This window comes from Alosa sapidissima, chromosome 15, assembly GCF_018492685.1.
Source record: "Alosa sapidissima isolate fAloSap1 chromosome 15, fAloSap1.pri, whole genome shotgun sequence".
Lineage (NCBI taxonomy): Eukaryota > Metazoa > Chordata > Actinopteri > Clupeiformes > Clupeidae > Alosa > Alosa sapidissima.
The window spans coordinates 20,273,356-20,417,534 of record NC_055971.1 but is presented as its reverse complement, the minus strand read 5'-3'; the positions used below and the strand labels follow the sequence as shown (position 1 = coordinate 20,417,534).

Below are 144,179 nucleotides of genomic sequence, written 5' to 3'. Positions count from 1 at the left end.
CTCTCTCTCTTGCACCCAACATTTTTTCTGCCAACCTTGAGCCGAGCCTCTGATAAGCGCTCAGTGGCCATACAGACGGAACAAGCGGATGACATCAACAACTCAGCTAAACCAAAACACTCTGCACAGGCTGAAACAGAGATATGCCCAACCTCCCCTGCTGTGGGGCCCTCTGATAACCACCCGCTAGCCTCCACTGAAATGCAGACCTTGGAGAAACATAAACAACCAGCTCAACAATGCCAAGCCATGTCCACTGGACAAGATAAGATGGGTGCTGCTAAAATGACTCAAAGTCAATCACTGGCGTCAAACTCCCTGGAATCTCAGCAAACAAATGGATGTGATGAGCATGAGGAGATAGCACCTATCAAAGCTGCTGAGAGGATATCAGAAAGGAAGGGTCATGTTGTAACACCAGTACCAATACCCCTCCCCACCTCCGTCGTCTCCTTGTCACCACAAAGACACAACAACATGGAATACACTACTGGAATACATGCTGAAAGCGGAGCATCTGCAACAAACTTCCCAGAACCTCAGCAGGCAGATGGAGACTCTGGATCAATTTTCAACCCCAACCTCCTTGATTTCCCATCACCACCCACACCCAATCACGTCCCCACCCAATCAAACTCCCCAGGCCACACAAACCCCCCTAATCTCCCATCCCCATCCCCACCCCTTCATCCCACCACCCACTCAAACTCCACAGGATCCCCTGAATACCCATCACCATCCCCACCCAAGCACATGATGTTCCCTGCAAGAATGGAGAGACTGCTACCAGTAGCCATGCAGAGTTTTACTAGCCCAAGATCATTAGCACCAAAGAAGCGAAGGGCACCTCCACCCCCTCGCCCTCCCCCTCCCCGTTTAGAAGGATCTCTTAAGCAGCAGCAACCTCTTAGTTCATTTTCTCAGCCGGCATATAGCATGGAATGTGCAGTGGAAAATACAGATGGCAGCAGCAGGGGACAATTATATGATGACTGTATTGCATGATATTCTCAGGGTCCCTGCAATATAAATGGTACTGACAGTAGTTTTGAGAACGTGCCGGGACCCAGTAAGCCCATGACATTCTCTATTCCTGTATTGACAAGAAATAGAACACAAATGCATCAAGCTTATAGGGTAAACCAGTCCAATCTCCTACCCGTACCACATCAACCTCAGATTTCCCCCATGGATCAGATTTCCCCAACACTTACAGCAAAACTAGCACTCCTAAATATCAGATCTCTTTCAAACAAATCATTCTTAATTTATGATCTAATTTGCACACACAACCTTGATTTTTTACTTTTAACTGAGACATGGTTAGATCAAGCAAACAGTGCTGCTACTCTCATCGAATCAGCTCCCCCAAACTTCAGTTTCTTGAGTGCTACCAGAGCAAATAAAAGAGGTGGGGGGATAGCCACAATTTTCAAGACGTCTTTTCAGTGCAATCAGTCGTCATTCGGTGACTTTACTTCATTTGAATATCTGTGTGCATGCAATAAGTCTTCTCCTCAGATTTTATTACTGACAATTTACAGGCCTCCAAAACATTCAGCTAAAGTTTTTCTTGAAGAGCTAGGTGAACTGCTATCAGTTGTTTGCATAGAGTTTGACTGTCTTATTATATCAGGGGATCTAAACTTGCATGTGGATAATCCTGAAAACAATTATGCCAAGGAATTCATTGCACTAATCGATACTTTCTCCCTAACACAGCATGTACAGGGGCCAACACACTCTTTCGGCCATACCCTCGACCTTGTTATCACAAAGGGTCTCGATGTCTCTACAGCTGTTAAAGACCTGGCCTTATCTGATCATTTCTGTGTGTTCTTTGATGTGTCTATGTCCCCACACACTCAAAACACAGCTATGATGGTAAAAAGGAGAATCATAAATGATCAGACAAGTGCTCTCTTTGAGCAAGCACTTTCACTAAAGTCAAGTCAACTGTCAGACTCTGAAGACTTATTTGATCACTTTAATGCAAAAATGACAAACATTATGGATGACATTGCTCCATTACAATTCAAGAAAGTTAAGGACAAACAGAAAGCACCATGGAGGCAAAATCCAGCAGTTAAACTTCTAAAAAGAGTAGGAAGACTGAAAGAAAATGGCGTAAATACAAACTTCAGATCCACTATGAAATCCATAAAGAGATGCTCCGCACATATAACTCTGAAATATGCAAAGCAAGACAGTCTTTCTTTTCTAACATTATCAATAGAAGTTCAAATAACACTCGTATTCTATTTTCAACTGTTGATAAGTTAACAAATCCCCCCTCACAATTAGCGCCTGAACTTCTCTCAACTAATAAATGCAATGAGTTTTCATCTTTTTTTAAAGGTAAAATTGACAAAATCAGACTCAACATATCTGCTCAATTACAAATTCAACAACCTGAACTTCCAGCAACAGAGGGAAACTAAACTTGATGTCAGAGTTCAGCTTGATAGACTACGAAACACTTGAAAAAACGGTACAGAATCTCAGCTCTTCCACATGTGTCTTAGACACTCTGCCTACCAATTTCTTCAAAACTGTTTTTCACCTCATAGCGGCGGATGTCCTTCAAATTGTAAATGTATCACTGCTGTCTGGCACCTTTCCTAAGTCACTGAAGAATAACCTGGATGCCTCCATGCTAAACAATTACAGGCCCATATCCAACCTACCTTTTATTGGCAAAATTATTGAAAAAGTAGTCTTTAATCAATTAACCACCTTCCTAACATCAAATGGGTATTTTGATTACTTTCAGTCTGGTTTTCGGGCAAATCACAGCACTGAAACAGCTCTCATTAAAGTTTCCAATGACATACGCCTCAACACAGATTCAGGTAAAACATCGGTCCTAGTGCTACTGGACCTTAGTGCAGCATTTGACACTGTTGATCACAATATTTTACTACACAGACTAGAACACTGGGTTGGATTTACAGGCATAGTTATCAGCTGGCTAAAATCATATCTACAAGAAAGGAGCTTCTTTGTTGCCATCGGAAACTGTACCTCAACACCAACGTCCTTGACCTGTGGTGTTTCCCAGGGGTCGATCTTGGGGCCACTATTATTCAACCTCTATATGCTCCCACTTGGACAAATCATTCAAAATAATTTGATTTCATATCATAGCTATGCAGATGACACACAAATTTACTTAGCCCTATCACCAAACGACTATGGTCCTCTTGAATCTATGTGTCAGTGTATAGAACAAATCAACACCTGGATGTCTCAAAATTTTCTTCAGCTGAACAAAGAAAAAACTGAAGTAATTATATTTGGTAAAAATGAGGAAAGACTTAGGGTTGCCACTCTCCTTGACACAAAAGGGTTGAAGGCAAAGGATACTGTTAAAAATCTTGGTGTATTAATTGGCAGTGATCTAAATTTCAACAGCCACATGAAAGCGATAACTAAATCAGCTTTTTACCACCTCAAAAATATTGCCAAACTCAGAGGGCTGATGTCAAAACATGACTTAGAAAAACTCATTCATGCATTTATCTCCAGCAGGAGATAAATGCATGAATCATGGACTGTTAAAACATGGACTGTTCACAGGCCTTCCTAAAAAGACTATTAAACAGCTTCAGGTGATACAAAATGCAGCAGCTAGGACTCTAACAAAAACTAAAAGAACTGACCACATTACTCCAATTCTTAAGTCCCTGCACTGGCTTCCAGTAAGTCACAGAATTGACTTTAAAGCACTATTGCTTGTTTATAAATCAGTAAATGGAGCAGGACCTAAATACTTGTCAGACATGCTTCAGCAGTACACACCTTCTCGTCCTCTCAGGTCCCAGGTGAAAAACCTGCTAGTAAAACCTACAGTTAGAACTAAACATGGTGAAGCAGCTTTTAGCTGCTATGCGGCTCAGCTGTGGAACCAACTTTCGGATGACATTAAAAAGGCCCCAACTGTAACCAGTTTTAAATCTAGACTTAAGACCAAACTGTTCTCAGATGCTTTCTGCTAACTGTGCCGAGTTACAAATTCTGAATCTGCCTTGATAATTATTCTACTTTGTCTTTTATTACTTTTGCCTTTGTTTTTGCTTACTAATTATTCTTTATTTTTAAATGATTTTACCTTGTGTTTTATGTTTTATTTTTACCTTTTAACTATTCTTTGACTATATTGCCCTTCTATTCTATATTCTTGTTATTATTGTTTGGTTTTGTTTATGTAAAGCACATTGAATGACCTCTGTGTATGAAATGTGCTATATAAATAAACTTGACTTGACTTGACTTGACTTCAAACTCATTTGAAAGCGCAATAAGGTGATCACGCACCAGCTGCGAGAGAAAGGGCCCTGCCTCAGTCTCTCCCAAAACCCCCACTACTGTTTGGAACATATCAAATACACCCCGGTCCACTCGTCGTCCCCACAAATCAAGCTTGGCTTTAAATTCAGCGACTTTATCTGCCAGTTTAAAGACAGTCGTCATTCTCCCCTGGAGTGACAGGTTGAGGTCATTAAGCAACCCGAATATGTCACACAGGTAAGCGAGTTTTGACACCCAGTCCTCATCACTAAAATGTGCAGCTAACGGTGACTTTTTTTCTGTAAGAAATCTCTGCAGCGGCTCTCGCAACTCAAACACTCTGGCCAGTGACCTGCTAAAGATGCTTGTTTTTTGTTCTAGCAGTTTAGCTAACTTCGTGTGACACTACCGTTCGCTAAGAAGGTGAAGTGAGCTGACCTGAGGCTGCGCAGCGCTGAAGGCAATATGTAAAAGTGTTTAAGGCGGGACAGACAGACGTAAGAAAATAGACCTTGCAAAATGCAAACATGTGTCCAATCAAACAACTGCATATAGGCCTATGTCATGTAAAAACGTGACATTATTGCGAATTAAATTTAATTTAGTTTGCATGCATTTTTTTTAAACTCATGTCGTAGGCTACGGCCCGGTTAGGAATGTCCCGGCCCGGTGGTTTGGGGACCTCTGGTCTAGAGGACAGCCCTGTGGTCAAAAGGCAGCCTGGACATATTCTGGAGTAAGTGTTACGCTTGCGGTGGAGACAGTGGTGAGGATAGGTGTATGCATGTATGCCTATGAGAGGTCTACGGAGAAGCCCTATGGTCAGAAGGCAGCCTGGACATAGGGCTGCTTGATTATGGCAAAAATCATAATCACAATTATTTTGGACAAAATTGTAATCACGATTATTGAAATAATATAGGAAATAATAGTGAAAAAAAGGTAGCAAAAAACATCCTAAGGAGTGGATCTGGCTCCCGGCCTGTACTGCTGATCAAACTCTGCTTGAATTCCAGGTCTCCAGCTCCATCTTCCCTGAAGTCACCCTGGTGAGCTCCTCATCTACACCTCTTCTACCTTGGTGATTCTCCGACATCTCCTGGGATCCTGAGCATCAGGAACTTCACTAGAGGCCTACACTGCCTCACCCCCCTTTCACTCTGACCATACGAAAACGACTCACAAAATAAAGTGCCCAGTGTTGGGTTTTCACTGGATTTTGTTTTTCTTGTCCATTATTCTTGTCCCACCACTATATGCGTGTTTATGTATGTCTATATAACTAACGATAAATCAATAATCATTAAATTAATTAATAAATAATCAATAAATAAATTAATTAGTCTGACTTTAATATACATGTCTGTCCATACTCAGTATCCTCACCTCTGCTCCACTTTCAACACCACAACACTGGCACTCCTCCATGCTCTTACCTCTCCGAGGCTGTAGACGGTCAAGCCACCTAGCACGATGGGAAACACAGGTCGTCCAGTGGAGTCCAGTGGGATTGGCTGGACCAGCCTCCGTGCCCCTCCCTCTGCAACCTTTCGCTTCTTAGATATCTTCCTGGGGACTGGGGAAGGTGGGAGTGTTGACGGTTGGAGAAGGAACTGCTTGTTAGTTAAATACAATCCTTCATAAGGGATACATTTCTCTTTTATGGCTCTTCACCAGTACATATAAGGCTCCAACAGTAGCCATTTTTAAATCTATATTTGTTCTCAGATGCCTTCTGCTAACTTATCAAATGTACTTTCTTTTATCAAAGAGTTACACATTATGAATCTGTCTTAATTATTATACAAGGTATAATAATTAAGACAGATTCAGAATGTGTAACTCTTTGATAAAGTTTTGTTTTTAATTATTCTTTAATTATATTATGTACTTTACTTTTTTGTTTCTGTGAAGCTCTATCACTCTAAGCTCTAGATCTATGTTTCTAAAGGAGTACCATGCAGACGGATTTGCCGCTTCTTGCAGCTGAGAGAAACCGGCTTCATGAATCTTTGGAAGCTCAAGTCGGCGGCGGTGTGTACGTACAGTAAGGCTCTATGAGTAACTTGACACATATCTCCATCTGGTAGTTCCCTTTTTGTTCTCTCTGCCAAAGTATGCAGTTTTATCTGGTCCAAGTCATCTGTTTTCCCAGTCTTGGCAGGGGAAACAAATTGCATTTTAATTCACTCCGGACATAACTTCTGCTAGACTGTGAATGATCCAAGAAGCTTACAGTACATGCACGACTTTGTGATTGTTTCCTTTAATATGGGAAAGTATGTGTGGGTGTGTGAGGGCTATGGTTTTCCCAGCAGACGCCAATTACGTCAAAGCCGGTGTGACGACACTTGCCCCAAACTGAAAGTGATTCAACACAACACGCCACATTTAACTTCTGCTGAAGAGTGGAGGAGTGAATAAGCAATTACACTGGGCGATGATTAGGAGGCCAGATTGAGTGAGTCAGGTTGGGAATTTAGCCAGGACACCGAGGGACCCCCCACTCTTTGTGATAAGTGCCATGGGCTCTGTAATGACCACAGTGACTTTAACGTCTCATCTGAAAGACGACTTCTCCTGCGGTTCTGACTCAGTGTCCTCTTACCTTCCTCTCTTCCGTTCTCCCTCCCTCGCTCCTTGCGCTCCTTTTTGGGCCTTTTTGGGGTGCCCTCCTCAGCAGAGGAGGCCCCGGGCCCCAGGCCTTGGCCCCCGGAGGCCCCGCTGGAGCCAAAGCCTGCTGGGAAATGCCCACTTCCACTTGGCCCACTGGCAAAGTCGCTGTCTGACACTGACTGGTACTGCAGCAGTGTTTTCAAAAGGAACCTAAAGCCCAAACACAAATGCATTAAAAATGCAATCCAGTCAATGAGTATTCAAAAACAAAACTAGTGCACTGTCCATCTAAACTTGAAATACTTGGTGTTTACAGCTTATTTCATTCATGATATCTCCTGAAACACATTAAAAACGCCTAATGGGTATGTTACAAACGTTAAAAAGTTGATGTTTGCCAGAGTGGGTCTTTAACAACACATTTTGCTTAGCTTTATTTTAACCTTTGCTACTCAAGGGCATGTTTGGTTGTAGTTGTTGGACAGTAGGTGCTCAGAAAATATATACTGAATGAAAAACGACCCCAGAGGGGTGCTCAAATTCTTTGAACAGAGGCAAACATTCAAGGTGAACATACTGTTCAATTTGAAAGATTTTGTGTAAAGATCCAATTCAATGGTGACCCCTCCGTCCAGCGGCCCTGTGTTGGTGGAGAACTACCTCCTCAGACTGTGTTTACAAGTGTTTACAAACTTTTGCGACCAAACTGAAGGCAAAAAGAAAACAGTTTGCAAAGGTCCACCTATGTTTCTTGAATATGAATGCATCTCAGGTTGTATATTACCTTACTTAAAATGTGGATGTGACCAAGCTAAAAATACATTTACTTAAAATTGTCCAATTGCACACACTTTTCCACCTCAACCATAAGTCAAAATAAAAATCTTAATCTGTTCATTTGTTTGATTGTCTGTCTGGCTTCATATGTATATGTGTCCAACACCCATACCTCCGCTCTTCTTTGGCACGTACAAACTTCTCCTCCAGATATGCCACTTCATCACACAGAGCTGCGTTCTCCTGGGGACAAAACAAATAATGTCTGTTAACCCTGTGGCTTTCTGACAAATGTACATCCAGTTTTTTTGAACACCCACAAGAATGAATCACCAGTGAGAATAAGAGCAGTGAGAGTCCAAGTCCATGGTTAACAGCTGCATTACTGAACCCACACCCAATTCGTACAAACTCTTGGCATGATCAACATCCCTTCTAACAGAAACCAAAAGCCTCTCCCAGCTCAACCGTCATAGCCCACACGTGAGAGCATCTTTGTGAAGTTAGTGATTTCTTAGCTAACGTTGGAACAAAAATGAGACCAACAGTGCTCTAATGATGATAACTAAACTGTAAGTGTGGACTGTAAATGAGGAACTGGACGTTAGATTGCCCAAGCTAGCATCTGTTGGTTTCAGTTGAGACACTCAACCTGATTGGTGTGAAAATTAGAGCCATACACCACCATGGTAAACATGTATAGCAGAGTATCACAGAATGTAACAGCTGATTGCTCCAACTCTCCCAAAACGCCTTTAGCCCTAAGGTGCTCTGCCATCACCCACGAAATGTCGCAGGTGTCGACATGCAGTCTTTGTATTAACACTGTATGTCTCCCTGCGTTTACAAACAACCTTCCTCAGTTTTCCCTTTCATTTCCTTTGTTATGGATTTCATTTTCCACCCCTCCCCCCTCTCTCCATTTGAAATTCCATTCAGTTCAATTCCATGTTACCCTGCTTCACGAGTTCACGTTCCAATTTTGCCTTAACACAAGTGAAAAGAAAGCCTGTTAGACGAGTCTCTAGATAGGGTCATTAAGTGCTATGCAGGGAGCATGCAGAAGTCGACGGCACAGACAGGAGTCAGGCAGGATCAATACGCGCACCCCTGTTCTATTCCTAACCAAGGAAGACGCGAGGAGAGAGCAGAGGTGGTGAGTTGATAGCAGGCACCCAAGCAAATGCCTGGGGATAAGTTACCGGACAGAGTTTGACACTAGAGATGTAGCACATTTCATCACGTTTCTCCTGAACTTCAATTTTAGAATGCCATTTTGTCAAAGTATCACTATGAGGTCCATTGCAAATTGCAACATTAAATTTCCATGACACTGTCTTGCCAGACAGCATTAAAGTTAACACTGGTTATCAAGACATGGTTATCAAGGTTATCAGGGTCAGTCTACATGAGGGCCTGTGGCCGAGGACTCACAAAGATCATGGTGCGTGCAGCCTTGCGGAGTCTCAGGTACTTGAGCCGATACTTCTCGTTCTGGTTCTTGCGAGGGTTCTTCTTGGCCTTAGGCCGAACCTCTGAGGCCCCCGATGGGGGGGAGGGCAGCAAGGGCCCCCCAGAACTGGTGCTGGAGAAGGCCACCTGCAGCGCCTGCTGTCGCTCCTCATCTGTCTTCAAAATCACACACACACACACACACACCAGTTTTTGACTCACATAAGCTACACATACTTTTACATGCCCACACAAAAGAACACACTCTTGAATATCACACGGTTGTGCTTAAATTCACATATAAATACATACATGCAAACAATGGTTTGCAGAAAGATGATGACAAAATGATATCACTGCACTTCACACACCCAAATGTAATGCTGTTCTTACAAATGATGGCTGTGCAGCTAAAACATGAGCCAACATGACAAAAAAAATGCAAGGGTGGAAAACAGCTTGACCGTGAATTACACTCTACACTAACCCTTAAACCTCAACACCAATGGACGACCACAAGGTGTGAGTCCTAAGGTTGCTCACAGTGGCTTTTCAGCACTTACCAACAGCGCAAAGACTCCATTCCTGTTCTCAATCCTCTTGAAGCGCCTGCTCCCTTTCTGAGTCTGGAACATAGCAGGAGACTGAGGCAGGGGTCTGGGTGGAGGAATAGGCGGTGGAAGACTGCCGACACACTGTCCTGTGTGTCTGCAGTACTCAGCTGCCACTATTTGACTTTATTTTCATTTTCATCGACTTATGGTTTGAAATACTGGGCAGTTATTAGTTCAGTTACTGTTGAGTTTACGGTTCTTATGCACTCTGTGTGGCTTCAGCATATCAGACCTGTGACTGTGCTGTTGTTGGCCCCTTGCCTTACAACAATGACCCTGGAACCGCATCAGCTGTTACAATCTAAGGCAATTAGCTATACGGTAGCCAGTAAATGTCATGAAAGCCCTTTACTTCAAGTTTGATCATTCTGTTATGAGTAAAGAATCCAGTGATCTCACTCTGAGGTATCTTCTAACCCTTAACAGGAACCAATTATCATCACTCTTTAAACCTTCCAACGAAGCTGTTGGGGCATTTCTTTTTTCTACTGGCTTTCTGTGAGAATTCCATGCGTGGCTGACCTCTAGGACTCTTCACAAGACTACTTACAAGAGCTAATTCTGTGGTTGGAAGGGTGGAATCTCAGTTATGCTGAGCAAGGGTACGTGTTTGTACAACTGCTCTAAACAATAAACAAAAGGCCTCCCATTTATGTTACCGACAATGCCCTTTCACATTAAAAAAAAAGGTAAAGAGAAAGAAAAACTGGCAAAAATGAAGAAGTGATGAATATAAAAGATAACAAAATATAAATGATACAACAAAACAAAACAACAATCACAATTAAATGTGCATGCAATGTCAAGCTTTACATTAAGAAAATCAACCTATTATGTGCTACTTTGAAACAGACAAAGGAAAGCATTGAATGGGTCTCCAGACTAGGCTTACCTCTCGATACATTACTGCTTCCAAGCTTGACTTTGCACTGTTGAGAGAAAAGAGTTGTTCCTGCTGATCAGAAATTAGTTGGATAACAAAATAACTATTTGACAAACCTAAGTCAAGAGGTACCCTTACCCTAGCCCCAAACTATGGCCCACACCATCATGCTTTCTCTATCCTACTGCCCCAATTGTCCCAAGCATGTAACAATGATTTAGAAATCACTATCCTTGGCACTGGCAATGTTTATTGCAAAAACAAAACAGTGGTTGGGTTATCATTATCAAACTGTTGAGTGTACAGTACAATCTTTCAGCTGGTCTTTTGGTCACCATGAAAATAAAAAGTTTCAAGAAATAATTAGTTTTAGAAGTGATATCTGACCATCCAGAATTCATTCTTTGTGATGCCATACAAACATTCACATTATTTACAGGTAATCATGACTGTGATATAAGAGTAATCTGAAGTGGTTTACTTAGACTGTACGAGTCCCCGATCAATGATTCTTTGTTTAATCTCTTTGATGTGCATTGGACGTCCAGCTTCTTCAAGCACGATCTACAGATATTGGAGGGGTGTGTGGGGGCACTTTATTTAGATATGTAGCAAATCACTTTGCATTAACAAACTGCAGTGCATTCATATACTCCAGAGTAAAACATTCTAAATTACAGACCTTAACCTTTGAACTTAATCCTGTGCATCAATATACAAGACCTGATGAAATAGGCCTGGAACCAGGCGTATCTAAGAGCACATGTTTCATTCGCTTGCTTTAGTGAATTGGAGTCTTGTTGTGCAAGGCGTGAAAGTCTGAGATGCCAGAAAGGTATTTCCACTGCCATGTTCAGCAGCCTAACTTACCTGTGCAGCATCCAGCCAGGTAAGATTAGGTTTGTCAACAACATCACTGGTTTGTTCCCTACGAGTCAGTCACAAAGGACATTTCATTAATGTATTCTAACCTCAAGAACAGCGTAGGCAATCCGACATAAATCCATATGATTCCAAATGTCACTTACGCTTCGAGAGTGTCCGTAGTCCCCACTAAACCTGTCATACTGTCCAGGGCAGGGAACAATGAATAACTGCTCTGACTATCAGGTTCCATCTCTGATTCGAAATTCGATAGAGTATTCAATGGATCCATTGCTGCAGGGAGGACCACTTGTGTTACGTTTGTTCATAAAGATTTTAGGTTAAGGGCTAACGTTATAGTTATGCGCTTTTGAGGACATTATAGCTTCCCACCTCCAGCTGGCTCGCTGATTAATCTACGCAGTCATACCGTCTAATGTAGGCTACCAACTCGTAGATATACATGTGATGTCAAACACTGAACATAATACCACTCGATTTACTTTTTTCGATTCCAGAAATCATGGAAGTCCTGCCAATCGTAAGTTACTGGTTAGCTACTCAGCTAGTTAACATTAGCTAAGAGACGGTGTAGAGCTAGGCTATAGACGTTTTAACACGAAGGATGCTCACGTATGAAAAAGACGCAGGCACTAAGCTGCCTGATTATTTCTTTGGTTGAGTTTGATTAACCCAATGACAGTAAGACCTCCCTTAACCACAAAGAATTCAATAACTTATACGCGAACATGCATCTATTTACCAGAGAAAGTCTAATAGGTAGACCGTAGACGGGTTCTGACTTTACTCAAAACTGAACGTCCGGATGTTACGTCAGTTCATAACAAAGCGTCTGAATTTTAACTGTTCTGCTGCCACCTATTGGATTGGATTTTCTCGTAGCCTACAGCTGTCGTTTTAGACTGTATAGAACAATCTATGTTCTTAACACCTAGCTAGGTCCTTTGAAACAGACACTTTCTAATGAGGAGCCACATCACTCAAAAATCCTCCATAGAAATGCTAGGAGTTACTTTGTAACGCCAGATTAGTTACCATTCATAAGAGCTCCATTGTGATCTGCATGAAGTCGATCACGCCTAATGATGCACGTTACTTTTACCCCTTGCATCCCGGGGCACCAATCAAATCTGAGTATCTGATAGCGAGCTAAACTGATGACAACAGCACTGCAACGTTGGAGGTCAGTAAACATTGGTCGTAGTGTTATCCAATTGCATTGAAGTCTGGAATCATTCAGATTGGTCTAGTGTTATCCCATTGCATGTATGCAGTGAGATTTTCAAATGCATGCTTGGTGCCGCCCCTCAAGTTGGGCCATTACATTGTTTGTGGCCAGACCCTTAATCTTTCTAGATTACCGGGGTCTGGATTATCCAGGCTAAGCATTGATATGGAACTGCAATTAAACTTTTTTTTACAAGATCTACTTCATAGGTGTCCTGTTATTCAGAATTAAAAGCCACCCCGCCAGCCAATCAGAAGAGTACTTCTTCTCTCCAGGTGATTTAATTTAAGAGTTTTGTTACAATAACCCAATGTTTGGGTTAGACCATCAACCCCACTCACAACCCAATTTTGGGGCTAATATAACACAGTGCTGGGCTCAACAACTATTTAACCAGTGGTTGGGTTGAAATTGGGTTGTTTTTAACCCATTGTTTTTTAGAGTGTAGCGACCTGGATAAGTCATCAGAAGCTAACCAGGTGAACACGCTAATAATTATATTGCATGGGGGACGAGGCAGATGATGAGCTAAAAGGGCTAACATTAACCGCTGAACAGAAACTGGTATACAGCTCCGTCAGAGACGGCTTCACAAACTTTTTTGTGCTGAAGAAAAATGTAATTTACCAACGAGCTAAATTTAACCTGCAAGCTCAAGGGCCGTCAGAATCTGCTGACTTGTTTATAATTGCTTTATATGCACTGGCTGAAGACTGAGTATGGGGCACTGTGCAATGACTTGTTGAGAGATAGGATCGTAGTAGGCATTAGAGACAATGTGCTTTCACAGAAAATGCAGATGGAGAGCAGGCTGGATCTGGCAAAAGCCATTAATATGGTCAGACAAGGAGAGGACATTAAAGGTAAACTATGCAGTATTGGCTTTTGCTTATTTTTTGCTTGCTCTGTCATGACGAATGTCTGAGAAACTCCATCGCTAGCTGGTGCCTGGCGTGTATGTGTATTTGAATGCAGTAAAGTAATTCTTTACACTCGTTATACTTCCTGACACTGAGGCCATCGGCCCGCCGGCCCACAGTTGCAAGGGTGGTTTTTCCGCTCACAGGCGCTAGGGGGAAGCGAGACGGCCACCATTCAACCAGAAAAATGTCATATAACCATTCCAATGACTCTGAAGCTGGTAAATGAAGGTAAATGAAGCTAAAAAACCTGCATAGTGTGCCTTTAAACGGAGACAAACTGATCTGAGAGGAGATGGTACACATGCTACTAAAAATCCTTCTGGTAACTTTAGTGAGGCTTGGTCCAAGGATCATGTACGTTAAGTTTTGTGAAGATCGGACTAAATTTGTGACCTGTGAAACTTTGGTTTCGCTTTCTATTAAATCCAATATGGCGGAAGAACGACAAGGGTCAGTGACGCCATCTTCTCAAACAACTTACACCGGTAGTGACAGGGCGTTTTAGAGTTGTAACGGTGTCAATATCTCAAAAGGCCTAGGGGCAGGAGCTGGCCAAAAAAGTGGGCTGAAAGGAATAATACAAATGTGTGCTTGCGTGAAGGATAACAATAAATGTGCTGCTTTCAGCAAGCACACTTAATAACCTTAGCCTAGAAATCTAGACGCAGAAAATTACACTTGCTGCCAGGGCTAGTCTAGCAACTCTCCGTTGGCTTGTGAGTTTGAAAAATTAAACTTCTATCAGGCCAATCAAATCGTGTATAGATATATAAGTTGGCAAAAGTTTGAACTAGCCAATTAGCTCCGCTGGTGGGAAAACGCATGGGACTCATAGCGCTGTCCTATTGCGTGCAGAGGGAATTTGAAAGATAACCGATTATCCCGCCCCTCGGACTGAGCACTGCAAATGGTGAGTGCCCAGACCCTACATTTTAATGTGGGTCTGGCTCATCAGGCTATAATAACCTACCATTTTACTTTAAATTAATATTTTTTTACCATTTCACCAGGTAGAAATGCAATGATGGTTAGGCCACCTTATGAACATGACCTAGGCATATCACATCACACCAATTTAGACTCATTTAAAATTCAACTGGAGAGAGAGAGAGAAACAGAAACGGGTAGGCTAGTTGTGAGAGAATGAGGCTCAGCTCCATACCAGAGGCACCGTAGCATTTTAATAGGCCTACAACCAAATAGGCATACATTTCCCTCTGAAATGATAAATGATAATACACAACAAGCCAAGAGAAGTTTATTTTGTCACCAACAATGGGAGTTTTTTTGTTTTTGGTACAAAACAACTGAAAAAACTCACAACCCCCACCCCATACACACACACACACACACAGCACCAGCCATTTCACAAAATAATACATCAGTTTTTTTGTTTGTCCAATTATCAAAATATAGTCAAATTTCTTTTTTTTTTTTGCTTGCTTGTTTTTGTCCCACCACACAAAACACCCCTGAAAAAGACAGACATGAGGGAGAGGGAGGTGACAAAGAAAAGGAAAAGGGCACTATCAAAAAGACACACTGCTTGATTTTTCCGTTTGTGGGTGTATGCATGACTCATTTCCCTCTAGTCTGGAGCCATTGCCAAAGTGCTCCACCACATTACAGAGTGTAGCTTTCTCTGTCTATGCTCCCTAGCTTTGGAATAGCCTTCCTGATGTTGTGAAATCCTGCCCCACTATTAGTAGTTTTAAATCCAACCTAAAGACCTACCTCTTCTCCCTAGCTTTTAACACTCCCTGACCCCCTCACCTCTACCTTATTTTGTTTGTATGGATGTATGTACAGTATGTATTATTATTTTATGTAAAGCACTTTGGTGCAATGCTATTGCTTTGAAATGTGATATATAAATAAATTTTACTTGACTTGTCTACTGTAGGGCTTAGGAAAATAACAAAGAGCAATAACGATTAGACAAAATATATAAAGTTAATTACATTTATTAATAACAAAAATAGAATAACTTAGGAAACTAAGGCTCAACTCAAAGGTTAACGAAAAACCTTTTTTTTACAGTTTTTTCGCCCGTTTTGAAGCACAAAATGACACTCACCCACAGAAAACCCCACCTCCCCCCCACGACCAACCCCTGTACCTGTCCTCTGCCAGCGTGAAGAGGACACTAGCCACCATTAACCCACGCAAAGCAGCAGGCCCAGACAACATACCAGGACGAGTGTTGAAGGACTGTGCAGAAGAGCTGAAGGATGTTTTTACAGACATTTTCAACACCTCTCTGGAGCAAGCAGTCATCCCATCACTTTTCAAAACTGCCACCATCATACCCGTGCCAAAGAAATCATCACCATCATGCTTCAATGACTACCGTCCTGTAGCACTCACGCCCATAATCATGAAGTGCTTCGAACGGCTAGTCATGTCACACATCAAAGCCACCCTACCCCCCACCCTGGACCCCTTCCAGTTTGCATACCGAGCCAAACGATCCACGGAGGATGCAATCTGCTCTGCCCTCCATCCAGCCCTCACCCACTTAGACAATAAAGACTCATATGTGAGAATGCTGTTCATAGACTTCAGTTCAGCATTCAATACCATAATACCACAACAACTGATCAGCAAACTGGACAAGCTAGGATTCAGTACCTCCCTCTGCAACTGGCTGCTGGATTTCCTGTTGCAGAGACCACAAGCAGTACGTGTCGGGGACAACACCTCAAGCACTCTGACCCTGAGCACGGGGGCCCCTCAAGGGTGTGTGCTCAGCCCCCTGCTCTTCACACTGCTAACACATGACTGTACAACCACTCACAGCTCCAACCATCTGGTGAAGTTTGCGGACGACACAACACTGGTGGGCCTCATCACTAAGGGCGATGAGGCTCACTACAGAGAAGAAGTAGACCTGCTGGCTAAATGGTGCAAAGACAACAACCTCCTGCTAAATGTCAGCAAGACCAAGGAGATTGTTGTCAACTTTCAGAGAGGCCACAAACAACTGCCACCACTGTCCATCGACGGAGATGCTGTGGAGAGAGTGAGCAGCACAACATTTCTGGGGGTGCACATCAGCGACGACCTCTCCTGGACCACCAACACAGCATCACTGGCGAAGAAAGCCCAGCAGCGCCTCTACTTCTTGCGCAAATTGAAGAAGGCAAGTGCCACGCCTCCTGTCATGACTACATTCTACAGAGGGACCATCGAGAGCATTGTCTCCAGCAGCATCACAGTGTGGGGCGGAAGCTGCACAGATCAGAACAGGAAGACCCTCCAGCGCACTGTTAACACAGCTAAGAGGATCATTGGAGCACCACTCCCCTCCCTGCAGGACATTTACACCACCCGCCTCACCCGCAAAGCACTAATGATTGTCAAGGAAACAACCCACCCTGCACACGAACTGTTCAGCCTCCTGCCCTCTGGAAAGCGGTACAGGAGCCTCCGCTCCCGCACCACCAGACTGGCAAGTAGCTTCATCCACCAAGCAATCAGGATGCTGAACACTCTACCCACACTCCCATCACTGACAGCACCCCCCACCCACCAGCCAACCAGGAACCTAGGAAACTAGGATCCTGTCTACCAAACCCCCCCCCCCCCCCCCCCCCAACACCGCCATGTGGAACTGCACTGTGACTGCGCAGCCAAACGTGTTGCTGCTTCACATCAAGCCTGATATACTTGAATTACTGCATACTGCATATCAATGTAAATATACAGGTCACACAAGCACAAGTTTAAACTTCATGTAACTGTTAAGACTACAGAAATATACAACACAACTACCTCTATTTTTTTTATATATATGTCCTATATTTCTATTTTGATACATACATGTTCTATATTTCAGTCTTGCACTTTAATTTAATGTTTATTGTCTATGGCTATGTCCATAGTATGTCTATGTCTGTATTTAAAGCATGTCTATGTCTGCATGGGAAAGTAAGAAACGAAATTTCAATTCTTTGTATGACCAGTGCATGTAAAGAAATTGACAATAAAAGCCGACTTGACTTGAAAACTACGGCAAACAAGGGAAAAATCACCAGGCCTCCAAAGTAGGCCTGAACAGGCCGCAGTTCACTTCACGGCCTCTCACCCCGGGAGTGGCTGAAGCGAAGCGGGCAGAACAAAACACAGCTCTGGCCCGAGGCTGGGCCCGAAGGTGGCGAGGAGTGGCGTGGCAGGCGTCTCAAAGAAAGTCGGAAGAGCGTCCCTACTGACGTCATGGCTGAACTTTTAAAAGGCCAGCAGCCCGAAGCATCCAATGACTGCAATTGGTCAATTAAGCTGCACTGGCAATCAGCAAACTGGCAAAGAGGCAATCTGCAAGACAAGAATGAACAAGGAAGCCACAAGCCACAAGGAACAGATATATATATATGTATGGGATAATGGATGACACGGTGGTCTGTTCACAGAAATTAATGCACGGTCGAGGTTGTAAAACGGCCCCGAGGTGCCTCGTAAGTGCATTAATTTCTGTGAACAGACCACCGTGGAGTCCATTATCCCTCTTATTCCACTGTTGCCACTTGCGTTGTGTTCATTTCCTGTTACAATTTAAACGTATTATCGCTAAAACTGTCTTGAACTACTTTCTTCCGAAACATATCAACTAATTTCTCAACATACAGGACAAACTGCCGTTACTAGTTCTAAATGGATGGTTGCTATGGCCAAAGGCCAGTCGTTAGGTCTATCTCTCCCGTTGTCAAGCGGGCGTATCCCAAGATTCTGATGAACTTTAGCTTTGAAACATCGCTATTTTACTTAGCCTACTGTCATCTAGCTAAAAGCCACCTCCGTCATATGCTACAACGTTGCTATGTTCTGAACGTCTGCATTTTACTGCTTGGATGCAACGTGATGGTTCATTTAAACTTCACAACGAGTCCGGTGAATTAATATACGGCCAAAAAAATGTATCTACTTCATAGGTGTGCAAATACGGTAACATACGGTTAATGGCCGTTCTAAATCACGTAGGACAATGGGAAATTCAACCAAGCAGTGGAATATTCCACTGCTAACTTAATTGTATGTTAAACGAAGGCATTAGAAGAACACTTCGTTCATCTGATTGGTTGATTTGGCCCGTCGATAACTAACGTAGGTGGTGATAGACAGATGGTTTATCCAATCAGCCAACCAGTATTTTCGCCCCTTCCCAAAAGTTCTCCAACGGAAAGTTCCCAGATGGACATGCAGAGCAAATGCGAAGCATCCATCTGGCGGAGTCAGGTTAGGTTGCCAACCCTTGTTGGTAGCAATTGTTATTGTGTGCTTTGCAAAGGGACAATCCAAAATACTGCTCCTGGGGTGTCAGTCTGCCGCTTGTGTATTCCTTCATAAGGTAGGGCATTAAAGGATATGCTGGATCCCCTAACATAAACACGGGTACTGGGCTTTCTCCCTCCACAATTACTTTGGGAAATGGAGTAATCGTGCCATCTCGCAGGTGCTTGTTAATTTTGGAGTTTGCAAATACATGGGCATCATGAACGCTGCCGGGCCATTTTACAACTACATCTATGAAGCTGTATTTGTTATCGCACACAGCTTGGACGTTTAGGGAATACCTGTTCTTTCTGTTCAGGAAGTCCATTGAATTTGACGAAAGCTGTTTAATTTCTATGTGTGTGCCATCGATAGCTCCTATACACTGAGGTATACCATGGGCTTGAAAGAAATGACAGGTAAGGTCCGCTACGGCAGGCTCAGTCAGTGGCAGGTTGATGTATTCGGAACCCAGATGATTGGCAATAGCTTTACATACATCTCTGATTATTTTGGAGACAGTTTGACGGGCCAAGCCGAAAGAGTTAGCTGTTTTCCGTAGCCTACCTTCATCACTCAAGTAATACAGAGTACAGGCAATCTTTTTGACCACATCTACTGGATCTCTCATGCGAGTCGTCTGGCCTTCTATGTGCGGGCGCAAAATGTCACTTTTTGTATATTATTGTATATTTTAACTTGTATAGGCTGCCTCTCGACATCCTGAAATTTTCTTTCCACTCCTCTGGCAGAACTGTCTGGCTAACAAAATTGTCCTACCAGCTAGCTGTTCGGCCGGGTCTTATCCAGAAACGCCGCTCCATGTAAGGTTTGCAGCGTCTACAGCGCTCGCCTTCTGCGTTGGAGTAACAAATATGTATTAAACAGTATGACGAGTTGTAACTGAAGATACATAAGTAAATTGAACAGAGAGATCATCATTTCCATTTCACCTGCCATATTTATTAAAGAAAGCGTCTCCTCTCGAGCACAAGCTTGTGGCAGTGTCATGGCAACCGAACGTCGTCTTCTCTGAAAACCTTCGTTTACCCTGTACACACTAGGGTGAACCTGGAGTTTTCACATTTATCCACCTCAGCGATCGTTTTTGAAAAGCTTCGTCTTCAGTGTCGGAATTCGCCGTTTTAATGTGGATAGAAGGGCTAAACGGTTACTTATTTAGGTGTCTATACTGTGTTTACCTTAGAGGTAAGTTCTGCAACAATTGAAGGTTCTAAAATTCTATGTTGAATTCAATGAACCCAGATATTCTTTAGAATGTTCATTTCTCAACATTCCCGTCACACCGGTGTGACGGTACTCCTTTAAGGGTTAAAGCCGCCCACGGTTTCAAGCTTAAACACTCGCATAGATTGCATTGCTTACGTTTTGGTACAACTGACGCAACACTCCCTGTGTTTCGTTTAGGCTACTAAATCTGTTTAAACATTGCTGCTTACACCTAGCGCTTCCACTTTATAGAATCCCTTGTGTTGGACTTCCACCTGCCAAGCGTGCATCATAGATTACGGTGGTACGTTACCCATTTCACAACATTTTAGGGAAACTTTCAGTATGTCATTTTAGCTTTGTTAACATATGTTTTGGGGTTTTAGGAATTTACGCCAGTCACGCTGGGCTCTGTGAAGTAAGGCCTCGCTTGAACGGGATGTTGCCTTCACTGGCACTGATTTTATTTCCCACCATTCAACCAGAAAAATGTCATATAACCATTCCAATGACTCTGAAGCTGGTAAATGAAGGTAAATGAAGCTAAAAAACCTGCATAGTGTGCCTTTAAACGGAGACAAACTGATCTGAGAGGAGATGGTACACATGCTACTAAAAATCCTTCTGGTAACTTTAGTGAGGCTTGGTCCAAGGATCATGTACGTTAAGTTTTGTGAAGATCGGACTAAATTTGTGACCTGTGAAACTTTGGTTTCGCTTTCTATTAAATCCAATATGGCGGAAGAACGACAAGGGTCAGTGACGCCATCTTCTCAAACAACTTACACCGGTAGTGACAGGGCGTTTTAGAGTTGTAACGGTGTCAATATCTCAAAAGGCCTAGGGGCAGGAGCTGGCCAAAAAAGTGGGCTGAAAGGAATAATACAAATGTGTGCTTGCGTGAAGGATAACAATAAATGTGCTGCTTTCAGCAAGCACACTTAATAACCTTAGCCTAGAAATCTAGACGCAGAAAATTACACTTGCTGCCAGGGCTAGTCTAGCAACTCTCCGTTGGCTTGTGAGTTTGAAAAATTAAACTTCTATCAGGCCAATCAAATCGTGTATAGATATATAAGTTGGCAAAAGTTTGAACTAGCCAATTAGCTCCGCTGGTGGGAAAACGCATGGGACTCATAGCGCTGTCCTATTGCGTGCAGAGGGAATTTGAAAGATAACCGATTATCCCGCCCCTCGGACTGAGCACTGCAAATGGTGAGTGCCCAGACCCTACATTTTAATGTGGGTCTGGCTCATCAGGCTATAATAACCTACCATTTTACTTTAAATTAATATTTTTTTACCATTTCACCAGGTAGAAATGCAATGATGGTTAGGCCACCTTATGAACATGACCTAGGCATATCACATCACACCAATTTAGACTCATTTAAAATTCAACTGGAGAGAGAGAGAGAAACAGAAACGGGTAGGCTAGTTGTGAGAGAATGAGGCTCAGCTCCATACCAGAGGCACCGTAGCATTTTAATAGGCCTACAACCAAATAGGCATACATTTCCCTCTGAAATGATAAATGATAATACACAACAAGCCAAGAGAAGTTTATTTTGTCACCAACAATGGGAGTTTTTTTGTTTTTGGTACAAAACAACTGAAAAAACTCACAACCCCCACCCCATACACACACACACACACACAGCACCAGCCATTTCACAAAATAATACATCAGTTTTTTTGTTTGTCCAATTATCAAAATATAGTCAAATTTCTTTTTTTTTTTTGCTTGCTTGTTTTTGTCCCACCACACAAAACACCCCTGAAAAAGACAGACATGAGGGAGAGGGAGGTGACAAAGAAAAGGAAAAGGGCACTATCAAAAAGACACACTGCTTGATTTTTCCGTTTGTGGGTGTATGCATGACTCATTTCCCTCTAGTCTGGAGCCATTGCCAAAGTGCTCCACCACATTACAGAGTGTAGCTTTCTCTGTCTATGCTCCCTAGCTTTGGAATAGCCTTCCTGATGTTGTGAAATCCTGCCCCACTATTAGTAGTTTTAAATCCAACCTAAAGACCTACCTCTTCTCCCTAGCTTTTAACACTCCCTGACCCCCTCACCTCTACCTTATTTTGTTTGTATGGATGTATGTACAGTATGTATTATTATTTTATGTAAAGCACTTTGGTGCAATGCTATTGCTTTGAAATGTGATATATAAATAAATTTTACTTGACTTGTCTACTGTAGGGCTTAGGAAAATAACAAAGAGCAATAACGATTAGACAAAATATATAAAGTTAATTACATTTATTAATAACAAAAATAGAATAACTTAGGAAACTAAGGCTCAACTCAAAGGTTAACGAAAAACCTTTTTTTTACAGTTTTTTCGCCCGTTTTGAAGCACAAAATGACACTCACCCACAGAAAACCCCACCTCCCCCCCACGACCAACCCCTGTACCTGTCCTCTGCCAGCGTGAAGAGGACACTAGCCACCATTAACCCACGCAAAGCAGCAGGCCCAGACAACATACCAGGACGAGTGTTGAAGGACTGTGCAGAAGAGCTGAAGGATGTTTTTACAGACATTTTCAACACCTCTCTGGAGCAAGCAGTCATCCCATCACTTTTCAAAACTGCCACCATCATACCCGTGCCAAAGAAATCATCACCATCATGCTTCAATGACTACCGTCCTGTAGCACTCACGCCCATAATCATGAAGTGCTTCGAACGGCTAGTCATGTCACACATCAAAGCCACCCTACCCCCCACCCTGGACCCCTTCCAGTTTGCATACCGAGCCAAACGATCCACGGAGGATGCAATCTGCTCTGCCCTCCATCCAGCCCTCACCCACTTAGACAATAAAGACTCATATGTGAGAATGCTGTTCATAGACTTCAGTTCAGCATTCAATACCATAATACCACAACAACTGATCAGCAAACTGGACAAGCTAGGATTCAGTACCTCCCTCTGCAACTGGCTGCTGGATTTCCTGTTGCAGAGACCACAAGCAGTACGTGTCGGGGACAACACCTCAAGCACTCTGACCCTGAGCACGGGGGCCCCTCAAGGGTGTGTGCTCAGCCCCCTGCTCTTCACACTGCTAACACATGACTGTACAACCACTCACAGCTCCAACCATCTGGTGAAGTTTGCGGACGACACAACACTGGTGGGCCTCATCACTAAGGGCGATGAGGCTCACTACAGAGAAGAAGTAGACCTGCTGGCTAAATGGTGCAAAGACAACAACCTCCTGCTAAATGTCAGCAAGACCAAGGAGATTGTTGTCAACTTTCAGAGAGGCCACAAACAACTGCCACCACTGTCCATCGACGGAGATGCTGTGGAGAGAGTGAGCAGCACAACATTTCTGGGGGTGCACATCAGCGACGACCTCTCCTGGACCACCAACACAGCATCACTGGCGAAGAAAGCCCAGCAGCGCCTCTACTTCTTGCGCAAATTGAAGAAGGCAAGTGCCACGCCTCCTGTCATGACTACATTCTACAGAGGGACCATCGAGAGCATTGTCTCCAGCAGCATCACAGTGTGGGGCGGAAGCTGCACAGATCAGAACAGGAAGACCCTCCAGCGCACTGTTAACACAGCTAAGAGGATCATTGGAGCACCACTCCCCTCCCTGCAGGACATTTACACCACCCGCCTCACCCGCAAAGCACTAATGATTGTCAAGGAAACAACCCACCCTGCACACGAACTGTTCAGCCTCCTGCCCTCTGGAAAGCGGTACAGGAGCCTCCGCTCCCGCACCACCAGACTGGCAAGTAGCTTCATCCACCAAGCAATCAGGATGCTGAACACTCTACCCACACTCCCATCACTGACAGCACCCCCCACCCACCAGCCAACCAGGAACCTAGGAAACTAGGATCCTGTCTACCAAACCCCCCCCCCCCCCCCCCCCCAACACCGCCATGTGGAACTGCACTGTGACTGCGCAGCCAAACGTGTTGCTGCTTCACATCAAGCCTGATATACTTGAATTACTGCATACTGCATATCAATGTAAATATACAGGTCACACAAGCACAAGTTTAAACTTCATGTAACTGTTAAGACTACAGAAATATACAACACAACTACCTCTATTTTTTTTATATATATGTCCTATATTTCTATTTTGATACATACATGTTCTATATTTCAGTCTTGCACTTTAATTTAATGTTTATTGTCTATGGCTATGTCCATAGTATGTCTATGTCTGTATTTAAAGCATGTCTATGTCTGCATGGGAAAGTAAGAAACGAAATTTCAATTCTTTGTATGACCAGTGCATGTAAAGAAATTGACAATAAAAGCCGACTTGACTTGAAAACTACGGCAAACAAGGGAAAAATCACCAGGCCTCCAAAGTAGGCCTGAACAGGCCGCAGTTCACTTCACGGCCTCTCACCCCGGGAGTGGCTGAAGCGAAGCGGGCAGAACAAAACACAGCTCTGGCCCGAGGCTGGGCCCGAAGGTGGCGAGGAGTGGCGTGGCAGGCGTCTCAAAGAAAGTCGGAAGAGCGTCCCTACTGACGTCATGGCTGAACTTTTAAAAGGCCAGCAGCCCGAAGCATCCAATGACTGCAATTGGTCAATTAAGCTGCACTGGCAATCAGCAAACTGGCAAAGAGGCAATCTGCAAGACAAGAATGAACAAGGAAGCCACAAGCCACAAGGAACAGATATATATATATGTATGGGATAATGGATGACACGGTGGTCTGTTCACAGAAATTAATGCACGGTCGAGGTTGTAAAACGGCCCCGAGGTGCCTCGTAAGTGCATTAATTTCTGTGAACAGACCACCGTGGAGTCCATTATCCCTCTTATTCCACTGTTGCCACTTGCGTTGTGTTCATTTCCTGTTACAATTTAAACGTATTATCGCTAAAACTGTCTTGAACTACTTTCTTCCGAAACATATCAACTAATTTCTCAACATACAGGACAAACTGCCGTTACTAGTTCTAAATGGATGGTTGCTATGGCCAAAGGCCAGTCGTTAGGTCTATCTCTCCCGTTGTCAAGCGGGCGTATCCCAAGATTCTGATGAACTTTAGCTTTGAAACATCGCTATTTTACTTAGCCTACTGTCATCTAGCTAAAAGCCACCTCCGTCATATGCTACAACGTTGCTATGTTCTGAACGTCTGCATTTTACTGCTTGGATGCAACGTGATGGTTCATTTAAACTTCACAACGAGTCCGGTGAATTAATATACGGCCAAAAAAATGTATCTACTTCATAGGTGTGCAAATACGGTAACATACGGTTAATGGCCGTTCTAAATCACGTAGGACAATGGGAAATTCAACCAAGCAGTGGAATATTCCACTGCTAACTTAATTGTATGTTAAACGAAGGCATTAGAAGAACACTTCGTTCATCTGATTGGTTGATTTGGCCCGTCGATAACTAACGTAGGTGGTGATAGACAGATGGTTTATCCAATCAGCCAACCAGTATTTTCGCCCCTTCCCAAAAGTTCTCCAACGGAAAGTTCCCAGATGGACATGCAGAGCAAATGCGAAGCATCCATCTGGCGGAGTCAGGTTAGGTTGCCAACCCTTGTTGGTAGCAATTGTTATTGTGTGCTTTGCAAAGGGACAATCCAAAATACTGCTCCTGGGGTGTCAGTCTGCCGCTTGTGTATTCCTTCATAAGGTAGGGCATTAAAGGATATGCTGGATCCCCTAACATAAACACGGGTACTGGGCTTTCTCCCTCCACAATTACTTTGGGAAATGGAGTAATCGTGCCATCTCGCAGGTGCTTGTTAATTTTGGAGTTTGCAAATACATGGGCATCATGAACGCTGCCGGGCCATTTTACAACTACATCTATGAAGCTGTATTTGTTATCGCACACAGCTTGGACGTTTAGGGAATACCTGTTCTTTCTGTTCAGGAAGTCCATTGAATTTGACGAAAGCTGTTTAATTTCTATGTGTGTGCCATCGATAGCTCCTATACACTGAGGTATACCATGGGCTTGAAAGAAATGACAGGTAAGGTCCGCTACGGCAGGCTCAGTCAGTGGCAGGTTGATGTATTCGGAACCCAGATGATTGGCAATAGCTTTACATACATCTCTGATTATTTTGGAGACAGTTTGACGGGCCAAGCCGAAAGAGTTAGCTGTTTTCCGTAGCCTACCTTCATCACTCAAGTAATACAGAGTACAGGCAATCTTTTTGACCACATCTACTGGATCTCTCATGCGAGTCGTCTGGCCTTCTATGTGCGGGCGCAAAATGTCACTTTTTGTATATTATTGTATATTTTAACTTGTATAGGCTGCCTCTCGACATCCTGAAATTTTCTTTCCACTCCTCTGGCAGAACTGTCTGGCTAACAAAATTGTCCTACCAGCTAGCTGTTCGGCCGGGTCTTATCCAGAAACGCCGCTCCATGTAAGGTTTGCAGCGTCTACAGCGCTCGCCTTCTGCGTTGGAGTAACAAATATGTATTAAACAGTATGACGAGTTGTAACTGAAGATACATAAGTAAATTGAACAGAGAGATCATCATTTCCATTTCACCTGCCATATTTATTAAAGAAAGCGTCTCCTCTCGAGCACAAGCTTGTGGCAGTGTCATGGCAACCGAACGTCGTCTTCTCTGAAAACCTTCGTTTACCCTGTACACACTAGGGTGAACCTGGAGTTTTCACATTTATCCACCTCAGCGATCGTTTTTGAAAAGCTTCGTCTTCAGTGTCGGAATTCGCCGTTTTAATGTGGATAGAAGGGCTAAACGGTTACTTATTTAGGTGTCTATACTGTGTTTACCTTAGAGGTAAGTTCTGCAACAATTGAAGGTTCTAAAATTCTATGTTGAATTCAATGAACCCAGATATTCTTTAGAATGTTCATTTCTCAACATTCCCGTCACACCGGTGTGACGGTACTCCTTTAAGGGTTAAAGCCGCCCACGGTTTCAAGCTTAAACACTCGCATAGATTGCATTGCTTACGTTTTGGTACAACTGACGCAACACTCCCTGTGTTTCGTTTAGGCTACTAAATCTGTTTAAACATTGCTGCTTACACCTAGCGCTTCCACTTTATAGAATCCCTTGTGTTGGACTTCCACCTGCCAAGCGTGCATCATAGATTACGGTGGTACGTTACCCATTTCACAACATTTTAGGGAAACTTTCAGTATGTCATTTTAGCTTTGTTAACATATGTTTTGGGGTTTTAGGAATTTACGCCAGTCACGCTGGGCTCTGTGAAGTAAGGCCTCGCTTGAACGGGATGTTGCCTTCACTGGCACTGATTTTATTTCTCACTGAAGTTATGGAGTTTTAACCAAGTATGTGTAGCAGGGATTGCCAGTTTGCACAAGGGCGCGGCAACCATCATGCTGGTCCTACTAACACCTGAACAAACTGCTGCTTTGCCGACCGCTGTTCCACCAACATTCCACAACGTCTGCGGCTAGCTAGCGTGATTCGCTTGCCAGCTGGATTGGACTGTGTTTAGTGTTGTGTAGTGTTAATTTCGTCAGACGAGACGAGAGGAAATATGTTCGTCAACGACCTTTTTTTTTCATGACTAAGACGAGACTGATGAAGAGACGGCAGTAATGTCCTGAAACACTGACTAAGACTATCTTAAGATGCATTATTGTTGACGATAAAAGACGAGACTAAAATGTTTTGCATGAAATAAAAACTAAGATAAAATCTCTCTTCATTTTCGTCTACAAAATGATAAGACAGAATATCTAGCTGTTATGTTTTCTAAATATTCCGAATGAGTTCATACGTTCAGCTTTCCTGTAGGCTAGTCTACGTGCTGTTGCTGCAACCCTGTGGCTGCAACACGAAACTACATGGAACAAGAACACTGCAATTTCTGCCAGAGCTAACTACCTAAGCTTTATGCCACAATGCTACATACCCAGAAGTGGAAGCTTCTCTCATACAAATTAACATCCCCCAGAATGTCCATACGAAAATGTTCATCATGTAATGTCAACTATTTAACTAGTTAGACTGATGATGCAAAGTTTGCTAGCAAGTAAGCTAATATGGAAAGTTCGCTAGCGAGTTAGCTGTGGCTAAGATGGAGAGTCTGTTTGGGGAATGTGTTGTGTTTGGGCGCATATCGCCATCTAGCGAGGTGGAGTAAAACATTAATACTTTGGCCTATGACGGTGTTTCTCAAACTTTTTCAGTTTCAGGACCACTTAACTAACCCTAGCTAAAAAAAAAAAAAAAAGATTAGACCTACTTTAACAATAGCCTATAATTAGTCTACACAGTAGGCCTACTCACTGAACCACCTTGCTTATTGTCTTTGCACTTTGCTTATAGACAGTGTTGCAGAACTGTTTTTACATACAAGTTGGTTCAATATTGCAAACAACTCATCTATATTATATTATACCACGTCTGCTCGCGGACTACTTGGGATAGCTTGCGGACCACCAGTGATCCCCGGACCACACTTTGAGAAACACTGGTCTACGAATATGACTGTGGTCCAGTCAAATCTTTTACTGTCTATGGTCAAATCCCAGCCGAGCTATAACTGTAGCTCGACTTACCTGTGCATGTAAACATACTGACTGACAAAAAATCTGAATGAGTAATTATAACAGACGAGTAGCCCTGTGGACACACAATATTGTTTGAAAATTGAGATGTGTGAAACACTATTTGACTCAAATGGTAATCAGAAATAATTTGTTATAAAAAAACTTCTTTTGACTAAAACTAGACTAAAATGACGAGACTTTTAGTCGACTAAAACTTGACTAACAAAAATGATATTTGAATGACTAAATATGACAAAGACTAAAAAGGACATTTCGTCACAAAACTAAGACTAAGACTAAATTAAAAATAGGTGACAAAATTAACACTAGTTGTTGTGTCCTCCGTCTTTGTGTGTGCAGCCGCAGCGTCCAATGAATGAATGAACGAACGACTGAATATATTGTGATTGTGAGTATGCATTGAGTGTCTGAATATCCTGATTGACGCAACTGAGCGTTTTTGTTTATGAATTTGTCAGTTATCTTTTTATGTTTGCTACTGGAAGGAGGCCATTTGTGTAGCGCTGCTGATACCCAGTGTGACCGCGTTTGGCTCCTTTTAATTGATTGTACTCCTTTTATTTTACATCTCATCTCATTGTACCACTGACAGAGGCCCTCCATAGTGCTGCTGATCCTCAGTGTCTGCAGCCTCGTTTTGAGAAGTATTTTTATTTTGTGTTTGTCCTGTTTTCATATGACCCATAGCCGGAGGCCTTTTATAGCTGTGGATCTCTAGTGCCAGGGCCATCAAGGTCCCTGGCCTGTACTGTATTTTGTGTTAACCTGTTCAGTTGTGTGTGTGTGTGTGTGTGTGTGGTCCCCTTAACCCTGTGTTGCTTTCCTCTCTGTTTCCCAGGAGCTGAGGCCCAAGGTGGAGGTGTAGCGTCCCTTCCGGTGGCGGGATACCCCCTGTCTTTGTGTGCCGTGCCTTCTTTTTCAGTTGTTGTGCATATTTTTCCCGTGTGTGAGTGATTGCGCACGTGTGAGTGGGTGACCCCCTGGAGGCTTGCTGGCCTCCCACTGGTAAGCCTCAGCCCTGCCTATCCTTCTCCCCTTCCAGTGTATACGCATCCATGTGTGTTGGTGCAACATGTTTGTTCATTGTCAATAAAAGCTTGATTTCCTTTATGGAACCACGTCTCCAATTCAGTTCACGAACCTGAGTGCCTTATTGGGTTAAGGTTACTGATGTGTGAGTTATATCTTGGGGTGCAAGTCCCATCGTGGCGTAGTCAGCAAATGTATTTGGGCTCAAAGCCCCTAACAACCATACCACTTGCCACATTTAGATTGAGTCATTTTTTTTAGCTAGATTGACTGTCATTTTTCCTTTCTAAAAGTTTGTCTCAGCAGCTTTGTGAATTGTGAAGTTAAATAACATTTTGTGCGATTTAGCGGTACTCTAAGCAGTAAGATAAAATGCTTTGTGAATGGGTCCTGATTAGATTCTCTGTGTGTCTCCAGAATTGTCCTGCTGTTCTCTCACACTGCAAAAAAAGAAAAGTCAGTGCTGTCCAATTTATCAAACCATATGTTACAATTAGGGACCGTTCGTTATTTATAAACGGGGCCACCGGAGGAAAATAGGGGAGGGTCATGTCTTTTTATTCTTTGTTGAGGGGAGGGTCACCTAACTTTATTTTGTCTAGGAGGGGGGGTCACCCATCTTTTGTATTAATGAAAACAGCAAAAAATCAAAGTGGCTTGTTTGATTGTTGATTTCTGTCGCCATATAACGTTCTCTTTCATCCCATAGCTCCTTTCAACATTGAACAATGAAAATAAGGGAGATTTCCCAGGTTTCTCACGCAAAATACGGAAAATGTCAACATCCGTCCCCACGTTGGAAGGGTTTGAGCAACAAAGTAGCCTACTTTATTCACGCCTAACAGCCTATATCCATTTGGTCAACTTTATCCAGCCCTAAAAAAGCTAAATTTAACTTTGGTTTACTTAGTTTACCGTGTAGCCTAGCCTAACTTTAAACAGTGTGCATGCTTATAAAGCATACTTGTGCTTCATTCATCCACACATCCAGCTCCTAACGTTTTGACAAGCATTTCTACCAATTGACCTTGTTCCTGCCCATCTCTAGCTTTGCTGTCTCCATCCTTTCTGTTTTTGTTGTTTGCAAAAAAATATATAGTAGGCCCTATTTATTGGTAACCAGCAACAAGTGCAATTTGTTAATCGCTGTCATTCTCTCTCCTGCCAACAAAAATGTGTTACGTTCCAAGTAGTGCGTAATTCTGCTTCATACAGTTGAACAAATACATTGGTCATATAAATAGCCAGTTTATGGTCTACAGTGTAGAGTTGGTAAGTTATGGTAGGCCAACTTGGAGTGAATATACAGGGGGATTTCTTTGGCTCTTAGCCTGGCAGGTGCGCACATAGACATAGCCTACGGCCGAACACTGCAAGCGCCAATGAATCGTGCTCTCACGACAACCACGTCGTTAACTTAAATAGGCCTACTGTAGGTTAACATCACTCTGAGTTCGCATTTAAGCAAGCAAAACGATGATTTGAATACATCTGTTTCTCTGGAAGGGCAAGGGGTAACAACAGGACAACACACAGGCCAGAATGCAGGACTAATGTTAGGAGAGTATTACAGTAATATGGGATATTCTACGGGAAAATATTAAAACGGCAAGACAGCGGGGAAAAGTTAAAATGATAGGCCTAAACCCGGAAAAATTTGGCATGTTAGGTATTTTTTCGGTCCCTGTGATTATTTGTGAAATTGTGCAAACGGCATTTTCAAGTCATTTGAGAAAGAAGGAGTGTAGTCAAGCTCCCAAATTGACGCTCGTCTGAGAAATTGAGTTTTGGACAATGTTCAGCTTCGGCAGCTTTACAATGACTGAGGAAGCCTAGAGACGAGTCCATAGCAACAAGTTCATGTGTTGAATTTGTTATTACCCAGTGTGCTTTGTTGAATGGTCTCAATGTTTTATTGTTTTATTTCATGTGAATACTTACTAGAGGAGTAACTTATTTCAAGTAGGTATGCAGTTGCAGGAAGTGTGCATTTAGTTACCATGCTTATTGTGTTTCCACAACAATGTTAGTGAGTAAATCTACTATCTTGGTGAAGTGTGATGTGTAAGATCAGAAAGCAGAGGGTGAGTTTAGAAAGATTGCTTAAGTCGATGTCTTTTCATAGCGCTTTACAGCGTGGGCGGAAGATATCGACAATTGGCCGGGGAGGGTCATGTCTTTTTTAAAAAGACTGCTGGAGGGTCGTTGAAAATTTTCTTGCAGGCTGGGGAGGGTCATGCAACTTTTGATTGAAGCACTCAAAATCCCCGTTTATAAATAACGAACGGTCCCTTACATAAAACAGTCTAGTTTTGAATGAAACATAACCTTATTGTCTTCAAATAGTCATTCCAATCAAGCAATCTATTTTTCTAATTGAATCACATAAGGTAATCATATGTGAAAAAAAGGAAAGGTTTCTCCATTTCATTGTGTTCCCATGAGCCTTTGCAAGAGACAAAGCAAATATTTTTGGTAAAACCAATAGGCCTACGTTTGGTGACGTGATATCATAAAAGTGCAAAACAGGAAGGTGATCCCCTCCCGCCCTTACACCAACCTCAAGAAGTTTCTTCAGAATTTTAACCATCAGTTTCTTGAGAACTGTAACCATCAGTTTCTTGAATCAGCAGAATACATGGAAACCATTATGTGGTTCTAGCAACATTGCTCAAAAAATTGCCTCATGTATCCCCATATATACAAAATGCCCATATTTTATATTATATTATAATTTTTATACATTTTGATATATTTTTGCCCATCCCTGTCTACTCCTATGTTTTCATGGTCAAGGATTAAGGATTAAGACAGTAGTATGTCAAATCCATGCCCAAAGCAGCCTAGTTGTCCTGGAGAACAAATTATAACATGAAAGATTCAGTTATCATGGTAGCAGGGTTTTGAAATAAATTATAGTTATGTGCAGGCAGCAACTATATAAACTTCAAGTCGTTGGACAAGAAAAGCTGTACACAATTATATTATTATTAATGTCATCTCAACATTGATATTATTATTATTCTTGGGGGTGGAGGGGTAATATCATATTGTTGCTTATTGTGCTTCATATCTCCTCATACCTATCAGCCTCTTGAAGAGTGAGAATGATGTAGCTTGCCCTGAACATTACAGTATTTTTCTGGCAGGACTTTTTGTATTTTTTTTAAATAACAGATCACTAGATGACATACAGTACCCTTTGGGCTGAGTGCTCCAATAACTGCAAAAGCATTTTAATAGCCGTATCGTTTTAATAGCAGTACCAGCAACTACATGAAATGATGGAGAGTATAGATGAGACAACATGTTTTAACAAATATTTAAAGTATATCTTTCTGAAATTTTAATTTTACTGATCTGAGCAACAACAAAAAACACCTCATTTCCCTCTTTGGCTAGCGTCACTGTGCAAGAGTGGGAATGGCATGTAGCTTGCGCTCCACCTCGTTACAGTATTTTTCTGGCAGGCCAGCAGCCCTGTAAAGATGGGAAAATAATTACAGTCAGATGCGCTGTGGAGAGACGATCTCCACAAAACTGGACCAAAACCATTACAAATTACATTACATTATTTGTAAGAAGACCAATAATTATGATATATCAATCTGTTAATCTGTTCCACAATTACAACCCGCCCCCCCCCGCCCCTCCCCAACACACACACATATCTACACATGCCCACCAAAACACAAACACACACATACACACACACATAACCCCCCCGCCCCCCAACACACACACACACACACACAGACACCAGTGTCTTGAGGCTGACCTGAGCTCCTGAAGTTTCTTCTCTTTAATCACGTCAAGGCGCTGGCGGCGTTGGCGGGCTTCCTCGTCCAGACGGTGGCCCTCACAGAAGAGCTCGCGGCGCTGTGCCACGGCGGCCATCTCGCGCTCCCGTACCTGCTGCCGCACGCCGTCCGCATGCCGCAGAACTCGCTGTCTGTGCTTCTCCTCACGCCCCTTCTCCCGCTCAATCGCCTCCAGTTGAACCCTGAAAAGTGGGGGAGAACGGGATATGAGGGCACATTTTTTTTTGGTATTACGTTTGTTATTATGACGGCCGGGCAGCGAAGCGGCGGTCATATAGGTTTAGTCAGATTATTTATTTTTTCTTTTTTTGTTTTTCTTTTTCGCATGTCCAAATTTCCGTCAAGGATTCCCGGGACACTGAAAGACCGGGGTACACGAAACTTGGTGGGCATGTAACCCCACAAAGGATAGCATGGAACCATCGTTTTTCATTTTGATCTGTAGCCCCCTGGCTGGACTGGACCCCCTGAAAGGAGGGTAGGGCAGACACAGTTTTCTGTGAATATCTCGAGAACCGTAGGGTTTAGGAGGACCATTTTTTTTTGTATGTTGATCTCAAGGGGCCATGTCAACCCATTCCATAACCACTCATTTCATGTATAGCGCCACCTAGTTAAACACAAAAAAGTAAAAATGAGGTGTTGTAATCGCAGGTATCTGTGACCTAACATAGTCAAAACTGTACAAAATTGGAAGTGTAGGATTATTATGACACCCTCTGAATGCACGCCAAGTTTCGTGGAATTCCGTTCATGGGGGGCCACACAATAAATTAATTTATGTTACTATACACCAACTGGCCTGTAGGTGGCCGGAGACAGTTTTCTGTGAATATCTCGAGAACCGTAGGGCCTAGGACAGGGGTCTCCAACCTTTTTGGGAATGAGGGCTACCTGAAGACCCGAAATCGTATGGAGGGCTACTCATTTAAAACAAACATACCCTCACCCCTTTTTTGCGAGGGTAGTCCTCCTAAATAATAGGCCTATGTGATATTTACTTTTAAATTATCAATATTGTGTAGGCCTATAAGTCTTTATATATTAAGCAACTGTATTTTCAACTTTAATATCAATAACCTATGCAACACTACCAACATTTTTGTTCAGTTTGTTCATTTCAAAGTTTGCATGGGGAATCTAATCTTTTTTTTTTTTTTTTTTTTACAAAAAACAACAATCTTTTTGCCATTAATAATTTGGGTTACAATTTGTACCCAATTTATACCCACCCACCATTATGAATTCTGTTTAAGTTCTGATTTCAGTGGACAATTCGGTTTTAACATTTCAATAGTAATCGCCCACGCCACCCTAACATATGAAAACTCCTTTTAAAGTTATTGCACACCTGAAATCTCTCCATGATCTGACAAAAAAGGTAATGCACAGTCCTGCTCAGTCATGCATGCCACAACATTTTCAGCGCTATTATACGGCAGTAGCCTACTGGGGAGAAAAGGCCTGTGAGCAAAAGCAATTGTTTTTCAGTCCTTGAACAATCATGCAAGAACCGTATTTGACGAACATGGAATGGCCACAGAACAACCACCAGTGATCCCCGGACCACACTTTGAGAAACACTGGTCTACGAATATGACTGTGGTCCAGTCAAATCTTTTACTGTCTATGGTCAAATCCCAGCCGAGCTATAACTGTAGCTCGACTTACCTGTGCATGTAAACATACTGACTGACAAAAAATCTGAATGAGTAATTATAACAGACGAGTAGCCCTGTGGACACACAATATTGTTTGAAAATTGAGATGTGTGAAACACTATTTGACTCAAATGGTAATCAGAAATAATTTGTTATAAAAAAAACTTCTTTTGACTAAAACTAGACTAAAATGACGAGACTTTTAGTCGACTAAAACTTGACTAACAAAAATGATATTTGAATGACTAAATATGACAAAGACTAAAAAGGACATTTCGTCACAAGACTAAGACTAAGACTAAATTAAAAATAGGTGACAAAATTAACACTAGTATAGACTTAAATATCTATTGAAAACTTTACAATGGAGCGTGTTTTTAGAGCGTGATCTGCAGGCGACCTGTTGGCTATTTTTAGAAGGTGCGCTGGGGGCGCCTCATAGCCGCTCCGCGGGCTACCTGGTGCCCGCGGGCACCGTGTTGGAGACCACTGGCCTAGGAGGTCCACCTTTTTTTTATATGTTGGTATTAAGGGGGCATGTGTGTGAGTGTGTGTTCACACACATGCCCCCTTGTGTAAGTGGATGAGGCTCTGAGAGACTGCTTCGAGTGTACTGACTGGAGTGTGTTACAGAATGGAGAGGACTTGGAGGAGGTCACACAGTGCACAACTGACTACCTGAACTTCTGCATGGACATTGTTGTTCCCACCAGAACTGTACGCTGCTTTCCCAACAACAAGCCTTGGATAACCAGCAATGTCAACAAGCACCCTTCTCAACAGGAAAAAGATGGCGTTCAGAGAGGGGGACATGGCAGAGCTGAGGCGCGTGCCAGGGGAACTCAAATTCAAGCTGAAGGAAGCTAAGGAGGATTACAGAAAGAAGGTGGAACAGAAGCTGCAGGAAAACAACTTGAAGGAGACATGGGACTGCATGAAGGTTATCACTGGCCTGAAGAAGAACAGCAGCTCTGTGGAGGGGGACCTGCACAGGGCGAACCAGTTGAACCACTTCTACAACAGGTTTGACTCCCCTGCTCCAGCTCCAATGGCGGTGGTCTGTCCACCATCCCCCAGCCCCCACCCTCACACCCCCTCAATACCAGCGCAACACTCACCTCCATCATCACAGGCTATCGTACCCCCACCATCACTGGATTTTGCACCCCTCCCCCACATGGTGATCACGAACAATGAGGTGACAACGACCTCAGTCAACAGCCATCAGACACACAGATCCCAGATGCACCCCTCCCCCTCCCCTCTCCTTACACCCCTCACCATTACAAAGGATCAAGTGACAGTCCAACTTAAGAAATTGCGCAGCAATAAAGCAGCTAGGCCTGACAGACTGTGCCCAAGGCTACTCAAGGCCTGTGCTGCTGAACTGGGGGAACCACTGAAGCACATCTTCAATTTGAGCCTACGCCTTGGACAAGTTCCAACACTGTGGAAGACATCATGTCTCACCCCTGTCCCTAAGAAGCCACACCCTAGTGAGCTTAATGACTACAGACCTGTCGCTCTTACATCACATGTGATGAAGACAATGGAGCGATTGGTCTTAGGCATGCTCAGACCCCAGGTACGCCATGCACTAGACCCGTTACAGTTTGCTTACCAGGAGAAAGTGGGCGTGGACGATGCCATCACTTATCTTCTACACAGGACACATTCCCACCTGGACAAGGGGAAAAGTGCTGTGAGAATCATGTTCTTTGATTTCTCAAGTGCTTTTAACACCATCCAGCCCCTCAGATTGGGAGACAAGCTTTTGCAGATGGGTGTGGACGCTCACCTGGTAACCTGGATTACAGATTACCTGACCGAGCGACCACAGTTCGTCAGACTGAAGAACTGTCTCTCTGACACTGTGATCTGCAGCACCGGAGCGCCACAGGGAACTGTGCTCTCTCCAGTCCTGTTCACCCTGTACACATCTGACTTCTGCTACAACACCGAGTCATGCCACATGCAGAAGTTTTCTGATGATACTGCAATTGTGGGGTGTATCAGGAACGGGCAGGAGGAGGAGTACAGGAGCCTGGTGGAGGACTTTGTGCAATGGTGCAAACTCAATCATCTTCAACTTAACACTTCAACGACCAAGGAGATGGTGGTGGATTTCCGCAGGTCTAAGCCCACTCTGCTACCAGTTCAAATTGATGGGGTCAATGTGGAGGTGGTTAGCGCCTACAAGTATCTGGGTCTCCACCTGGACAATAAACTGGACTGGTCAGCCAACACTGATGCACTCTACAAGAAAGGGCAGAGCAGGCTGTACTTCCTGAGGAGGCTGCGGTCCTTCAATGTGTGCCGTAAGCTCCTCAGGATGTTCTACCAGTCTGTTGTTGCCAGCGTCCTCTTCTATGCAGTAGTATGCTGGGGTGGAAGCACAAGGAAGAAGGATATGGGGCGAATTGACAGGCTGGTAAGGAAAGCTGGCTCTGTAGTGGGAGCTGAACTGGAGTGTATCACTTCACTATCTGACAAAAGGACCCTGAACAAACTGATCAACATCTTGGACAATGAGTGTCACCCACTCCACAGCACTATTGTTAAACAGAAGAGCCTGATCAGCTGGAGACTTCGCTCACTGCCTTGCACAACTGACAGACTGAGAAAGTCATTTGTCCCTAGGGCCATTGAACTGTTCAATGCCTCACTTAAGGGAAGAGGAGAGATAGACTTCTCTGCATAGTCTGTCTGCCTCTTCATCCCCTCCATGTTTGGTACTGTCTGTCCACTAGCCACTTGTACCACTGTCTTTATGCCTCACTGTTTGCGTGCTATATTAGCACATTAGCACATATGCATAACCCCCCCCTCCATGCCACAGCCGAACTGTGGCCACACTTATACATTTTCTTAAATAGTTAAATATATAGATATATAGACTTTCCTTTACTTTATTTCTGCATTGTTGCACTGTTGACTTACTCATTTGCACTATCACCATGACTACTATCACCATTGCACTACCACCATGACACTCATTCACACAGAGCACCTTAGAGCACCTTACCATACCTTACTATGCACAGAGAATCACAGGCTCAGTCCCTGCCTCAGTCATTGCAAGCGCCTCTGATTTATTAATCACCACTATGTGGATACTGTTTTTAGAATTGATTTAGATTAAGTGTTAGTGTAATTTGTAATTTTGTTATTTGTATTTTAGTATATTTTTATATATTGTATTAAGTGTTAGTATAATTTGTATTTTAGTATATTTAGCATATTCTTTATCTTCTACTGTCCTTACTGCTTAGTTGTGTTTTTATATTATATACTTTAATTACTCTTCTGCTGTTAAAGAATGTGTTTGTCTTGTATGTATGCTGCTGAGACCTATCTATCTATCTATCTATCTATGTCAACCCATCCCATTACCACTTATTTCATGTATAGCGCCACCTAGTTAAAAATTAAAAGGCAAAAAATTAGGTGTTTTCATCACAATATCTCTGGCTGACATGGTCAAAACTGCACGAAATTGAAAGTATAGGATCATTATAACACCCTCCGAATGCATGCAGTTTTGTGAACTTTCGTTCATGGGGGGGCCTTACAATAAAATAATTTATGTGTACATTTAGTGACCGTACACCAACAAGGATTCCCGGGACACTGAAAGACCGGGGTACACGAAACTCGGTGGGCATGTAACCCCACATGGATAGCATGGAACCATCGTTTTTCGTTTTGATCTGTAGCCCCCCCGCTGGACTGGACCCCCCGAAAGGAGGGTAGGGCAGACAGTTTTCTGTGAACACACATACGCAGGCAAACACACAAACACACACACACACACACACACACACACACACACACACACACACACACACACATTAACATAAACATGTACACGCACACATGCACACAATTCAAGAATTTCTCAGAATTATGAACAGGCAAGATGGGGGTGGGGTTGTATAAAATGAATTTTACATGTGAAATCTATGAACTAATCATGTTTTGGTACTTGTTGTCTAGCAGATACCAGTGAGAATTGAGTGTGGATAATGCAATTTAGTGAGACAGTTAGAATCATATAGGCCTTTCAGCGTGATTTATTTTTGTGGAAAAAATGTGCTGGACTGGGCGGCGGTCATATTTTGTACCGTTCTGCGGTACATCTAGTTGTCATTGTCATTGTCATGGCGTGGTACTCTTGTCTACACATCTTTTTGCATTTTATCTGACAGTGTTCAGGGCAGGGCATATAGCTCCAGGATAAATGTTCATTGTTTCATTGTTCATCAACAGAAGTGATGTTACCCCACCATCGCTGATATAACCTTTAACAACCACACAGCCCATTGTGTAGTCTATGAAAATATCACTCAGCTCTTGGATTAACATGATACACATGATTTACACTTGTGATGCAAAAGAATAAAGTTTGCATAGATAGATAGATAGATAGAATAATTCAAGAATAAGCATTAATAAGCATAATTAAATGCTTTTGAATTAATTTTCTGCCGCATATCGCCTTTACTATCTACCCCACTTTTTGGACAACTGACATATCGGTTTTACATACCGGTTATCGGACTTCTTTTTTTGGTAATAATTGATATTAGTCCAGTGGACAGAAAGGTGAACCTGGAAATGTTGAGTACACCAAAGTTTTATGATGGAAATATATAGTATGGGTTCCCAGCATGCAGAAACTGCCGGATGCTAATTTGCATATGTTGGGCAATTTGTGTAATTGAACTAATTAGCATAAATTAGCATCACCTATATTGATCATATTATAAGAGCTGCTTGGCCAAAATGGACCATTTTAGTATGTTTTTAGGGGTTACTGGAGATGCTGAGTCCATATCTGACATTTTCAAGATTCAAAATCACTTTCACAAAATCACTGCCAATCTTGACAGCATTATGATGCATGAACTATTTGTTGTGCCCTTGTCTCTGGCAGATGTAAATGGACAGCTTCATTCAGGTTCAAAGGCAGTGTTTACTAAGATTCTAGAATGGATGAACCAATGCTCATCATTTATGGTCAAGCTCTGGTCATTGCCATTGGAAAGCCACAAGCAGCAAAGAGTTTTGGGGACCTTGCTGATGTTTTTGTGGAATCTGTTCTCAGAAGTGGAGCACAATTCCAGCGAATTGATGTTTTGTTTGATCGCTACCACACACATTCTATCAAAAGTGCAGAAGATATGCAGAAGATGTCCAGAAGACCAATTGAGAGCAGAGATTTGCCTCTTCCTGCAAAGTGGGAGAACTTCATTGCTCATGCAGACAACAAGGCTGATCTTGCACACTTTTTATCCCAACAGCTGATTGTTGGAGCTCCAGCAAATAAGATCATAGTTGCTGCAGGTGGCTTCAGTGATGAAGAGAGAGTTGAAGCCTCTAATTCAACCTTTAACACTGACTGCTTGGAAACCAAGCATGAAGAAGCAGACACATAAATTGTTCTTCACTGCATTAGAAGCAACGCATCAAACATTGTTGTCTCAGCGAGAGACACCGACATCTTGGTACTGCCGATTGCCCATTTCCACATACAAGGATACAAGGAAGTTTATTGTCACATGCATATAGTTACTGGAAGTAAGAAATGCAGTGAAATTATGTCTGGTGTCAGCCTATTTGTGCATTAATGGGGGGGGGGTAAAGAGTGCAGTAGAAGAGGGGTTTAGTAGATTAAGTGGCAAGGGCTGCATAAAAAAGGTGGGGGAGGATTGGGATTGGGTGGGGGGCACCAACAAGGAGCACCCAAGAGCAACAGGGGCAAGGAAAAACTCCCTTACCAAGGAAGAAACCTTGGGCAGATCCACGGCTCAAGGGGCTAACCCAACTGCCAGGGGTCTTGGTGTGTGTGTTGGGGGGATGACAGGGGAGATGGGATAGTGTGCTGTGTATGTGGGGAGAGGGCAGTGTGCAATATGTGTGTTGGGGAAGCTTCCTCATGAGACAATGTGCTGTGTATTGGGGGGGGGGGGGGGGGGGCAGTGTGCTGTAAGTATGTTGGGGATGTGTGTTGGAGAAGTTTCCTGATGAAATGTGCTGTGTATGTAGGGGCAGTAGGGGGGGGGGGGGGGGGGCAGGGACTTACTATTGCAAGCAGAGTACTGTATGTATGATGTATGTGAGTGATGACAGTGAAGATGTGTGTGTGGGCGGGAGGGGAGTGGAGCAGTGACTGTGTGTGTGTGTGTGTAGTGTGTAGGTGGGGGCAGTGTGCTGTAAGTATGTAGAGGATGTGTGTTGGAGAAGATCCTGAAGACAATGTGCTGTGTATGTAGGGGGGGGGGGGGGCAGTGTGCAGCAAGTATGTAGAGGAGGCTTACTGTAGCAAGCATTACATTACATTACATTACATTACATTTGGCTGACGCTTTTTAACCAAAGCGACTAACAACATGGTAAACAGTAAGTTTTGGAACAATTCTCACAATTTTAGGACAGTTTAAAAAAACATTAGAGTACAGTAAGAATAAGTGCGTCGGTGAGTGCTGTTTTTAACAGTTACTTGTCAGTTTAAAACGGCTGGTGAGTGCTAGGATCAGTAAGACTTGTTGTAAGTGTTGCTATGAGAGTAGATGTTCTCTAAAGAGCTGGGTCTTCAGGAGTTTTTTGAAAGTGGAAAAGGATGTCCCTGCCCTTGTAGGAACTGGCAGTGTGTTCCACCAACGAGGAACAACAGATGAGAAAAGTTTGGATTGGCTTGAGCGTACCGGTGGTAGAGCTAGACGTCGTTCGTCAGAGGAGCGCAGCGGTCTGGAGGTAGTGTAAATCTGTATGAGGGCATTCAAGTAGGTGGGAGCAGAACCGGAGACTACTTTGTAGGCAACCGTTAGAGACTTGAATTTGATGCGGGCCGCCATAGGTAGCCAGTGTAGCTGGATGAGCAGCGGGGTAACATGTGCCCTTTTGAGTTGGTTGTAGACCAGGCGCGCCGCCGCGTTCTGGATCATCTGAAGTGGTTTCACTGCGCAGGCTGGGAGACCTGTCAGGAGGGCATTGCAGTAGTCGAGTCGTGAGATGACTATTGCCTGAACCAGAAGTTGGGTAGCATCTTGAGTCAAGTAAGTCCTGATTTTCCGTATGTTGTAGAGTGCGAAACGGCATGACCGGGCGACTGAGGCAACATGATCTGAGAAGTTTAGTTGGTTGTCAAGAACAACTCCTAGATTTCTTGCAGTCCTGGTCGGTGAAACAGACAGGGAGTCAAATTTGATGTTGATGTCGTGGTGTATGGTAGGTTTAGCTGGGATGACCAGCAGTTCAGTCTTTGAGAGGTTCAGCTGGAGGTGGTGTGCCTTCATCCATGTAGCTATGTCTGAAAGGCAATCCGAGATCCGTGCTGAAACCAGGGGGTCGTCAGGTGGAAAGGACAGATAGAGCTGTGTGTCGTCTGCATAGCAGTGGTATGAGAAGCCGTGCGAACGGATAATCTGTCCCAAGGAGGTGGTGTAGATAGCAAAGAGGAGGGGGCCCAGCACTGAGCCCTGGGGGACCCCTGTGGTGAGATGGTGAGGTGCGGATAGCTGACCAAGCCATGATACGTTAAACGAGCGTCCTGTGAGGTAGGATTCAAACCAGGAGAGAGCAGAACCGGAGATTCCCATGTCAGCGAGTATAGAGAGAAGGATACGGTGATTAACCGTGTCAAAGGCAGCCGATAAGTCAAGCAGAATGAGTACTGATGACCGAGCGGTCGCCCTGGCTTCTTTTAAGGCTTCTGTTACAGACAGCAGAGCCGTTTCGGTAGAGTGGCCGCTTTTGAACCCAGACTGATTTGGATCCAGAAGGTTGTTCTGTGAAAGGAAGTCAGAGACCTGTTTGGAGACTGCTCGTTCAATGCCTTTGGATAGGAAAGGCAGTAGTGAGACAGGGCGGTAGTTCTCGACTTGAGCAGGGTTGAGAGAAGCTTTCTTAAGTAACGGTGTTACCCGGGCCATTTTGAACGCTGTTGGAAATGTGCCGGAGGTTAGCGAGGCATTGATCACATGTGTGATAGCTGGAGCGATGGTCGGGCTGATGGACTGAAGTAGGCTCGTAGGTATAGGGTCCAGCGAGCATGTGGTAGGACGGCTGCATGTCAGGAGTCTGGACACTTCACTCTCGGAGAGAGGCGTGAATGCTGAAAAAGATGTTCCAGCAGTCCCTAGAGGTTGTAGGAGTGCGGTATCTGAGTCAGATGCGTTGAGTGGGCATGTAGAGAATTGACTGCTGATTGCCGCCACTTTGTTTGTAAAAAATGAGGCGAGGGTATCTGCAGTAAGGCTGGATGGAGGAGGAGGCAGCTGAGGGTTGAGTAGCGATTTGAAGGTTGAGAAAAGTTTTCGAGTGTCTGTAGCGCTGTTGATTTTGTCATGGTAGAAAGCAGTCTTAGCAGCAGTGATGCTGGCTGAGAAGGAGGTCAGGAGTGTCTGGTAGTTTTTGAGGTCGTCAGCTAGTTTGTGCCATTTCCTCTCCGCGGCTCTGAGTTTGGTGCGCTGCGATCGGAGGGTATCATTTAGCCATGGATGAGAATGTTTGGATCGAGCTGGCCTTGTGGTAAGAGGGCACAGCTCGTCTAGACACGAGGTCAGTGTGGAGCAGAGCGAGTCGGTGGCTTCATTAACCTCCAGAGAGGAGAAGGTGTTGAGTGGAGGTAGACCGGAGGCAACCACAGAGGAGAAGTGCGTTGGAGACAGGTTCCGGATGTTGTGGTGGAACGTGACCATCGGCTGAGGAGCCGGAGGCTGTTCTGACAGGCTGACGTTGAACTGGATGAAGAAGTGTGTGGGATGAAGGATGAAGAAGTGTGTGGGATGTGTGGGATGAAGAAGTGGTGATGTAGGAGGTCACACTGTGACCTCCTACATCACCAAATGCATCGATGATGTTACAGAAATAAAACACATCACCACTCGGGCCAACCAGAAGCCATGGCTGACAGGAGACGTCCACAGACTGCTGAGGGCCAGAGACAAAGCCTTCAGAGCTGGAGATGTAGCTGGCCTAAGAACAGCGAGGGCTAACCTGTCCCAGGGCATCAGGAAGGCAAAAAAGGATTACACAGACAAAATAACAACACACTTCAAAGACAGCAGAGATGCACAGAGCCTATGGCAGGGCATACAGGCCATCACTGACTACAAGCCTGCGCCACGGAGCTGTGAGAACAACACCTCTCTGCTAAATGACCTGAACAGTTTTTTCGCCCGTTCTGAAGCACAAAATGACACTCACCCACAGAAAACCCCACCTCCCCCCCATGACCAACCCCTGTACCTGTCCTCTGCCAGCGTGAAGAGGACACTAGCCACCATTAACCCACGCAAAGCAGCAGGCCCAGACAACATACCAGGACGAGTGTTGAAGGACTGTGCAGAAGAGCTGAAGGATGTTTTTACAGACATTTTCAACACCTCTCTGGAGCAAGCAGTCATCCCATCACTTTTCAAAACTGCCACCATCATACCCGTGCCAAAGAAATCATCACCATCATGCTTCAATGACTACCGTCCTGTAGCACTCACGCCCATAATCATGAAGTGCTTCGAACGGCTAGTCATGTCACACATCAAAGCCACCCTACCCCCCACCCTGGACCCCTTCCAGTTTGCATACCGAGCCAAACGATCCACGGAGGATGCAATCTGCTCTGCCCTCCATCCAGCCCTCACCCACTTAGACAATAAAGACTCATATGTGAGAATGCTGTTCATAGACTTCAGTTCAGCATTCAATACCATAATACCACAACAACTCATCAGCAAACTGGACAAGCTAGGATTCAGTACCTCCCTCTGCAACTGGCTGCTGGACTTCCTGTTGCAGAGACCACAAGCAGTACGTGTCGGGGACAACACCTCAAGCACTCTGACCCTGAGCACGGGGGCCCCTCAAGGGTGTGTGCTCAGCCCCCTGCTCTTCACACTGCTAACACATGACTGTACAACCACTCACAGCTCCAACCATCTGGTGAAGTTTGCGGACGACACAACACTGGTGGGCCTCATCACTAAGGGCGATGAGGCTCACTACAGAGAAGAAGTAGACCTGCTGGCTAAATGGTGCAAAGACAACAACCTCCTGCTAAATGTCAGCAAGACCAAGGAGATTGTTGTCAACTTTCAGAGAGGCCACAAACAACTGCCACCACTGTCCATCGACGGAGATGCTGTGGAGAGAGTGAGCAGCACAACGTTTCTGGGGGTGCACATCAGCGACGACCTCTCCTGGACCACCAACACAGCATCACTGGCGAAGAAAGCCCAGCAGCGCCTCTACTTCTTGCGCAAATTGAAGAAGGCAAGTGCCACGCCTCCTGTCATGACTACATTCTACAGAGGGACCATCGAGAGCATCGTCTCCAGCAGCATCACAGTGTGGGGCGGAAGCTGCACAGATCAGAACAGGAAGACCCTCCAGCGCACTGTTAACACAGCTAAGAGGATCATTGGAGCACCACTCCCCTCCCTGCAGGACATTTACACCACCCGCCTCACCCGCAAAGCACTAATGATTGTCAAGGATACAACCCACCCTGCACACGAACTGTTCAGCCTCCTGCCCTCCTGCCTCCGCTCCCGCACCACCAGACTGGCAAGTAGCTTCATCCACCAAGCAATCAGGATGCTGAACACTCTACCCACTCTCCCATCACTGACAGCCCCCCCCACCCACCAGCCACCAGCCAGCCAGGAACCTAGGAAACTAGGATCCTGTCTACCCTAACCCCCCCCCCCCCCAACACCGCCCTGTGGAACTGCACTGTGACTGCGCAGCCTAACGTGTTGCTGCTTCACATCAAGCCTGATATACTTGAAATTACTGCATACTGCATATCAATGTAAATATACAGGTCACACAAGCACAAGTTTAAACTTCATGTAACTGTTAAGACTATATAAATATACAACACAACTACCTCTATTTTTTTTATATATATGTCCTATATTTCTATTTTGATACATACATGTTCTATATTTCAGTCTTGCACTTTAATTTAATGTTTATTGTCTATGGCTATGTCTATAGTATGTCTATGTCTGTATTTAAAGCATGTCTATGTCTGCATGGGAAAGTAAGAAACGAAATTTCAATTCTTTGTATGACCAGTGCATGTAAAGAAATTGACAATAAAAGCCGACTTGACTTGACTTGAAGTGGTCAGAAAGATGGAGAGGTGTCACCATGAGGGTGTCTGTGCTGCAGTTCCGAGTGAAGATCAAGTCAAGCTCTTTGCCAGCTTTGTGAGTCGGTGGGCTTTGAACCAGTTCGAGGTCAAAGGAGTGGACCAGGGCCAAAAAGTCCGCTGAGCCTGGGGCATCTAAGTGGATGTTCATATCACCGAGAACAAGAAGCGGACAGTCATGCTCAGGGATGGAGGATAGCAGAGTGTCAAGTTCGTCAATAAAGTCGCCTAGTTGGCCTGGAGGGCGGTAGATGACCAGCACGTAGAGTTTTGCTGGGGCGATCACTGTGATGGCATGGAATTCGAATGAGACATATTTGTTTGAAGGCAGTAGCGGGGTGAATTTCCATTTGTTGGAGATCAGCAGGCCCGTCCCGCCTCCTCGTCCAGATAGGCGAGGGGTGTGGGATAGTGTAAGGTTAGTGGAGAGTGCAGCCGGGGTGGCTGTGTTCTCTGGTTTGATCCAAGTTTTCTGCAATGGCCGGTGATAACAGATATGGTGGAACGGCACATTTTGCCTTTGTCGGTGCCTGTGCGCGGTGAACTTGCATGTCTTGACCGTGTCCGTCTTAAACGAGGCTGGCTGAAACGAGGGCTGCCGCTTATGCTGCCGCTTCAGCAGCAGCCACTATTTTTATTCTGCTAGGAATTGCATGCAGCTGTCCTCCTGTCTCACTAATGATGCATCAGCGTAGACCGCCCTCTGACGTTCGCACAGCTTAGATTGTTCAAAAGGGTGTTAATTACTGTCAACTGAAAGTCCGCTCGCTCACACCGACCGAAACTCACAGTTTCAAGTAGCCTCCTCCCTCAGCTGTTCCCAAACGCCCAGAGTCCAATTCTAACAATTGGAGAGGATTTGGCCAGTAGTAGCCTATGTGTTCTTGCTTTCTCTCTCCCAACTCACTGCAGTTGTTGTCTGATTACCTGAGAGGTGCTCCGATATTATAAGGAGCTAGTCACGTCTGATCCCGCCCTCTGACATTCGCACAGCTTAGATTGTTCAAAAGGGTGTTAATTACTGTCAACTGAAAGTCCGCTCGCTCACACCGACCGAAACTCACAGTTTCAAGTAGCCTCCTCCCTCAGCTGCCCAAATGCCCAGAGTCCAATTCTAACAATTGGAGAGGATTTGGCCAGTAGTAGCCTATGTGTTCTTGCTTTCTCTCTCCCAACTCACTGCAGTTGTTGTCTGTGACAACAACTGCAGTTGTCTGCAGTGTGCTGTATGTATGTGAAGTGATGACAGTGATGATGTAAGTGTGTGTGTTGGGGATGGATGGAACCACAGGTCCTTGATCTGCTTCCAGGTTTTCATGCGCTGACTGGAAGTGACTCAACTTCCTGGGATGGAAAATGGAGGAAAGTTCACTTGTTCCTCAACTCATGTCACTACCTCCGGTTCCGGATGCTTGTGAGGAGTTTATATCCTGTGGTTGCACCAAAGAATGCAAGACAGCTAGATGCAGTTGTAAGCCTAACCCATGTACTGCTGCTTGCAAATGCAGAATGTCATGTGATACTTGTATGAATCAATAATAAGTAAAAAGTAACATTTCAGAAAACTGAGTTTTACGGTGATATCTGTTTTTTTTGCCCCATTCATACGGTGGTGTTTTGAAAGTGAGAGAGACGCATATTGTTTCAGATCAAAATATTAAGAACTGGTACCCTAATGAATATGTTATATAGTGGATTTATATTCAGGAGACATTGAACCTTCAAAATATCATGTATAACAACTTTTCCCCTCAAATGGCTTCATCCAATGTGTACGAGTCAAATTTGGAAATTTGTGCATATTAGTGCATATTTCAGTAGATTAAGCCTCATTTGCATATTTAAACATTACATTTCAGAAAACTTGTAATACAAAAAATACTTGTCTTAATGTAAGTGACAAACTGTGAAAGTTTTGTGGTGATACATAAAAAGTTTAAAATGTTACCCTATCTACCAATATTTTTCTCACCTGAGTGCAAGGCAAGGAGTGCACTGAGTGCAGTGCATTTGAATGAAAATTCCGAGAAACTGGGGACCTAAAAAAATGTTATATGGTGGATTTGTATTAAGACAATTTGAACTATCTAAAAATGCTGTACATGTATAACAACTTTTCCTCAAAAATGCCTAAAGGGTTACAGAATCCTGAAATCTGGTCCTGACTCGCCAGCACGCTGCTGCAGCTGAGGCGAGCAGCAGCAACAGACCAACAGACGGATTCCACCGAAAATTAAATACAAATAAAATACAAATATTTTCTCCCCTTATCACCCGCGGGCCGTAACCCTGGCATCACTGACTTAGGCCTTATGCCGCAACGCTACATACTCATAATAAGAAGTTGCACCTTCTTTCACACATACATTTGAACTCATTGAGTGCCAAAAATGTAATATTACGTTTTTCCTTCCCATGCGTTGAGTGCCAAAAATGTAATATTACGTTTTCAGCTTTTTTTTTAAATTAAGAAACTAGACACTCTAACACACCTTATATGTGATTTTGGGAACTCTGTGATGAATGGAAATGAAATATATGACGATCGAAAACTCATGAAAACGCACAATCTGGACATTTTATCATAACTCGGTTGCCGCTTTGGGTCGAATCAGTGACGCATGCACGTCAGGTCAAAACCAGGCCCTTTTCGTGGGTCTATCACTAGGTGGCAGTCTCACCAGGTTCGCTGTATGTGTTCATAGCTATAACACAGAATATGCTGTGGCTGTACAAAAATCATCAACAATGGTCTCGAAAAATAATCAACAAGTAATGTCAAGTATTTAACTAGTTATACTGATGATGCAAAAATCGCAAATTAGCAAACTAATAAAGTTAATATGGAATGTTTTGGTGTTTATGAACAGGATGGGGGGCAAATCGGCATCTTGCGTAGCGTAGTGAAACATGCATACTTCGGTCAATAAAGCTATAATTGTAACTCGACTCAACTGTGCATGTAAACGTACATACTGAATGAGATATGCAAATTGTGTTTTACTAGGTGAATACTCTTATAGCAAAACCTAACCAGTTAGCTATTCAAGAAATGTGTTCAGGCAACTAAGCATTTGGTTCAGAGAATAGGGTTTAGTGTTTTAGCAATTGTGAAAAACTGTAATCCATAGGCCCTGAGAACCTCATTAGGGTCATAGTGAATCATGAAAACCATGAAAGGTTGAATTGGTTGGAGGTTGGATTTTTCTTGCTGTTTTCAGTGTGAAACTAAGGGCAAAAAGTTATTTTTATACCTCTTTTTACTCAGAGGAGTGAATGAGTGAGTGAGTGTGAGTGTGTGTGTGCCTTTGTGTGTGTGAGCTTGCCCACCTCAGCACCCTCTCAAACTCAACTCTCTCCCGGCCAGCTTCGATGGAGAGCAGGTGCTCCTTGTGTGTGACCTGCTCAAGGCGAGCTATGCGCAGCCTCTCCTCCTCCTCCATCTTCTTCTGGATTTGCTCCTTCTCCTTCTTACGCCACTCCCGTTCTGCTGCTTCCTGGTTGCGCCGGGCCCGGATCTCATCCTGACACAGGTAGGGCAAAAACTGCTCAGTCACCAACTAGCAAACAAGCTTCAGGGAATGTCAGTCTGATGCTCTACACATGATGTCTGATCTCTTTCAGTTTCTATAAACATTTGTTGAAAAACCATGCAAGCACACATGATTAATTAGAGAAAATACAATGGAAAAAAAAACAAAAAACATATTGTGTCATTGTCTTTCAGAGGCAGCTAAGATGAAACTCATGGTCACAAAATAAACTACAAATAGACAATCAAATGCTGAAATGATAGTAAGAGGTGGTAAAATGGATTGCATTTATATAGTGCTTTAATTGACTCGTCCAAGCACCTAAAGTGCCTCACAAGCCTCACATTCACCCATTCACACACCAATTGCGGAGGCTGCCGTGCAAGGCGCCCACCTGCTCATCAGGAGCAGTAGGGTTAGGTGTCTTGCTCAGGGACACTTCAACAGGGTCAGGAGGAGTTGGGCTCAAACCGGCAACCTTCCAGTCTTCCAGTTGCTGGACGACTCCTCTACCTCCTGAGCCACTGCCGCCCCAAAATATAAAGAATTCTGGCATGGTAATTTTCAAAGCGGCCTTTAAAATCTCTCTTTCATCTAAGTACAGTATGCAAAATCATTTTCTGCAACTGAACAATGATAAGACAGAAGTCCTAATTATTTGCCCTAAGACCCAGAGAGAAATCATTATGACTGCCGCTAGCATAGCTAGTGCAACGGTCATATACGGATTGTCAACTTTTACTTTGTACTTTGTGGTACATCTAATTATTATTATTATTATTGGGCAATTCCATGGAAAATTATGTTTTTTGTAACACCCATAACGCCAATAAAATGTGATGGTATGGTATGACGTGAATGATTACATGAAATTTGAGCATTTGCTATTTTTGGCTAATACTGTTACATAACTTTCTTAGTTAGTTCTCAGTCTATTGTGTCCTCTTGCAAATCAGTTGTTAGATTTACAGTTTGGTTCAAATATAGATGACCAATAGAGGACCTCCAGATACATTTGCATAACATTTTTACATTTTCATGTGCGCCTTAAAGATCCTGTTACCAGGTACTCTTTGTTTGAAGCTTGATACCCTTCCCCTTGATACTCTCTCCCTTTGCCATGTAAAAACTAGGTAAATATCTTTAATCAGTTTAATTCTCAATTAGTTTGTCAACATCGTCAATTGTGTGTCAACACCGTTAGTTGTGTGTCAACACCGTAAGATGGAGTTTTCATTTTTATATATAAAAAAAAAAATCTTTAAAAAAAGTTTATTTTGTTCAATTGAGTATGTTCATACATTAAAACGCCAACTTATCTACATGCATCAGTGTCTTCTGTGCACAAAACCACTGATTGTATATATTAAAAATGAAAAAAACTAGTAAACTAAATGAAAGTAATTTAAAATGACGTATTCCAAAACAATATAATAATATTAAAAGTGTATACAATGCAATTTATCACTTAACCTTGCTAATGAATTGCTACTTAAGGAGATGACCAAAAAAAGGATTTCCTGTCACAGACAGGAGCCTGTAAAGAACAGTTTTCTCTTGTTGTCTCTAGGATCACAAGATCACCGATGTATTGCCAAAAGAAATTATGTAATTTAACATCACACACAATGGCAACAAAGGAGAAGAACCTGCCAGATTCTTAACAGAAGCACCTGACCGCAACTATTGCACCAACAGGGCAAGTGTAAACATGCAGTAAGTGCTCATCTCTCATCAGGATGACATTTATGAGATGCCAAGTGAGATCAGATTCCCTGAACAAAGAGTGATTTGTTCAGGGAACTTTTACCAGTTTTACCAGGGGGGGGGCAATACATTTGGAGGGCACAGTGTATCTGTTTGTGTGATTGTCATTGTGTGTTTGTGTGTGTGTGTGTGCGTGTGTGTGTGTGTGTGTGTGCACATGTGGATATACAGTATGTGTGTGTGTGTGCGTGTGTGAGTGAGTGAGAGTGAGTAAGAGTGTGTGTGTGTGAGAGTATTTGTGTGTTTAAGAATTAATTGCTCTTCCCACAAAATAAATTTAGATTAAAAAGGTACTTAAAAGTACCTGTATAGTATACCTTTAAGGAGATGACCAAAAAAGGTCTTTCCTGTCACTGATTAACTTGTCCTGTCACCCCCCCCCATCTGACTCCACAAAAAAAACACATTTAAATCGCTTAAGGCATCTGACTCCAGAAAGATGTCTGGAAAACAGTCTTCTCTTGTTGCCTCTAGGCTCTGATGAAAGATCTCCGATGTACTGCCAACAGGTAGTTCACAAAGTGTAGTGAAAACAAAGAAGAACCTCACCTTCTGCCAATTTGACAGGTCTGGACTGCAGACTCTTTTACTATGGAGCTGTACTGTTGTACTATGTTTAGCATTGTTTTCCTAAAATAAAATCATTCAGTATACCAATGCTCTTTAGAGTGTCAACTATTTCAGATTTGCATACCTAAAACTAAAAGTTTTTCGTTTTTTGGACACATTACATTTGTATATTAATTTGCCAAACTTGTGAAATAACCCTTCACTTTGCATCAGAGCTACAAATTACCGATCTGACAGAGGTTCAGAGCATAGCAATACTATAACATATGACTGAGGTGGATGTTAGCTCAGTTACACAACAGTAGGCTAAGTAAAACACTAATTTTACAAAGCTAAGGCTCAGGGCAGCTGTCACGTCCATAACGCCAACTTAATGCCATGGTATTTGTATGATGCAAATGATTATGTGAAAAGTTTTTCATGTACATTCTACAACCAAGAAGAGTGAATGCTCAAATTTCAAGTAATCATCATTCACATCATACCATACCATGGCATTGTGTTGGCGTTATGGACGTGACAGTTTTGCGTGGAATTGCCCCTCAACAGAATCCTGGGATGTGCATGAGCTATACTACAACAGGTAAAAACTGGAGGCAACCATAGGTACCAACCATGACCAGGAACCTCTTCAGTTCACATCTTGATCACCAAACTCCACTCACAAACACCTCCCCAACTCCTGGCCCCATAATCCCCCTCCCCAACCCCACTCCCAGTACACTTACACACACACATGCACACACACACACACACACACACACACACATAAACAAGCAGGGACCGCAGGGGCTTGATGCTGGACAGATGCTCACCTGTTCTGCTTTGTAGTCCCGGTCTCTCTCCTGCAGGGCCCGGAGATGGGCTACCTCCTTCTCCTTCTCCCTCTTGATGCGCCGCTGCTCTGCCTCGTACTCCGCCTCCCGTTGCTGCAAAGGGGTGGGAGGAAGGAAGTGGTGGTGTGGTGTGTGTGGGGTGTGGGGTGTGGGGTGTGGGGTGGGGTGGGGGGGGGGGGTTGGGTGCAGAAACATATGGTCACATGAAAGGTGCTATAGACATGGAGAACGGGTTTTTAATCACTTTCTCTCTCATTTTGGGTTTCTGGTCTGGTCACCTCTGAACAGCTGTTTCTGTGGCGTAAACACACACTGAAGGCCCACCCCAGACTGCCCTCCATCACCACCACTGTCATGCCATGACCCAGCATTTATGTACAGGATGATTGTCAAAGTCAAAGTCAAAGTCTGCTTTATTGTCAATTTCTTCACATGCCAAGACATACAAAGAGATCGAAATTACGTTTCTCACTATCCCACGGTGGAGACAAGACATATTCTACCAATTTAAGTCCACAGACAAACATAACATTCAAGTAAACAATAAAAAAGTAAACAAGAAGGCACATACAATGAAGAAATAAGAGCAGCAAAATTGGGTTGAAATTGTGCAATTGTGCATAGACAGTCAATATAATAGTGCAAAGTCAGGCCAATAAATGGCTGAGGTAGTTCTGTTTGACCTAAGTAAGCAAGTGGCATAGTGGTGCAAGTTATGTAAGAGCAGCAGAAGTGTGTTGTGTTTTCAGGACAACAGGACAACAACAACAAGTTGCAAAGTGTGCAAGTGTACAAGTGGAGTAGTGCAAGTGAAGTAGTGCAAGGCAACCATTGTGGGTCCAAAGTCCAGGATGTTATGTAGCTGAGGGTGGAGGAGGGGAAGGGGGGAGAGAGTTCAGCATCCTAACAGCCTGGTGTATGAAGCTGTTGGTGAGACTGGTGGTGCGGGAGCGCCGGCTTCTGTACCTCTTCCCGGAGGGCAGTAGATCAAACAAATTGTGAGCGGGGTGACTTGCATCACTCACAATTGTGGTCGCCTTGCGGGTGAGGTGGGTGGTGTAAATGTCTTTCAGGGAGGGGAGTCTAGTGTTAATTTTGTCACCTATTTTTAATTTAGTCTTAGTCTTAGTCTTGTGACGAAATGTCCTTTTTAGTCTTTGTCATATTTAGTCATTCAAATATCATTTTTGTTAGTCAAGTTTTAGTCGACTAAAAGTCTCGTCATTTTAGTCTAGTTTTAGTCAAAAGAAGTTTTTTTATAACAAATTATTTCTGATTACCATTTGAGTCAAATAGTGTTTCACACATCTCAATTTTCAAACAATATTGTGTGTCCACAGGGCTACTCGTCTGTTATAATTACTCATTCAGATTTTTTGTCAGTCAGTATGTTTACATGCAAAGGTAAGTCGAGCTACAGTTATAGCTCGGCTGGGATTTAACCATAGACAGTAAAAGATTTGACTGGACCACTGTCATATTCGTAGACCAGGGTTTCTCAAAGTGTGGTCCGGGGATCACTGGTGGTCCGCAAGCTATCCCAAGTAGTCCGCGAGCAGACGTGGTAAAATATAATATAGATGAGTTGTTTGCAATATTGAACCAACTTGTATGTAAAAACAGTCAGGAGGTTGTTGTCCCTGCACCACGTGGTCAGAAGGTTGACCTCCAACCTGTATTGAGTCTCGTCGCCCTTGGTGATGAGACCCACCAGAGTTGTGTCGTCAGCAAATGAGTCTCTTTTTTTTTTTTCCAGGTGGGTGAGGGTTGGGTGGAGGGCAGAGCAGATTGCATCCTCTGTGGACCGTTTGGCTCGGTATGCAAACTGGAAGGGGTCCAGGGTGGGGAGGAGAATGAATTTGATGTGTGACATGACAAGCCGCTCAAAGCACTTCATGATGATGGGTGCCACGGGGCGGTAGATGATGATGGCAGCTTTGAAACATGATGGGACGATGGCTTGCTTCAGGGAAGTGTTAAAGATGTCTGTGAAGATTGTCTACTAGGGGGCTGGTAGGGTAAGACCAGGGTGATGTCTAGGTCAAAAAATTCAGACATTTGTGTTCATACATACCGTCTGGATTCCAGTGTATGTCTGGAAGTGGCTTGTTTGTCTGTGTTTGTTATGTCTACTGGCGGATTGACAGTTTACTGCTGTCTGGGTCTGGCAGCTGCATAGAGTTTGGACATTTAAACAAATATTCGGCGTTGTTCAAATGAATTCATTGGCATCTTAATTCTCACACTGTGTGTTGGGTGCAGTGTCAAGCTATATTGTACTACGTGACACTGATTGATGTGAAAGTTTGCTGTGCACTTTGCTGTGCTGTCTTCGTGATGCTTCTTTCCCCTACGCCCCCAGACAGTTTAGTTTATCTCTCTCTCTCTGCCCAGTGTGCCTGTCTCTGCTGTTTGTTGTTTGCCCTGGTGCTGACACCAATCATGGTGGGACCCCACCCCCTCACATATCTCTGCAAGTTGCTGCTGCATACTGGCTGGTTCTTCCCCCTCTGTTACTTGGGCCTGTGGAATGTGCTGTTATTGATTCTCCTTCTGTCTTTTCTTAAGATAAAGAAGTGACTGTATTTAATTAAATATATATATATTATACTACTGTCTCACACCCACAAAGTTTAACCTAAAAGAATCTAGTTTGGTTTGTTTGTTGGGGTGGTGGTGGTGCTATGTTGTGGTAGCGGTGTGTTGTGGTGCTGCTGCTCACCATCTTCTGTCGGGTGTACTCCATGGCCCTCAGGTCGGCCAGCCTCTCCTCTTCCTGCTTGTGCTCCTTCGCCAACAGGCTCTCCTCATTGATGCGTATGATCTCCAGCTGAAGCCGCATCTGATCGTCTCGCTTCCTCTCCAGGGCCTACAAGGCAGGGGTGAGAGGGCGGTGTCACCTAAAGGTGGTTAGGTAAATCAGAGGTATGTCCCAGGCTTCACAGGGTGAGAAGATGTGTGTGTGTTGTTGGTTTTGCCGGTGTCTGGCTCACATTTTCAGGAACACTGTTTTTTTTCCACCTGCCATATCAATGAATCATATCAAGATAAAAAACAGACAACCTCCACACAGATATCAACAAGCATAGACATGTGCTTGTTAACAGCTCCTGGCTGTTGGCTAAAAACAAAAGGTGAAAGGCATATATGATTCTAACTGTCTCACTGAATTGCATTATGCTCACTCAATTCTCACTGGTACCAAAACATGATTAGTTCATAGATTTCACATGTAAAATACATTTTATACAACCCCACCCCCATCTTGCCTGTTCAAAATTCTTGAATTGTGTGCATGTTTATTTTTATGTGTGTGTGTGTGTTTGTGTGTGTGTGTGTGTGTGTCAGGCTTGTGCAAAATTCCAGAATTTAATTGAAACTGGCTCTTAAATTCCAATTCAATTCTTGAATTTCACTTGCACATTTCACAGGAAGCAGAATTGCAATTCGAATTGTGCACAACCCTGGTGTGTGTGTGTGTGTGTGCATTATGCATACGTACATATGTCTACTGAGAGTGTATGTGTCATATGTATGATTACTGTGAATGTATGTGTGTGCGTGTGTATCTGTTTATGCACATATGGAATGGGTTAACATGGCCCCTGGAGGCAAACATACGCAAACAATTGGTCATCCTAGGCCCTACGGTCTCAAGATATTCGCAGAAAACTCTGTTGGTGTACAGTCGCTAAATGTACACATAAATTTATTTATTTTATGGCCCCCCATTAACGGAAGTCAACGAAAATTGGCATGCATTCAGAGGGTGTCATAATGATCCTACACTTTCAATTCCGTGCAGTTTTGACCATGTCAGCCAGAGATATTGTGATTACACTTAATTTTTGCTTTTTCATTTTTAACTAGGTGGAAAACTGTGTCCGGACACCTACAGGCCACTTGGTGTACAGTAACATAAATTAATTTATTGTATGGCCCCCCATGAACGGAATTCCAAAAAACTTGCCGTGCATTCAGAGGGTGTCATAATGATCCTAAACTTCCAATTTTGTGCAGTTTTGACATGTCAGGTCAGAGATACCTGCAATTACAACATCTCATTTTTGCTTTTTCATTTTTAACTAGGTGGCGCTATACATGAAATGAGTGGTTATGAAATGGGTTGACATGGCCCCTTAAGACCAACATACAAAAAAAGGTGGTCCTCCTAGACAGATCCGAGATATTCACAGAAAACTGTGTCCGCCCTACCCTCCTTTCGGGGGGTCCAGTCTGGCGGGGGGGCGACAGATCAAATCGAAAAACAATAATTGCATGCTATCCTTGTGGGGCTACATGCCCACCAAGTTTCAAGTTTCGTGCACCCCGGTCTTTCAGTGTCCCGGGAATCATTGAAGGGGTGGGGTGGGGTGTATAAGACCAGAAGTGAGGAACCCCCCCCCCACACACACACACGGTACGGTTGGGGGTATCAAGACTCAAGACCAGAAATCGCATCCTGCGTATATGTACAAATGAGTATATACGAGTCTGTGCCTGTGTGTGTGTGTGTGTGTGCGCGTGCGTGCACATGCATGTGAGTGTATGTGTATGGCTGTGAGCACCTCCAGCTCCTCCATCTGCATCCTCTCCAGGCTCTCCAGCATCTGCTGGCCCTCCTGCTCACGCAACTCATCCTGCAACAGGCGGTCCTCCATGCGCTCTTCGATTTGCTTCAGAATACACATCTTACCCCTGAGGCCACACACACACAAACACACAGGCACACACACAAGATTGGTGGCCTTAGACTGAAATCAGACTGGAACCAGTGACCAGAACTGCTGTTTTATCAGCTTTATAATGATTATCAGTGTTATAATCTTGCAAGGAGGAAGCTGTTGATGGCACCGTCCTGCCATAGCCAGGCCAGTAACCCTGCCAGCCACCCATGCATCTGAGTCAGAGGCAGAACCAGCCGGCCCCATCTTTGCTTTTTGCTTTGTTTGTTTGTAATAAACAGCTACAACAACATTAATTAATCACCGAAATAGTTGTCGATTAATTTAATAATTGACAACTAATCAATTAATTGATTAACTGTAGTATCCCTAATACATTGTATATGTTGAATGTGTGTGTGTGTGTGTGTATGTGTGTGTCTGTCGTGTGTCCTCTCACTGGATCCTCTGCTGTTTGCGCAGCTGATCGATCTTGTCCTGGGTTTCCAGTGCCCGGCAGCGGTCCACCTCCATCATGGCATCCAGCCGCCGCTCCTCCTCCTGCAACTCCGACAAAATCTGCTGCTTCTCCTGGATCTGGCGATCGCGCACTGCGTGACACTGTGCTCCTAGGATCAGCTGCATAGTGTGTCCACACACACACACACACCCGCACGCGCGCACACACACACACACACACAGGCAAAAACATACAAAATGGGTACATAATGTTTCACACATAAAATCACAGAAACACATAGAAGGTTTTCAAAAATTACATATCCTCAACCTTAAGTGATACAAAGGGGCTACTGTGTATGGCATAATTTACATGTGCCCTCGCTGCGATTATAGTGTACTCATTTATTTTTGTTTGTTTGTTTGTTTTAGTGAGTCAATTCCGTTTCTTTTTTGTTACCTTCCTGCCCATCTTCTCTTGTTTAGATTTTTTACCGGGCCTGAAATATCCCTTCCTTCAAACGGAAAATGATCCTTTAACCCTTTTCTAAAACAGAACAATGACCATTGGGAACAACAATAATGGGAGCATATGACAGGGGACAACCAATCTGCTTACTTTGAAATAAACCACATAAAAAGGCTATGTACGGACTAGCAAACATCCTGTAATGGTGTTATTTACAGGAAAGCTATGATGCCGGATTCTGTTTCTTTTGTGTCCTCTTGACCCGCTCACGTCAAAAGGGTGAGCCTTCCTCCGTCAAGAGGAAGGCTTCAGTCTCATTCCATTAAACCACATAAGACAGGAAGTGACTAAATCATGCACATTCTTAGACTGTGGAAGAACACATGTATGGTTCTCATGGGATTTTGCAGAACTACGTACAGTATAACAATTACCGCTCACACATTCTCTTACTGCCTTCATAGTTCAGTACACGTCCCGTCACAAGCGCAATCTGCTGTGACTAATTTCTACCCAGAGCGAGCTGCCTCCGCCTGCGGGGCATTTGTGTGTGACGCATTGGCAGGTGATGTGTGCCGCAGTCGGGCCAGATGACTGTACCTCGTTGAGCTTCTTGACCTCGTCTTCCTGCTCCATGCGCATGGCGTTGGCCCTCTCCAGTAGGTACTGGGCACGGTCCCGTGCCTCCAGCTCCAAGTCACTGAGTGTCTGGTTCCTCTGGCGCGAGAGGTCAGCTTGCCGCATGCGTGCCCTCCTCTCCTCGGCAGCGTCCTGCAAGGATGCCCAGAGACAGCTCACAGTTAATCACATCTCATAAAACATCAACTAAACTAGCTTCAGCTGTAGGTCTACTGAGTAGAAACATGTCAAACTGAACTACACTGTACACTGAAGCAAAACCACCTTAAAGAAAGCATAGCTCCTACAGGTATGTTGCTGAGTTACAAAAACTGCGACTTTAATGGGGCTACTCACCACCACTGCCTCTTTCTCCCTGCGCTGGGATTCCAAGATAGCCTCTTTGTCTTCCTTGGAGGCTACTCGTGACTTGGCTGTGATTCGCTCCATCTCAGATGGACAGAGGATGATTGACAGGCCAGAAGGGTCTTTACTTGGTATTCTAAAGACAGATCATTGTTTTGTTGTTGTTAGGAGTAAGTAACAACAATGCCTCATTTTTGCCAGGCATAGGCCTAAGTCAGGGGATGGGTACAAAATTCAAGTCACTGAACATCGCCTAGATTTCAGTGAAATCCATCATTAAGGAATGTAAGGAATATGGTAAATGTGCAAATCTGTCTAGAGCAGGCCGTCATCACAAACTGAGTGTCGGTTCAAGAAAAATAATGGTAGGGGAAAAAGTTAAAAGCGATCTTGATTGAAGTTTGTTTGTTTGAAGACAAGCCAAGGTCAAATGGAGGAAGGTTTGTTGGTCTGATGACACCAAAACTGAGCTTTTTGGCCATCTGACTAGATGGTATTTTTGGTGGACACCAAACAGTTTCCAACCCTAGTTGTATCTATTTATCTTGCCTTATGTCTCATATGGGTTCTTAGGAAAACATTTAGCTTTCCTATGGACAGACAGCCATTGTCATTGTCAAAAGTGAAAGAGACTTGATTGTGTGTGTGTGTGTGTGTGTGTGTATGTGTGTGTAACAAAAAAATAGATGGATGAGTAATGATGAGGGTTTCCTTAATCTGATAAATTGATATGCGAGGGGGTAACCACATACAGTATATTTGACATTGATGCAGTATTGTTTTGTTACCAAACTTTTTCTTTTATTAAACTGTAGGCCTACAAGTTGTACACTAGAATATCTGCTTGCTGTACTGGTTATGGTAATTCTACTTTTAAAGCTAGCTAATTTATTGGTAATCAATAATAATAGAATGCAGAGGCAATTGTGCAATAGCTAGGCCTACTATTATAAATATTATGATACATTTACATAGACTTTCAGTTACAGCCAGTCCTTTGAGGTACACGTTAATGCTGACGTGGCCTGGGATGAAAATGAGTTTGACACCCCTGTTAAGGAGACGGCCATTTGTGTAAATGAGAAAAAGGGGGGCACTTGCTTCAGATCACGGATCAGGTCCTTTGTGATGATGCGTACGGTCTCTGGTTTGGGTGCCTTTTCCGATGGAGCACTCTGAGCTCTGGCATCTGCACTGTCCTTGAAGGAGTTCTTGGAGTTAAATGAAAGTAAAGCACACACACACACGTTACAGATGCATGGCTATTCTGCTTAACAGCTAGACTACTTGTTAAGAAGGAAGTTGCTTTTTATTGTTACAAATATAGCCTGGGCTATATAAATACAGTGTCCACATTATATAGGCTACTGTACCTAAAGTTACAATGATTAAACTGCCGACTGGCAACTCAGCGTGAGTAGCCTAAAAGCTACCTGTAGAGTCAAAAGCAGAGGCCTATAGTCTAACCGAATGAGATTTTCGAAACAACTTTACTGCAGCGTGCTAGGCTAAATCATGGCTGTGATTAGTAGTTAATAGTCCACAGTAAAGTAGTACAAACAGTAACCATGCCGTGAATGCAAAATAGACCTTGGGTTTGGGAGTACCGAAGAGCGTCTCGTCAACTTGGGACTTCAGAGCACGATAGCGATAGCGACGATGCGAGCTGCTCCCAGACAGCCGCGCCGATGATGACATCAAACTCCGAGGCTATGAAAACGTTACTGAACGTTACCATTAATACAACATTAATACAATATCAAAACAATTTCCACATGCATAATATTAGGTATACATAATATTAAGTAAGCTATAGCCTAACTATTACATTCGTGTGAGGGGAATTTGTTGATAAACAAATATGCCTAGAAGCTAATTTATAATGGGACTTACCATGGTTGTTCTGGTGAATCAGGAAGGCAAGTGAAAAACCGCAAAAGATGTAAGATGGTTAGCTGTATCAAAATACAATGACTCGAAAGGTCATCATCTTAACCTAGCCTACGTCTGAATTAGGAGTGGGTCGCCTCACGATAAGGGGCAATTTTATTTAGCAAGCCTTTGAAGTATGCTAATTTACCAACCAAATGAACTGTTTTGTTATTGCGTTCCCATGACTACAATCCCCGTAGAAACAGTAATCCAGGCTGGGCTCTGGGCTGGACCAGGTTGTTTGTTGCTGTTTTTGGAGCCTGGGCTGGGCTGTTTTTTACAGTGATTCAGGGCAACGGCAGCAAGCAGTTAGCAGATGGTGAGGTGATGTTTGATGTATGTGACCAAAAATATTTTAGCTTAGAAACCGCGTAACATCGCTTAGATCAGTGTTTTTCAACCTTTTTTGTGCCGCGGCACACTTTTGACACTTAAAACGTCCCACGGCACACTAACATCCTGTGTGAAGAAAAAATAAACATACCATAGCCTAAAATGTCAAATAATACACAGATATGGCCTCATTATGGCTTCTATGCTAGACCTACTCAATAAAACAAGCGCCTTCTGTTTCATTTGTAGGTGACTATATCTAATTTAATTGTTGTTATGAACTGGATAGGCTATGTGATGATTCTGTGAATAGGCTACTGGGGCCCCCGTTGTACAATGCCTGCATACCACAAATAGCTGCTAGTGCAATCATACAGTCAATGAGAGCATGTGGTTATAAATTCTTTGATGCAACAGTTGCTTTTCTGGACCAGTGAGTGACATTTGGGTAATTTAGTGTGCCCCGGCACAGTGGTTGAAAAACACTGGCTTAGATCACCTTTAATGGCAGTTGTGACAGTTTCTAAACACCTGATAATGCAAGGCACTTTTCAGCCAAAAATGGAAGACAAAAATAAAAATCGCTGTTTCATGATGAAATTCTTAAAACCATGGCGCACATACATGCACAAATTGAGCGAAGTACCTACCTTTGTGTAGCCCTATTTTTTTACAGTCGGTGTAGCCTCATGAACTGATCAGGGTGCCTGATACATGGGTGAAGACTAATGCTTTAGCAAGTAGGCTATCACATGGTAGTGTATTTGGGTCAGCTTTATAGAAAAATCTTGAGGGAGAGGGGACAATGCTCCGATATATTTTCACTTTACCTCACTTAAGTGCATGTTTGAGTGCATGCTTTTATGCTCTATCTCAACACAAAACAACTGCAGAGAACCACATACACAATACATATAAAAGAGAATGGTTTATTGTAGGCTAATACATAGAGAGATCGATAGATATACAGTTATAGATGGATATATATTATGACAGCATATTTCATTCAACATTCAACTTTTCCAACATTCCCAAAACGTACAGGTTACAGTAGCCTAGGCTACAACATTGAAACATTACATGCCAACATTACAATACAAGATTTATTCACATTAGAATACATTACATACATTAGAAGGCATAGGCATATGGCACTGTTTGGGCCGGCTGAAAATTCAGTGGTTTACTTACCAAAGCATTATAGAAGGCCACTTATCACTGCGAAGGCCAGTACATGATGAGTTTAGACCATGTTTAATTGTGAGGAATGCCAATGTTTAATTGGATGATGTGTAAACACAAATCCTTAGCCCTTCATGAAACGTAATTCACTTACTGGTGCACAGTTAACAGTTTATCTGCGCTCATCTGCATATCAACATGGAAATAGCAACTACATTCTGTGCATACAAGTACACTAAACATCAATAAATATAATGACAATCTTTCTAAATAGGCTAGGTTAAAGCTTATAGGGCCAAGCTTATATGTCATAAGAAGAAATCACTGTTCAGCGTAATAGTGAGTATGTATCCTATAAAAACTAGTCAATAGCTTCAGAAAGGCTTCCTTATTAGTAGCTTGGATAGCTTTTCTACATTTAAAGAGAACTAGTGCAGTGCCTGTTCAAACTTGCTACTGTATTACTGTAGCCTATAAAACCTGTAGCCCAATTACATGCCCGCGCAGGTAGGCCTGCTTTAAATACTGAATATTATATTGTAATATAATAAATGTGCATTGAGCAGAATTTAAGCATGGCTACATGTAACATTTTTTACAGATCAAAATGACATAAGTCGTAACAGCTGTTTTGAGTCAAGGCTATATGTTTATCCTATTGAATAACTTGAATAACTTGATGATCATCATATGAAATTTGCAATGACATAATGACTTGTTAAAAACAATCTCTGGTAGCCTATACTGTAAGTGACGTCACGCTCTGTCTGCCACTTGTTGTCTGTAGCTGATCAAAATGACATTTATGTGGCTATACTTATAAGCCTAAGGCTTTGAAATGTGCAACTATGTGACTCAAAAACAAACAAAAAACAGTCTATAAGTGACATCATGCTCCGTCTGCCACTCGTTGTCTGCAGCTGGTTATGCATTGCATGTGTGACATTCGGACACGTCCTTAAATTTGGCAGAGGTGGGACCAAGTCACTGTTTGGCAAGTCACAAGTAAGTCCCAAGTCTTAGCAGTCAAGTCCAAGTCAAGTCCCAAGTAAATACAGAGAAGGGCAAGTCGAGTCCAAGTCCAAGTCACATCAAAGCCAAGTCGAGTCCAAGTCCAAGTCCCAATCTTTTTCAAGTCCTGAACAAGTCATCAGGTACTCTTCACTTAATAATGCCATTATTAGACTATCGATCATAATTTTAGCACTTCCATCTAATCCACAGTATTTTTTTTACAAATACAGATTAAAATATGTTCAATGTTTCTGTCTTGTAATCTTTTACGACATATGCATGTGCATACCTGTGTAATATACACATGTGCATACCTGAGTAATCTGTACAAAGCGGATAGCTACATGACACTCAGCACAGCTGCAAATATATATAATGTTTTTCCAAATTGCGAGCCCACTGTAAGGATGAGTAATAATTTGACTGATGGTATTTCACTGCGCTAGGCCACAGATTTGCCTGCAAACAATTTATTAGGCTGTCTGCCAGTGGTGACTCATAAGGGAAGCCAAGGTCAACACTTTTATATTATTTAAAAGATAATAATGACAGTAATTGTGTTTTAAATATTCATTTCTTAAGAAATACTACACATTTGATGCTGTTTATCTAATTTGTAAATGGTGCACTGTCACTTTAAGCCCATTGTGCACTGTCCACACGTTCTCATAATGATCTTTTTTTACCAGCTCCGTTCAAATATAGCCTATGGCTAGTCCACAAACTCAAAAATTGTTTGTGCCACATGTATAGCACAATATTAACAATGATAAGCATGATATTAAGTTGGCACAAACAGCTTTCATTCCTTTGGAAAGAAAGAAAAGCATGCATGACATGATGCTTGCTTGACATTTTCTGTTTGCAATTAAAAGTGAATTATGAGCCTGGTAGCCAGTAGCCACCTAGCTACAGTAGCTGAGTGGAATGCGTTTCAATCGGCATATCATGTGCTTCATGTAAATAAATTATTGAATACTTCAAGACTCACCAGTTCCATTACACAAGGCAAAGACAACTCTTCATAATATTCTTGTCCACTTTCCAAATCACAGTGAGTGCAGCTATGTCATAGTGACCTGGATCTCATAGTTTATAACAGTATAGTAGACTAGTGAGAACCGGATAAATTCACAATCTCCTCTAATCTCGTACTTGTTGCTTCCACGATTTCTTTTTATATGTTTCTTATATTTAAAAGAAGATATCAATCATCATCAACAATGACAAGCCAGCTGGAACCTACTCGTTTTCTCTCCCTCTCGTGCGTGCTTAGATGTGTTCTCAATTAAATGCAGTAGCCTAGCATAAGTTTAAGTTGGATCTTAATGGAGAGGACTCGAAAAGTATCATCTTTATGTAACATGCTGTTGGTGCTTTTTGACAAACGTTCTCTAACAAGAGTGCAAATCAGTTTGCAGTAAAGCTACTAGTGATTGGCTAAATGTTGATCCTTCCTCTGTCTCTTGATGCCCTACACACAGTGCGTAACGCGTGTGAGGGTAGTGGCAGTAGGCTACTGAACTGTGCTCTGCCGCTTGTCTCCGCTATTTTTTTTTATTTTTTTTAGTCGCAGGAAAGCGTCTCTGGGTTGACTGGTACACGATCAGGAAATTTAGTTTTTGATTCGAGACATGTCAAGTCATCACAAGTCAAAGAGGCAAAGTCCGAGTCAAGTCTTGAGTGAATAGTATTCAAGTCCAAGTCGAGTCGCAAGTCATGCCGAATTTTATCAAGTCAAGTATGAAGTCATTAAAATCATGACTCGAGTCTGACTCGAGTCCAAGTCATGTGTCCACATGTCTGAAATTTGGGACCATTATCGCTCCTTTCAGTTTGGGACCTTGCAGTTTATTCAAAGTTTAAAGAGAGTCCAAAGTAGCCTGGGCTATTCAAAGTCTCAGTTTATTGCACATCATTTTTTATGTTGTTTTGAATAGCCACAGCATACCTGTGTTTGTTGGCGTGTTGTTGCAAAATCCGCTGAATTATTTTATTCAAGCAAACCGCACACAGGGGGTCTTTATTATTGAATGGCTACGAAAGCCAATGTGTGCTTCTTTTACCGATAAATTTAATATTGTTTGCATTTCTTATCCAAACTTAAAACTTGGCATTGCACTTAGGCCTACTCGTGCCCGTAGCAAGACACTGGCCAAGTTTGAAATCAACCAGACGAACGGCTTGACAGATATGCAGAGAGAGAGAGAATAACAGACAGACAAACAGACAGACATTCCTGTAATTAAGACATTCCTTTGTGTGTGGGTGTGTGTGTGTGTGTGTGTGTGTGTGTGTGTGTGTGCGTGTGTGGGTGTATGTGTGTGTGCGCACACATTCATGCACAGATGTGAGGGCAATGGGCTTGTAGGCTACATTTGTTATGAATAATCGTGGTGAAGGGATGCACACCCAAACAGAAGTGCTAGCTAGAAAGATATCATAAACAAAGAAAGAGAACCCTGATGAAGGCTGTTGCCAAAATGTCAGTGACAAATTAATAGTCAAGAGTTTGTGGCTACTCCTTCTTTATACATGAACATTTATAACTTAGGCCTATGACCAAATGTGACGTTATGTATGTCAAAAAGCTGAAGATCTTATAGTTTAAAGCTCAAGGCCAGGTCTAATACGAGACAAACTAGATGTACCGCAGAGCGGTACAAAATATGACCGCCGCCCAGTCCAGCACATGTTTTCCACAAAAATAAGTCACGCTGAAAGGCATATATGATTCTAACTGTCTCACTGAATTGCATTATGCACACTCAACTCTCACTGGTATCTGCTAGACAACAAGTACCAAAACATGATTAGTTCATAGATTTCACATGTAAAATACATTTTATACAACCCCACCCCCATCTTGCCTGTTCATAATTCTGAGAAATTCTTGAATTGTGTGCATGTGTGCGTGTACATGTTTATGTGTGTGTGTGGGTGGGTGTGTGTGCGTGCATGTGCATGCCTGTTTATGTGCCTGTGTGTGTGCATGTGCATGTATGCGTATATATGTCTACTGTGTGAGTGTGTGTCATACGTAGGATTACTGTGAATGTATGTGTGTGCGTGTGTATCTGTTTATGCACATGTGTGCATATGGAATGGGTTTACATGACCCCTGGAGGCAAACATACGCAAAAAATTGGTCATCCTAGGCCCTACGGTTCTCAAGATATTCACAGAAAACTGTCTCAGGCCACCTACAGGCCAGTTGGTGTATAGTAACATAAATTAATTTATTGTGTGGCCCCCCATGAACGGAATTCCACGAAACTTGGCGTGCATTCAGAGGGTGTCATAATGATCCTACACTTCCAATTTCGTGCAGTTTTGACTATGTTAGGTCACAGATACCTGCGATTACAACACCTCATTTTTACTTTTTTGTGTTTAACAAGGTGGCGCTATACATGAAATGAGTGGTTATGAAATGGGTTGACATGGCCCCTTAAGACCAACATACAAAAAAAGGTGGTCCTCCTAGACAGATCCGAGATATTCACAGAAAACTGTGTCCGCCCTACCCTCCTTTCGGGGGGTCCAGTCTGGCGGGGGGGCGACAGATCAAATCGAAAAACAATAATTGCATGCTATCCTTGTGGGGCTACATGCCCACCAAGTTTCAAGTTTCGTGCACCCCGGTCTTTCAGTGTCCCGGGAATCATTGATCATTGATTATTGTTTAGAGATTTTAAAGGTTTTATAACAATGCTACATCTTCTTTGGCTATTCTACAATCTATTCACCTTTTCAGCACCAGTAGGCTACTTTCTGTGCAGCCGCACACACAAACTCAGGGATGCCAAACAAGCATACACAAAAGTTTCAAGAGTGGGGGATGGAGTAAAATATGGAGACAAATTGAAGTGTGATTTATTTTCGCGGAACGGATGTACAGGACTGAGCGGCGGTCATATTTTGTACATCTAGTTTGCTATGTGTTACAGTCTGAAAGTAGGGCCTATCACACTTCACCTACAGGATTCACTTTCCATGAGATAATGGCTATAGTCATTTAAGCACTAAACATATTCCCCTTGAATAGGTTTTACCCTGGCAAACAGCAAATGTTGGCATCCAATATACGGACCTGAGATTTCATTATTTAAAATAAATATAGAATAAAAATAGGTACACTGATAGGAATGAAGGGGATTTGATCAAATAGATAAATCTGAAATCACCGCATCTGAGTCTCCAGTAATTTGCTATTTTAAATTGAACTGGCAAGATCACTCAATTAAAAAAATAGAGAGTAGACTCACAGTGAACCTGAGCTGATTAAGTTGATACTACAAACGTGCTGCATTCTTACTTAGAAATATTGCACTATGCCAAGAAACAAATATTCTGTGTTCAACAGTCTGACTTTTATGTAAGAGATAACGGTTGCCGAGGTGTCCCGTTATACGAAATTAATGAACGAGGTGGAGACAAAAAATTACCTGATGCACAGTAGAGTTTCCTCCGGCAAGCCCATAAATTCCATATAACGGGACACCTTGAAGGCTGTTATCCTGATTATCACCGGGTTGCCACTATATGCCTTTCCAGCATGCAAAAGGAAACAAATGGTTCAGTTTAAAAAGAAGCCGACTTGTTCAGTTTGTTGTAGGCCTACTACTTTCTTTGGTCCTGACAGTGACGACGGTGGGCAGTCAGCTTGTTTACAGTTATAGCCTGCTTCCAGACTCAACTGTCGTTTACCATTTAATGAGCATTGATATGGAACGGTGATTAAACTTTTTTTTTTTACTAAATCTACGTCATAGGTGTCCTGTTATTCAAAATTAATAACCACCCTACAGCCAATCAGAAAAGAGTATTTCTTCTCTGGGGGTAATAAAGCATAGCTTACTACTACATAACCACAGTACATACAAGCTTATAAATGAATGATCGTAACATAGACACTGGATCGAAAAAGCACCCTTGGATCGTAAAAGCACCCTTTAAAATTAGCAAATGAAAAAACAAAAAAACAATCATAACTCCATGACACACCTCCATACTTCCTTACCAGCCTGGACCATGCTTTCAAGGTTTCATGATCCATTAGTTCTCGTAAACGTCACACTTGAGTTTTTGCCGGCGGGAAAGAAGTGCGTGCACTGGGGCGGTCAACTCACTGATGTCAGAGATCAACAATGTTGGGCACTTGGCCCCTGTCCACAGGTAGGCTACTCCGTGCGGCGTGTGAGGGCGGACACAGTTGAGGGAGATGTGCAGGCGTTGCGGCTGGGCCTCGGGGGTCACTTGTGTGCCATTGATCCTCAGGATAGCGGTCATGACCATGGTCAGCTTCTGGGCCTGGGCCACGCTCTCGACCCAACCCAGAAACACTAAATCACACACGCATGCACACACACACACACACAAACAAGACAGATATTGATAAGAAAGGGAAATATATTGGCATAATTTAAAATGTTTGCAGCAGGCATCCTTCCAGCTGTGAGAGGAACAGGATTACTGCTAACCTCCTGATAAAATCAATCTAGATATTACACTACACAGGGGTAGTACCGAGGAAACAAGGAAAGCTTTGTTGAGTTACAATAGCCACGTTTACATGGACAGAAAGAATTGTGCCGTCTGTTTACATGTATGTATGCCGATCAGGTGTTCTCAAGAGCTTTAGAATCTTTGATTGGAATAGCCGTGGTTGTCTACTTTTCCTTGATACAGCAGTCAATCCGAATGACCGTATAAATGGGTGCTAATAATAAATAACTTCATTCTTTGTTGCGTTATTTTTTATTTTATGAAATCTTGCCTGATGTACAGTATGTCATAACCTTTCTATTTAAAATAAAGCTCAGTGTTATGCTTACCAATGTTCTAAAATCTCAGCCTCGCATTGTCTCAGATTACATCATGCATTATCACAAGTTAAAGGCACAAGTTCAAAAAAGGGGTGGACAAACAGCTTTTCCCATGCCTTGTCCCATTCTGATTCTGGACATCTTTCTGAACAAAAACAAACTGACATGTAAAAGTCTGGCTTCAGAAAGTAAAAGTCCAATTTTTTCTCCAACCATTCACTTAAGCAACTGATTTCAATTGGCCCAACTCCTTAGCCAGGTGCATACGCTAATTAGTGAAATCACCTGTGTTAACAGTACAGGTAGGACTTTTACTTTGGGAAGCTCGACTTTTGCACCTCTCTAAACAAACAAACCAACATTTCTCATGATCTGGCATGCCATTACCCTGGCTGCAGCAAATTTCCTGTCTCTTCCACTGTGCCAAACGTTGCAGCTGCCTGCCTCCTGTAGGTTATAAAGAGGACAGAGAACACATTCAGTTGGGGATCATACCTAATTTTCCTAGTTTGGAAAACTGGGCAGTCTATACGCAGGTCAATATAGTATGGAAAAGTATTTCAACAATTAAATGATTTTCAGTGTTTTGAACTTTCATCAAAAGTGACAGGAAACACAAGGAGGATCTCTGGAGGAGGATAATTGTTTAAATCAGACTGTCTGTGTGTAAGTGTGCAACTACCGCTTCATGTTTGTAAGCATGTTTGTCTTGTCAGTTGTGATGTCATAGCTCTATCCTGAGGCTTGCATCGTGATAAAAGAAAATAAAAAATACTGCTTGTAAGAGGCAATTTCAGTGTGTGGATGTGTGCTGTCAACTCCCCCCACCCCACCACACTGACAAATCACTCTCACTCACAACTCCTTAACTCAAGCCTTTCACTAGGCAGGCTGATCTCACCCACCTGAGTCACAGTTCAGATGCTGATCTGAGGCTAGAGGAGAGAAAGTTCCTTCCACCTCCCTTTCCTTCCCCTTGTTTTTGGCAGTCGTGCCATCCAGAAAAATTCCCTTTGAACTCTTGAACCTTCCAGAGCAGGGCTCATCGCTCCAAGGGTTGTACATCTCTGTGCCACAGCAGGACATTTCAGGGACCCTAATGTGTCTGAATATGCAACAACAACAGAAACAGCACACACACACACACACACACACACATACACACACACACAAAAACAAGAAAATGAAAAAAAATACTAGGGGGTCGGGGAACCTATGGCTCATGAGAGACAAATGGCTTAGTCTAACCTACTATCTACACCAACAAAAACATTCCATTTATGCTAATTTATTTCCTTCTTCAGACACCCGTTACCAGAATATCAGATGTCTGCAGACAAACTAGCTATACAAGTTAGCAGGGTTGAGACATCACTGTTATGTCTAAAATTGTGTAATGTCTGATGTCTGGCTCAGGGTAAGAGCTGGAAACTTAACATGCACAAATACTCAGACTGAGTCTCGAAAAAAAAAATGTGTTTCCCAGAAATAAGGGAGGAGTATGCCAGACTGTTTCACGTGTTATGGGCAGTCTACAGAGACACTTTGTTAACCATCAAATGAATAATGGAAAATGGATTCAAGCCAGCAGGGAAAACGTCTGGTTATATATATTTTTTTTTAATTTGTTACAGAGCACAGGAAATAGTCTGGACATGTCCTCCCCTCTCTCACAGGATGGCCTTTTGCTTGGTATTGAGATACCTCAATAGAGCTGCTTCCAGAAGCATTCCTTCATGTCTGAGTATTTAAGCAATTCAGAGGATACTCCCACATGCCAGAGTTTATATTTTCACTGATCTGATGGCTTTTGATTTGAACACTTTTCAATTTGGACTTCTTTCTATGTGCTTTTGTGATTACTGTTGGACATTTTGAACATTTCAAATTCTAAATTTACTTAAGCACTTCTTCATCCTCAAACTCAAAAATAGACACAAAAAGCTTCTAACAAAGATCAAATAACTTTTTTAATGCCAACGATTACAAAGACCACAGCAAAAACAAAGATCTCTGTGACCTTCAAACAGAAGGTTCAAAGGTGATCATGTGGAAATTTAACATGGTACAGTACCTGCGTCCATGGCAGCAGATCTGCTTGATGGGGTGGTACTTCTTGTGTCCGCAGTAGTGCATGCGAGGCTGAGATCCCATGCCTATACTGCGATACATTCTGGTTTGGGCCAGTGGCTTGGAGCATGCCTGCAGACAGCCTGCAAAGCCGTTCACAGCCTCCAAAAGGACTCCTTCATAGCACTGAACAACGAGCAAGGAAGAGCGATGAGAAAAAAGGGAGAGGGTGGAGGGAAAGGACCGAGAGAGAGAAGGAGAGAGAGAGGGAGAAAGGCCCAACCCTAACGCTTAATTCACTTATATATGCATATTGCAAATTCAGTCGGATGCCAGTGCCAATCCCTCCTCTGCTAAACCCAAATAGCTCACAGAACTCTAACTGTAATACAATATAACACTCGAGGAAAACAGAGTAACAGATTGAAGCAAATGAACACAATGTGAACAGTCTGCACACACTATGTGCATCTAAAAGTATTCACCCCCCCCCCCCCCCCCCGGATCCCGGATATTTCCACTTTTACTACTTTTAGAAATGAAATCTTGATCAATTTAATTTGCCCATTTTTTTTTACAATGATTTACAAAAATCCCCTCTTTTTATTGTCAAAGTGAAAACAGATTTATACAAAGTAGTGTTAATTAATGAAAAATATATAATGCAAAATCATCAACAACATAAATATTCACTCCCCTTAAAGTGACTGACCTACTGTAAATCAACAGCATTCTAGCCAATTGGAGCTAGTAGTCTCAGAATTGCTGAAATGAAGATTGCCTGGTGCTTTAAATGTGTATAGTATAGTAATATAAAGTCTGGAAAGTCCAGTCACTGGTCAATCATATTCCTACAATTCCACCATGAAGACAAAAGAACACACCAAAAAACAGAGAGTAAAGGTTATTGAAAATGAGTGAGGGGATGGATACAAAAAATATTCAAGTCACTGAACATCCCTTGAATTTCAGTGAAATCCATCATTAAGGAATGTAAAGATGTGCACAGATGCAAATCTAACAGGCCATTACCACAAACTGAGTGACTGTTCAAGAAGAATACTTGCAGGGAAGGCCATGATGTACCCATCGTACATCATGGCTTTAAAGTCGACATGTCGAGTTTAATCTCTTCCTGGCAAAAATATTTTTTTCATGTGTGGCCCTAATACTCCGTCGTAGGTGGGGCCAACATTCACTGGAGGCCAATGGAGAAATAGGTATCTCTGATTAGAAATCAGACAGGTGTCTCCTATTGTTGGAAAGTACTGCCCATAGGCAGTAAGGTGTTTGCCCCCAGCAATATGGTGGGTGCGGTCATGTATGCCACCTAATAGAACTCAACGAACAATGCAGTATCTAGCTTTCTAATATGCCCACGACCACGAGTGTCATATTGCTTTTATACAGTTCCGTTGCCAACTAATTTCGTTCATCCTCCACCCACAAAATAATTATGATCTTATGATTGTTGTTTCCCGTTGCCAAGCAATGTAACACCACTCGAGTGATGTACGTTGCTTGAAAGTGAACTTGAAAAAAATGGTGGAGCTAACTCTAAAACAGCAGTATTGCTGTATTGACAAATAAGTTCAGGGTTTGTGCCCTTATATTTTGTAAAAGCTAGCAAGAAATTACTACTACTTTGCATTTTTCTGACTCCAGGGTGACTTGATAAAATCACTGCTTTCCCTCTTTGAGTGATAGTGGATAATTCCCTCTTTGATTGTTGGATAATTCAATGTAATATGCAGAGTGATTACTAGCAGTAAAACGTCTTGTTCTGGGATGTTCTGGGATACCCCCACTCATGATGACTCATGGAATGCCTCTCGTCCAATCAGAAATTAATAAATAGTTTGACCGGATCTAACTGTTGTATAACAAAATATTATATAATATCATTATATTATATATGGCAAGCATTTATCCAGACCGTAAGTGCATGCTGACCTTTCTTGGCTCATCACTGGGTCTTGGGAGCAGCTGGTCTGTCGGAGTGAAACAGGACAGGGGTGTGAGGAGAAGTAGTTACATGGAGGAATGAAGACGGACAAGTGATTGGATGTCTCGGAGTGTTCCATTATGACACACAAAGCTTGGTATTTTTCCGTGGCTGACTGGTAATGCTGGTTAGTCCCTCAGAGGGAGCTCCAGAGTCTGTTTTGTGACCAGTCGACATCTCTGACATGGCAATTGTGATCGGGCAATATCCCCGGCATCAAGGTCCAGAGAGCATGTTATGACCTTTTACTGTCTATGGTTATGACCTGTCAATGCCATCCAAATGACCCCAGTGACGGGCAGCATTGGCCAGTAACAGAAGTCATGCTGAATTCATTGTTTGGTCATGGAACAGTTTGTAACATCAAGAATATATTATAGATAATCGATTCACCCTTCAGAAGAAACAGGGTAAGTGGGGTCACCTACTTGAATTTGACAGACGATCCTGGTCACAACATGGGCCACCCAATGCTCGGGATGTCACCTGACTTGAATTATCAAAGCAGCAACACTGGTGGGCTTTAACATACGACTTATGGCCACAGCATATTTCTTCTGATGTATTTTTTGTTAAGACCCTTCTATCTGTGAGAGGCCCACAGCAAAGTTGAGAGGACTTGTTGTAGATTTCTGAGAAAAGAAGAGGCCTTTCAGTGAAAAGAGAAAATACATCTTGCATCTGTAACGTTCATTGTTAAGACAAAGACAGCATTGACGGAATAAAAGCATAGATTGAAAGATTGAGGGATGATAAACTGTCATCATCTCTATCAGATACTGTAGTATCGTAGGATATAGGCTATGTGCTAAAATACCAATGCTGTACCGTAGTCAAAAAACATTTCACGCACCATTTCCACAGCAACCAGTTTCTGGATGATCACGTAGGTGGATGCGACCGCCACAGCAGATTTCTGTTTCAGAGTTGGAGGCAGAGGAGCCACAGCACTTTTCTTGACCTTTTTTAATGGTACCTATCAATTTATGACATACATTACAATCCCACAGAAGTCTAGCATATTTTACCAAAATACCTTTCTTGCTAGCTCAATATACAGGCCTATTGATTTTAATGTGTTAGATTTTTGTCATAACATAAAATATTTGACATTATAATATTAAAGGTTTGAAAAAAAACATGTTGCATTATGATGTTAGATTTGTTATCCTCTTCCTCTATGGCTGCAATACAAGGCAATATCTTTGCTTTCAAGATCAAGCTATCTTGAAGTTTTGTTTTTGTGACATGCAGGGTTAAACTTCAGGTGAACCCATCATGACTGACATTACAAATTGGGCTTATTTTGCAAAATATTTCTGTTTAGGTGCTATGGTATTAATGATTACATTTTAGGTTTTATGGCTAAGTATACTTGGCCCTTGCTTGGAAAATAGGTTAATTCATCTTCAACTATTTTCTTCTTTGTGCTGTTGTGGAAGTTTGGAGCGTGCCTTGTTACATTTTAGTAACGTATTGTAACAATCTTGCAAAGTTGTTTTAGAAAGGTCTTTATTGGTTACGCACCAAAACACACGAACCATAATGCCGGGCCAGACCTGGCCCTTATGCTCCAGCACTAAACATCTATGTGAGGCTGTATCTACAACATACACTAGTTAGACCCGGTTATGAACACTGTAATCAACTATAAACATAAACACGACAGTCAGGACGCACAACATTGGTAACTTGCATGGTTAACATTAACATTCAACATAACACATCAACCGAACAGCATCATGGGAGCACAGTCATCAACAGCTAGGCTCAGATCATTACAGTATTGTCAAGCTCCAATCATCCACCATAGCAAAGAACATAGCTGAAGGTGAACTGACATTTTCTTCATGCCAAGCAAGGCCTTAGTATACTTCATTAATCATAATAACTGAGACTTAATAATGGGTGTTGTGCAATACAAACCTTCAGCTTGTAACATCAAGAATATGATGGATTCACCCTTCAGAAGAAACAGGGTAAGTGAGGTCACCTACTTGAGTTTGACAGACGATCTTGGTCACAACACGGGCCACCCAATGCTCGGGATGTCACCCGACTTGAATTATCAAAGCAGCAACACTGGTGGGCTTTAACATACGACTTATGGCCACAGCATATTTCTTCTGATGTATTTTTTGTTAAGACCCTTCTATCTGTGAGAGGCCCACAGCAAAGTTGAGAGGACTTGTTGTAGATTTCTGAGAAAAGAAGAGGCCTTTCAGTGAAAAGAGAAAATACATCTTGCATCTGTAACGTTCATTGTTAAGACAAAGACAGCATTGACGGAATAAAAGCATAGATTGAAAGATTGAGGGATGATAAACTGTCATCATCTCTATCAGATACTGTAGTATCGTAGGATATAGGCTATGTGCTAAAATACCAATGCTGTACCGTAGTGGAAAAACATTTCACGCACCATTTCCACAGCAACCAGTTTCTGGATGATCACGCAGGTGGATGCGACCGCCACAGCAGATTTCTGTTTCAGAGTTGGAGGCAGAGGAGCCACAGCACTTTTCTTGACCTTTTTTAATGGTACCTATCAATTTATGACATACATTACAATCCCACAGAAGTCTAGCATATTTTACCAAAATACCTTTCTTGCTAGCTCAATATACAGGCCTATTGATTTTAATGTGTTAGATTTTTGTCATAACATAAAATATTTGACATTATAATATTAAAGGTTTGAAAAAAAACATGTTGCATTATGATGTTAGATTTGTTATCCTCTTCCTCTATGGCTGCAATACAAGGCAATATCTTTGCTTTCAAGATCAAGCTATCTTGAAGTTTTGTTTTTGTGACATGCATGGTTAAACTTCAGGTGAACCCATCATGACTGACATTACAAATTGGGCTTATTTTGCAAAATATTTCTGTTTAGGTGCTATGGTATTAATGATTACATTTTAGGTTTTATGGCTAAGTATACTTGGCCCTTGCTTGGAAAATAGGTTAATTCATCTTCAACTATTTTCTTCTTTGTGCTGTTGTGGAAGTTTGGAGCGTGCCTTGTTACATTTTAGTAACGTATTGTAACAATCTTGCAAAGTTGTTTTAGAAAGGTCTTTATTGGTTACGCACCAAAACACACGAACCATAATGCCGGGCCAGACCTGGCCCTTATGCTCCAGCACTAAACATCTATGTGAGGCTGTATCTACAACACACACTAGTTAGACCCGGTTATGAACACTGTAATCAACTATAAACATAAACACGACAGTCAGGACGCACAACATTGGTAACTTGCATGGTTAACATTAACATTCAACATAACACATCAACCGAACAGCATCATGGGAGCACAGTCATCAACAGCTAGGCTCAGATCATTACAGTATTGTCAAGCTCCAATCATCCACCATAGCAAAGAACATAGCTGAAGGTGAACTGACATTTTCTTCATGCCAAGCAAGGCCTTAGTATACTTCATTAATCATAATAACTGAGACTTAATAATGGGTGTTGTGCAATACAAACCTTCAGCTTGTAACATCAAGAATATGATGGATTCACCCTTCAGAAGAAACAGGGTAAGTGAGGTCACCTACTTGAGTTTGACAGACGATCTTGGCCACCCAATGCTCGGGATGTCACCCGACTTGAATTATCAAAGCAGCAACACTGGTGGGCTTTAACATACGACTTATGGCCACAGCATATTTCTTCTGATGTATTTTTTGTTAAGACCCTTCTATCTGTGAGAGGCCCACAGCAAAGTTGAGAGGACTTGTTGTAGATTTCTGAGAAAAGAAGAGGCCTTTCAGTGAAAAGAGAAAATACATCTTGCATCTGTAACGTTCATTGTTAAGACAAAGACAGCATTGACGGAATAAAAGCATAGATTGAAAGATTGAGGGATGATAAACTGTCATCATCTCTATCAGATACTGTAGTATCGTAGGATATAGGCTATGTGCTAAAATACCAATGCTGTACCGTAGTGGAAAAACATTTCACGCACCATTTCCACAGCAACCAGTTTCTGGATGATCACGCAGGTGGATGCGACCGCCACAGCAGATTTCTGTTTCAGAGTTGGAGGCAGAGGAGCCACAGCACTTTTCTTGACCTTTTTTAATGGTACCTATCAATTTATGACATACATTACAATCCCACAGAAGTCTAGCATATTTTACCAAAATACCTTTCTTGCTAGCTCAATATACAGGCCTATTGATTTTAATGTGTTAGATTTTTGTCATAACATAAAATATTTGACATTATAATATTAAAGGTTTGAAAAAAAACATGTTGCATTATGATGTTAGATTTGTTATCCTCTTCCTCTATGGCTGCAATACAAGGCAATATCTTTGCTTTCAAGATCAAGCTATCTTGAAGTTTTGTTTTTGTGACATGCATGGTTAAACTTCAGGTGAACCCATCATGACTGACATTACAAATTGGGCTTATTTTGCAAAATATTTCTGTTTAGGTGCTATGGTATTAATGATTACATTTTAGGTTTTATGGCTAAGTATACTTGGCCCTTGCTTGGAAAATAGGTTAATTCATCTTCAACTATTTTCTTCTTTGTGCTGTTGTGGAAGTTTGGAGCGTGCCTTGTTACATTTTAGTAACGTATTGTAACAATCTTGCAAAGTTGTTTTAGAAAGGTCTTTATTGGTTACGCACCAAAACACACGAACCATAATGCCGGGCCAGACCTGGCCCTTATGCTCCAGCACTAAACATCTATGTGAGGCTGTATCTACAACACACACTAGTTAGACCCGGTTATGAACACTGTAATCAACTATAAACATAAACACGACAGTCAGGACGCACAACATTGGTAACTTGCATGGTTAACATTAACATTCAACATAACACATCAACCGAACAGCATCATGGGAGCACAGTCATCAACAGCTAGGCTCAGATCATTACAGTATTGTCAAGCTCCAATCATCCACCATAGCAAAGAACATAGCTGAAGGTGAACTGACATTTTCTTCATGCCAAGCAAGGCCTTAGTATACTTCATTAATCATAATAACTGAGACTTAATAATGGGTGTTGTGCAATACAAACCTTCAGCTTGTAACATCAAGAATATGATGGATTCACCCTTCAGAAGAAACAGGGTAAGTGAGGTCACCTACTTGAGTTTGACAGACGATCTTGGCCACCCAATGCTCGGGATGTCACCCGACTTGAATTATCAAAGCAGCAACACTGGTGGGCTTTAACATACGACTTATGGCCACAGCATATTTCTTCTGATGTATTTTTTGTTAAGACCCTTCTATCTGTGAGAGGCCCACAGCAAAGTTGAGAGGACTTGTTGTAGATTTCTGAGAAAAGAAGAGGCCTTTCAGTGAAAAGAGAAAATACATCTTGCATCTGTAACGTTCATTGTTAAGACAAAGACAGCATTGACGGAATAAAAGCATAGATTGAAAGATTGAGGGATGATAAACTGTCATCATCTCTATCAGATACTGTAGTATCGTAGGATATAGGCTATGTGCTAAAATACCAATGCTGTACCGTAGTGGAAAAACATTTCACGCACCATTTCCACAGCAACCAGTTTCTGGATGATCACGCAGGTGGATGCGACCGCCACAGCAGATTTCTGTTTCAGAGTTGGAGGCAGAGGAGCCACAGCACTTTTCTTGACCTTTTTTAATGGTACCTATCAATTTATGACATACATTACAATCCCACAGAAGTCTAGCATATTTTACCAAAATACCTTTCTTGCTAGCTCAATATACAAGGCCTATTGATTTTAATGTGTTACATTTTTGTCATAACATAAAATATTTTGACATTATAATATTAAAGGTTTAAAAAAACATGTTGCATTATGATGTTAGATTTGTTATCCTCTTCCTCTATGGCTGCAATACATGGCAACATCTTTGCTTTCAAGATCATGCTATCTAGAAGTTTTGTTTTTGTGACATGCTTGGTTAAACTTCAGGTGAACCCATCATGATTGACATTGCAAATTGGGCTTTTTTTGCCAAATATTGTTGTATAAGTGCTATGGTATTAATGATTACGTTTCAGGTTTTATGGCTAAGTATACTTGGCCCTTGGAAGTTTGGAGTGTGCCTTGTTACATTTTATTAACGTATGAAGCTCCAATCATCCACCATAGCAAAGAACAAAGCAGAAAGTGAACTGACATTTTCTTCATGCCAAGCAAGGCCTTAGTATACTTCATTAATCATAATAACTGAGACTTAATAACGGGTGTTGTGCAATACAAACCCTTAAGCTTGTAACATCAAGAATATAATGGATTCACCCTTCCGAAGAAACAGGGTAAGTGGAGTCACCTACTTGAGTTTGACAGACGATCCTGGTCACAACATGGGCCACCCAATGCTCGGGATGTCACCCGACTTGAATTATCAAAGCAGCAACACTGGCAGGATTTAACATACGACTTATGTCCACAGCATATTTCTTCTGATGTAACTTTTGTTAAGACCCTTCTATCTGTGAGAGGCCCACAGCAAAGTTGAGAGGACTTGTTGTAGATTTCTGAGAAAAGAAGAGGCCTTTCAGTGAAAAGAGAAAATACATTTTGCATGTGTAACGTTCATTGTTAAGACAAAGACAGCATTGACAAATAGAAGCAAAGATTGAAAGATTGGGGGATGAGCCAGATACTGCAGTATCTTATATGTGCTAAAATACCAATGCATTGCCCTGCCGTTATGTAAACACTTAACGCATCATTTCCACAGCACTCGATGTCCGGACTATTTCTGGAGTGGATACGAATGTCAAAAACAGCAATTCCTTGGCAAATATGTAATGGGTGTTTGCACCTACCTTCTATACACATATTTTCCCATGGGTTTTTTCTAGAGTTCAAATAATTTCAAAATGGCTCCTTATTAAAGAGATTAGGCCTATAAGTGGGGTCACTTCAGTCTGGCAGATGGTCCTGGTTACAATACAGGCCACCCAATATTTGTCACCTGACTTTTCCCAAAATTATCAAAGCATCAACACTGGCTGGCTTCAATATATGACTTATGGGCACAGAATACTTCTGCTGTCAGAACTTTTGTCAAGACCTTTTTGTCTTTCAGAGGCCCTCAACAAAGTTGATCTGTATTGTAGGTTTCGTTTCTGAGAGAAGGTTTCAGAAGAGCTCTCAGTGAAGAGAGAAAACTTCTTTCTTTAGTTGCCTCTGTAACCTTAATTTTTCAAACATAAATTTAGACGGTATTGACACAATGATGGAGGGAAGACTGAAGGATTGAGGGATGATAAACTGTCATCACCTATATCAGATACTGCAATATCTTATATGTGCTAAAAGACCAAAGCATTGCCCAGTAGTTAAATAAATTCACTCACCATTTCCACAGCAATTGATGTCTGGACCACGTGGTTGGATGTGACCACCACAGCAAATTTCGGACTTAGAGTTGAAGGCAGAGGAGCCACAGCATTTTTCTTGGTCTTTTACTATGGTACCTACCAATATAAACAAATATGTTATGATTTCTCAGAATAATACTTTTCAAACATTTCCAGGCAATGTCAGGGTAAACCAGGTTACAGCAGTTTTTTTTCTCTCCTGCTAAAAACATTTGACTGCAAAGTCCATGGCCATACGCCCAAATCCTGAATATAGAAATCTAACGTAAAATCTAACGTTCACCAGTTACCTGTAGAGGTTGCTGTTAGTTTGTTACATTACTTTGTTTTACTTCCTGAAGAGAGTCTTACGGGAGGTGTCATTGCAAGATATTTTTGTATATCGAGAGAGTGTGTGCTTATTTTAGTAAATTGTGCACCTATTTTACTAAATTGTGGTCTCATTTTACTACATTGTGTGCACAATTTAGTATATTGTGTGCTCGCTCTACTACATAGTGCTCTCATTATACTAAATTGTGGTAAATTGTCTCATTTTATTATATTGTGCGCTCAATTTAGTAAATCGTGCACACATTTTACTAAATCGTGCGCACATTTTAGGCTACTAAATTGTGCGCTCATTTTAGAAAAATGAGTAAAATGTAAAGTAAAATGAGCACACTATTTAGTAAAATGTGCGCATGAAGGCTTAACATCATGGCTGAGTTGCGACGGTTTCGCGTGAATTCACTGCTATTTGAAAACATAGAAGATGGATGCTGCTGATGGCGAACAGCGCGACACGAGTTAAGCTTTTTTAAGTTGGCAAAAGGTGGATCAGCCAACTCTGCTGGTGGGAAAAAGCATGGGACTCATGAGTTGTAGTGCTATTCTATTGCGTGCAGAGGGAATTTAAAAAGGCAACCGTTTATCCCACCCCTCGGATTGAGCACTGCGAATGGTGAGTTGCCAGACCTTGCAACTTGATGTGGATCTGTCTCGTCAGGCTACACATTTTCTGGATATACACCAAAAAATATCTTGCAAGGGTTCCATATAATACCATATAGTAATTACACAAATATTATGAAAACATTGTAGTGATCATTATGACCGCCGTTAGCATAGCCAGCGTAATGGTCATATAGGGATTGTCAAAGTTTTTTTTTTTTTCAAAAAACCATCAACCATTCCCGGGACACCGAAACACCAGGGCACATGAAACTTGGTGGGGCATGTAGCCCCAATAGACTTTTATGGAAAAATTTTGTTTGGTCCCCGGGGGCCACTACCCCTCGTCCAAAAATTGCAGTTTTTCCTTAATACTAAATAACTACCTGAACCGTGGCACCGAGGATGACACATTTTTTATGGTATGTTGGTCTCAAGGGCCCGCATCAACTTAGCCCATAACCAGTCATTTGTGATATGTCACCCACGGGTAGGTCGATTCGTTCGCCGCTCACAGGCCTCGAACCCGCCACCTTGACACACACACCGGCATGGGAGACGAACGCTCTAACCACTGAGCTAAAAGCCCAGGCTTCCAACTCAGCGGTTAGAAATGTTCTTAAGGTTAGGGCTGTGAGGATTTACATGGGCAACTAGCACACTAGCTTAGTCTGCCTCCGTTACACTCACCTTCCTAAATCCTCACTCCCATCCGGGTCACGGCACCAATGTCACAAGGTCGGTTCGTTCGCTGCTCACGGGCCTCAAACCCGCCACCTTGACACACACACCGGCATGGGAGACGAACGCTCTAACCACTGAGCTAAAAGCCCAGGCTTCCAACTCAGCGGTTAGAAGCGTTCTTAAGGTTAGGGCTGTGAGGATTTACATGGGCAACTAGCACAGTAGCTTAGTCTGCCTCCGTTATACTCACCTCCCTAAATCCTCACTCCCATCCGGGTCACGGCACCAATGTCACAAGGTCGGTTTGTTCGCCGCTCACGGGCCTCGAACCCGCCCCCTTGACACACACAGCGGCATGGGAGATGAAAGCTCTAACCACTGAGCTAAAAGCCCAGGCTTCCAACTCAGCAGTTAGAAGCGTTCTTAAGGTTATGGCTGTGAGGATTTACATGGGCAACTAGCACACTAGCTTAGTCTGCCTCCGTTACACTATCGCCCCTATCTTCAGATGAGATGTTCTGAACTGCACCGAATTTCATGTGTAAGATTAACCTGACATCCTCTGGGGGTATGCCAAGTTTCGTGTTCATTCATGGCGTGCTATAAAATAAATGCATTTATGTGTACATTTAGTGACTGTACACCCATCAGCCTGTAGATGGTGATGTTGAGCGAAGGGTTGCTGGAAGAGGATGATACCTGAGACTTTCTAATGAGGAGACACAGCACTCAAAAAATCCTCCTTAGAAATGCATAGTGTTAGTGAATACATTGTGCCAATTATGTGTTGGGATCTCGCCATTGGAGTTATGTTGGTGTCGTGAAGCCTTGCACACACGCATTTCTGTTGAAATAGATGCCCGATAAGTGCCCAAAAAGCATTACAATATGGCCGCCGAGTGGAGGGACTTGCCTAAAAAGACTTTAATGATACTCTCACACACACTCTTTCACGCAAACACACACACACACACACACATATAAACACACACGCACACACACGCACACACACGTACGCACGCACAAATACACACACGCGCACAGACACACACACATACACACACACACACACACAGACACACATGAACACACATGCATGCACGCACACACACACACACAGGTGTGGGATAATTTTTATTTTTCTCATTGAATGTTTAGTATACCTTATATACATGTAGTGAAATCTAATTGTCATCTCCTTACTCTGACCCTTGTGTTTTCTGAAACTCCTACGTTAGAATGTTTAGTTAAATTAACCCTTGTGTCAGCGAATTGTGGGTAACCTTCAGGATGGGGGGTCATAAACATTTCTTATCTTTGTCAAAACACCAGATGGTTAAGTGGGGTTGTAAACATTTCTTATCTCTGTTAAAATACCAAAGGGTTAAGTGATTAATGGAGGGTGACAACTTGTGATTTTCCATGGGTGTGGGCTAAGGTATAAGAGTTGGCTTCACCCACAGATGTGTGGGCTTGTTACTTTGACATTTCATGTGTGTAACATGCTCCCGGCGTCGTGAATAAAGCTGCAGTCTCACACCCTTGTCTTGCATTAATTTTGACCACACAGGCACGCACATACTATCAGTATCGGCAATTATAAGGGGCGATAAATAATTACAAATTCAATAAAGAAAAACCAAATATTGCTTTTTCATTTAGGCTGCATTTCCAGTATCAGCCAGAGGGCAAAACACAGTAGCAGTTCCAGTATTGGCGTTACGTAATTTGTCCACTAGATGGCACAGCGTCTTGCTGCAAGACACACATGCATTGCTAGACTTGTTCCTCACTTACTTCCTACAAGGACAACACAAAAGTAGCTTACGGCAGAGAATTTCTAATAAGGGTAGGATGATTTTCACATGAAATGTAATTCCCATTTCTTCTTGAAGCCAAAATAAACCTGAGAATGTTTATCGGACAGGCTTGGTTTTTACTGCATGCATATTAATCTTACACCAGCTTAATGTTATATCCATAGGTTCACTAGTTCTCCATCGGTATGATTGCTATGCTTGAGTGTAAGTTAAGCGCATTTTTGGCAAAGCAGTAGGCCGTTGTCCTGGAATGCCTGAAGCGGAGTTTGCGATAGAGCGATGGCCGCTTGCACCACCCTGTGTAAGGAGGATGAGTAACTGGGCTATGACCCTGCGGCAGTAGGCAGGTGAGTTAATTGCTGTCAATCATCCCTAAGGCTCCTCCCGAACTTCGTTTAGAAGTAAATAAAATAATGTTACCGTTAGCATTGGTTGAGTGATAGAGGCTAGTTTGATTGTTGGTGAATTTGTGAAAACATGGACGCAGTTATACCAAGCAAATTGATAAGAGCACTTTAATTGTCTCTTTCGACTGTCATCCCATTCTTTTCTGACCATACTGACAGCAGGAGCAAAGTTAGCTAGAGCTTTGCTGGGGCACAGGCCCCCAACTCACAATACATTAAAAAAATGTTTTTTTTTTTTTTAATGTGCGCGGCCAGCCTGTGCTCTTTCTCCTCTCTCTTCTCCTCCTCTTTGACCTTCTCCTCATCCTCCTCCTCCTCCTCCTCCTCCAGCACTCTCTCCCTCAATTGTTGTAGCAGCCACTATCCAGCAACATCCAAACACATAGGCATAAGTAGGCCTATACTCACTGCATGAATTTAATAGGTTTTCCTGCTAACACAAGGGAAGCTTATTTTTAGTCAAAATTGAGATATATACTTCCCTCCCAGGCAAGGGTTCTATAGTCATCCTGGTAATACTGCAGTTCTTTGTAGCTTAAGTTTGCCATTAAACCATTGATCAAATCACAGCACTGGCTATTACCAGCATAAATGTTAATGTTACCGTTAATGTGGGCAATTATCATACCTCCCTCGTCCTCTCATCTCTCCTCACTGTTCCTCTCCCTCTGCCTCTGTTCAGGAAGAATTGTTTGATGTACATCTCTGAGTAGTTTATCAGAAGGCTATGTTTAGTTTTACAGTAGGACAGCTTCACAAACAGTATAGGCTACTTTTACAGGACTCTCTACAGTATACTATAAATCATTATTAATTGTCCGCATGTGTGCATGCGGCCTATGCATGGTGTGAATGTGTGTGTGAGGGAGAGAGCACAAGCTGGTAAACTGTTGCTAAATTTAGGCTACAATGACGCTAAGCATTGAATAACAGATGCTAACTAGACTGCATTTCCGGTGGGAACTGCGAAAGTGTGCTTGCCCTGGTCCGGTCACCAACGTGAGCAGACAGTGGCATACGCTATGCTGAACCTGGCTTGATCCAAGCATTGTAACAGTGCCTTTCAGTGTTGGAGCAGTGGCAATATCTCAAAAGCTCTAGGAGAGGGCTATTCAACTATTAGCTTGCAGGGTGAATGTGGTTCGTTGGATTTTACCTGTGGCCTGCCTTCGAATTTAGCTTCTATGAAGATCAAATCAATAAAATAAAACGACAGCAGTGGTTGGCTGCAAAAATAAATAATGTCACGTGTCTTTCGCCTCTCAAACTGGGCTATCAGGTAACCTACAGAAGAATTGAAATTATGAAATATGACCAAGGCATTAAAATGCTGCTTGTTTGTCAGGATACTTTTTCACTGATTTATTTTAAAAATATGAGCTATGAGTGTGAATGTTATATATTCCATCCCCTAATTCTGTTTTACTGGTTTATTTGACAAATAATCTATATGGATTTGCTCTATAAAGACCATGGGCTATATCTTGCACTTAAGCGCAATTGACTTCGCGCAAATCGCTTTGTGGGCGGATCTTGGGCGCTGTTTCTATTTTACCGGCGGGATCATGACTGTTGTGCCTGACGCAAATCTAAAATGGGGTGGTCTGAAGTAGCTACATAAATCATGGGTGTGGTTTGGGCGTAACGTGCAATAAACCAATCAGAGCATCATCTCACATTCCCTTTAACAACAGGCACACTTGTTCCATAGCGGATTGCTATTATGATGGCGGATTTGCCAGGCGCAGCCAGGAACGGTTCACAGCGCTATAGTCAGTTGGGAACAGTTTGCTATTGATTTTTCCTCTTGACAAAATGTAATACAGAAATGTCACTTTCCGATGTTTTGGGATCACTCTCACTGAATCACAAGGTTATGAATGCATGGTGATATTTTTGCAATGTAATTTACCTCACTATAGAGTATAGACAATGCAGATCTGTCAGATAAGCTCTCCTCTCCCATGCTGCTGCTGGGGCATTTGGGTTAAATGGCATTGGCATGCAGTTCAACATCACGTCTCATTAAGTCCTCTAATATTTCCTAATTTATGTCATCAACACATCCGTGATTCGTGAAAATGTGTACGCTAGATTTATACCTATTTTTTCACATTGGACACCACACTGATTTCCCTCGTGTAGCAATATTTGTCCTTGTAATTATGTATGGCTTGGAGAAATGGGAACTGCGTCGTATAGATGAGAGGAGCAAAGTGCATTGCGCAACACAGGTGCGCAACACAGGTGCGCAACACAAGCGCTCCTGCAGGTGTAACCATCAGGTAACAGAAACAGTTTTCAAGTTGACCTTTCCAACTCTGCACAGTGTCCCATTAACGGCATGACAATAGGCTATTTACAATATTTTATGTAAAGTAGAGTTTGTAAACACGTCATCATCAACTTAATGCACGCACAACTTTTGTTTGAGCAGGAGAGAGAATAACAATGAATGGACGCAGCAACTACAGAAATTGTTGCCAAGGCTACTTGCTGCTTTCTTTTACTGTCTATGGTTGCTGGTTAACAGACTTCAAGGCCATCATGGATATAAAACGTTTTTTGAAAACAAGAAAGGATGGAGGGAACATAGCAAAGCTTGGGAGTTATTTCAGATGGGCTACAACAAGGTAGGCAAAATTGTGGTGCTTGTCAAAACCTTAGCGCAGCTGGAATAATGCTTAGGCTGATGTTAAAGCGCACACGATGTTTAAAGCCATACACAACGGTAAATTGGAACAAAACTAAAGGTGACTTTAGCCTTTATAGGGCTGTATAAAGTTGTCCAAATTAATAGGTCGTAATTAGGCGTTGTTGTTGTAAAGATATTGCATGTAGATGTACTATATAGGCTACTAAATTTTTAGTTGACCAATGCACGAACAAACCCGGGAAACGGACAAATATTATCAAGGCTTTGAATGTTTCCATCTGTGCACAGGGTGTCTGTAGATCGGTGTGCATAGCATTCATTACTGCAGGCCTGTGGCCATGCATGCACCCTTAAAATAGCATCTGAATTTGCGCCACTGACTTTAGACCAGGAGGTTCCTGGTCTGTGGCGGAATTGTTTTCTGAAACTGCAAAATATCAAGTGGGACCGTTTGCGCCGGAACACGCCCCCGCTTTTCGCTGAAACGCCCCCGTGGGGAAAATTCCAATATGCGCTGACTGCAAAATAGGAAAGACAAAAGCGCGAGTATACAAAGTCAATTGCGCTAGAGTGCAAAATAGAGCCCCTTATGTCTGTTATGCCTATTGATGTATCTCAGAATAAAGGAATGTCCACAACATCAAGTGATGTTTTTTTTGTGTGTGTGTGTGTGTGAATGTATTTTACTTAACTCACTCATTTTACTTAAATGTAGCTGAATACTCATGAACGCATATATGTATATGTATGTATATGTCTCTAATAGCCACAATGGGAGTAATTTTAGCAACATCGTATTTTGAGTGGCCCATAACGACCCAGTGGATCATGAAAATGTGCCAAAATTCACATTCCTTGCTTGTTGTTGGTACATTAATCCCATTCAGATTGCCATTTATCTATGATATAAGAGTTTAGTATAGGTTTAAGGTCTGGGGCAGGGATTTGACATTCATTGAGGGCTTGCTTAGCAGCACTGTCCGCTTTCTCATTTCCCCTCAGACCAACATGGCCTGGGACCCAGCAAAAAACTACACTCAAGTTCTGGTTCTTTAGACGTTCTAGTTTATCAAGCTCAGCTTTGCATACTTTTGCACATGTAAAAATTAGAATAAAAATCTCCCTTCAACTTTTGTACATTTAGAACTAGATGTACCGCAGAGCGGTACAAAATATGACCGCCGCCCAGTCCAGCACATGTTTTCCACAAAAATAAGTCACGCTGAAAGGCATCTGGTATCTGCTAGACAACAAGTACCAAAACATGATTAGTTCATAGATTTCACATGTAATATACATTTTATACAACCCCACCCCCATCTTGCCTGTTCATAATTCTGAGAAATTCTTGAATTGTGTGCATGTGTGTGTGTACATGTTTATGTTTATGTGTGTGTGGGTGGGTGTGTGTGCGTGCATGTGCATGTGCTTGTGTGTTTGCCTGTTTATGTGCCTGTGTGTGTGCATGTGCATGCATGCGTATATATGTATACTGTGTGAGTATGTATCATATGTAGGATTACTGTGAATGTATGTGTGTGTGTGTGTATCTGTTTATGCACATGTGTGCATATGCAATGGGTTTACATGACCCCTGGAGGCAAACATACGCAAAAAATTGGTCATCCTAGGCCCTACGGTTCTCAAGATATTCACAGAAAACTGTGTCTGCCCTACCCTCCTTTCGGGGGGTCCAGTCCAGCAGGGGGGCTACAGATCAAAACGAAAAGCGATGGTTCCATGCTATCCATGTGGGGTTACATGCCCACCAAGTTTCGTGTACCCCGGTCTTTCAGTGTCCCAGGAATCCTTGGGTACGGTGTACCTCGGTTGGTGTACGGTCACTAAATGTACACATAAATTATTTTATTGTAAGGCCCCCTATGAACGAAAGTCCACGAAACTTGGCATGCATTCGGAGGGTGTCATAATGATCCTACACTTTCAATTTCGTGCAGTTTTGACCATGTCAGCCAGAGATATTGTGATGAAAACACCTAATGTTTTGCTTTTTAATTTTTAACTAGGTGGCACTATACATGAAATAAGTGGTAATGGGATAGGTTGACATGCCCCCTTAAGACCAACATACAAAAAAAAGGTGGACCTCCTAGGCCCTACGGTTCTCGAGATATTCACAGAAAACTGTCTCCAGCCACCTACAGGCCAGTTGGTGTATAGTAACATAAATTAATTTATTGTGTGGCCCCCCATGAACGGAATTCCACGAAACTTGGCGTACATTCAGAGGGTGTCATAATGATCCTACACTTCCAATTTCGTGCAGTTTTGACTATGTTAGGTCACAGATACCTGCGATTACAACACCTCATTTTTACTTTTTTTGTGTTTAACTAGGTGGCGCCATACATGAAAAGAGTGGTTATGGAATGGGTTGACATGGCCCTTTGAGATCAACATACAAAAAAAATGGTCCTCCTAAACCCTACGGTTCTCGAGATATTCACAGAAAACTGTGTCTGCCCTACCCTCCTTTCGGGGGGTCCAGTCCAGCGGGGGGGCTACAGATCAAAACGAAAACAGGAGGTTCCATGCTATCCATGTGGGGTTACATGCCCACCAAGTTTTGTGTACCCCAGTCTTACAGTGTCCCGGGAATCCTTGACGGAAATTTGGACATGCGAAAAAGAAAAAAAAAAAAAGAAAAAAAAAATCTGACTTCGCTGCGCGGTGGTCATAATAATACTCTCATATAATGATAATTAGCCAAGTTAGATTTAAACACCATTACAGTGTACTGCAAAGTATTGCAGGTATGAATATCACATGGTTCCACTCCAGAGTCATCTATAACTCCATAAACACCCATGGCATGATACTGAATTGAAGTGCGTGGTAAAGCAGGAATGATACTGTGTGAAGCTGAACAGTGTGGAATTGGTGGAGAAACAGGATGGCTGGGGCTGGTAATCCATAGACATAGATAAATGTGCATACCAATTAATCTGAAATTTTAAGTATTTCTTTTTTTTCAGATCTTGTGCATCCTCACATTGGAGTCCTGAGTTCATGTACAAAGGTTTGGTTTCGATATGTGAAAGCGTTCCTGAGATAATGACAACTTCCTGTTTGGCGGCTACGCTACCGATTTCGTTTGGCTGTGACGAGCAAACGCTTGCGAAAATTAAAAATCCTTCTAGTAACTTTTGTGAGGCTTGGTCCAAGGATCATGTACGTAAAGTTCGGACCAAATTTGTGACCTGTGAAATTTTAGTTTCGCTTTCTATTAAGTCCGATATGGCGGAGGAACGATAACGCCGCATAACGCCATCTTCTCGAGCAAGTTACACTGGTACTGCCTGGACGTTTTAAAGTTGCAACAGTGTCTCTGTCTCAAAGGGCCTAGGCGGAGGAGCTGGCCAAAAATTAGGAAGACGGGAATAATAATAAGAAAACTTAAGAAGAACAAATATAGGTGCAAGCAGCAATATGAGGGCCTAGCAGTGCGCTATAGCAGGAATGGCGTTGCCATGGCATGAGCAAGCACTCACAGCAAGTTTGATGGCAATTGGATAAAGAACGGCTGAGAAATGAGCTCATATACTTTGTTACAGTGCCCCTAGAGCCCAAATTACAGCAATGTCCTTGTGAGTCCTCACATACAGCTACCATGTCCCCCTACCAAGTTTGGACTTCATACACCAAACCATTGCTTAGATGTGAGCTCACTTTCTTTATTACAGCACCCCTAGAGGCCAAATGATACCACTTCTCTTGCATGTCCACACAATCAGCTAGTCCCTGTATCAAGTTTGGACTTTCTACATCAAAGCGTTGCTGAGATAAGAGCTCACTTCCTGTATTGCAGCGCCCCCATAGAGGCCAAATGATGCCAATTTCCTAGTGTGTCCTCACAATAATGTACCAAGTCCTTATACCAAGTTTGAAGTTTGTACATCAAAGCATTGCTGAGATATGAGCTCACTTCCTGTATTGCAGCGCCCCCTATAGAGGCAGGCCAAATGATTCCAATATCCTTGTGTGTCATCCGCAATCGTTTGTGCGGCTTGGTCAGAAGATCATCTCCGTCAAGTTCCGTGAAAATCGGATGAAATTTGTGACCGCTGAAACTTTTCGTAGAGTTTGGACTAAATCCAATATGGCGGAAATCCAATATGATGGAAAGTGACGTAATAGGAGTCATTGAACTCAGGTCGGTCCAGGGATTCCAACAGTTCCTGATCGGATGCACCGTTCAACAGTCACATGCGTGAATGCAATCCAGTTTTGACCCATTGGTGGCGCTAGAGTGTTGGGCATAGAGTTCTGTAAATTGGTGAGAGTTATCATGGGACGGTCCTGAATCAGTGCGCCGAATTTCATAATTTTCGACCCAGCGGTTCAATTTTCGACCAAATTTTGGCCCGTTGGTGGCGCTAGACTGGGTTTAGAGCAGGGCTCCAAACCGGTTCAAGGAACGAAAACGAAAACCGAAAACTAACGGAATTTTACGAGGAGCGGAAACGGAAACGAAAACAAAATGGTCTTCAAAACAACAAAACCGGTTAATAACTTTTTTTTTTCGTTCTCTATATATTTTATAAAATTTCACAAAAGCATATCCTAAGTGTTCTACTCGTATGATTGTAGGCGAACAGCCTAATAATTTGATTTCTGCAGTTTGAAAAAAAAAAAAACGAATAAATGGACCTTTGGTCCAAATGTGTATATTTTGTCTTGCTGTTGTAATGTAACCTATCCGTCTGCCACTTCGGATCTTAGGCCAGCTCGTAGCGTAGGCTACTGAAACTGATTTGGAAATTGTTTGTAGCCTATGCGTAATAGCCTATTTTGCCTGTTCACGCCTTGTCGTTTTGAAGTCAGGATTTGAAATGTTTGCGCAATTATAGTAGCCTGGCGGGGCCATCCTATATCATTGAGATGTATAGTCTGGCATCGAACCATTCACCTCGCTTAATCCAAGGGGCGGGCAGAGAATTGTCTTTCAAACTGCCTAGGCATGCAATAGGCCAGCGCTACGACCATATCCGTATCCAGTCGGCAAAACGGCAAATACATCCTTTCTTTGAAAGTAATGACTTAAGTGCATTCATTGTGTTGCTCAACTTTCAAAGAAAAGCACAAGTCCAACTCCTCCAAAGTTGACGCCAACGCCGATTCAAACAACCGCTCTTCGTTCACCATAGCCACCTTCCTTGTTGTTCACAGTCGCAGGACTGTCGTTATCCTGTTAAGCCTGCCTTAAGACTCTCTAACAAAATAGAGCGCTGTGATTGGAGAACATCCACGGTGCTAAGCCAATAGAAATCCCTATGGTTCGATACTAGACGTACAGGCTGAGCAAATTAATTTGCCGCCACTAGGGTGCGTCTAGATTTCTAGGCTACAATTATAGCCTATTCTATGTAGAAGAGTTAAACAGGAAATTTGAGATAGGCCTTGTCAGCAACAGACAGGTTCGTTTATAAACAGGGTTGGAATTATAGCGCAAGCCTTTGAAGATCTCCATATGGATAAAACTTAGGCTACAACCAGGTAAGGAGTTTAGCACGTATCCAGAAATATTTTTGATAAGAAATTATTTATAGGCATAGGTTAGGCCTACAGTAAGTCTGTAGGCTATGGGATGGATAGCCCATCTGAATGTTTTTGGATGCCGCCTGTGATTTATTATTTTGGGCATAGCTACGGTATAGGCTAAATCAAGGGGAAATAATGAGTACGTCTATTCTAAGGTAAGGTCCACAAAAATAGACTTGATAGGCCCGCCAAACACTGCCGGAACTTTAAGAACGAACGATATTTTGCATTCCGAATCGGTTCAGGACCGATATGTTGGTGGCGGAACGCATGCAAGAACGAAAACGTTAAACATAGGCCTACCCAAACCGTTCGGAACGGAACGTTTGAAAAATAATTTTGTTTTCAAGCCCTGGTTTAGAGATCCGTAAATGATCGTGAGTGGTCAGTGGAGTGTCCTGAAACTTTCTGCCACATTTCAGCACTTTTTAGCCAGGCGTTCTATGGGCTGCCAATGACTTCAAAGTCAGAAGTATAATAATAGGAAAAGCTAGTAACTCAATGGGTGCCTTCGCAGCTTCGCTGCTAGCCCCCCAATAAGTGTGCTTTGCAAGCACACTTAATTATGTGGGCAACATTCTCTAACAGCGATCAACATCTTTTTCTGTCAAACAAGTTGTGAATTTGTTGCAACATTAAAACAGGAGACGACTTACTCTGTACTGTACTGTTCTTCCTAGGCAACAACAACTTTTTCTTCTTATTACAGTGCATGAAAATGCACTGTACTGTTCTTCCTAGGCAACTTCTTCTTCTTATTACAGTGCATGAAAATGCACTGTAATGTTCTTCCTAGGCAACTTCTTCTTATTATTATTATTCCGCTTACCACTTTTTCCGTACGCAATTTCTCTTGAACAGTTTAACTTAGAAACTTCATTCAAACTTTGTAACGTAGGTCTTCAAACAGATCAGGTTGGTATGTCTTTTCAACTTTGAAACTTTTATACTTTTTAAACTATTAAAGAAAAACTTTTTAAAAATCCCAATAGACTTAACATTGCCGATTATAACATCATAATATGGCCATTAAGCAATTAGAATCCTATGGCAGGTGTTCAGGCCACCTGGATCAACTGCCAGTCTCAGGCTTTAAGCATACAAACTGGCCCTATTAAGACTACACATCCTGTTCAACTACTTCCTCTGCCAAAAACTGTTTCAAAATAAAAGTCCTCACTACAATATTTCACTATTAAACATTTTAACCCTTTAAACTACTGAACTTTTTAACTGTTCAGCCATTGTAACTGTTACTTGTCATCAACTATGACTCCTACCCACTGTAGCTAGTTAGCATGGTTAGCATAGTTAACATGTTAGCATTGCTAGCATTGTTAGCATTTTTTTAGCAAAACTGCTAAAAATTATTAGCTAAGTTAGCTAAGTCACATAATTAGCATAGTTAGCATGTTAACATTGTTAGCATGCTAGTTAGCATAGTTAGCATCACTACTAAAAATGATAAGCTAGGTTAGCTAAGTCACATGGTTAACATCGTTAGCATGTTAACATTGCTAGCATAGTTAGCATGTTTAGCAAAACTGCTAGAAAACGTTAGCTAAGTTAGCTAAGTAGCATGGTTAGCATAGTTAACATTGCTAGCATAGTTAGCATGTTTATCAAAACTGCTAGAAAACATTAGCTAAGTTAGCTAAGTAGCATGGTTAGCATGTTATGTTAGCACTGCTATACAACATTAGCTAAGTAACATGGTTAGCATAGTTAAAAATCTTAGCATAACTGCTAGCTACTATATCTACTATATCTACTATCAACTACTTTTAGTTATCGTCAAATATATACCTATACACAGCCATTAAACTATTTGAATATCAACATTCATTAAACTTCCAGTCTGTCAACAACTTTTAAACTATTTACCTTCAACTTTTAAACGGTCTACTTTTAAACTATCTATTAAACTAGCTGTCTATCAACATTTTTTAAACTATCTCCTATCAACAACTTTTAAACTATCTACATTCAGCTTTTAAACAGTCTACTTTTAAACTATCAACTTTTATTAAGCTATGCAACCACCATGTCTATCCTAGCATCACCGTAGTAACCATCTCTGTATTATCTGTTTTAACTATAAATTATATTTTACATCACAACTTTAGCATTTTCATGCACTGGTAATTCCTTGGAATTGCATTTCTAGTTATTATTATTATTCCGCTTACCACTTTTTCCGTACGTAATTTCTCTTGAACAGTTTAACTTAGAAACTTCATTCAAACTTTGTAACGTAGGTCTTCAAACAGATCAGGTTGGTATGTCTTTTCAACTTTGAAACATTTATACTTTTTATAAAATTTTTATTAAAGAAAAACTTTTTAAAAATCCCCATTGACTTAACATTGTGATTGTGACATCACAATATGGCTATTAAGCAATTCAAATCCTATGCCAGGTGTTCAGGCCACCTGCAGTCTCAGGCTTTAAGCATACAATCTGGGTCTCTTAAGACTACACATCTCTTCAACTGTTTCCTCTGCCCAACCTCACTACAATAATTCACTGTTAAACAATTTAACCCATTAAACTACTGAACTTTTTACATTCAACTTTTAAACAGTCTACTTTTAAACTATCTCTCTATTAAACTAGCTGTCTATCAACAACTTTTAAACAGTCTACTTTAAAACTATCATTAAACGATCTATCTATTAAACTAGCTGCCTATCAACAACTTTTATCTATGTCAACACTTGTCATCAACTATGACTCCTACCAACTGTAGCTAGTTAACATTGTTAGCATGTTAGCATAGTTGTTTTTTTAACATTTTTAGCAAAACGGCTAGAAAACATTAGCTAAGTTAGCTAAGTAGCATGGTTAGCATAGTTAAAATTGTTAGCATTGTTACCATTTTTAGCAAAACTGCTAGAAAACATTAGCTAAGTTAGCTAAGTAGCATGGTTAACATAATTAACATGTTAACATTGTTATATCATAGTTAACATTTTTAGCAAAACTGCTAGATAACATTAGTTAAGTTAGCTAAGTAGCATGGTTAGCATAGTTAGCTTAGTTAAAATTGTTAGCATAACTGCTAGCAAACATTAGAGCCATTCCAACTTTTAGTTATCATCAAATATCTACCTATACACAGCCATTAAACTATTTGAATATCAACATTCATTAAACTTTCAGTCTGTCAACAACTTTTAAACTATTTACATTCAACTTTTAAACAGTCTACTCTTAAACTATCATTAAACTATCTATCTATTAAACTAGCTGTCTATCAACAACTTTTAAACTATCTACATCCAACTTTTAAACAGTCTACTTTTAAACTATCATTAAACTATCTATCTATTAAACTAGCTGTCTATCAACAACTTTTAAACTATCTACATTCAACTTTTAAACAGTCTACTTTTAAACTATCAACTTTTATTAAGCTATGCAACCACCATGTCTATCCTAGCATCACCGTAGTAACCATCTCTGTATTATCTGTTTTAACTGATATTTTACATCACAACTTTTGCATTTTCATGCACTGGTAATTCCTTGGAATTGCATTTCTAATTATTATTATTCCGCTTACCACTTTTTCCGTACGCAATTTCTCTTGAACAATTTAACTTAGAAACTTTGTTCAAACTTGGTAACATAGGTCTTCAAACGGACCAGGTTGCTGTGTCTTTTCAACTTTGAAACTTTTATACTTTTAAAACTATTAAAGAAAAACTTTTTAAAAATCCCCATAGACTTAACATTGCCGATTGTGACATCATAATACGGCCATTAAGCAATTAGAATCCTATGCCAGGTGTTCAGGCCACCTGCAGCCTCAGGCTTTAAGCAGAGAGGGTTAAAGCGGAGCGAGAGGCGCAAACGTTCGACAATTTCCGCGTTCGATTATTGCAAGGGGGAGGGGGGAAAATCCCCCTTTATGCAGACCAGAGTAAACCCTCGCTGCACTAATGTCAATGGAGACTTGTGGAATTTTACCAATAAATTGGTCATTATGTCTTTCTGGATTTGTTGAGGGTTTTTTGGAACATTTTGTCATAATGTGTAAGTATTTGGGATCATTTCAAGCCTAAAAGTGTAATTTTTTAGTGTTCGGATTTGTAATAAAATAACTTAATATCAGACCATGCTGCTGCCAGTTACTGTCCAGTTGTTAGCATGCTAGCTAGCCTCTTAGCTAAGGTAACATTTTAAACGGAGAAGTGTAATTTCTTTGAAATGACAACTAGCTGAATAACATTACTGACATTAGTTAAAGTGGATAGTTTATACTCAAGCGAATTTGGAACAGTATATTAAGTTTAAGCGAAGTCCTTCAACTACTAGTCACTTGTTAGCGCATAGCTGTATTGCCATAGCTACTCCCATCCACTTGTATGGCGTTTTAAGCTAGCGTTAGCTAGCTAGCTAGCTCGGTACACATGACTAATTAAATTATTTTTTATCATGTCCTAAAGAATGATTCATTGGTATCATACATGATTATAGACAATGATATTGTGAACACAATTATGTTTATCTGTTCATATTGCTTATTAAGAGAGAAAGTTTATTTAGTGACGTAAGGTGACACTCCCACTTATGCAGACCGGAACTGTCCCATTTTGCTCCCATAGTAACGAATTACGTTGCTCTATCTTGCTAGTAATCAAGGATCTTTGCTTTAAGCATACAATCTGGGTCAATTAAGACTACACATCCTATTCAACTGTTTCCTCTGCCCAAAACTGTTTCAAAATAAAAGTCCTCACTACAATAATCCACTGTTAAACAATTTAACCCATTAAACTACTGAACTTTTTACATTCAACTTTTAAGCGGTCTACTTTTAAACTATCTATCTATTAAACTAGCTGTCTATCAACAACTTTTAAACTATCTACATTCAACTTTTAAACAGTCTACTTTTAAAAACTATCATTAAACTATCTATCTATTAAACTAGCTGTCTATCAAAACTTTTAACTTGTCATCAACTATGTCAACACTTGTCATCAACTATGACTCCTACCTACTGTAGCTAGTTAGCATAGTTAACATTTTAACATTTTTAGCAAAACTGCTAGAAAACATTAGCTAAGTTAGCTAAGTAGCATGGTTAACATAGTTAGCATGTTAGTATTGCTAGCATAGTTAGCATGTTTAGCAAAACTGCTAGAAAATATTAGCTAAGTAGCATGGTTAGCATGTTAACATTGCTAACATAGTTAGCATGTTTAGTAAAACTGCTAGAAAACATTAGCTAAGTTCACTAAGTAGCATGGTTAGCATGTTAGCATTGCTAACATAGTTAGCATGTTTAGCAAAACTGCTACAAAACGTTAGCTAAGTAGTATGGTTAGCATTGCTAGCATAGTTATCATTTTTTAACAAAACTACTAGAAAACATTAGCTAAGTAGCATGGTTAGCATAGTTAACATTGCTAACATAGTTAGCATTTTTAGAAAAACTGCTAGAAAACATTAGTTAAGTTAGCTAAGTAGCATGGTTAACATTGTTAGCATGGTTAAAATTGTTAGCATAACTGCTAGCAAACATTAGAGCCATTCCGACTTTTAGTTATCGTCAAATATCTACCTATACACAGCCATTAAACTATTTGAATATCTACATTCATTAAACTTTCAGTCTGTCAACAACTTTTAAACTGTTTACATTCAACTTTTAAACAGTCTACTCTTAAACTATCATTAAACTATCTATCTGTCTATTAACCCTTAGAACCCTAAGCTGTTTTTAGGGCATTTTCACTACCTTTATTCATAAGGATTTATTCTGGTCATTGTAAGTGCCACACACACATATTATATATTGTTTTTTTCAGCAGAGTCTAGGCTATCCAGATCTGCATTTCATGTGTGTGTAGGGCAGACTGTCCTGAAACGGGCAATATAATTGCCATGTTGGAGGGATACTCTGGGGCTGAGCAATTTACAGAAATATGTGGTGTGTGATTTACGGAAATAAATGCCATTTTTTATTTAGTGATGAAAAATGACCATTCTGCACTCCATATCTGTGACACGAACTGATCTGATCTGACTTGACCCAAGTTTGCCTGTTAGCATGTGTGACTATGGTGTATGCACACATGATGATTCTCAACTTTTTACTGCATTGCCTGAGATAGGGAACCAATCACAGAACAGGGGGGAAAGCAAGACGATGATGAGCTATGCACAGACGCATTTGATAGACATCCGTGGCACCCAATAAACGGATCTGGGCATTTTTTTCAAATACGAGAAAATGAACGTTTGGTTCCCAGACCACGTCTCATTGAGAAGTGGTGGCGCTAGCCAGGCTAAGTCATCACATCAATTAGTCACATAGTCCATTGACTCACGTCATCAATTAGTCAATTCCAGCAGCAACTGGAATCCATGCATTTCCACTGAATTATTTTTGGAATCTGATCCCTTATCATAGCTGTTCATTCTTACTCGTTGCTCGACTTATCGTGACTAAATTCAAGATGGCTGCAAACGCTAAACTTCGTGAAGATACTGTCTGTATAAATCGTCTTGTAAGTAAACTACCAGTGCTTTTTCAAAGTTCTCAATGTCTCGTTTTAAATGTCAGGGCCCTCGGAAGTCTACCAATGAAGTGTGGAGATACATTGAGCCTCGTAAATGGGTGTAAAACAGTGATTTATTTGCATGGCTAGCCCGATGCCGAAGCACCACTATTGAAAAAGATGTTGGTAGCATCGGCTAACTAGCGCCAGATTTTGGAGTGCAGGGGACAAGCCGAGATGGGCTATGAGACATACGTTCACACTCGGTATCATGTTTCGATACACTTTAGGTCAATATCACACCGGAATTCTCCTTTAATACATTCTTTTATATGGTATTTTTTGCCTGAATGTGGGTGGTAGAATATTTTAGTATCACTAGTATTTGAACAATGGGTAACCTACAATCCACCAGCACCTTTTTAAGTTGGCTGTGCAAAGGGATTTCTTCTATTTTTCAAATATTATTATTATTCTTCCAGGCCCTAATTTGGCTTGAACCGCTTATCGTAGAAACTTTGACATGTAGCGCTTGCTGCAAATTTTCGTTCTATGACTTTTCGTATTTCTACGACTTTTACTTTTTGAGATATTAAATAAAAACTAAAGTTAAAATCTCCATAGACTTAACATTGGCTTTATGACATCATAATAGGCTATTAAGGAATTAGAATGCAATCAACTGCACCTGTGCTCTCTCACTGACTGCCTGCAGCAACTTTAATGGAACCTCTTCTCTGTGTCTCTCTCCATTCATAGCATAACAACAACCTAACAACCACATTTATAGCATAGCAACCACTATAATTACCCTAGCAACAGCCTAGCAACCACCTTAAATACCCTAGCAACAACCTAGCAACCACTTTTATAGCATAGCAACCACTATAATTACCCTAGCAACAACCTAGCAACCACCTAGCAACCACATTTATAGCATAGCAACCACTATAAGTACCCTAGCAACAACCTAGCAACCACCTTAAGTACCCTAGCAACAACCTAGCAACCACCTTAAGTACCCTAGCATCAACCTAGCAACCACTTTTATAGCATAGCAACCACTATAATTACCCTAGCAACAGCCTAGCAACCACTTTATAGCATAGCAACCACTATAATTACCCTAGCAACCAACCCAGCAACAACTTTGCATGCACTGCATTTCTTTCAGGAAATGCTTTTCTAGTTATTATTATTCTTCCAGGCCCTAATTTGACTCAAACCGCTTATCAAAGACACTTGGTTCAAACTTTGACACGTAGCTCTTGAACCAAATTTTTGTTCTATGACTTTTCATATTTCTACGACTTTTACTTTTTGAGATATTAAAGAAACTAAACTTCAAATCATCCATAGACTTAACATTGGCTTTATGACATCATAATAGGCTATTAAGGAAATAGAATGCAATAAACTGCACCTGTGCTCTCTCACTGAATGCGTGCAGCAATTTCAATGGAACCTCTTCTCTGTGTCTCTCTCCATTCATAGCATAGCAACAACCTAACAACCACATTTATAGCATAGCAACCACTATAATTACCCTAGCAACAGCCTAGCAACCACCTTAAATACCCTAGCAACAACCTAGCAACCACTTTTATAGCATAGCAACCACTATAATTACCCTAGCAACAACCTAGCAACCACATAGCAACCACATTTATAGCATAGCAACCACTATAAGGACCCTAGCAACAACCTAGCAACCACCTTAAGTACCCTAGCAACAACCTAGCAACCACCTTAAGTACCCTAGCATCAACCTAGCAACCACTTTTATAGTATAGCAACCACTATAATTACCCTAGCAACAGCCTAGCAACCACTTTATAGCATAGCAACCACTATAATTACCCTAGCAACCAACCCAGCAACAACTTGGCATGCACTGTATTTCTTTCAGGAAATGCTTTTCTAGTTATTATTATTCTTCCAGGCCCTAATTTGACTCAAACCGCTTATCAAAGAAACTTGGTTCAAACTTTGACACGTAGCTCTTGAACCAAATTTTTGTTCTATGACTTTTCATATTTCTACGACTTTTACTTTTTGAGATATTAAAGAAACTAAACTTCAAATCATCCATAGACTTAACATTGGCTTTATGACATCATAATAGGCTATTAAGGAAATAGAATGCAATAAACTGCACCTGTGCTCTCTCACTGAATGCGTGCAGCAATTTCAATGGAACCTCTTCTCTGTGTCTCTCTCCATTCAACTGAATAGCTCACTTCTCATCCCAACTTTCTTTCACTTCCTTTTCTTTACTTTCTCTCACTTTCTCTATCTATCTCTCTATTTCTCCCAATTTCAATAACTTTTAACTATTCTTACATTTTTTACTATTTACACATTTTATAGCATGGTAACCACTATACCAACAAGTTTGCATGCACTGTATTTCCTTCAGGAAATGCTTTTCTAGTTATCTTAGTTATCCAGTGTTTGTCATTCCATAGAGTCTAGGACAACAACTTTCAATTGTTTGTTAATTTGGCAGGCAGGGTTCTCGCTGGCGGGAGGCTAGTCAGTCACTTAGTGGTGGTGCAGTAAAGATGCACATTTTCAGACATCCCAACCTGCAATATGCCATTTCAGGGAGGTACCCCCCCCCCCCCCCCCCCAAATAAATAAATAAATAAATAAACATAAATATAAAAAATTACTTTAGCCTTCTTAGATACTGAAATAGTGATGAATAGCCTAGAGTTTGTTAAACTCCCTTAAACATGTATTTTGCAATCATTTAACCCGCCATGGGCAATGCTAAAGTCACTGTTACAAACAGTGCAAAATGCAAGACTATCGTTATTTTGCACTCCTATGACATGGGTACACTTTCGTGTAGTCTGATGTGAAATGGGTCTTTTTGGGGGGCACTCTGCCTCTGCCATGACGCTCCTGTTCCTACTGAACTGAACTGAAACATGCCAATCAGGATGCTTTCTGTCTTGAACAGGCACCCAAGCACTACCTCTCTCTCTCTCTCTCCATCTCCGTCGTGTGCGCGCTACACTCAGATGCACACACGATTTGAGGTTTCGGTCTCGTGTGCGCGCGTTTGCTCGCTCTAGATTCCGGGAGATTTTGTCTAATTTGCGGGCATCAGGGAGCCGTTATCAATATGCGGGAGACTCCCTGAACTTCCGGGAGACTTGGGATGTCTGCATTTTGGTGTGAATTATCAGAATGTTTGCTGTGGTCTGCGGTGTTACTATTTGAGCTTTCTTGCTGTCAGGGCTCCGAACCGGTTCAAGGAACGAAAACGAAAACCGAAAACGAACGGAATTTTACGGAATTTTACGAGGAGCGGAAACGGAAACGAAAACAAAATGGTCTTCAACTGTTCCGGAACAGAAACGTTATTCTGAAATCCACAAAACCGGTTAATAACGTTTTTTTCCGTTCTCTATATAACAGCCTAATAATTTGATTTCTGCAGTTTAAAAAAAAAAACGAATAAATGGACCTTTGGTCCAAATGTGTATATTTTGTCTTGCTGTTGTAATGTAGGCTAACCTATCCCTCTGCCACTTCGGATCTTAGGCCAGCTCGTAGCGTAGGCTACTGAAACTGATTTGGAAATTGTTTGTAGCCTATGCATAAGATAGATAGATAGATAGATAGATAGATAGATAGATACTTTATTGATCCTTAAGGGGAAATTCAAGATAGCCTTGATAGCCTATTTAATAGCCTATTTTGCCTGTCCACGCCTTGTCGTTTTAAAGTCAGGATTTGAAATGTTTGCGAAATTATAGCCTATTCTATGTAGAAGAGTTAAACGGGAAATTTGGGATAGGCCTTGTCAGCAACAGACAGGTTCGTTTATAAACAGGGTTGGAATTATAGCGCAAGCCTTTGAAGATCTCCATATGGATAAAACTTAGGCTACAACCAGGTAAGGAGTTTAGCACGTATCCAGAAATATTTTTGATAAGAAATTATTTATAGGCATAGGTTAGGCCTACAGTAAGTCTGAAGGCTATGGGATGGATAGCCCATCTGAATGTTTTTGGATGCCGCCTGTGATTTATTATTTTTGGGCATAGCTACGGTATAGGCTAGGCCTAAATCAAGGGGAAATAATGAGTACGTCTATTCTAAGGTAAAGTCCACAAAAATAGACTTGATAGGCCCGCCAAACACTGCCGGAACTTTAAGAACGAACAATATTTTGCGTTCCGAACCGGTTCAGGACCGATATGTTGGTGGCGGAACGCATGCAAGAACGAAAACGTTAAACATAGGCCTACCTGAACCGTTCGGAACGGAACGTTTGAAAAATAATTTCGTTTTCAAGCCCTGCTTGCTGTGCGTGTGCATGTGTGTGGGCTCTAGGGCACATCATCAGTAGTCTGCCTCCCCCAGGTAAACACCTGCCTTGCTCATTCCGCTCCATCGTGCCTCCTATGGAACTTGTCTGTTAGTTGAGATCATTTTAAATAAACAAAAGTGCAACAAGAAAACATAATAAATATGTTTGTACTTTCCTAACCCAGACTAGTCTGCATGTCTTTGTGCCGTCCTCCCAAAACCTCGGACCTACAACGCTGGGACAAGTCAGCTGCTTTTTAGCCACTAGGCTACACCATTTATCAATGTGCTGACGTTGTCCGGTAGCCTAATTACCGGACATTGGCCGGAAAAAAAAAAAATGAAATGTCCGAAAAAAATTAAATCTCTCCGGTCAAATTGTCCGATTGAAATTGGCTAATAATCCCGTCCCCTAACGCAATCTGAATTTGAGAATAAGACTTGAGAATATGTAAGCCTATATTATACGTCCTCTGGCTATGTTAGGCTCTACCGTTTGAAAAGTAGGCTATTAAACACGCATAGCCTATGCTGCATTTCAAATAGGAAGCGCACGCTTAAAATGTCCATGTTAAACAACGAACAAATGAGTGAGGCGGTTCAAACATGGCCAGGCCCAGGCACACTTAAAAGTTTTTTTCAGAGGTCAGACGCGATGGGTGATAAATTGGTAATGTCTGAAGCCTGTCTCCACCACCCTCAGATTTTTTTCTAGCGGAAACTCTGAGTGCTGATTTTAGAGTCTGAAGATTATAATAGCCTACTAGCCATACCGGCCATACCATACCCGCCTACTCCACAAAAAATTTACCTAGGGAGAGGGTGGTAATCATTCATGACTGTTAGACTTGTTAGACTTGTCTTGTTGGTAACAAGGATCTGCTATTTGGATTCTGAACTGCCGGAGAAGACCATGCTTCACTAAAAGCCAGACTCTATGCCAAGGTCAGGTGTAATGATAACAATAACAGGCCAATAATAATAATAATATTTAGCCTAGAGCTATTGTCACGCATGTGAGTACACATTAAAGTAAGTATAAGTGTATATTCCTTCTCCGTGAGGGAAATTTGGTCTTTATCCCAATACGTAAATTAGTGAAACACACTCAGCGAGGTGAAGCACACACTAATCCCGGCGCAGAGAGCTGCCTGCAACAACTGCGGCGCTCGAGGCTCAGTGAGGGGTTAGGTGTCTTGCTCAAGGGCACGTCAGCCGTGCCTACTGCTAGGGGCTTGAACCGGCAACCCTCCGGTTACAGGTCCGAAGCGCTAACCAGTATGCCACGGCTGCCCCCTCACACAATAATTTGATAAAATTGTATAAAATTAAATCAAATCAAATAAAAGAACTGTGTGGAACACATTCCTTTGCTTAATTGCTTAGTTGGCTGCATGAAAGAGAAGGTTACAATTGTCTGCGCTAAAATGAAACGACGTTTCCAATATCATAACATTCTTACAAATTCATCTGGTGGATTTTTTTGCCTTATTGTGCTACAGTCTTGCCAACCAACACATTTATCCCACTGAAGAATTCCGTGACCATAGACATGGACCATCGACATGGAATGTTGTTAGCATTAATAATTGGATTACTAATTAGTACAGATCCTCAACGCAGAAACGGTGTCACTTACCTCTCAGACTTGCTAGTTGTATCAGGAACAGGAACAGTGCGCCTGCAAGCAACTTCTCAATTTTCAGTGTGACCTGGCTTCTCTTCGTGAGGTATGTAGGACTAAAATACATGATTAAATGTGTAAGGATGTGTTCATAGGCTCTGACCTCTCTTAGTCATTCCAGGCAGAGCTACCAATCTCAGTCTTTATTTAGTATAATCATAGCCACCCCCACTCACGTGACGTTTAAAAAAGACAACACTTTGCCTGGGCCTGACCAGACTTATTGTGAAGAGATCAATTCGACAGAAAGTGCTTGGTTGGAAAATATATTTTCAGCCCACTGCACTGTGAAGTGATTATTCAGATGCCCAAACGATGTAATAGGCTAATAATTAGGCTATATCTAATGCTGGGAATTTATTTGTCGGTGTAGGCTAGCCTACATTTTTATGAACATGGACATTTTTATTATTAGACTATTATTGAGGTGGGAATATAGGTTGAATTCAGGTCAATTGTGTAAGGTCAACCTAACCAATTTAGCCTAGCCTACCTAAAATTTTGCGTTCCTTCGCAATACGTTTTGCATTACCTTTGCAATAGTTTTGCCTCGCAAAGTCAAAACTATTAGGGGAACGGAAAACTGTTGCGAGGAAACACAAAACTTATTCTATTTAGATTAGGCCTATTGCCTACAACATTCCATCCTCTGGAACCATATTGGATTTGTGTTTAGCCTATAGCCTAAGCTAAAGCATATTTAGTGGCGGACACATGAAATCCACAGGAAAGCTGAAAGAAAATGAAATATTATTTAGGCTAGCCTATACCTAAAATAAGACGGTGGTGGCATTGGCACCAATATTGGCACTTAGTTTCCCGTGTGCTTTTTCGCTCAGGCTCAAATTCCAGTGTCTTATCAAATTAGCAGGCTATTTATGGTTATGGTTATGGATTTAGCAGACGCCTTTGTCCAAAGCGACACATAAATACAAAACAACATAATAATATTTAAAATTGAACAGGGAACAGATTAAAATGTAGGTCAAATATAGTAAGGAGAATAGTTGTAGTACACAATAATATCAATTCAAGCAATAGCCTAATAAAAAGCAATGTAAAAAAGGGGAAAGGCAATATTAAAACAATAATGTCAATTCAATCAATAATATAAAAACAATGACATGCTAAGACTACATTAAGGAGAATATCAATAATAAACAATAATGTCAAATTAATTAACAGCCCAATTAAAATAAAACAACATTATATAAACCATAACACATAAGCGCTTAAACAACTAAGTATATGTTGAATAGGAATGTCTTTAGACCCCTCTTAAACGACCCAAAACTACCACAGGAACGGAGAGTTGTAGCCAGAATTACATTTAAATCTCTCACTTTGGCCTATAGGACACTAACTAGATCTGCTCCTAGTTATTTTAATTCAATAATCAAGCCTTACATCCCCAACCGCCCACTGCGGTCTTCTGGTGAGCGTATGTTGTGTCGACCAGTCATGAAAACTGGGTCTAATTCCAGACTCTTTTCTTGAAGAAAAGAGTCTGGAATTAGACCCAGTTTTCATGACTGGTCGACACCACTCCACCACTGAAGAAAAGAGTCTGGAATTAGACCCAGTTTTCATGACTGGTCGACACAACATACGCTCACCAGAAGACCGCAGTGGGCGGTTGGGGATGTAAGGCTTGATTATTGAATTAAAATAACTAGGAGCAGATCTAGTTAGTGTCCTATAGGCCAAAGTGAGAGATTTAAATGTAATTCTGGCTACTATAGGGAGCCAATGAAGAGTAACTAGGAGAGGAGTTACATGTGTCCTCTTTGGCTGATTGAAGACCAGGCGTGCTCCAGCATTTTGAATCAGCTGTAATGATCTTGTTACACAAGCGGGTAAGCCAGCTATTTCTAACTGCTTCAAACGCTTCACATCATATGTTTGATGTTTTTTCTGCTTTATTCGTTAGATAGACCAACCTATCAATTAATAATTATTTTCAGAATATAGAATGCCTGTAAGCAACACACATAATATGTTGTAGGCTACAGTTTTCTTTATACAAATGACATGTCCCATGTTGTTTGGGGAATGGTATGTTCTAGAAAGAATGTTGTGTTCTAGAAACTTCAAGTGCAGATTATATGTATGTTGCTTGTAGGCCTATAGACTGTATAAATGTTATAAGTGAAATTCAAATGTTTTTAAAACATTTAGGCAAAATCAAAATGTGTTAGCCTTTATGCCCCGCTCTCAGATGGTAGCGCATCTTATAACAGGAACTTCTTACTGAGGTCCTCAACAGGCTACAGGGAATTTACAACTAAGAATATATTTATAAACTTAGCCCATGTTATTTTAAAAAAATATACATATATATATATTTAATTGTAACGAAATCAGCTTTTAGTTTGAGAAAAAGCTCATCAATTCTTTAGGTGGGTTCTATAGGTGGGCGTGTGCGTAGCCTACCATAGCATTTATTCCTGCAGGCACCCCAGGTTGCTTATTTCTGTGTTGAATTTGTAAAGTGGCCTTGAGTCTGAGAAAGGCACTAGGCCTTTATAAATAAAACGTATATATATATATATATTATATCATCCGCACTGTGGGCCGCACTGTGCATGATTTTAAAGCTGTGCATTTTAAAATAAAAATGTATTTGCTCTTCATCTCCGGATACTTTATTTGTAGAATTCTGCCACCAATATTCAGGTTGAAACGGAAAAAAGCGCCTCATGCGGTAGCCTACACAAAGGGTTAAATCATTTCCCACTTCTTTCACTGACGGTAATAGCAGACATGTGGACTCGAGTCACATGACTTGGACTCGAGTCAGACTCGAGTCATGATTTTAATGACTTCAGACTTGACTTGATAAAATTCGGCATGACTTGCGACTCGACTTGGACTTGAATACTATTCACTCGAGACTTGACTCGGACTTTGCCTCTTTGACTTGTGACGACTTGACATCACGAATTGAAGAGATGCACAGAGCCTATGGCAGGGCATACAGGCCATCACTGACTACAAGCCTGCGCCACGGAGCTGTGAGAACAACACCTCTCTGCTAAATGACCTGAACAGTTTTTTCGCCCGTTTTGAAGCACAAAATGACACTCACCCACAGAAAACCCCACCTCCCCCCCACGACCAACCCCTGTACCTGTCCTCTGCCAGCGTGAAGAGGACACTAGCCACCATTAACCCACGCAAAGCAGCAGGCCCAGACAACATACCAGGACGAGTGTTGAAGGACTGTGCAGAAGAGCTGAAGGATGTTCTTACAGACATTTTCAACACCTCTCTGGAGCAAGCAATCATCCCATCACTTTTCAAAACTGCCACCATCATACCCGTGCCAAAGAAATCATCACCATCATGCTTCAATGACTACCGTCCTGTAGCACTCACGCCCATAATCATGAAGTGCTTCGAACGGCTAGTCATGTCACACATCAAAGCCACCCTACCCCCCACCCTGGACCCCTTCCAGTTTGCATACCGAGCCAAACGATCCACAGAGGATGCAATCTGCTCTGCCCTCCATCCAGCCCTCACCCACTTAGACAATAAAGACTCATATGTGAGAATGCTGTTCATAGACTTCAGTTCAGCATTCAATACCATAATACCACAACAACTCATCAGCAAACTGGACAAGCTAGGATTCAGTACCTCCCTCTGCAACTGGCTGCTGGATTTCCTGTTGCAGAGACCACAAGCAGTACGTGTCGGGAACAACACCTCAAGCACTCTGACCCTGAGCACGGGGGCCCCTCAAGGGTGTGTGCTCAGCCCCCTGCTCTTCACACTGCTAACACATGACTGTACAACTACTCACAGCTCCAACCATCTGGTGAAGTTTGCGGACGACACAACACTGGTGGGCCTCATCACTAAGGGCGATGAGGCTCACTACAGAGAAGAAGTAGACCTGCTGGCTAAATGGTGCAAAGACAACAACCTCCTGCTAAATGTCAGCAAGACCAAGGAGATTGTTGTCAACTTTCAGAGAGGCCACAAACAACTGCCACCACTGTCCATCGACGGAGATGCTGTGGAGAGAGTGAGCAGCACAAAATTTCTGGGGGTGCACATCAGCGACGACCTCTCCTGGACCACCAACACAGCATCACTGGCGAAGAAAGCCCAGCAGCGCCTCTACTTCTTGCGCAAATTGAAGAAGGCAAGTGCCACGCCTCCTGTCATGACTACATTCTACAGAGGGACCATCGAGAGCATCGTCTCCAGCAGCATCACAGTGTGGGGCGGAAGCTGCACAGATCAGAACAGGAAGACCCTCCAGCGCACTGTTAACACAGCTAAGAGGATCATTGGAGCACCACTCCCCTCCCTGCAGGACATTTACACCACCCGCCTCACCCGCAAAGCACTAATGATTGTCAAGGATACAACCCACCCTGCACACGAACTGTTCAGCCTCCTGCCCTCTGGAAAGCGGTACAGGAGCCTCCGCTCCCGCACCACCAGACTGGCAAGTAGCTTCATCCACCAAGCAATCAGGATGCTGAACACTCTACCCACTCTCCCATCACTGACAGCCCCCCCCACCCACCAGCCAACCAGGAACCTAGGAAACTAGGATCCTGTCTACCAAACCCCCCCCCCCCCCCAGTTACTTCATGTAACTGTTAAGACTATAGAAATATACAACACAACTACCTCTATTTTTTTTTTTTAATATATGTCCTATATTTCTATTTTGATACATACATGTTCTATATTTCAGTCTTGCACTTTAATTTAATGTTTATTGTCTATGGCTATGTCCATAGTATGTCTATGTCTGTATTTAAAGCATGTCTATGTCTGCATGGGAAAGTAAGAAACGAAATTTCAATTCTTTGTATGACCAGTGCATGTAAAGAAATTGACAATAAAAGCCGACTTGACTTGACTTGACTTGACATGTCTCGAGTCAAAAACTACATTTCCTGATCATGGACCAGTCACCCCAGAGATGCTTTCCCTCCGCGACTAAAAAAAAAAAAAAAATAGCGGAGACAAGCCAGTCCAGAGCACAGTTCAGTGCTGCCGCTACCCCCACATGCGTTACGCACTGTGTGTAGGGCACCAAGAGACAGAGAAACGACCAACATTTAGCCAATAACTAGTAGCTTTACTGCAAACTGATTTGCACTCTTGTTAGAGAACGTTTACAATGTCAACAGCATGTTACATAAAGATGATACTTTTCGAGTCCTCTCCATTAAGATCCAACTTGAACTTATGCTAGCCTACTGCATTTAATTGAGAACCCCATCTAAGCACGCACGAGAGGGAGAGAAAACAAGTGGCAGGTTCCAGCTGGCTTGTCATTGTTGATGGTGATTGATATTTTCTTTTAAATATAAGAAACTGTATAAAAGGAAATCATGAAGGCAACAAATACGAGATTAGGGGAAATTGCGGATTTATCCGGTTCTCACTACTGTTATAAACTATGAGATCCAGGTCACTATGACATAGGCTGCACTCACTGTGATTTGGAAAGTGGACAAGAATATGAAGAGTTGTCTTTGCCTTTGTGTAATGGAAATGGTGAGTCTTGAAGTAGGCCTATTCAATAATTTGTTTACATGAAGCACATTGCCACGCATAAGCATTCCACTCAGCTAGCTAGGTGGCTACTGGCTACCAGGCTCATAATTCACATTTAATTGCAAACAGAAAATGTCAAGCAAGCATCATGTCATACATGCATCTATTTCCAAAGGAATGAAAGCTGTTTGTGCCAACTTAATATCATGCTTATCATTGTTAATATTGTGCTATACATGTGGCACAAACAATGTTTGAGTTTGTGGACTAGCCATAGGAATGGAGCTGGTAAAAAAAAGATCATTATGAGAATGTGTGGACAGTGGCACACAATGGGCTTAAAGTGACAGTGCACCATTTACAAATGAGATAAACAGCATCAAATGTGTAGTATTTCTTAAGAAATGAATACTTTAAAACTTATTACTGTGTCATTATTATCATTTAAATAATATAAAAGTGTTGACCTTGGCTTCCCTTATGAGTCGCCACTGGCAGACAGCCTAATAAATTATTTGCAGGCAAATCTGTGGCCTAGCGCAGTGAAATGCCATCAGTCAAATTATTACTCATACTTACAGTGTGCTCCGCAATTTGGAAAAACAATATATATATTTGTCATGTAGCTATCCGTTTTGTACAGATTACTCAGGTATGCACATGTGTATATTGTATGCGCATGCATATATCGTAAAAGATTTCAAGACAGAAACATTGAACATATTTTAATCTGTATTTATAAAAAAAAATCTGTGGATCAGATGGAAGTGTTAAAATTATGATCGATAGTCTAATAATGCCATTATTAAGTGAAGAGTACCTGATGACTTGTTCAGGACTTGAAAAAGATTGGGACTTGGACTTGGACTCGACTTGGCTTTGATGAGACTTGGACTTGGACTCGACTTGCCCTTCTCTGTATTTACTTGGGACTTGACTTGGACTTGAGTGCTAAGACTTGGGACTTACTTGTGACTTGCCAAACAGTGACTTGGTCCCACCTCTGGGTAATAGACTCCCAAACGGGCTCCCAAAACCACGATCGGTGACCCCTAAATTTCTCTCTCATATTGCTCCTCATAACCCTGAAAACTGTCAAAAAATCTAGCCCGACGTTGTTTTCCTTTTTGAGCGTCTAATCCCAGGACATAAAGCACTGGGGCCGGTTCCCCCATTACGCTCACTCTTAGCATGAGCATGTTCGGGAAACAGAGAGACGGAGACACGCTCTTAAGAGGGTTTTCTACGATTCATCTTACGATCGTTCGTTTGGTTTTTCCGACTGTTTCCCGAACATGCTCGTAGCGTGAACGCGCATGCACTGCTCTTAAGATGATCTTAAGGGGAGCTGTCCACGTTAATAGTTCTGAAATATCCTCTGATTTGACGGTGATGTCAGGTGACTGCACGTCACAGCTATAGGCCTACCATTTAAACTTCGGATCTACACATTAATTCACATCAATACGAAAATAGAAACACTTTGACATTTGCATGTAAGCATCCCAAGTAGGTTATATACCACACAGAGACATAAATAATTGTAATTATTTTAAGATTAGATTGTTGCACCATGCAATAATTTTTCGCGGTGCCACTTAAGAACACGTTTGAAGATTTTGATGCAGTAGGCTACAGACTAAACCACATGTTGCTTTCTCTGCTTTTTACCTCATAGGCCTAATAAAATATTCACTTAGCAAAGATAATGTCAAACTATTCTGGCAACGTCTCGTTTCATAACTTGATTGCATTTTTGTCCGCTTTTCATCACATTATTATGACCATTAAATGTAGGCTATTTTGCACGCTAAAATCTGATTAATCACAGGTAAACACAATAAAGAATGGGAACGTAAATTGGATTATGTATTCTAAGTTGTAATTCCTCTGTATGTCCTGTTGGTGACCGGAGTGAGAAGTACTTAGCCGGTAACAAGTACTCTGGAGCACTCGTAGATCTACGAGTGTTTTCACGATGCTCTTAAGCTACGATGGTTTCGGGAAACAGTCGGCAAATCTTAAGACGTTCGTAAGAGGGACTTTACGACGCTCTTAGGCTTAAGATGCTTTCGGGGAAGTGGGCCCTGGTCAATTTATTCGTGGTTCGATACCCACGTGGAGTTAATTTAGGTTTTTGTTTTTTTAGTGGCATATTCATGGTCCAATACATGTAGTACTACATACAATTTTGACTTTTAAACATGTCATGCATATTTGTGTGCGTCTCTAGTAGCCTATATCAGAAAGTGACAAATCTGCAAGCGGCCACATCTGTCAAAGACTCGTCATCAATCATGAAACGTCATCAACGCAGCCAGTTAACATGGGAGCCAGTTGCCATGTAACACCGGTAACGAGAACTCTGGAGCACTCGTAGATTCACGACGCTCTTAAGCTACGATGGTTTCGGGAAACAGTCAGCAAATCTTAAGACATTCGTAAAAGGGACTTTACGACGCGCTTAGGCTTAAGATGCTTTCGGGGAACTGGGCCCTGGCTTTGTCTTTGTGCCTGCCTGTGAGAGCGTGCCTCTCTATGACACCCTTACCCCTGGAGCTGAGATCAGTATCTATTTCACAGTTTACAAAATGCATGTTATGCACCTGTCCTGCATTTGGTAGCAGGACTAGTGTTCAGAATTGAAAGACGTCTTTCGTTTCGCCATATGCAACTCATCATATGCTCCTTGTTGGTGCCCCCCACCCGATCCCAATCCTCCCCCACCTTTTTTATGCAGCCCTTGCCACTTAATCTACTAAACCCCTCTTCTACTGCACTCTTTACCCCCCCCCCCCCCATTAATGCACAAATAGGCTGACACCAGACATAATTTCACTGCATTTCTTATTTCCAGTAACTATATGCATGTGACAATAAACTTCCTTGTATCTCCTGTTCTCATTTATTCTCACCTCATATTCTCCTCCTCATCTCCTGTCCTCCTCTCCTCTCCTGTCCTCCTCATCACTTGTCCTCCTCTCCTCATCTTCTGTTCCCCTTCCTCTCCTCTGGTCGTATAGCCTATGCTCCTCCACATCTTTTCTTCTCACCACTTGTGTCAGTTGCATTATGGGAAATGGGGATGCACTATTTGTGAAATTTGGGCCTTTTGCTGTTTAAATTTCATTTTGTTTGTTTGCTTTGATATGTCTTGAAAATAATATAAAGGCTGTGAATATGTATTGTTGTATGTTAATTAGCTAATTGGAAGTGACGTCATGTTGGTTGCGTTTCACACGGATGCTTTTAATGTTGCACACTACACCTAGCCTGGCTAGCGCCACCACTTCTCAAAGAGACGTGGTCTGGGAACCAAACGTTCATTTTCTCGTATTTGAAATGCCCAGATCGGTTTATTGGGTGCCACGGATGTCTATCAAATGTGTCTGAGCTCATCATCGTCTTGCTTTCCCCCCTGTTCTGTGATTGGTTCCCTATCTCAGGCGAAAATTTGCTCCATGGTCTCCAGGCTGCCTTAGCAGCGTGAATCAAATCGTGATACCACTTGTTGAGAGGTATACATATGTATAAAGTACCATTCAACTTCAGTTGGATCTCTTTTTAGACTATCCCAATCTGTGTGCTTTGTGATATAGTGTCGTATTTGTAGGTATCTATACATGAGGGCAAGTCAAACTTATCTTGAAGTTATGAAAATGATCACAATGTGTTGTTTTCAAACATCTGATTTATAATAACCAAGCCCTTTTCCGCCCATCTTCTGTATGCTAAGTCCGTCAAAGATCGGAGAAAATCAATATGAATGGGCATTGCCCTTGATAGAGCCAGACCCCTTTAATTGCTTCTGGACACTGTTCCAGGCTTTAAGTGTGTGTTTGACCCAGATGTTTTTTTCTGAGCCTGCTGACTAAGAAATGGAAGAGTAGATATTGTATAAGGAATTCTGTTCAATGGACAGCCACCCCGTTTCCTCATCTTTAGTCACCCATGCCACTATTAGTTGGGCTGCCAAATAATACATTTTAAGATTAGGTAAACCCAGGCCTCCTTTTTCTTTACTTGCCATCAATATTGTTTTCTCTACTGTTTTACTGCTACACTGTTTTTTTTTCATACTATATTAGCACACATGATCAATGGCTGCGGTCAGGCTTCTGATACAATACTGAATGAATGAATGGCTATAACCCTATTACCTCAACCTGTTCTTGCACTGAAATAGTTTTTTTATTTTACCTTGTCTACATTACACTTTACTCCCCTATTTGTCTATATTATTTATGCTGGTCTCTAGACCTTACTCTTGCACTGTTGCACTGTTGGACTACTTTTTGCACCTTCACCATGACACTCACTCTCTTGAGCACCTTGCCAGGCACACATAACTAAGGACTATGGCTGGACTACTGTTTGCACCTTCACCATGACACTCACTCCCTTTAGCACATCACCAGTCCTGGCCCTGTCACTACAAGCGTCTTATGCTTGATCACCCTCAAGCACATTGGTCTTTCTTAATTTAACTTATATAGTGTATTTAGTTTTTAGTTTTGTTAGTTTTCTTATCTGTCTTATCTTCTACTGTCATATTGTACAGTGGAGTTTAGTTATATGTTTATACTTACACTTATGTTTACCACTTCTGCTGTAAGTGCATGTTGTGTGTTATGTCTGTATGCTACCGAGACCCTTGAATTTCCCCTTGAGGATCAATAAAGTATCTATCTATCTATCTATCTATTTTTAGACATATTCTGGGTCTCCTATTTTGCCAAATACATTTTGATATATGTTTTTCGAGAAGCTTCAGGGTTGATTGTGGCACATGGATAGGCAGAGATTGAAACTAGATGTACCGCAGAGCGGTACAAAATATGACCGCCGCCCAGTCCAGCACATTTTTTCCACAAAAATAAATCACGCTGAAAGGCCTATATGATTCTAACTGTCTCACTAAATTGCATTATCCACACTCAATTCTCACTGGTATCTGCTAGACAACAAGTACCAAAACATGATTAGTTCATAGATTTCACATGTAAAATTCATTTTATACAACCCCACCCCCATCTTGCCTGTTCATAATTCTGAGAAATTCTTGAATTGTGTGCATGTGTGCGTGTACACGTTTATGTTTATGTGTGTGTGTGTGTGTATGTGTGTGCGTGCTTGTGTGTTTGCCTGCGTATGTGTGTTTGTGCATGTGCATGCATGCATGATTACTGTGAATGTATGTGTGTGCGTGTGTATCTGTTTATGCACATGTGTGCACATGGAATGGGTTAACATGACCCCTGGAGGCAAACATACGGAAAAAATTGGTCATCCTAGGCCCTACGGTTCTCAAGATATTAACAGAAAACTGTGTCTGCCCTACCCTCCTTTCGGGGGTCCAGTACAGCGGGGGGGGCTACAGATCAAAACGAAAAACGATGGTTCCATGCTATCCATGTGGGGTTACATGCCCACCAAGTTTCGTGTACCCCGGTCTTTCAGTGTCCCGGGAATCCTTGTTGGTGTACAGTCACTAAATGTACACATAAATTATTTTATTGTAAGGCCCCCCATGAACGAAAGTTCACAAAACTTGGCATGCATTCGGAGGGTGTCATAATGATCCTACACTTTCAATTTCGTGCAGTTTTGACCATGTCAGCCAGAGATATTGTGATGAAAACACCTGATTTTTTGCTTTTTAATTTTTAACTAGGTGGCGCTATACATGAAATATGTGGTAATGGGATGGGTTGACATGCCCCCTTAAGACCAACATACAAAAAAAAGGTGGAGAAAACGGTCTCCAGCCACCTACAGGCCAGTTGGTGTATAGTAACATAAATTAATTTATTGTGTGGCCCCCCCATTAACGGAATTCCACGAAACTTGGCGTGCATTCAGAGGGTCATAATGATCCTACACTTCCAATTTCGTGCAGTTTTGACTATGTTAGGTCACAGATACCTGCGATTACAACACCTCATTTTTACTTTTTTGTGTTTAACTAGGTGGCACTATACATGAAATGAGTGGTTATGGAATGAGTTGACATTGCCCTTTGAGATCAACATACAAAAAAATGGTCCTCCTAAACCCTACGGTTCTCGAGATATTCACAGAAAACTGTGTCTGCCCTACCCTCCTTTCGGAGGGTGCAGTCCAGCGGGGGGGGGCTACAGATCTAAAAGAAAAACGATGGTTCCATGCTATCCTATATAAAAATCTGACTAAACCTATATGACCGCCGCTTCGCTGCGCGGCGGTCATAATAAGAAATAAGTAAAATATTCATCCTCACTGATTCTATTTGGCCAAAAGTGACAGAGCATATCCCACCTACTTATATCCTGACACTGCACTGTATTTATTTAAACTATTTAGAAGTGCAGTGATAGAAACCATGGGACGCCCTAAGAATAACAAAATGTCATCAGCAAATAGAGCTAGTTTGTGTTGAATCATTCCCTCATCAGGAATGCCCAGTATGAGGGGGTTTGATTAATTCCGGCAATATACGTCCCAGTGGGATGAAATTGGAGCAGTGCCCATTCACTCTAACTCTTTTATAATATTTTTATAAAATATGCCTATCCAATTAATAAATGTGTCATTGAAACCCATATATCTGAGAGTTTGCTGGAGGAAAGTCCAGTCAACCCTATAAAATGCCTTCTCAGCATCTAAGCTGAGAAGCATCGAAGGGGTAATCCTTTTGACTGCAATAAATTGCAGGTTTAAAGCCCTCCTGACGTTATCTATACTGTACTCCTTGTCGATTATTAAATGAAGGTCATTGTTACCCATGAGCCCACGAGTGAGGAGGGTCAAGTGTCCTGACAAGGTGTGGTAACCGCACCAGGGCTTGTACTGTATGGTTTTCATGGGGTTCATTTATGCCCTCAACCTGGAGTATCCCAGAAACATTTTTTTGGAGCTTGATGGAGCAAAGCTGGCCAAGAAAATTCACAGCATCTATCTCTCTATCGCTATCTCTATCTATCTATCTATCTATCTATCTATCTATCTATCTATCTCTATCTATCTATCTATCTATCTATCTATCTATATATCTAGGCACACTGATTCAAGACAGTCACATGATTCTTTTCTTGCTTCACATGTCCAATATAATAGTATCAAGATGCCATGGCAACTCTGGCATGTTTGGCCCCCTCATTGGTGCCTGTAGCTTTATTTTATTGGATATAAAGTGTCACACTTGCATGGCACATGGTTAATATTGTCTATTAGCTGCTTAAAGACCTAGCGCATAAAATAACACACATAAAACACACACATAAAATCACACCTACTCTCTACAACAACTATTTGCAAACATACACAGTTCCTCAAATGTTGTATGTATGAATTCAAGGTCTCTTTGAGGATGGTGCATTCACAAGGAAAACTAGAAAACGTAATTCCAGGGAATTACCAGTGCATGAAAATGCAAAACATATGGTGTGAAATATATTGTTAAAACAGATGATGTGCTAATTGGCTAACTATGTTAACAATGTAAACAAGTTAACTGTGCAAACAGTATTAGTTTGCTAAGTTAGCTAATGTTTTCTAGCAGTTATGCTGACGATGTTAACTATGCTAACCATGTTACTTGGCTAACTTAGCTAATGCTTTCTAGGAGTTATGCTAACAATGTTAACTGTGCTAACTATGCTAACCATATTACTTAGCTAACTTTGCTAATGTTTGCTAGCAGTTATGCTAACAATATTAACAATGCTAACTATACTAACCATGTTACTTAGTTAACTCAGATAATGTTTTCTAGTAGTTATGCTAACAATGTTAACTATGCTAACCATGTTAGCAATGGTAACCATGTTACTTAGCTTGGTTGCTAGGGTACTTGAGGTGGTTGCTAGGCTGTTGCTAGGTTAGTTGTGGTGGTTGCTATGCTGGTTGCTAAGTTAAACTCTTTGGTTGCTAGGTTGTAACTGTAGAAGTGGTTGCTAGGGTATTTGACATGATTACTAGGCTGTTGCTAGGGTATTTGACTTGGTTGCTAGGCTGTTGCTATGGTACTTAAGGTGGTAAGCTGTTGCTAGGTTAGTTGTGGTGGTTGCTATGCTGGTTGCTAGATTAAACTTATTGGTTGCTATATTGGTTGCGAGGTTGTAACTTTGGAAGTGTTAGGTTAGGCTGTTGCTAGGGTATTTGACATGGTTGCTAGGGTATTTGACATGGTTGCTATGCTGTTGCAATGGTGCTTGAGGTAGTTGCTAAGCTGTTGCTAGGTTATTTTACATGGTTGCGAAACACACACAGCACACACACAGTGAGGCACACACTAATCCCGGCGCAGTGAGCTGCCTGCATCAACAGCGGCTCTCGGGGAGCAGTGAGGGGTTAGGTGCCTTGCTCAGGGGCACTTCAGCCGCGCCTACTGGTCGGGGTTCGAACCGACAACCATCCGGTTACAGGTCCGAAGTGCTAACCAGTAGGACACGGCTGCCCATTGTCATCATCCCAATGTTAAGTCTATGGGGAAATTTTGAGTAGTTTTTAATTAATCGTTTAAAAAGTATAAAAGTTACAAAGTTGAAAAGTACAAAGCACCCATGTCCTAAATAAGACCTACGTAACAACGTTTGAATGAAGTTTGCCAACTTAATAAATGCTTAACTCGTGTCACAATGTTCGCCAGCATGCAGCAACATCCATCTTATTTGTTTTCAAGTAGCAGGGAATTCAAGCCAAACCGTTGCAACTCTGCCATCAATCATTATGTTAAGCCCACCTAACGACTCTATACACGATTTCATTGGCCTGATTAAGTTTCGATTTCTGGAGCTCACAAGCAAACGGAGAGTTGCTAGACTAGCCCTGCCGCTAGGGGCGCGTCTAGATTTCTAGGCTACTGAATTGCATTATGCACACTCAATTCTCACTGGTATCTGCTAGACCAGTGGTTCTCAAATGGGGGTACGCGTACCCCTGGGGGTACGTGAAGGCACTCCAGGGGGTAGCCTACGTGAGATTTTAACCCTTAGAAGCCGATTGACGCAACATGCGTCAAAAAACATACCCTTTCTTCTCTGTTACATTGCTCCGCTGTTCATAGCAGCGAGATGAAGCCTTTATTGTGTGACCGAGGAGAAGTGGGGCTTTCCAACGAGACCACGCACTTGTCTGTATGACGATTAAAACAAATCATGAAATTAAATCAAAATCGCATCATATTTACAGTCTATACTTCTAGTCCGGCAGCCAAATGCCATAATTTTTGTGGGTTAAAGTTTTTTTTTTTTGCTGTTTTTTGTTGCTAAGGGGTTACTCAATAAGATTAGAGAGGGTGCCGGGTGATATCCCTTGAGCAATTCTCGATATTCAGCCTTTCTTGTTCAATGTGTTGAATATAAGGCGAGGCACTACAGGTGAATAGGGTAAAAACAATAACTAGCAGATATCACTATGAAACTTCCCCAGTTGATTACTTACATTAATATGAAAAAAAAAATGTATTGCAAGTTTTCTGTAATTTAATTTTTAAATATGCAAATTAGGCATGTGCTATAAATATGTGCTGATTTGCATAAAAAAGCTAAATCTGAACATTGGATAAAGCCAGGTTCAAAATTACTTTTTCATTGTGTTCACATATTAGATTTGAAATAAATATTTGACACAGGTAATTATGGATATCTCTTAGTTATTCAGTAAGTCAGAAAATACTGCCAATAGCCTTAAAAAAAACTATTTTCGCCATGTTCTTAGGAATAACATTTCATAAATCAGACTAGGAATAATATATCAACAAACCCCTCTGTTAAATCCATCTGAATATGGTAGGTATAAGACTGGAAAGTTTGGTGTATGTAAGTGCTTCTGAAGTGCAGATTTCATTTCAAAATGGGAGAGGAAACTCATCCAAGTGCTAGCATCTCTCACTAGCACATCAGGTGTTGGGAGGGAGGTTTACTACACAGCTATGTAACTGACTACTGTTAGCCTGCACTGCCCTCTTTTAGCTGATGTACTTTAGCTTTGTACTACTGTTCTAGTTTCCATAAAATATACATTTATTTTTATTCTTTATCGCAGTATAGTCTATGCTCAGAGCCTAACCTCGTCATTCAAAAAGAATATTCAAAAAAAGAGAATATTCATTTTTAAGTACTGATCCATAGACATGCATTAAAATACTAAGGCCTAATAATACTGTACACACAGGTCAGTCTGACTAATTAAAAACAAAATTATTTAAAAAAAATTCCAGGCTTGATTTTTGATTCCACTCAACTGAAATATTTAAATTCCCATCCCTATAGTTGACATAGTATATACTTGGATATTAAAGTGAGAGTTTTTAGTTTGGTACAGAGTTCACAGTCATGGAGCCTGAAACTGAGGAATGCTACTTCAGTTGGAAATTCAACTGCTATTTGAAGAAGGATTCATTGATTCATTACTGAGCCCAACCAGTCTATCAGAAAATGTCAAACTTGCACCAGACTCCATTTTGGAGATGATCAGAAACCCCTTGTAGCTCTAAGATGCAGTTTCCAGGTTAATGGTGTGCCCTGCACAATGTTCTGTGCATGTTTTAAGGTACTGTAGGATGTTTAAGAACAAATGAGCCAGAACTGCTCAAAACTAATACTACAGGAAATGTGTACATATTCCAAATTATTACAGGAGATATCTGAAATTATAAATTCATTATTTGACATAGAAAAGGGTTAAATTTTCCCAATTTGAATGCATGAAGTATTGTCTGAAAACTATCACACGGCAAACTGTTTTTAGTACATTCTATTTGAGTTGATTTGCTTTTGATATGTGTACTCACCTAGCCTGGCTAGCGCCACCACTTCTCAATGAGACGTGGTCTGGGAACCAAACGTTCATTTTCTCGTATTTGAAAAAAATGCCCAGATCCGTTTATTGGGTGCCACGGATGTCTATCAAATGTGTCTGTGCATAGCTCATCATCGTCTTGCTTTCCCCCTTGTTCTGTGATTGGTCTCCTATCTCAGGCGAAAATTTGCTCCATGGTCTCCAGGCTGCCTTAGCAGCGTGAATCAAATCGCGCGCAAGGCAGCATGGGAACACCCAGGCTAGTACTCACCTTGAAATGAGAGGTATTTCCTATTTTTTCATGATTTCGGCACATAGGGCTTTAGGGGTTAAAATATGAAATTGACCATGGAATATCACTGGGCACCTTCCTAAATATTAAAGAGCCATCCCAATCAATAAGTCTAAGCAAAAATAAATGAATAAATAACTGACAAAGCCAGGTCTGACCCCATGACTACTGGACTACTACTGTCGTTATCTGAAATACAGAAATGCATTAATTGGTATAGAAAAGGGTTAAATTGTCCAAATTTGAACGCATGCAGTATTGTCTGAATAACTATCACACAGAACACTGTATTTTAGTAAATTTTATTTGAGCATAGATATTAGAAAGCTAGATAACGCAGTGCCCATCGAGTTCTATTAGGTGGCATCGTAAACGCGGCCGTCACATTGCTGGGGGCAACATGTTTACTATCTATGGCAACATTTGTCGGGCAATCAGAGACACCTGTCTTATTTCCAGTCAGTCACATGCTTCTTCTTTGGCCTCCAGTTATTGTTGTCCCCACCAAGATGGTGGCGCTATTTACGGACGTTCTGGAGCCCAATGTGGTATCTAGCTTTCTAATATCTATGGTCAGGAGCTCCACTCCCCATAGGTCTACAGTCAGGTACTCTTGACTGTTTTAGACACCATGCCATGACGTGTTAATGGTAGGCTATTTACAACCACTATATGGTGCGTTCCAGGCAACCCGTAACCCGTGTTTTCACAACCTTCTACCCATGAAAGTGCCCTGGAATGGCAATCAAACCCATATCTTACTACCTGTGAGAGTATGAGAGTATAGTTCCATGTCAAATTAGCCTAGAAAATCGGCACGTATCATTTTCCATTAGTCTTATTACACCTTCTAACTTGAGAAGAGACAAGTTTTAAATAGGAAAATTACTGGAAATCTTAGTCATTTTTAAGCGTGATGCTAGTAGACGAGATGCTAATGGTCTAATCTGATTCAATGATCTATGCTAGGCTGGAGCTAGAAGTGGTATCGCCAGACTCAGAGAACGGCTGGATGATCTGGAGAAAGGTAAAAATCAATTGTTTAACTCAAGGGGAGGTGGAAATAAGTGAAATTCCCTAAATGGTGGAATATCCCTTTAAGCACCAAAGCACCAAATTTGATACTGTAATGTTAATTTGTAACATTCTGTGTAACCTAACATGTATTTAGAATTAGGCCTACAGCCCACATCCAGCAATATAGTTTGGTCATAAACCTTAATTCTGTGACCATTCTCTGGCTAATATGTTTTGACGACTGTAGGTGCTATACAGTAGGTGCTTTGGTAAAAATAATACTTTTTTAATACTTTATCAAGATGATGCCAGCGGGCATTTTGGATTCGGCCCTCTAGCAAAAAAATGACAACATTTTTGCGAGGGAAAGGGTGTATAGAAGTCAAATCAGTCGTCAAAACATATTAGCCAGAGAATGGTGACAGAATTGAGGTTTATGACCCAACTAATATGCTGTTTTTCACTTTGTAGTGGCCCTCAACCTTAATACAGCCCTCAGCTGGAAAGGTGCTTAAGAGAATGCGCGTAAGAGTTGTATACATAAGAAATGCCAAGATTTTAGGGTTGCTCCTCCCAAACACTCTACATTGCGCATAAATGACAGATTTAAGTGAAGGGGAGAATTTGCGTAGGCTAAAGAGCGCACACTTTTTTTTTTTTTTTTAACTTACGCACCCTTACACATTTTACCTTTAAAACAGGCAACATTTTCTGATTGGGGTGGGGGTGTTGGGGTGTTTAGTGCCTCAGTAACGTCTTAAGTCTAGTGACAAGTCACTTGTCATGACTTTATCTGGAACGCTACCAAGTCGTGAGTCGTGACTTGAAGTCGTAACTTACGGGCTAAAAATTGTCTGGAATGCAGCAATAGCGTAGGTATTTTGGCTATAGCCAACTGTGCTGCTTAGTATTTCACATAGGATGGTAGAATGTCCCTGGGCAGGAGGAAAGCATGTTTCCACCAGGATATAACACATAATTTCATTATCAATATAATACATTAATAAAGTAATTTATTTACAATACATTAATGTAGATATTCTGTTCTGCAAATGTCATAACTATATTCAATGTCTATAAGCATATCAGTTTTGAGGCAAAATATACAACTCCTTCAAGAGTGTTGACAGAGTGTCCTTGTACAAAGGATTTTGTTATTGTGAAATACTGAGGAAATAATCCCAAAATTCAGTAACACTAAAACTGTTCTTACTATGAAGTTTTGTCAAGATAGAACTTGTCAACTTGGGAAGAATTGGCACTTTGTCCAGCCTTTGTTCATTTGTAATACCAGTTGTGACCAGTGGAGGGCGGTGGAGCTTTTTCAGGATTTTCATTGAGATTGGTAATGAGCTAGATGCCAGAGTCGCTGAGCCTGAGTGTTTATGAGCAGCAGATGGCAGCCTCATCCTTGTGTCGGACTATTGGTGGCACAGGAACATCTTGAGGACTTCAAAACAAACAGTGGGGTGTTATCGGAAGTGACTGCACACGCTCCCAGCTACCTAGTGGTGACCTTCTGATGTTTGTTCTATGGTTCTTGTCAACACTCACCAAGGCTGAGGTCTTCTCAACCATGGTGCTTATCCCTACTGGCACCTTACAATGTCAGCACAAAAACACCAAATCTCACAATGTGTGTGTGTGTGTGTGTGTGTGTGTGTGTGTGTGTGTGTGTGTGTGTCAGCTTTTCTTGTATTGAGCACAGCACAGACCTTTTACCATTCACACTCAGCACCAGCTACAGACATTTTGTTCGAAGAGACAAACATAATTTTCTCTTTTGAAACCTCAAGACTGGAATGAAACAAATTCACTCAAAGCAAATGCATTACGAAAGATCAACGTCATAATTTCATATAGTGTACCACTGCTTTAGGTGATTTCTTTTAAAATATGTGTCTACTTTGTCTACTGACCGCTCAGTATCCTAAAACAGATAAATAGATTGTCTGCCACATTTTGACTCAGCAGTTAGATGGTACATGAATTGCTTTCATGCCAACTCGTGACAATAAAATCACTTTCATGGTCCAGCATGCACTGAGATTAATTAGGCAGTGAGTCTGACATCAATTCCAGTGATGTTTGCAGATGGCTTTGCTGTTTATTACCAGCAGCTGCAGCAGTAGCGACGGCACCGCCTGCATCTCCTCTGTTTCCTGTCTCTGAAAATGGCTCCAGACAAAGGTCAGCTGCCTTTATCAGATGCTGGCCATAATCAGGCCGAGTATTGCGCCCACTGTTTGACACAATTCGTTACGCCCCTGAAAAGCTTAACACCTCTCCACGAGGACCAGCGCACATGCTGAACGAAGTCGTCGCTGAGTGCCTCTTGACCCCTGGTGAAGACTCCTTCACCTGACTAAAAATAACGGGGCGGGAGGCAACATCGCAGCGCTCTGTTCTTTGTCATCGCCACGCGGGTCCGAGAGGCTGCAGGCTTTTGTGTTTGGGGATGCCAAAGTCACACCTAATTGGTTACCTTCACCACCATTATGTAAATGGTGGTTGCGTAACGCTTGAGAAGACTGCCTGTTTACATGACAACCGTTATCCAGGTCGGTCCATTTCATCTGACAGCCCACATCCTGAAATAGCCACCATGTGTGTATTTGGTCTCTCTCTCTCTCTCTCTCTCTCTCTCTCTCTCTCTCTCTCTCTCTCTCTTGTGTGTGTGTGAGAGAGAGAGTGAATACTTACACCTCACATTCCAGTTATGCTGATTCATAAGCACAAAGTCTCCAAAGTCCCTAATCAAAGAAAACATTGCACAAAATTATGCTACAGCTTTGCTCTCCCAGTCAAATTTGATTGCTTTTCTCTCAAAGCTCCCAGAAGACAGTCACATATCACAAAACTACACTCGCGTCTCACCTGCTTTCACTTACATTGCAGATTAGTTCGTTTTTTTCTGTGGAATTCAACATGAAGAACAGATTGTTCATTTAGCCTCTGACATTAAGAATGATGATTCATCATTCAACATGTCCTTAGCTCAACAAACATACTGTAAGTCTCCCCATGCAAACAAGATGGAAATGTATTTAAACTCTACACATGCATTTATAGACACCTACAATTCTTCATCCACTTTACAGATTTCTGTGGTGCTGTTTATTGGCGTTCTTGCCTTCTAGCCTTTACAGTATTGGTGTGTGTGTGTGTGTGTGTATATATGCATGTGTGTGTATGTATGGGGAAGCTTCTTGAGACATGAGGTTGAGACATGAGGTGGTGGGTGAACAATGTTTTATATTGTTCACTCCACATCCTTTAATTGTGATTCAGAAAAAGTCTGAATATAATCTCTTTAACTCTATAAGGTGTATAACTTGATTCTATTTGAGTATAACATCAGCTACCCAAAGCCAACACAGAGTGACGAAATCACACATGATTCCGAATGACATTATGACCTTGAAAATGCTAGCTCTGTATATGGTATATATAGTATAATTTTTCTTTATTTTAAAAATATATTGTTTTGCATGGTTTTTACCAGCAATACACTCAAGCAACATATGTATTTGATGGATGTACCAATAGAAAATGTTAGAAAAAAAACTCCAGAAGCAACTTACATTCAGGTAAAAGTTGTCATTGACATTCTATGTGATTTTCTTTCACCTTGACTCTTCCAGGTTTTATGTTTCAAATGTTGAATATGATCTTGAACTGAAAATCAGTTGTAGTAGAGTTTTATCATAATAAAGGTTTAGGTTTGTACAGATGTTGTGTTGTAATGTACTGTATAGTTTGGGGTTGGTGGTACTAAGATGGTTGCAGGAAATGTGCTGAAGAAACTAATTCTCCAAACTCCAGACTCAAGTGTAGCCTACCCCTTTCGCATGGCCCCCTTTTTTAGTCTCCTAAAAAACTCCTTAAAGGAGTACCGTCACACCGGTGTGATGGGAATGTTGGGAAATTAACATTCTAAAGAATATCTGGGTTCATTGAATTCAACATAGAATTTTAGAACCTTCAATTGTTGCGGAACTTAGAATGTTCAAAAACCTACACCTTGAAATGGAGAGGAAGATGGGTTTGGGTGAAGTGCTACCCACAGCTGGAGTGTCAGTACACAAGCCTTCATTAAGGAAAAGCAGCAGGCATTGCCTCCTACCATCTGCTTCACTCCTTCAGAGAGTGCATGTACTTCTGTCTAAAACTTAAACAGTTCATTGTGTGTGTGTTTGTGTGTGTGTATGAGAGAGATAGAGAGTGTTTGTGAGAGAGAGGGAGAGAGAGTGTGTGTGTGTGCGTGTGTTTGTGTCCAGATGGATCTGTACCTGGATCTGTACCTGACCTGACAGTCTGTCATTTATTTCAGCAGCATATTAGAACTCCACTATGTCTCTGCCCTACAACCGAAACTCAGGTGAGTCATGGCTCTTGACAATTTTAATTTTTTGACTAATGCTAATACAAGGTTTGTATGCATGTATGTTTATCAGTGTATGTCTATGTGCATGCATGTGTATCTCTGCGCGTGTGTGTGTGTGGGTGTACATGCATTTTATGATTTGTTTTGGCCTTCCTCCGTGCAGACGTGTTACAGGCATTTCAAGGCTCCACCACAAATGAGGGTGTGCTTCCCCCGGCCCCCATGCATGAAGACACTGTTATTTACAGTAAATTTCATGCAGTCTTCCTTCATGTCGAGTGATGACAGCTCTCCATTTAGTCACCTGTTGTAGTGTGTGTGTAGTTTGTAAGTCCAGAGGTTGGTGCTTTTGAAGGTTGTTTGTTGCGATGTCTGTAATATAGTTAAATGTATGTATATAAGTTCAAATGTTATAATCAATTCATACTAGATATACAATGGGCCGACATGCATATGTTAGTTTATGTATTGCAATAGTTTATGTATTGCAATGTTTGTTTATCAGTTGCTCAAACTTTCAAGTGTGGGAGAAAAGAGTCATTCTTCTTTGAGCAACATGGGATGGTAACCACAAATAACTGTAGTGGTTGGAATAATTGAGTGATTTGTTACAGAAATTTGAATTCCAGTGAAGACTCCTCCTTACTTGCTGTAGTGTAATCATTAAAGAAGTTTAAATTTAGATTTGTCTAAATCTAGATTTCATTTATTTCTTTCTAGCCACAAAAAATCAGGCAACTTGAAGTCAGCTAATGCACTAGAGGTCACTGTTTGCTATTTTCAATTACAGGTTGAATAATTACAGGTCAAACATCTTTGAAAGCCTTTGAAAGCCTAGCTCTTGAGCAAACATACCAGGTTGATTTGCATAGATAAATAATTGTAATATATATACCTGAGATACTTATTATATATACTTATTATAGCTCATACACTAACTTTAGTCTCCACTAATCTCTTTCACACTGTTAATCGTACTTTTCTGGTAAACGAGATCCTGAGAAGCAATAGGAATAGAGAGGGGCTTTAAAATCACAGTGTATGTGACAGCACTTCTGGGATTAAAAATGATCAGGGCACAAAATCTCACAAAAAATGCTGCCATCGCATTAGCTCAGGTCACGGCATGAACTGTCAGGTACAACTGAACTAAAGCGTTCAGTTCCGCTGGTGTACGGAATGACATTTGTTACCCACCATTAGCATAACATTACAACAGTAGCTTAACATCAGTGTAACATTAGCGTAATATTAGCATAATATTATTGTAACATTAAGTGCAATGGCAAGCTGTGCACCAAGACAGCAGTTTCTCATGGACGATCGCTCTGCATTAATGACCATGTGGACAGGAGGTGCTGAGGTCACCGGAAGGCCCTCTAGTCTAAGGCGAACTCGGAGGGACATGAGACTGCAGGATGGCGGCTCTCTTTCTGATCTGAGGTCACACACACACACACACACACACACACACACACACACACACACACACACACACACACACAGACACAATCTCTCTGCAGAGGGCTTTGAAATGACAGTGATGAATGATGCAGCCACCGTGATCGGCGATATTCAGTCACGAGGACTTGAAAAGCACCCTGTCTGCATCTCACACACTACGCCTCCTCCTCAGCTCCTCTAACACCACCCTGCAACTACCAACAGTCCTGCGCCACTAATGACGAAACCCCAATGCCCCACCCCAATGATGTGGAAATTCTGGACAAAGTCAAATCTGAGTGAAATCAAGCAGGTTGCTATTGGAAAATAAATAATACTAGGAAGAAATAAATAAACAAATAAAACCCTGCGCATCAGTAGTGGTCTCCTAGAGCCATGCTTATATAAGGCAGCACTGGGAGAAATATCACAGGCTTTACCAGCTTGATGACTAAGAGCACGTCGAAGAACCGTGGGCAGCCAAGAGGCAGCTCTACAACAGGAGCAAGGACTTATGCACAATTTGGACGTGTAATCTCTCCATTGTACGCCTTTTATTCCGTGGAAATTAGACCGCATCTGTCTCTCGTCAATCCGGCTTTGTGTCTCTGCTCAATTAAAAAAAGAAACAGAAGCACACTCAGATCAGCATCCGGCGTGTAATCCCTTTATGGACCCTTTCAAGAGAGTTCCATTATCAGCATCATAGTTGGCCCCACAAGACTTCCTTTTTAACATTCCATATGTTATCTTAATGCAGAGAAAGTAGATTGGGGCCCAAATAGAACGTTCAAGCATCGTTTTTGTTTACCTTGTTGAAAGGGTCTATAACCTGTTTCCACGCCACTCACACAATAAAAGTCTCTGATATACAGTACAGGGGATGGTGTCTGCCATTGCTTACAGAGATACTGTGTTAAGTATTACCTCCAAGCTTCAGGGTCTGAGCAGTAAAAAAAAACACATTAAAGTATCCTCATGTTACATGTAGATATGGGCCAGGCGTGAGGATGGCCACAAGGTGCTCCCAAGTTTCTCCTGGGCCTCCGTGCTTTGTTTACACCCTCTGTCTTTTATGGATGTAATGTCGCAGAGGTGGTCCTGGGCATATATATCTGCGACTTATCTCCACGGAACAAATTGAAAAGAAAAAAAACTCCTTGCACAAGCATTTCTTTACAACTCAGTGGCTCAAAAGCACGGCAGAAAAGGCTGCATGCCCCAGGCAGTTTAGAAAGAGAAAAATGCAACCAAGGCTTGTAGCAGCAAACACAAAAGCAGGAAGAATTAATCAATACATCACGAGAAAGCACCCCTCTTCTTAACATTAAAATCTTGGGGTTTTGGGTTGCTGAGTTTTGTCCTGCATCAATATTTAAGGGTGTTCATCTTCAAGCTAAGCCATTCGGAGCTATAGAGCTCCAGTAAAGGTTAACAGTAAATTATGGATTGTAATGATTCCATATAAGGCTGTTAAGCAGATTTTTTTATCCAGTTCAGTTGTGTTCCATGTTCCAGTGTGTGTGTGTGTGTGGCTTGATGGACCTTATGTTGGAGGTGTCTGTGTGAACTCAGGGGCCCAAGGCTCATGGGAGCAGGATCACCCACGGGAGAGAGGGGCAGCTGGAGAACACGACTCCCTCGACCCCTGGCCTAGTCTGCACTCACACACCCAGACACACACACACACACACACACACACACACACACACACACACACACACACACAGTGAGAGACATACAAACACACACACACACACAAACACACTCACAGAGAAAGAGAGAGAAACACACACACACACACACACACACTCACATAGTGAGAGAGAGATATTAGTTGTGGGGGGATGGGGCATCTACGCATCTTAGTCACAGGCTGATGAGCATGCACCCATCATGGGAGATGGTTATATTTAGTGTTTACCAGAATGACCATTCATGCACTCACTCCAATACACCTCTACTTTTGTTTTCCCCCTGAGCTACCTCAAATGCTCCTGAGTTAGACCAGAAATAAATGGCACGACCACAACCCTCCACATCCCCATCGAGTATACATCTGCTGCCCGGGAAATGGTTGGATTTTTTATCTTGCAGAATCCTCTCTCCTTCAGCTATTCTACAAGTCAATGTGTTTGTGAGACATTTATTTTTTCATCAGTTTTTATTTTCTCACAGTCAGCCCAAAGGCTCATCCGCATTTAAAGTCTTGGCATCAGATCAGGTGAGTTGTGCAATAAAATGAGCAAAAATAAATATGCGCTGTGACTTAAAATTCACACAGCATTTTATATATTTATGTAAACGCAGTGATGATATAGATACGTATCCTTTTGCTCTACCGACCTCGTTTCACTTTGTTTCTGGCAAAACATGCAATTACAAACACAGCAAATTGAAATGATGAGAAAGACAGAAGGTTACACTAGAGGTAAAGTGTGAGGATCAGCAGAATATTCTGGCTCATTCTCCGCCACCGTGGCCACGACCAATCTCTCCCCGTGTTGCGGTGAGGAATTGGCCAGACCTGTGCAGCGGGAGATGAGTTTCATCTTCCAGATCTAACACTGAGGGAAATATGGGAACTTCATCATTCAGCCAGGGCTCTGTACAACGCTGAGTGTGAATGGGAAATGTGAGTCTGCCGGGTGTGGGGACGGCCTTTTCTGCCTGGCTGATTGCCACTGTGATGGAGCGAGCAACACTCTGCCACTTTGTGTCGCCACCATAACTTTTGCAGATGGATGGCTGTTCTTACTTTCCCGTGAACTCGGTTTCGGAAGGTTTTTTCTTTTTTTGGTCGTACCCTTTTCCCTCTCTCGCTGGTGTCAGGCCGTGTGGGCGTGAGATTCTGTTAGCTTTAGTGAAACGACAGTGAGTTCATCTGCAACCAATACTGGATGCATTCGATGTGCCTCAGTGATGGATAGCGGAAGTTCTTCTTGTTCCTCAGGCAGCTGGTCAAATATTCTGAAGGTGTGTGCGTAAGCGTGAGCCTGAGTGTGTGAGTGTGTGTGTGTGTGTGTGTGTGTGTCTTTGTGTGTTTTGGAAGTGCTACAGCCAGAGATAGGTGGTTGAGTAACCATTAAAAGATTAGGAGAATGAGATTAAGATGAAAGCAAAGTGCACCACGTGATGCGGCAGTTGAGAGAAGAGCCAGTTCAGCTGCTCCAGGCTGCTTTGTCTCAGACCTGGTCCTATTCCACCTCTCACACGTTCGCTGGGCTGGGTGTTACAAATCTCTTTATTAACATAAAGATTCTGTGCATTCTCTCAGCATATAATGAGATGGCATTTAATGTATTGTCACAGCTGAAGGTGTCTCACATGGACATTAAATTTCTAAGGTGTGGGCTTTTCAACATTCTAACATAAGATTCCGTCCCGCAATAATTGAAGGTTCTAAAATTCTATGTTGAATTCAATGAACCCAGATATTCTTTAGAACGTTCATTTTCCAACATTCCCGGTATAGAACTATAGTTATATATATACAGTCTATGGGTGTGACGGTACACCTTTAAGGGTTAAAAGACTACAGACTGATGGTACAGACTGATGGGAGGAAAAGATTAAGGATGAAGGAACAGAGCAGGGAAAGGCATAATTGCAGGAGCAACATGCTGATCTGTGAATGTCTGGACACGATTATCAGACAGTTCAAGTCATATGGCTAACTAAAGGAGCAACCAGTGCAGAATTTCCTCCCAGCCAGCCGTCTGTTAGTGGGTTTTTTACACCTCAAGGGAGATGCAGCAATTACTGAGGGCTTTGCTGTGTTTGTCTCACCACTCTGAAGCCTGGAACTAAGAGTCCTATATCTAAAATATTGCAGAGGTTTAACGGCGATCATGGTTCAACTGGGTCTGAAGTCTGTATTGCATACTTTATAATGGCATTGGAATGGTCCTTTTTCTCTCCTGTGCTCTGAACACAAGAATGCACAAAAGTAAGGTGAGATGAGAAGGACTTGAACCAGGTGTATGATTGTGTGTGAAACTGGATTGGGCAGGTGCATCAAGTGAAGTGAATGGGAGTGGATGGATTTTAACGACCCGTGGCACTCATTGCTGGACAGACTGTATTGAACGGTCTTGAGGGACCAAAGGCTCTTCAATAGCCGTCACCTCTTCCTTTGGCCAGGTGCCGCAAACCTGACTGCTCTCGACATGATGGTTGGGTCAGCAGAGGAGGGTTCTTGTTGGCCTGTGTATGTGTGTTTGTGTGTGTGTGTGAGAATGTGTGTGTGTGTGTGTGTGTCAAGAGAGAGAGAGAGAGTGTGCGTGGCGCATGTGTGTGATTTCCTGTATCTCTGTTGGATTCTATTTTATTTTTCAGAGGCTGATGCTGAGGGCTCATGATGTCAATAATGCAAATGCCGGGTGCACTGGCCTCTCAGGTGTGCTGTGTGTACCAAGCGACTGATTAGAACTTCTGTCTTTGCAGAACTGTGAAAAAAAAAAAAACAACAACCTGACAGTTTGAACAGATTTACCAGGCAGTCAGATATACCACTGCTTTATGGACAGTGACCATGAGACCATAAATGCAGGAGAAATATACATTAAAATACTACAGATTTCATTTGAACAAATCTGCATTGCATGCCAAATACAATTAGAGTCAGAATATATTTGTCATATTTTTGATAATCCATAAACTGACTGCATAAAGCAAGGATCTACACAAATTATAGGGTTTCAGATTCTTTATGCAGCTCTACGTGTTAGTCTGGATTAAGAGAGCACTTACCAGAACACAGTCTTTCCCTCAAGTTGAAGAGCATTTCTGTACGGTAGCTTAAAAGAGTAACCTAACATCAAATAATAAACCCAAGAAATAGGGAAAGGGTTCAAAGGGAGCAGGAGGTTAAGCATGGCACAGGTTAAGCATGGCACAGTTTAAGCATGGCACAGGTTAAGCATGGCACAGGTTAAGCATGGCACAGTTTAAGCATGGCACAGGTTAAGCATGGCACAGGTTAAGCATGGCACAGTTTAAGCATGGCACAGTTTAAGCATGGCACAGGTTAAGCATGGCACAGGTTAAGCATGGCACAGGTTAAGCATGGCACAGTTGAGAGCTATTGGAGCATCTGAGGGAAAGTGCGAAAAAAAACTTTTTCAACACCATCAAGGCCACATGTGGCATTGTCAAAAACCACTTCACATTAAATGCAATGTAGTGAAAGATAAGTGCTGCCTTACTGGAAGCTAAATGATTTTCTTAAATGCAGTTTCATACAAGCAGTATGTCTGTGGCTCAAAACAGAACATGTGCACTAAATCAAACTGCCAGGACAATGAACTCCACAGTTTGTCACATTTTGACCTTTTAACTCCCTGTTGTAAGTGCCTTTTCTGAGTGCTAACTGTGAGAGTGTCCCTCAGTTAATAGGATATGAGTGGGATGGATCCCTCATCTAGTGTGGGTTGCATTGAATGGTGTCTCAAAGTAGTTTGTGGCATGTCTCTGATTGGCTCCAGTTTCTGCTTTTGTACAAGACAGCACCTTTGCCAGAAACACTGTGAAGTGAACCAGGTACCAGGTCAAGCACTACTTAAACTCATATGGGGCTTTACAAAGTGTTTAAATGGATTGCCCCTAGGCCCTGTACAAGTGTGTATTTTACCACTGTCACAACCAACACAGACAGATGGCCTTTGCCTGACCCCCACCATACAGACACAGATATACAGACAAAGATACTAATGACTATGTGGAATTACACTATGTGACACTATGTAGATTTCACACAGTCTAAAGCTTTGGTATGTCTGTGGATTGAGTAAAAAATCCACTCTACTAAAATTACACCAACAAGACATGTGGAATGAGAATATATCCACATGGGCATTCTCTTTTTTCTAATCTCTGTTGGGCCTCTGCCTCACATCAATAAGGTGTGATTTCCATTCCTCCAGTGTTTCCGAACGTTGTCCTTGTCTATTATTGACTTTGCATGCACACATAGAGGCGCTGTGCTTGGCTGTTTGTGTGCTCTGGCTGCGAGGTTTTGAGGTATTTTATGATCCATCACTCCTACGAAACTGCCATCTCTCTTTTTAAAAGGGCTACAGTAAAGGAAATCCATAAAACAGATTCTTCCTCACTAAAATGTCCCTGGAGTGGGAATCAGTGGCCACCAGACTTCTGTCAGAGCAGTGAAACAAGTGCTTTAAAACAACACAGATTGTGCTCGGGCGAACTGCTGCGAAACCGACGGAAAGAGGATATCAATTTCGCGTTTCCCCAGATATCGGCGAGATGGAAACAGGCTCTTGTGGCTTGCTCATTTCAAATGTGTCAGATCTACAGAGCTCTTGGCCTCCGAAACATCTCTACTCGCCTGAAAATGAATGGCTCTGCCAATACACCGGTGACACTGAGGACTCGTCAGCACGCAGGAGCTACACAAATGGAATAGGGAGCAGGGACGTTTTTGATGCTAGGGAAAGGAAATTAAGGCTGATTCTCATGGCTTGGGCTATGATAAGGGTGCATAGTAGTAGTCTATGGGCACCTCACGTATCACTTGATACAGCTGGCTTGAAACAGTGTATGAATGACTATTATGTTTTCAATTTTTCAAATTTCAAACACCAAAGTTTTGTTTCAGAGTTCGGCGATTGTGATGAAGATTCCCTTTTCATGTGATCTGAGAATAAATACACCGCATTTTCTGTAACATTCGCAGGCCTCTAGAATTACCATGAGCATTTTTCTTATGAGAGAGAGAGGGAGAGAGAGAAATTGCAGGGTGTTGAATTCCATCAAAGTGCCATAGCATTGTATTTTGCCTCGATTTTGCGAATGGCTTACCTTTTCGCACAATGAGTCGGGCCACAAAAAATTACATAACAACTGACTCATGAAAGAGATTAGATCACAATGTGCACCCCCCCCCCCCCCCCAAAGAGAGAACAAGAAGGAAGGACTTGCCAAGCTATTGTTAACATCAAGGTCTCATCTCTCCTGATTGGGAAACTTATCAGCATAACAGAACTAAGGCGGTTAAAAACAAAGGACCTAATCAATGGCCGAGAGCGAGGATCAACATCTTGCACACTGCACCACAACACTGCAGATGTTCTTAGAATGTGTTAAGTATGTGTGTGTGTGTGTGTGTGTGTGTGTAGATATGTTAATTTGATATCCACCCAATGGGATTTGTCGTTAAATTTTATGGACCAATCTCGGATAATTTAGATAGTCATTTAAAATAACACTGTCCCTGCCAGTGAGACTGGAGCTTCACTGCATGCATGAATAGATTACTTTAACAGCTGAAGGCCTACTTCTACACACTGTGGCATTGGGTTTAGGCTCATTTGCAACACATGCTCCTGTGCGATAAAACACAATAAAATGATATATATCTCAACGCAGTCTAATTTTATAGGATGTGATTGAAAAGCAGGGAGAAAACAATGAGTTTGATTAAGTGTGTGGGGTGAGAGAGCTGTATTTGAAGAGTGAAAACTATAATGAAGCTCTCTCTTTATCGTAATTAATGTTCAGCTTTGCCGTTCAGCTAACGCCAAACTGGTAAGCTGTGAATACAGATCTACACACAATATGTTATTTTTTGTTACACTTTACTTGACAGTATTGACATAAGTGTGACATTACACTGTCATTAATGTGTCATTAACAAGTCATAAACGTTTATGACATAATGCTTCTGTTAATAAGTGACATTCAGTTTTTGTCATAACAAATTAGGGTTAGGATTAGGATTAGGGTTCATGTGTCATGACAGTGTCATGTGTTCATGACAATGTCATGTTACTCTTATGTTGATACTGTAAACCTGTGTCTGCACTACAGTACAAAATCAAAATTCAATCTACATTTTTATTCAGAACATTATTACAGGTATGGAGTGATTTAGTACTACAGCATGCCTCATCTTGTTTACAAGTTCCTGTTCCATTGATGAGCCTATTAAAGGTCAGACCAATAATTCACCTGTCAGAGACTCTAACATTACAAACATGCACTTTTATTTTTGCATTGTCTTCAGGATCCTGTTTACTTTCATGGAGAGAGAGACTTAGTGAAACAGAGAGAGAGAGAGGGGGGGGGGTAAAGGAGGAAAGGAGATGAACACGGTAAATTATGAGTTATACTGACGGTTACAGTAACGGTAACATTGAAACTCCAAAGGGCGGCTGAGCAGAGAGGCAGAGAGCGATGGAGGGAGGACTGCAGGCTTTTGGAGAATTTAAAGGGATATACAGTGTCTACACTGCAGCGGACACAATTATGAGAATGGTGTTGACATCTTTATTCATCTTTGGTTGTTGTGTTCCTGATGCTCCTGAACAGATGCCCAGTCGGATTCAGCGGTGAGGAATGAGTCAGTGAGATTGAGTGCATCACTGTTTGGTCATAGCAAGGACAGCAGGCCTTGAACAGCAGCACTCTAGTGAGTGTAGGTGGAATAGAGGGCCACAGAGACCTGTGAAACTGAACCAAGCGAGAAATTGACTGCCCAACAAATATTTCTGTACAAAAAGACAAAAGTTCTTCTTTTCTTTTCTATTTTTTTAAGTGTAGGTTCCACTATGGTGAGTCAGTGTGTTTCAGAATGTGGAGAAAACAAACTTTCTTGAGTGTTTTATGGTGTCCACGGAGTGAACTGTATTAAAATGCTAGCAGGTAGAGACTAAGAGAACATTGCTGACCCAAGTTCTGTCGTCTGAGTTCAGGCCTATCAGTCAGGAGAAGATAGAGAAATATTGTCATAAATAACGTGTGTTCTGCAGACAAGCGTTGAAAAGTTTCTTCTAGATCACCTCTATCCTTCATATCAGTGTGTTCTTTTTCTAAATCCTTTGTTTTATGCTAAATACACTATGCCAGTTACTTGGCAAAGTAAGTTACATTGAAACTAAAGCCCTCCCTGAGGTACTAGACAGTACTGCTGAAGTTTCAAACCAATGTCTGATATATGTGTGAGACACTGTCTTGGGTAGTGATTCCTTGATTGGGCATTACTATTGATGTGTGAAGTTTTTCTTTTTCCAAAATACTTGTTCTGATGGTGTGAATTTCAAAACCATCTTATTCCTATCAAAATAAAGTGTGCCTACTTGTCTCTGGTGTGTATATTAATTTGAACACAAAGCTTTGGATGCAGAACAGTTTAATATCCACATTAACACTGTATAATTGAAAACACCGGAAGCAAAACTATAGAAGAGTCCTGTTAGTAATTGATTAGAATCAGCATTAAATGTGGGGTTTGTTTCTACACATTTGTACTTTTCTCGGTTCTCTGTGCTGCAGTCTGAGTCTACGATACTGTTGTTATTTGTTGTTGTTGTTGTTGTTCCCTTCAGCTGTGCAGTCAATAAAGCTCTCCTGGCGTGTGCTGTTCCATCCGCACACAACCTTGCATCCCATTGTTTTGTTCTATCGATTTTGAATGTTTTTGAATACTTCAGTGAAATAATGTAACATGGTTTGATGTAGTTGAACTTCAAAAAAATAATAATGTGCATGAGAATACTGCAAATTTCTGTAGGGGTGTTTGATGGGCTATACACATTTCTCTCCTGTGGTTTCAAAAGACGTTTTATTTTTGTTTGGTAATATTTACTTATGACCGCCATCATCTCCTCATATTGCACTCTTTCATAGCCTTGTCCTTGTCTTACGACACAGAAGGACAATCATATAACCATATGAAATCTCTCCTCCACATTTCATTATCACTTGAATGATTCAGCTTGTCTGGTCGTGTAGATGTGAATGAATATTCAAATAAAGCCTCTGTCATAGTCAAATGCAATTAGTGTTAGGCTTGCTATGAAATTGCATGTGTTTGAATTGAGCCTAGCAGGCCAAGCCTCCCTACAAGTGGTGCCATACTGCACCACCGCTCTCTCTCTCTCTCTCTCTCTCTCTCTCTCTCTCTTTCTATCTCTCTCTCCACAGTGGCTCTGGAAGCTTCTCTCGTCACCATCTGAACTGGAGCTTTCCTGTGATGCACAGGAAATGTGCATGGTTGGCTCTCCCCTTCTGTGCACAATGCGGATGCCAAGAATAGGGATTCCCTGCGGCTGCGGAGAGGAACCACATGATGTCTCTCCCAGCTTCTCCTTGGCTTTGTTCCTCCACACTACCGATATTGTGTAGTTCACCATGGTTTTTCTCATGTTTTTTCTCATTGTTTTTTTCAATAGTAAATGAGGGTGATTTCCATCATGCTTAATTTGAATGGCTCATGACTTCATGCATAAGATTCATACCATCGTGAACAGATATGACTGAGCATCACAGCACATCCCAGTGACTGAGCATCACAGCACATCCCCACATCGTCCACATCAATGGTCAGGATCCTGCTTGGACTGGGCCTGATGGCTGCCCTGTTGGACATGTGTGTATGATCATTTGGCATATTCTGTGCGTTGCTTGTCTGACCATACTGTCTGTTACAGTCTGTCAGATGTCCTGATAGCCGCCTCCGCCACTCTCCGTTTTTGGTTTGGACTTCCTGACTTTGTTCATTTCCGTCCATTTCTGTTCTCACCTGTTATTTATTAATACCCTGTTAATTTGGTCCAGTCCTCTGTCCCTCTGTCCCTCTGTATTTTTACATTTTTTTGTGTCTTTACCCTCTTGATTTGATCTGTCAGCCTGCCAGCTCTAAACCTGTGTGTGACCCTTGTCTGTTTTATGATCATCATTTTTGCTTTGGATGCTCTGCCATTCTTAGTCATGTCCCTACTATCCTAGTCTGTTTTGTAAACAAACATTATCACCTTCCTTGTAGTTCACATTATAACACATTATAATGTCACAAGTCATGTGTTTGGGTCCTTTGCCACTCAACCTCAACATGAATGACAAGAGTACCATATTATACTGTATAGCATGGACATAATCAGAAATAATACAATTTGTTTGGTCATATATTCTTGTGATAACTTGCCAAGACATGACCTTGACATCTAGCCTGACAGTAGAAAATAGGGAATAGACTGTCTTATCACTCCTGAGACCTTGAGATGACCTTAGTCCCTGACCCCTGTGCAGGGTACGTTTTCATTATTATTTTCCAGTGGAGTTTATCTGCTGTGGTTGCTTTCCACAAATCTTATTGAACCCCTTGTGTTATATTACAGCCCATAATGGCACATTCAGTGTTTAGTGTAATGTGCTTCCTCAGCAGCTTTCTGGCTCAGTGTATGTAAATGTGTCTGGTTTGGGTTTACTAGACACACACACACACACTGATGATGAGTCCACAGCTGCCAGCGAGCTAACGCTAGCGTTAGTGAGTTACTAGACCTCCTGACTGGCAAAAACAAACATGAGAACTGCTACTACACCCATAAGCCTCTCAGCCACTTCCACCACCAAAGATGGTTCAACATTATGCCCTCTAATGTATTCGTCTAATGTATACACTGCGGTGTTGACACTGTACATCCTTTTTAGTTCTTTAGTATACACTGCGGTGTTGACACTGTACATCCTTTTTAGTTCTCCGCAGCCCATCCTCCCTCCATCGCTCTCTCCCTCCGCCTCTCTGTTCACTCCTCCACTCCCCATTTTACACCTCCTTAGCCATCTAAGGACAGCTCAGCTACCCCTTGGAGTTCCAATGTTATTAATCATCAGTAGAACTCGTCATTTACCGTGACAGTTCATCTCCTTCCCTTCTTTACTCCCTCTCTCTCTGCACTCATCTGTTCAGATGGAGGGATGCTCCAGAGGGCTCAGTGGGGGATCAGCTCAGCACTGCCCAGCAGGAGCGCCAGCCAAGGAAATTCCCCAATCGTCATTCCGCGCACACACACTCGCTAACGCTAACGTTAGCTTGCTGGCAGCTGTGGACTCAGCATCAGTGTGTGTGTGTGTGTGTGTTTTTTCTCCTCTGAGGAAAGTTTTGTAATTTATTTCATAAGGTGTTAGAGTGGAGCGAGTGGAGGCGTCTCAGTCTTTCAGGTTGCTGCTCTGGGGAGTTTTAAAGAAGCGTCTGACAGAAGGTGCACCACAGGAGCAGGCTTCCCTGAGATGCCCTCTGCTTATTAAACAACTCTCTCAATAGTAAATCAAATCATGAGTCCTCAGCCGTCCTCTATGCACCCCTATGTATCCTGAAAAAATTCAGCCACCCTTGTCCAAGAAAATAATTTAATTAATGGAATAAATTGGCATTAAAAAATATCCAATGATGTTTAAAGAAATGTATGGTACTACTAATAATGTGTGTGTGTGTGTGTGTGTGTGTGTGTGTGTGTGTGTGTGTGTGTGTGTTATAAAAGGGTCTGAACATTACACAGCAATTTTAACCAATAACCACTACAAGAGGTTAGTAAAGTCCATTTTGTTTTGGAGGACCTGCATTTCACTCAGCTGAAGGAGTATCCATGATGCTCCATCAAAGTGACCTTGCTGCACCCAAGCTGAATTAAACGCCTCTAATCCCTACCTGTGGATGGGATGAAATACCCCTGGTAGAGCCATTACACTGTTAGGTTTTCTTTTGTGACTGACGAGACAGGCATGTCGAGAGTTACACCTCAGAAACGTGTCTGGTGGAACGTTTGGCTGGGTTTGCCAAAACGGTCCCAGGGGAACGTTTCGCTAATGAGACCAGGTTGGTCGTTCCACTTGCTGTTTGCATTGCACCATTCACTTCAATAGATTCTTTTCCATTTTTCCTGTCGCCTGCCATAAATTGCGTAGACCTTTTAGGGTTAGGATTAGGTGCCTTTAAGTCAACGGTGGCAGCGCTGACTGGAAGACGACATTGGGGTTAGGATTCCAAAGAGAAGCCAGATTTCTTTTCAAACAAGTTTTGCTTGGTTGCTTTTCATTACAAAAATTAACAATACAAAGTGTATAATAATTATTTCTGGCAGATGTCTATGTTTAGCCAATGATGCTAAAAGTTGATTACTATGTCATCTATCTCATCTTATGTAAGTGCTGTTTGATCTCAGAACCTTATATTACTGCAGAGCTGCCAAACCTCACGCATTCGACTGGTGTAGCTCTCACTCTGTTTTGAATAGAACTAGAAATGTAATGCCAGAGGAATTACAATAGTGGATGGAAAGCTGCTGGGTTAATGTTGGTGGGGAGATTCCTGGAAAAAAAAAATTGAATCACTTAATCTTTGAGTTCATACAAACCCTTGTACCAAAAAACCTTGTATGTCAGGCATTCTTAAGATATCACACTCAAGGTGGGTTTGACCTTGACATTTGACTTCATCATTGAGTCCATACAAATGTTCACACTAAATTTGAAGCATGTGGGTCAAGACGTTCTGAAGTTGTGACACAAGCACGAAAGCTGGCCTTTGGAAAATGTAGTTCAGAGAAAGCCGTATGCAATGCAAGACTACCTGCAAAACGGGGCTTTCAGTTGGTGTTGATGACTGCTCATTCTGCACCCAGATAACAATTAGTCATCAAATCTACGTCACACTGCAACATTTATTCTACATCACTTTTGCACCCTTCATTAATATTGAATCAACGTTGAAATTCTAACTACAGATCAACGGTATTTCAATGGTATTTCGACTAGTGAATATTGAAGCAATGTTGAAATTACAACCAAACTAAAGATCAATGTGATTTCAATGGTATTTCAATTGATATTAAAGCTCAATAAACCACTATTAGCCTAATCTGGCAAAATATTGGGAAATTCATATCCTGCTTTAGGCCTAGGTATGTCTTGTTTAGGCTACACAAGCTTGCATAAATCACCATTGATAACTTGTTATCAGTTAAGCAAGTGCATTTTTCACTCTTCATCTAGAAATTCACGTGTACTGTGTTTTCCTGCCATCCATAGCATCCATACCAGTTGCAGTCCGCCTGATCCTCCAGTAGCAGAGTGAAGCGGCACCTAACAGAAATAGAAGGGGGGGGGAGACAGCTTTTAGATAAATATGTTCAACTGAACAACAAACTAACAGCTAAGCCTACAATCAAGTAATTTTACGCCACAACCTACCACTCATACAAACGTAGTTCAAAACGAAGGCTAAGTTTCAGCCAGTGATTGTTTGCCATAGAAGGCCATTTCCCTCGTCAGGCCAGCTATTGCTAGGAAAGGCGGCTGGCTGGCAATTTGAGTGTGAAGTGCTTAGCTACCGCCTCAAAACGAGAGATTAAACTGTGTATGGTTTACGTCGATATTCCTACTGTATTGATAAAACAATTAGGATAATTGGACTCATAACCTTACTGACTGAGAAAGCCATGGTCTTTTATCTAAAATCTTTCGTTGTGATTTAGCAAGAGGACTTAGGTTGCAGTGTGTGGAATTTGAACGAATGTGCCGTTATTGAGGTGCAAAATGGCTTCATATAATTCCAACGTATGATTGACATTTTAAATTCTATTGTGATAAATGTACTAGGCCTGAAGCAATAGAGAAAATTAAGTTGCCAAATCATAATATTTTTAGCTTAACAGTATTAATTAGGTCTCTGGAGAAATAATTTAAATTAACATTTAATGTGATAAACTTAATCAGCTGTTTTAGTTAAACATGGCCAATAGATGCATATTGATAATAATTTTGCCCTCTTTTTCTTTTTGCAGTTGGAAAACTGAAAATGCAGAGCAATGAACTGGACATGTAAGTTTTGCTTGTTTGGATGTGAAGTCAGAGGTCAGTTGCTCAAACACTACTGATTGAAACATGGAGGTTACACCAGAATACGACCGAAAAAAACTGCAGAGGGTGGTGAAAACT

The 144,179-nt window shown here is 41.8% G+C and overlaps 3 protein-coding genes and 4 long non-coding RNA genes across 12 annotated transcripts in view; 1 reads left to right on the top strand and 6 right to left on the bottom strand.

Annotated features, from left to right (window-relative positions):
• tbrg1 (transforming growth factor beta regulator 1) overlaps positions 1 to 12,346 on the bottom strand; it is a 26,275-nt gene extending 13,929 nt beyond the window's left edge. Inside the window, exons 1-10 of one of the 4 annotated variants that reach the window (XM_042062704.1) lie at positions 12,260 to 12,346; positions 11,661 to 11,790; positions 11,503 to 11,560; positions 11,114 to 11,196; positions 10,642 to 10,678; positions 9,699 to 9,761; positions 9,118 to 9,312; positions 7,856 to 7,926; positions 6,899 to 7,116; positions 5,727 to 5,866 (exon numbers count right to left, since the gene is read on the bottom strand). In XM_042062704.1, the coding sequence (XP_041918638.1) occupies positions 5,727 to 5,866; positions 6,899 to 7,116; positions 7,856 to 7,926; positions 9,118 to 9,312; positions 9,699 to 9,761; positions 10,642 to 10,678; positions 11,114 to 11,196; positions 11,503 to 11,560; positions 11,661 to 11,788 (993 nt within the window). In that variant the 5' untranslated portion in view covers positions 11,789 to 11,790; positions 12,260 to 12,346. Of the gene's footprint in view, positions 1 to 5,726; positions 5,867 to 6,898; positions 7,117 to 7,855; positions 7,927 to 9,117; positions 9,339 to 9,400; positions 10,618 to 10,641; positions 10,679 to 11,113; positions 11,197 to 11,502; positions 11,561 to 11,660 lie in introns of those variants that run through there. The other 3 variants (XM_042062703.1, XM_042062705.1, XM_042062706.1) reach the window with 3 other exon arrangements.
• Positions 12,347 to 33,068: 20,722 nt separating this feature from the next.
• Positions 33,069 to 61,794, bottom strand: cfap45 (cilia and flagella associated protein 45). 3 transcript variants are annotated; one of them, XM_042064544.1, is made up of 12 exons: positions 61,565 to 61,794; positions 61,262 to 61,395; positions 60,773 to 60,882; positions 59,663 to 59,807; positions 59,288 to 59,458; positions 58,220 to 58,398; positions 57,664 to 57,793; positions 55,818 to 55,964; positions 53,075 to 53,188; positions 49,720 to 49,913; positions 33,525 to 33,749; positions 33,069 to 33,226 (listed from the first exon to the last, which is right to left on the bottom strand). In XM_042064544.1, exons 2-12 carry the CDS (start codon positions 61,367 to 61,369, stop codon positions 33,151 to 33,153), a joined length of 1,599 nt encoding a protein of 532 aa, XP_041920478.1. In that variant the 5' UTR covers positions 61,370 to 61,395; positions 61,565 to 61,794; the 3' UTR covers positions 33,069 to 33,150. The 3 variants fall into 3 exon arrangements, with proteins under 3 accessions (XP_041920478.1, XP_041920477.1, XP_041920479.1); XM_042064543.1 differs by having other exon boundaries at positions 61,262 to 61,381; XM_042064545.1 differs by lacking the exon at positions 61,262 to 61,395.
• LOC121684479 lies at positions 51,615 to 52,783 on the top strand. The gene is made up of 3 exons (XR_006023145.1): positions 51,615 to 51,627; positions 52,551 to 52,560; positions 52,608 to 52,783. It is a non-coding gene; the product is annotated as an uncharacterized LOC121684479 (long non-coding RNA).
• A 6,166-nt stretch (positions 61,795 to 67,960) lies between the features above and the next one.
• LOC121684587 lies at positions 67,961 to 73,127 on the bottom strand. Its single transcript, XM_042064647.1, has 5 exons — positions 73,098 to 73,127; positions 72,035 to 72,216; positions 70,866 to 71,065; positions 70,348 to 70,407; positions 67,961 to 69,477 (listed from the first exon to the last, which is right to left on the bottom strand). The coding sequence occupies exons 1-5, from the start codon at positions 73,125 to 73,127 to the stop codon at positions 69,191 to 69,193; spliced, it is 759 nt and encodes a 252-aa protein (XP_041920581.1). The 3' UTR covers positions 67,961 to 69,190.
• A 4,548-nt stretch (positions 73,128 to 77,675) lies between these two features.
• On the bottom strand, positions 77,676 to 79,180 carry LOC121684697. The gene is made up of 3 exons (XR_006023174.1): positions 79,159 to 79,180; positions 78,015 to 78,137; positions 77,676 to 77,793 (listed from the first exon to the last, which is right to left on the bottom strand). It is a non-coding gene; the product is annotated as an uncharacterized LOC121684697 (long non-coding RNA).
• A 55-nt stretch (positions 79,181 to 79,235) lies between these two features.
• On the bottom strand, positions 79,236 to 80,548 carry LOC121684696. The gene is made up of 3 exons (XR_006023173.1): positions 80,351 to 80,548; positions 79,572 to 79,694; positions 79,236 to 79,350 (listed from the first exon to the last, which is right to left on the bottom strand). It is a non-coding gene; the product is annotated as an uncharacterized LOC121684696 (long non-coding RNA).
• Positions 80,549 to 88,406: 7,858 nt separating this feature from the next.
• LOC121684359 lies at positions 88,407 to 101,560 on the bottom strand. The gene is made up of 3 exons (XR_006023116.1): positions 101,550 to 101,560; positions 98,462 to 98,466; positions 88,407 to 88,492 (listed from the first exon to the last, which is right to left on the bottom strand). It is a non-coding gene; the product is annotated as an uncharacterized LOC121684359 (long non-coding RNA).
• Positions 101,561 to 144,179: the final 42,619 nt, after the last annotated feature.

Bases quoted from the DNA above. Each gene is read 5' to 3' on its own strand.
- cfap45 (XM_042064543.1), bottom strand. The intron at 60,883-61,261 runs GTCTATTTTGCA...TTTAACTCCAAG, and splicing joins TCGGTACTCCCAAACCCAAG to AACTCCTTCAAGGACAGTGC. The intron at 33,750-49,719 runs GTGGGCAAGCTC...CCCACTTTTCAG, and splicing joins GAGTTTGAGAGGGTGCTGAG to GGTTCAACTGGAGGCGATTG.
- LOC121684587 (XM_042064647.1), bottom strand. From the start codon at position 73,127: ATGTACGATGGGTACATCATGGCCTTCCCT. The intron at 71,066-72,034 runs GTACTGTACCAT...TTGCATATTCAG, and splicing joins ATCTGCTGCCATGGACGCAG to ACACATTAGGGTCCCTGAAA. The intron at 69,478-70,347 runs GTAATGGCATGC...TGTGTGATTTAG, and splicing joins GGAAATTTGCTGCAGCCAGG to TGTTTCTGGGTTGGGTCGAG.